The sequence below is a fragment of the Sorex araneus genome, chromosome 2, assembly GCF_027595985.1.
Source record: "Sorex araneus isolate mSorAra2 chromosome 2, mSorAra2.pri, whole genome shotgun sequence".
Lineage (NCBI taxonomy): Eukaryota > Metazoa > Chordata > Mammalia > Eulipotyphla > Soricidae > Sorex > Sorex araneus.
Window position 1 is genome coordinate 199,736,805 of NC_073303.1, and position 121,408 is coordinate 199,858,212.

Consider the following 121,408-nt stretch of genomic DNA (forward strand, 5'->3'; position numbering starts at 1 on the left):
CAATGGGATGACAGTGATACAGTGATCCCTTCACCAGTGCACATTTCCCACCACCAATGTCCCGGTTCCCTTCCGCTCCCCTCCCCTCAGCCTGCCTCTGTGGCAGACACTTTTCTTCTCTCTCTCTTTCTCCCTCTCCCTCCCCTCCCTCCCTCCCTCCTTTTCTCTCTTCCTCCCTCTCTCTCCCCCCTCCCTCTCTCTCCCTCCCTCCCTCCTTCTCTCTCTCTCCCTCTCTCTCTCCCTCCCTCCCTCCCTCTTTCTCTCTCTCCCTCCCCTCTCCTCTCTCTCTCTCTCTCTCTCTCTCTCTCTCTCTCTCTCTCTCTCTCTCTCTCTCTCTCTCTCTCTCTCTCTCTCTCTCTCCTTCATTACAATACAGATCCTGAAAGGTTATCATCTATGTCCCTTTACCTCCTCCCAGTACTCGGCTCTTGTCCAGAATGATCATTTCCATTTTCAACTATCCTATTTTTATCATAGCGGTCCCTTCTCTCTCCTAACTGCCCTCCCCCTCCTCACTTGTGGCAAGTTTCCAACCGTGAGCCAGTCCTCCTGGCCTTCATTTCTACTGTCCTTGCTTTATCATTTTTATGGCTGCATAACACCCCACCTGGAGGACATTTCACCGTTCTGGAAAGAGAGCCAGTGAGTTGTCTTCATGCCGTGTAAGCACACTATAAGCAAATTCGTAAACAAGGACTCCTGGTTTTTTCTGGCCAAAGCACACACAGGTGCCCAAATGTTTGTGGGGGGTGTTTGATTTTGTTTGGTACGGGGACCCACTGTATCACTCTCATCGTCATCCTGTTGTTCATCAATTTACTCGAGTGGGCACTAGTAACGTCTCTATTCCTCCCAGCCCTGAGATTTTAGCAGCCTTTCCTTACTCGTCTTTCCCAATGATTGGAGGCTCTTTCAGGGTCAGGGTAATGAGACCTATTGTTACTGTTTTTGGCATATTGAATATGCCACGGGTAGCTGGGTAGCTTGCCAGGCTCTGCCGTGTGGACAGGATTCTCTCAGTAGCTTGCCGGGCTCTCCAAGATATATATATATATATATATATATATATATATATGTGTGTGTGTGTGTATGTATGTATGTACATATATATATATATATATATATAGAGTAAAGTCCATGTTTAAACAAAATGGAAGTCAACAATTTTTCAGAAGAAAATATGTCCACTCTTTTTTTTTTTGCTTTCTGGGTCACACCCGGTGATGCAGAGGGGTTACTCCTGGCTCATGCACTCAGGAATTACTCCTGGCAATGCTTAGAGACCATATGGGATGCTAGGAATCAAACCCAGGTCGACCACATGCAAGGCAAATGCCCTATCCACTGTGCTATAGCTCCAGCCCCAATATGCCCACTCTTTACATCAGTGGCTTATAGAACAAATGAGTAAGCTAAGGGTCCAGGGAGCAGTGGTTCATTTATTTAATAAAAACAGGGTTTTTGAAGACAAGTATGCGTCCATTTCATGCTTCTGTTCGACTCTGACACAGCAGCCAGGTAGGAAACATGCTTAGTATTGCTAAGTCTTTTTCAGAGAAGCTGGAAATTCCATTTTTTCTATGAAATGGCTTGATTTTTTTCCTTTTCTTGTCATGCTGGGAATAGAATTCTGGGCCTTTACACATTCAAGGCATGCACTGTACCACTAAGTCACATGCCTGGCCAGAAATAGGTAGATTTTTTGGGGGGTCACACCCGGCGATGCACAGGGGTTACTCCTGGCTCTGCACTCAGGAATTACCCCTGGAAGTGCTCAAGGGACCATATGGGATGCCAGGGATCAAACCCGGGTCGGCCGAGTGCAAGGCCAATGCCCTACCCGCTGTGCTATCACTCCGGCCCCAAGAAATAGGTAGATTTTTAAAGAAATCAATGAACTTAGAATTTTAGAAACACTTTGGGATAAATCAAAGAACATCTAGTCACTAGATATGGCATACATTATGAATTTAAAATTTGTATTATAGATTTTTTCCAAAAGAGAAGAAAAATTATGGGGCCGGAGCGATAGCACAGCGGGTAGGGCATTTGCCTTGCACGCGGCCAACCCGGGTTCAATCCCCGGCATCCCATATGGTCCCCCAAGCACTGCCAGGAGTAATTCCTGAGTGCAAAGCCAGGAGTAACCCCTAAGCATCGCTGGGTGTGACCCAAAAAGCAAAAAAAAAGAGAAGAAAAATTAAATTAATTAAAATTACTTTGTGAGGGCCATTTACCAAAAATAATTATTTTGTTAAACTAAAATGTGTTTAAAATGCCCCTTCCCCACAAATATCATTTAAAACATGAGAAGAAGGCCTTACTTATACTTAACTTGATATTCTAATACTTGAAAGCAGAAAAACTTTTTGTGATCATCACTGTAGGTCCTCTGGGCTCATTTATGCTCAAGGCCCACCTCTGGCAGGGCTCAGGGGACCCTAAGTCTTGCGGGGGGGGGGGTGTGAAATGGGTCAGTCACATACAAACAAGTGCCTTTCCCGCTGTGCTGTCTCCCCAGTCCCATGAGCAAGCCTTTATAATGCTCTTCCTCTGGATCACAGCATGCGTGACATCACATGATCTCTGAAAGGTGAGAGTGATCAGCACCCGCCAAGAAGGCTTTCATTTCCACTGGGGAGCTCACACCAAGGTGCTGAGTGCTCCCTTCCAGCCCTCGGCTCAGGGCTCACTCCCTCGCCAGGAGAGCCCACCCACCCGTCCCACTCAACATGCCTACAAATGCGTTGGTCTTGGTCCCACACGGCTGCTTCCTGCTGCCCCAGTTTTCACTCTGTGGCCTCTGTGTCCCCTCAGAGTGCAGACAGCCCCTTTCCCACCCCTCCTTAGCTTCCCCGCATGCGGTGGGGTGGTGCTGGCACTCCCAAGAGCAGCCTCCATGCAGATGGGGGCATCTCCCCTTCCTCTTTCTCCTGGCACCATAAGTGCGGCTGAATCTCATGTAACTACACTATAAGCAAAACCGTAAGCTGGGACTCCTGGTTTTTCTGTCTAAGAGCACGCACTGGTGAGATCAAACTTCTCTAAAACTTAGAACACCCCCCCCCAAAAGACATGCATGGGGCTATTACTATGAACCGGGTACGGTCCCCAAACCAAGTGAATTCATTTACCCAATGCGGGCCTATTTGTTACAGCAGCTGCCAGAAGAGGAAGAGGCTTGTGAAGTGTGGCCACCAGAACATCAGGGGGCACTTTCTACCACTGAGTATGTTCCATCTCCATCCACCTGGCCCCCCAGGGGTTCCCCAGCTTACTGTGGTTACCCTGATGATCTTTCTGCTTTAGGGTCTGAAGCGAAATGCACTCAAGAAAAACCACACTAGGAAGCCATCCCATGGTGATGGGCAGCTAGCCACGATTCCCAGTTCAGCATTTTCTGCTGAGGATCTCAATTGCAGTGGGGTATTGGCATGGACCCCCATGCATTGGCAGCTCTGAAAGAGACACACGGAAATTTACAGAGAACTGGACGGAGCAGGAAGACAGCAGGTAGGTAGGGTGTTTGCCTTGTATGCGGCCTACCTGGGTTCTATCCCTGGCATCCCACATGGTTCCCTGAGCTCACAGGAAGTGATTTTGCTGATTATTGTCGGTTTGACCAAAAACAAGAAAAACTTAAAAAAGAAAAAAGAAAAAGGAAAGAAATTTGCAGAGAAGGCCTTACAGGTCATGTTGGAGAGAACGAACCTTGGCATTTTTAAATGACAGGACAAGCTTTAATGTATCCCTTCTAAAATATATACAACCCAAGTAAAAGAAGAACTGATGCCAGAGAGCTAGTACAGCAGGTGACCTAGGTTCAGTCCACATACCACATAGGGTACCTAAGTCCTACCAGGAGTGAGTCCCGAGTACAGAGCCAAGAGCAAGCCCTGAGTGCCACATGGTAGAGAGCCCTCAAAAAATAAATAAATGAATGAATGAGGGGCCGGAGTGATAGCACAGCGGGGAGGGCATTTGCCTTGCACGCGGCCAACCCGGGTTCGATCCCCGGCATCCCGTATGGTCCCCCAAGTACTGCCAGGAGTAATTCCTGAGTGCAAAGCCAGGAGTAACCCCTGAGCATCACTGGGTGTGACCCAAAAAGCAAAAGAAAAAATAAAATAAAATAAATGAATGAAATAAAATTTAAATGTTCAACCCTGATGATCATCATGGGTGATTTGTAATTTTGCAACAACCTGACCAGAAGCAGAATCAGTGTGCTCCCCTCACCCCAGGCGCTCATTTTGCACCCTGGAATTTTTGTACCTGGGCAGAGGAAGGAGTCAGAGCCCCAGTAACATCCCCAGGATGGAAGCCGTCTTCTGCACTTGAACAGACAAAGCCGATTGCTATCCAGGGTGGTAACTGTGCTAGTTACCAGAATGTACACTAGCGACTGCCCAGCCTTGGTGACACTGCATTAGGACAACAGTGACGGGCCTCCAGAGTTAGCAAAGGGCACCCACAGTTCCCAGACCAGGTGCTTTTCCCAGGACCCCCACCCAGACCCTCAGACTCCTATGGGTGCCTTTGGGTCCCAGGGGTCTCCGGTCTTCCCAAGGCCACATGCAAACTTGTTCAAACCACATTTTTGGGGACCAAGTGAGTTTTACCACCAGTCACACACACCTTTTCCCTGAGTCATCCTGAATCTTGGTCTTTGCTGTTGTTTGTCCTAATTATCATACATGATTGAACTCAAACAGAAATGGATCCAGGGAGCCCAAGGGACAACCACAGGAGCCTTAGGGCCAGCCCAGCAAACAGAGTCCCGAGGGTGAGAAGGGAGAAGGGGACGACAAGTTCCCTCACATGAAATGGAGAAAACGCCTTTTTCTCCATAAAGCAGAGAGGGAGGAACGGACCCGTCACGTGCGGGAAGCTCACCTCCAGCCTCAGCGAAATTAACTGGAGACGCACAGAAGACAAACGACGGGCTGGAAACTGAAAAACTCATGGAACCGAACATGGGGGGAGTTGCCCTGTGACTCCGAGCAGCATGTTGGGACAGGACCCCTCGACTGGACACAGCGCTCAGATGGGAAGGACGGTCTGTGAGATAGCAGGAAACAGCAGCCGCGTGTCTGAGAGGGACTCAGCAACCGAAGTATAAGGGATGGCTGCAGCTCTGCCGTCAAAGCATCGCCGTCAACAGCGCCCTCATCTGATCTTAAAACGGGCAATGGACCCATGTGGGGCGTCATCCCAGTGGACCCACATCGGGTATTATCCCAACGGACCCAAGTGGGATATTATCCCAACAGGCCCAGATAGGGTATTATCCCAAAGGTATTCAAACTCTCCAGGAGAAGCACTGGGAAGGGCATTAATCACAGGAAGGCAAAGCAAGAAGCTGGCACCCCGAACCTGTCAGCATCAGCCTTGGCAAACAGACACTCGATAACAGACTGGCAGGGATTCGGAGAGAGGGGGATCCAGGTGCACAGCAAGTGCAGGTGTGAACGAACGCAGCCTGTCCGGAAAACAGCGCAGGGTTTTCCTCCAGAAATAAAAACAGGCCAACCAGAGGAGCAGGGAACTCCACTCTGAGGAAGTCCCAAGAAGATGAAAGCCCCTTGGAAGGGTCCTGTGCCCAGCCACAGTCACAGCCACCTGCACCAGCCACAGCGCGGATGCAACTGAGTGCCCAGGGGGGAGCCTGGGTAAAGGAATGGGGTGCGCTTGAGAAGGAACAGCATCATCCAACAGAGCCCGAGCCCTGCCGCGTGCGTGGGCGGGTACCAAGAGCAAGAGGCTACGTGAAGCCGGCCAAACCAAGGTCAAGAGCAGGAAAGACGGGAGCCTATGACCTCACGTGTCTGCGATGGCATCTAAAACAGAGAAACAGGGGCTGGGGGATAGCACAGCGGGGAGGGCATTTGCCCTGCATGCGGCCAACCCGGGTTCGATTCCCAGCATCCCATAGGGTCCCCTGAACACCGCCAGCAGTAATAAACTGAGTGCAGAGCCAGGAGTAACCCCTGTGCATCGCCGGGTGTGACCCCAAAATAAATAAATAAATAAATAAAATGAAGAAACAGAACCGGCTGGCGGTTGCCAGGGGTGGGCAATGAGAAGGAGAAGGTGGAAGGAGCCAAGGGCCTGGGACAAAGAAAGGATGAGGCTGCGGGGACAGCAGAGCCACACCCAACCACACTCCTGGCTCTGGGGCACAGATAGCTCCTGATGGAGCTCGGGGGGTCATCTGGGTGCCAGGCATAGCACCCAGCTCCCCTGGGACCAGGAGAGCACGTGCCTTCTCCGCGGTCCCATCTCTCGGACCCCAGCAACCCCACTGCCCTGCATGGCTCAGAGTCACCACGAGAAGGAATCTTAGTGCGTCTGATCACAAGAGGGGATCACGTGTGTGTCCGAGGTGACAGGGCCAATCACCCTCACTGTGGCCCTCACTGTGGCCCTCACTTCCCAGCGTCCGTGCAATGTCATTTCGCCTGGACTTACTGCTCCCTGCGAACTCTCTCTCTCTCTCTCTCTCTCTCTCTCTCTCTCTCTCTCTCTCTCTCTCTTGTTTGGCTACGGGGACGGTCCACCTCCCGGATGGGGCCAGGTGTGCCTATTTGTCCCCAATAGTGAGGGTGTCGAGAACCTGGCACGGGGAGGCTTGCTGGGTGCTCATCTCAGACCCGGGTACGAGGAAGTGGCAGCTCCAAAGCCTTCACTTTCTTGTGTGCAGAATGACCGAGTTGGCTGCTCGTGATTTCGAAGAACCGAGCAAAAAGCCAGCCCTCAGACATATCCCACAGCCCAGCGCTTCTGCTGTGACTTCACAGTTGCAGAAGAGGCGGCATCCACTCTTGCGAGTGGGGGGGAGGCCGATCCAGAAAGGATGTCGGTGAACCACCTTGGAAACAGCAGCTCAAGGCCCACCCTCCAGCCCGAGTGTACCGCCCCAGCCAGGTTTGCATTCTTGCATGTCGCACATTCCCACAATGAACACCCCCCTCCCCACACCAGGCCCATCGCTGCTGCCCGCAACAGTCCTCAGTGACCACGGACAGCCACAGGGAAATGCGCCAGGATTCAGCCTTCGCTGAGAGAAAATCCAGCCCCGGTGCAAAGGGACAGGCCTCTGGGGCCCGTCACTCCGCTCCGAGGCTAACTGGAACGCAGTCCTCTTACGCAGCAGGGAGGGCAACAGGGCCAGCTCACAGGAGGGACCAGGAGTGGCCGAGGGCAAGGGAACAGAAAGGAGGATGTGCTGGGCCTCGGGGGCTTTTTCGGGGGACACGGAATCTCAGGTGCTCACAGTGGGACCCTCCCGGGCATCCACGGCCCGGTCACCCCTGCAGGGGTACGGCAGACCAGCTGTTGGTGACGCTCACGGTCGTCAGGATGACAAAGCTACATGTATCCCCACCACCCTCACGTACCAGCGGCTGGGCCGCAGGTGACGCAGGCGCCCTGCCCGCTGACCACGGCTCAGGCCTCTGCAGCTTTTCTTCTCCTGGTTGTGAGCACCGCTTCGAAGTGGCAGAGCCGGAAACGGCTCCAAACGGTCAGGGAGCATCTCAGTGCCTGGATCTTAATCGGGGCTCCCAGATTCTGAGGGGCACAGGGACAATGAACACCATGGATGTGTAGCCCCCTAGAAGCCAAACTGCCAGTCTTTCTTTTCGTTCTTCTGCACAATTCTGGGATCAAACTCGGCCTCATACATGCAAGGGGCACGCTCGGCCACTAGGCCAATTCCCTGGCCCACAATGCACCGTTTGTTTGTTTGTTTGTTTGTTTGTGGGTTTGGGGCCCACATCCAGTGGTGCTCAGGGCTGCCCCGTGGTGGTGTTCTGAGAGCCACATGCAGTTTGAAACAGAACCCAGGTCAGCTTCATGGAAGGGAAGCACCTTCCCACCTTCCCCTGCTTTCTTGGCCCTCTCTCCATCTATCTGTGTGTGTGTGTGTGTGTGTGTGTGTGTGTGTGTGTGTCCCCTTAACCTGTCATTTACAGATCCCTGAACATACCACATGTCTGTACACACGTGGGCCCTGGCCCTGATGGTTTCTGAAACACGAAGGATCCCGGCCCCACAGAATGAACTCAAAGCCAGTGGGTCTTTGTTTTTTGTTTGTTTGCTTTTGGGCCACACCTGGGCATGCTCAGGGCTTACTCCTGATCCTGTGCTCAGGGATCACCAAGCATCACTGGGTGTGCCCCCCCCAAAAAAAAACAATAAATAAAAAACTAGAGTCACGAGCCTGTGCGGGTGGGGAGGCAAGGCTCCCAGGCACCGGGGAAGCAGGGAAAGCAGGTGTCGGTTCCGGGCTCACCTGCCCGGGCGGGTGGCAGAGAGGTGAAGTCAAGGTGAGAGACTGGGGAAGCGCCTCCCGGTCTGCAGGGAAGGCTGAGTCACTGTGACAGGACTTTCCAACCCCTCTAAGTCCTTAACCAAACACGCTCCCGCTCCTGTTTCACCAAAGCAGGGGTGGGAGCGCTAATGGCCAGACACACCCTGTCACGCCCCAGGGGTGCATGCAGCTTTGCTCTCAGAAGCCTGGTGCGGGCACACAGGTTTTCCCAGCAGAAAAAAGAGAAAGTCATCAATTTCATACTTCCACTCGGGCTCAGACAATCTTGCACATGCTTAGGCGTTAGGTCAGGTTTGAACACAGATCCTCCGGGAGAGACCGTGAGGGGGTAAGTGGCCCGCGCCCCAGGACCCCGGTGTGGGGGGTCCCTTTCACTGCAGCGGGTCCCCTGAGCAACTCTGGCAATGAACCCTGAGCACCTAAGTAGAAGTAAACCCCTAACTGCTGGTGTGGTCCGAAAGCCAAATGAACTGTGGAATGGTATGAAAGACAAAAATCAATAACCACACGCCAGTGTCGCGCTCCCCGGTGGTCTAGTGGTTAGGATTTGGCGCTCTCACATGCCAGTGTCATGGTCGATTGACAGCATCAGCATCACCTCCCACTCGGGAGGGGGCACAGAGAGTCTCAGGAATATGTGCCCAGTCACACAAAAGGGAAAGGAGAAGGACTTCAAATGGAAACAGAAAGCAGATTAGCAGTTGCAGGCTGCCACTGAAGTAGCGCTCCCTCTCTCTCTCTCTCTCTCTCTCTCTCTCTCTCTCTCTCTCTCTCTCCCCCCCCCCCTCTCTCTCTCTCCCTCTCTCTCTCTCTCCCTCTCTCCCTCCTCCCTCCTTCCCTCCCTCCTCCTCCCCCCCTCTGTCTCTGTCTCTCTGTCTCTTTATCTTTCTCTGTGTGTCTGTCTCTGTCTCCCCCGCCCCCATCATTTTGTGGCACCCGCCCCTGCGACCCCCCATTTCCATCCTCCCGGGGCGGATGGTGGTGGGCACGCGCCCAGCATTACTCAGCCTTTGTTTTTGTCCCGGTTGGCCGCAAAGGGGCCTCCTCCAAAAGAGTTTCTTCAATTCTCACGCATCTCTCCATACTATCTACCCATCACGGCCGGGTGGAAAAAAAACCCTCTAGCACCCCGCCGACCCCCACCCCGACCCCCAGCCCCGCGAAGCTTGGCTCGCGAGCAAAAGCCAAAGCCAAAGCGGCTGGGAGCGGGGAGCGGGGCGGACCCGCAGCGGGGCGTTACGAAACCTCGGGGCACCGACGGCCCCTCCTCGGAGGGGAGGGACCGAGGCCCGGGGCCTCCTTCTCTTAGGTCGCAGCCCCCGGGAGCCGGAGAGCCCGATTCCGAGCGGCCGCAGCCCCCGGGGACGGGCGTCCAGCGCAAGCGCGCGCGCCGGACACTCACTTAACCACTGGGCTCCGCGCCCCCCGCGACCCCCGCGCCCCCCGTGCCCGACGATGTCTTCCTACAGCCGCGTGGCGCTGGTGACGGGCGCCAACAAGGGCATCGGCTTCGCCATCGCGCGCGAGCTGTGCCGGCACTTCTCCGGGGACGTGGTGCTCACGGCGCGGGACACGGCCCGGGGCCAGGCGGCCGTACAGCAGCTGCAGGCCGAGGGCCTGAGCCCGCGCTTCCACCAGCTGGACATCAACGACCCGCAGAGCATCCGCGCGCTGCGCGACTTCCTGCGCAAGGAGTACGGGGGGCTCAACGTGCTGGTCAACAACGCGGGCATCGCCTTCAAGAGTAGGTGCGGGGGTGGGGTGGGCGCAGGGGGAGGGTGTCCCGGGGACGCTTGGACCCTCCGCGAGGGACGCGCGCCGCCCTCGCCGCCCGGCCCGGTTCCCCTTTTCCGTGCCCGTCGCCCCGAGAACCCGCTGCCGGGGCAGAGCGCGCCGCGCCCGCCGGCCTGTGCGGGCCTGTGCCCAGCCGCCGGCCCTGCGCGGAACTGCCCGCGCCGCAGCCAGGCAGAAAAATGCATCTCCCGGGAGAGCGCGGGAGGACCACGCCCTGCCAAGTTCATCAGTTTTCCTTCACGGGCCAGAAACAAAGTTGCACTTGGCTGCAGGGCCGGGGATGGGGCCCGCGGGCCGGGGCGCGTGCGTGAGGTCCTGGCCACCGGCGCGCGGGGGGTCTGGGCCGTAGTGGGGGGTGGGGGGCGGCCGCGGAGTTAGATAGGCTGGGGCCCTCCTTTCCCGGGAACTCGCGCCGTAGTAAACAGATGCACGGGTTCGAGCGGCGTCTTTCTTCGCACCCGGGAAAAAAAATGAAATTAGTCGTGCGCAAGGAGGGCATCCTGCGAGCCGGGCTCCACTGGGAAAGTCGCGCCGTGCACGGGCGTGGGAAGAAACAGCCAGGCGGGGCTGTTTTCAGCAGACCGGGGGAAACCTGAGCGGAGCGAGGAAAGGGAGCCCAAGGGAGCCCAAGGGAGCCCAAGGGAGCCCTGGACCCTGGACATGCGCCTCGCCCCCCAGCCCGCAGCTCAGCCCGCGGGACTTTCCCGGGTACGAACGCGGAAGAAGGTGGGCGCGCCCCGGAGCTTGTGGATTGGTGGACGCGCAGCCGCTTCCTTTCAGGGATGTGTCCTGGAGAGACGGCGAGGGGCTCCGCGCGCGCGCTGGACACGGCCACCTGCAGCCGGCGTCCAGTACCGAGGGATTTCCTTCCCCGGTTCTGCAGCAGAGGCCGACGCGGGGGCCTCCCAGCGGGCTCCCAGGCCAGCAGCCGCTTGGCGCTCAGTCCCCTGACAGTGACAAGCTCGGGAAGCCCCCACCCCAGATCTGAGCACCCCGCATTCTGCGGATGGGGCCCAGAAGGTTGTGCCCCAGTAAGCCCTGCGGGTGATTCAGACGCGCACCTGCCGTGGGAGAAGCACCGCTCTCGGTGGTTTTCAAACCCAGCTGCCTTCCCGAGGGCAGTGCCACCGTGCCGCCCGCCCACCCCCACTCAGCCACCAGCCCTGATGTTCTCTGTTTGTCACCTTCTCTTTCTGAAAGCCAATGACCCAACACCCTTCGACGTTCAGGCAGAGAAGACACTGAAGACCAACTTCTTTGCCACCCGGAACGTCTGTGCTGAGTTACTGCCCATCATGAAACCACATGGTGAGTCCAGGCTGTGGGGGGTGCAGGCATCAGAGGTGCAGAGGGGAGATCACGTCGCCGGAATCACCCAGGATGTGTGTGTGTGTGTGTCTGTTTCCCCTGCAAGAAGAATCAGAGAGAGAGATAGAGAGAGAGAGAGAGAGAGAGAGAGAGAGAGAGAGAGAGAGGGAGGGAGGGAGAGAGAGATAGAGAGAGATTATATTGCAGGGATCACCCAGGGATGCTATTTCTCTGTAGGAAGTGGGAACACAGAAGCTCCATTATTTTTCTCATAGTAGCTGGCTTCTCGAGCTGTGTAGCATCACTTTGCTATGAATAATGTATGTGGTGATGCCGGATCCCTCTGGGGATTAAGGTGGTTGAGTCCCTACAAGTCCCCGACGGTGTATTGTCTTTGAGCAGCTTCGGTGAAGCCTTGTCCACATTCCCAGGGGTGCTGGCCTGGTGGACCCACACCAAACTATTCTGGGAGATCATATCTCTCTGCAAATCCTCGTGTCTATCTCCTGCATCCCTTTCTCCTTGGACCACACTTGGTCTCACGGACTCAGAAAATCCTAAAGAAATGTCTTGGTTTTGGAGGCATCTTGCCCCCCACTCTTGAGTCTTTGGTAAATGACTTTCAGAACTTTCCCCACAAATATTTAATGCATGCCTGCTGAATGCGGGCCTTGTGTTGGGCTGTCGGGAAGCTGGTGGAGTGGGAGTGTGGCCTTTGGGGGAGGAGGCTGTGGGTGGAGGGACCAGGGGAGCTGGGGGGAGCAGGAGGTTTGCTTGCTTGAGGATCGCCTTCCTGAAGAATCTCCTGTGATTCTTAGGAAGAAAGGCTCTGAATCAAGAGCCTCTCCAGGGCAGAAATCTTAAACTGGAAAGAGGTGCAGGGAACTCTTCTGGCTTGCCCCGTTCCTGTTCTCTGGCATTGGTGCCCAGGAAGAGGGTCCTGGAAAGCTTCAGGGAGAGGTATAGGCAGAGGCAGAAGTGGCCTGTCAGGTGCAAGAGCGGAGTGAGGCCCAGGACCAAGCAATACCGCTCTTGAACACAAACTGAAGCAAATACTGTTGCATTTATTTTTGCTTTTTTTTTTCTAACCCAAAGGAGAACCGTCATTTTTTTCTTCTTTGAATTGACAACATCTGGGCTCTTTCTAGGCTAATACACAGACTTTCTCTTTTGAGATTTGCGGGGAATTCACACCTGGCTCCCTTCTCAGGATTGCTCCCGATGGTGCTCAGTGGGATTATGTGGTGCTGGGGATCAAACCAGGCTTGGTTGCTTGCAAGGCAAGAGTCTTGCCCTTTGTACTCTTTCTCCAGCCCTTTTTGATTTGGGGCCACATCTGCTTTTTGCTCATCCCCACAGTGCTCAGGAAATCATGTGCAGGTGGGGATCAAACCCACAAACTGTGCACTCAGCGCTGGGTGCTGTCTCCCAGACCCCTGCTCTTTTTCCTAGCTGCATTGTATTCCATCGCAGGGGTCTCTTACCAGGACATATCTCCCTGTGGGTCTTAGAACCATGTCATTTGGTGGCTGCAGCGTAGAAAGAACTATCCCATTTCTACACCTTTCTTGACACAGCCAGGGAGTTATGAGCTGGCAACACTCCCCAGATTCCTTGACATTCTCACTCGTCAGGATTATTCATTCTAATGAAGTGAGTGTTCAGTGCCAGATGACGGCTTTGGAAGATAAAAGGCGCCTCCAGAGAGGGAGGGACCTGGGTTTGGCTAAGAGCAGGTGAATCAGGCTTTCACAGCTGGCTGCATCAGGAGTTCCCAAAGGAGGAATCCCTTGTTTATAATCTGAAGACTGTATTTATGACTTTGAAGTGAACCTCACATTATCTGAATACCGGGGATCATTACTCTTTTTCCCCATTCAAAGCCAAGCTGAGGGGCTGGAGCAATAGCACAGTGGGTAGGGCATTTGCCTTGCACTCGGCCAACCCGGGTTCGATTCCAAGCATCCCATATGGTCCCCTGAGCACCGCCAGGGGTAATTCCTGAGTGCAGAGCCAGGAGTAACCCCTGTGCATAGCCAGGTGTGACCCAAAAATAAATAAATAAAAGCCAAGCTAAACTTAGCTTTATAACATCATTTTTAAATGCAAGTTAAGCAGCCAGAGAGATAGACCATGAGGCAGGGTTCTCCTTGCATGGGGCTGAGCACAGGGCTAGGAATAGCCCCTTAGTACTGCCGGGGGTGTGGCCCCCAAACAGAAGACAAAACCAAACAGAGATATAGTACAGCAGGTAGGTACTTGCCTTGTACGTGCTCCACCCAGGTTCAATCCTCGGCATCTCGTACCACCAGGAGTGATCCCTGAGCACTACTGGGTGTGGCCCAAAAGAGAAACAAGAGGATATGTTTAGCTTTATAAGATATCACAAACGGGTTTAAAACAAACTTCCTTCTTTGGTTAAGTCTGAGTAGGCGGAGGAGTTTCACCACTAGGTGGCGCGCCTTGCCCAGTCTTTCCAGAGCCCTCGCAGTCCTAGATTATCCTGGGACTCACCTGGCTATTGAGCCTCCCACCGTCGGCCCCTCCCCTCAGTGTACCCTCAGCCTCGGGACCACACCTCTTCCACCTGAGGCGAGAGGGTGACTCCCACATTCATTCTTCCTTCCCTTTCTCAGTAGAATGCTCTGTAGCAGCCATGGGGCTGGGAGCGACTCTGTTTTGCAAGTACTGGGTCCATCAGTGGAGCGGCATGCCCGGCCAAAAGGCTGCACTGCACCCAGCCCAAGGAAAGCCAGACAGTAGTACAGTGGGTGGGGCTCTTGCCTTGCATGCAGCTGACCCAGGTTTGATCCCCAGGACCCCATATGGTTCCCTGAGCCCTCCAGAAGTGATCCCTGAGCACAGAGCCAGGAGTAAGATCCCCGAGCATTTCCGGGTGTGGCCCCCAAACAAAATTAAATTAAAACTAAGGAAAGCCAGCCAATCTAGATTGGGGTGGGAGGGAATTACAAAACAAACAAACAAACAAACAGAAAAGCAACCTGAGTCTTCAAAAAAGGCAACTACTGTAGATAAAATAGACAAGAAGAAATACAAGGAAATGCAATGCATGACTCCTTCTTGGTGCTTGAGCCCGAGAGGTGGTCCGGGAGGTAAAATACTTGCTTTGCATGTGGCTGATGCCAGTCGGAGAATCCCAGCACATCATATGTTCCCCCTTGCTTCCCCGGGGCCACTCTTAAGCACAGAACCAGGAGTAGCTCTTGAGCACTGCCAGGGATGGCCCCAAATCCAAAAGAAAAAAAATTAGATTTTTTAAAAAATAACAAAGCCTAGAAAGGAAGATGAAGGTGACCGTGGGGAGTGTTTGAGGATGTAGAACACCACAGACCACTGCAGGGCTAGAGGTCTATTTTGGTGCAGGGTCCGTACGACTGAAGTGTTGAGTAGGGCAGTTCACTCCGTGTCTGCAGCTCAAAGAGGGGATCGGAACAGCTGTGTGTGTGTGTGTGTGTGTGTGTGTGTGTGTGTGTGTGTGTGTGTGCGCGCGCGCTCGAGGCGAGTGCCTTAACCCCTGTGCTACCTATCTCTCTGATCCCCACTTTTGGTCTTTTTGTTTATTTGCGTGTTTTGCTTTTGTTTTTGCTTGTTTGGGTTTGGGGCTACACCGGCAGTGCTCAGGGCCACTCCTGGCTCTGTGCTTAGGGACCACCCCTGGTGCTGCTTGGGGGGGCCATGCCAATGGGTGGCGGGGCTCAAACCCAGGCCGGGTGAGTGCCCTAACCACTGTACTACAACCAACTCCAGCTGGTAGGTTTGTTTTAGGGGAGCAGTTGAGTGGGACTTAAAGGAGGGACTATCCCCAAGGCATCACTTGACCTTGATTAGGGGCACTTCAGGATAAAGAGAGGATTGGCAGGACCCTTGGAGACGGCACCATGAGCCACCGAGAGCAGGTTCTCAAGCGCCTGGGTCTGTCTGATGTGGGCGGGGAGGTGGTTTTAAACGTCCCGAGGACGCTACGACCCACCCACCTGGTGGCTGAATAAGACTCTGTCCTTGGATCCACTGACCGGAAGCGTGATGCTTAGTTTGTTTGGTTTTTGTTGTTGGTGTGTGGGGAGTGTGTCTGTGTGTGTGTGTGTGTGTGTGTGTGTGAGGGAGAGAGAGAGAGAGAGAGAGAGAGAGAGAGAGAGAAGAGAGACCCGGAAGTGCTTCCAGATTGCTCCTCACCCTGTGCTCAGGATGACCCCTGGATGACCCCTGGTGGTGCTCAGGGAATCTCATGCCGTGCTGGGGATTTGAACCAGGTTTGCAGCCACTGCACCCGCATGCAAGACAAGTGCCTTACACCCTGTACTATTTCTCTGTGGCCCAAGAGTTCTGTTTTGGAAAATGTGTTCTCTTCTCTGAAAAGGTGATTAAAAAAAAATATATTTTTTTTCAAAGAAAACCAGAATGATAGCACAGCGGGGAGCATGCTTGCCTTGTACGCCACTGCCTGGGTTTGATCCCCAGCACCCCACAGGGTCCCCCAAGCTCGCCAGGAGTGAGCCCTGAGCACCACCTGGTGTGACCCAGAAACAAGGAAGAAAGTCCCAGCTCACAGGCGTCCTCTAGAGAGTTGTTTTTCCTCCTCCCTCTGGGCAATGAGCACCCAGAGCCCAGGGCGGGCCGGGGGCGACCGGCCCTTGCTGCCCACCGTGACGTAACCCCGCTGTGTCCCCGTGTCCCCGTTTCAGGCCGGGTGGTGAACATCAGCAGCCTGCAGGGGTCCCGAGCCCTGGAGCACTGCAGCCAGGAGCTGCAGGAGAGATTCCGCTGCGACACCCTCACCGAGGACGACCTGGTGGACCTCATGAAGAAGTTTGTGGAAGATGCCAGAAACGAGGTGCACGAGCGGGAGGGCTGGCCCAGCTCGGCGTACGGCGTGTCCAAGCTGGGGGTCACCGTCCTCTCGCGGATCCTGGCCCGGCGTCTACAGGAGACGAGGAGCGGAGACCGCATCCTGCTCAACGCCTGCTGCCCCGGCTGGGTGAAGACGGACATGGCCGGCGAGCAGGGCACCAGGACCGTGGAGGAGGGGGCCGAGACCCCCGTCTACTTGGCCCTCCTGCCTCCGGATGCCACCGAGCCGCACGGCCAGCTGGTCCGGGACAGAGTGGTGCAGACCTGGTGAAGGGGCCCCGGGGCCGAATAAAACATGTGTGGAACGCAGGGCCGGCCAGCTGTGTGGTGCTGGGGCTGGGGGGGGGGTGGGGGCAGTTCCACCCTCCTGGAGAGAAGAATCTGGGTCTGGACTGGGGTTGGCGAGGCCCGAAGGCTGTAGCCCGGAGGATACCCCCGTGACAGCGTCCGTGCATGCTCAGAAGTGGCTGGGGGCCACTCTGGGGGTCTGTTCTTGTGAGCCTTGTGTCTGGAATAATCATTCCTTCTGGTTTCTGGCTGGTGATTCTTCTGGGGTGTGCGTGTGTGCTTGGGGGGTGGTTTGGTGTTGGGGAGCAGTTCCCCACCCCGTTCCGGGCAGACATGGGGCGAAGGATGACAGGCTTACGGGGAAACACCCTCTGGGAGCAGCCAGTGGCTGTTCACTTTATTGCCAGATACACACATATTTTATAGAGGGTTTTGGCTTACAGAAAGGCCCAGTCACAGGACGTTTAGAGTTATCGGACCATCCCCTCTCCTACTCTGCCTTGCCCCAGTCCAATCCCAGTCGAGGGGAGATGCTGCAGTTAGGATGACCTGCTAAGCACATGTGACAGTGTCTGTGTCTCGGGCTCATGTGACCAGGAGGCTGAGTGAGGCTCCAGGCCGGACACCTGGTGCTGGCTGATGCCCTGTCCTTGCCAACTTGGCCCCGACACTCCTTCTTGCAAGGCTTCGCTTCTGGGCCGTTTTGCAAGGTTGGGTCTTATCTGCTCCAGTGCCCGCCACCAGGCTCTGCAGTTTGGTCCATACCTGGGAATGTTCAGGGCTTACTCCTGGCTCTGTGCTCCAGGATTACTCTGGGCAGGGCTTGGGACCCAATGCATATGGGGGCCACATGCGAGGCAAGTGCCCTCGCCACTGTCCTGTCCTCCAGCCCCCTGGCTAGTTGCTTTCTTTTTTCTTTTCTTTTCTTTCTTTCTTTTTTTTTTTTTTTTTTTGCTTTTTGGGTCACACCTGGCAATGCACAGGGGTCACTCCTGGCTCATGCACTCAGGAATGACCCCTGGCGGTGCTCAGGGGACCATATGGGATGCTGGGATTTGATCCCCGGTCGGCCGCGTGCAAGGCAAACACCCTCCCCACTCTGCTATCACTCCAGCCCCCTAGTTGCTTTCTTGAGGCTGCTGATTTGTCCCGGAGGCTGAGCCACACACACTGTGCTAAGAATCTGCTGACCGGAAATGCGTTGCTAATGGGTCCTACACTTCCCAGAAATCCTCATTTGAAGGGCTGAAGAGAAATGCCTCATTTTTTTTTTTTTCAGGACTGTTTCTTCCATCAGGATTCTTCCTCTGGGGTTGGAATTCTGTGTTTCTGATCTGAGTTGGATGTTGCGAGGTTGGGGTGGGCGGGGGGCTTCTCCAGGGATAGACCAGGGTGTGCTGAGGGCCGCAAGGCATGTGGGGATCCAGCTCGGGGTCTCACATAGGCGAGGCGCATGCTCTGCCCTCTCGAGTCCGGTCCTTGGCCTCTGGGCTCCGTGTTCTTTCCAGAGGGCTGGCCAGGGTACCTTGCCACTTCTGACTTGTTCATCCCGCTCGTGGTTCTGAGCTGTGTCCCTTTGCTCTAACACCTGCGAATATAACTCTCTTTAATCTGTCTCCACTGAGTCACTGGTGGGGCCACCTTTCTGATGCCCCCAGAACACCTCGCATGGTCCCAATAACAGATGACACCTTTGCTACTTTCAAAGAGGTGTGAATGGGCTGGAATGATGGCACAGTGGGGAGGGCACTTGTCTTGCATGGAGCCAACCCAGGTTTGATCCCTGGCATCCTATGTGGTCCTCTGAGCACTGCTGGGAGTGATTCCTGAGTGGAGAGACAGGAGTAACCCCTGAGCATCACCAGGCGTGGTCCAGAAAGAGGATGGCTGGGTCAGAGCGTTAGCAGAGCGGGAAGGGCATTTGCCTGGCACGTGGCCCATCTAGGTTCTATCCCCAGCCCCACATATGGTCCCCTGAGCACTGCCAGCAATCATCCCTGAGTGAAGAGCCACAAATATGCTCTGAGCACTGTTGGGTGTAGCCCCAAAACCACACACACACACACACACACACACACACACACACACACACAAGAATCAAATGGGATTTTTTTTTTGGGGGGGACGTTGTTTGGGTTCTTTTTTGTTGTTTGGTTTGGGGGCCATAACTGGTAATGCTCAGGGCTTACTCTGGCTCTGCGCTCAGGAGTGCTCAGGGGACCATGTGGGATGCCAGGACTCAAACCCGAGTCAGTGGTGTGCAAGGCAGGTGCCCTCCCTGCTGTACTGCCGCTCAGGCCCCTGGGATGGGTTTTTGCCACCAGCCTCCTAAGTTCTGGTTCTATCCAACAGGAAAAAAAAAAAAAAACTTAGATCTGGAGAGACCGTGCAGCTGTCAAAGTACTTCCCATGCATGCAGTCGACCCTGGTTTGACCCCTGGCATGACACATAGTCCCCAGAGCACTGCCATGAGAGATCTCTGAGCACAGAGCCAGGAGTAACCCCTGAGCACTACCGGCCCCAACTTTCCCCCTCCTCATTAAAAAAAAGAATAGGAGAGGAAGGAGCCTTGGTAAAGAAGATGCATATAGCACCAGCTGTCCCTTCTGACGGGGACACACAGCACAGAGCACCCTTCCGCCTCTTCTTACAAAAATCTGACCAGGATCAGATGGGCACTGGGGAATATGATGGAGGCACCCCAGTATTTTTTTTTATGCTTGTGGGCTCTTTCACGTGGCCGACCGGAGTTCGATTCCTCCGCCCCTCTGGGAGAGCCCGGCAAGCTACCGAGAGTATCGAGCCCGCGCGGCAGAGCCCGGCAAGTTACCATGTGTATTGGATATGCCCAAAACAGTAACAATAAGTCTCTCAATGAGAGACGTTACTGGTGCCCACTCGAACAAATCGATGAGCAACGGGATGACAGTGACAGTGACAGTGCTTGTGGTCTCTGCCTGGCTATCGCTGAAAAAGAGTCAAGCCCCAAATGCAGCTCACAAAGAACTTTTAGAGGCTGGACCTGTTTCTGAGGAAAACACTTTGCATCTAACATAGACGGCGGTTATTAATGTGACTGCTAGCGCGTCCCATAACCAGTGCAATCACGGTTAACACATTTCAGTTCCATATGGGCATTTCCTGATGGTTCCAGCAACCTCATTCCGGCAACGCGGTCAGGCTCGCTCCCTTGCCGTGTTCCGGTGGAAACTGATTTACAAGCCACTGCTGCAGTGGCTTGCTCAGAAGCCCTGAGGTCCCCTCTTCCAGACCTAGTTGTCCTGCCTCAGCTCTACCTCACTTCTTTAGGCTGGAGCGATAGCACAGCGGGGAGGACGTCTGCCTTGCACCCGGCCAACCCGGGTTCGATTCCCAGCATCCCATATGGTCCCCCGAGCACCACCAGGAGTAATTCCTGAGTGCATAAACCAGGAGTAACCCCTGCACATCGCTGGGTGTGACCCAGAAAGCAAAAAATAAAAAAAATTAAAAAAAAAGTAAAAGGGGGCAAAGGACCGGAATCCGCGGTGACCACCTTGCAGTTCTTTACCCGCCCACTGTGCCCTTGTCAGTCCCGTCTGCTCTGGTATTCCTCTCACGCCAGAGCCTCTAAACATCCTAGTGGCTTGTCCACGGCCAAACCAAGGACTGCCTTTCAGTTCATTTCCTGGGAATCTCTCCAGCCCCGCCGCCCGCCGAAGCCCAGAGCGCAGGAGAGCCTGGCCAGGCGCCGCCCCGTGTGATCCTGTCCCTTCCTGTGCCCTGTCCTCACAGCCCAGCTCCTCTTGGCCTCTCGGCAGGAGACACTTCACTGGGCCAGAGAGATAACACAGGCAGCCAGGCGTGTACCGTGCCTGCGGCTGACGCCCTGCCCAGACCACCAGGAGTGGTCCCCGAGCACCTGGAGTGAGCCCCGAGCACTGCCAGGAATGGTCCCTGAGCACCGGGAATGATCCTTGAGCACTGTCAAGTGTGGCCCCCAAACGAACAAACAATAGGTCATGGGCTCTGTGTGGTCTACTCAGCACCTCCTTCCCTAGGTTGGCTCCTGCCTCCCTGCACCCCGCCCCCTTCCTCCCTGCCCCCCCCCGCCCCACCCCAGCTGTTTGCAGCTGCAGCCACAGCAAGGTGGCCTTGCCCTGCTCGCCTCCGTGGGTGGCCCCAGGTGCCGATCCTCTTTCTGGAGAGTCGGGACAGCTGGGCTGCATCGGGGAAAGTTCAGAAGCGGCTAGTGAGTGGCCTTGGCCCCTCGCCTGGCGGTGCCGAGCCTGCAGAGGGGAGGGAGGAGATCCCCAGCTCCCTCCTGTGGCCTCAGCACAGCCCAGTTCTCGCCGGAGTCCCTTGCCTGGCCTCGGGCTTTCCCGGGGTTCAGTTCTAAGAGTTAGAACTGAACTAGTTCGCGTTGCAAGCTCGTGGCTTGGAGCCCAAAGGGAATTCAACTGGTTTCCCGGCATGCTACGGTCAGGGGGCGGCGGGCGGGGGGCGGCGCAGCTAGACTTGGAACCAGGAGGTTTTCAAGAGGACCAGCATCCCGCGCTGGGGACCCACGGCACACTCGGCCGCCTGCCACCCTTCACGGTTTCCCAACTCCGCCGTACACAATGGCCCCTTGGCCTACGTCCCGACGCCGTTTCACACGAGGAAATAAAGGCCCGGAGACGTGGGTGGACTTGCCAAAGAGAGCGGGGGTGCTACCCAAGTTTGACCACGGGGTCCCCTGGTGCGTCCAGCTTCTCTCTCACGAGTCCAGAGGCCATGGGCCACTGTCCGTTTTACACCATGTATGCAGGTGTCAGCGTGAGGGTGGAACAGGGCTGGGGACAGAATACTGGGCGGAAGGCACAGGCGGTGCCCTCAGTTTGATCCCTGACGCCACGGGGGCGGGGGGGCCCTGAGCATTGCTGGGTATGAGCCAGCACCCCAGTCAGCCCCTGTTTGTCGTGTTTCCCGAGAAATGAACCGAGCCCTGGAAGTAAGTGACCTGTGTCAAACGGGCGGTGCAGGTGCGCGTCGGAGGGCCTGACCCAGCTGCGTTTCCAGGTCAGCACAGCCGTGGCCACTCTCCACAGTCCCGGCTCCCAGCCTGCCCCTGGGCATCCCCCTCTCACCTACTGAACTGTGGCGAGGATGGTGACAGGCCGGGATGGTGAGCGGTGATGCAATGTGTAGTGCGGCAGGTGACAAAGAGTCTCTTTGTCAGATCCGCCTCCCCAAGTGAGCCTGGCACCCCTGACGGAACCACGGGCCTTCTGGGGGGTGGGTAGGGCAGGACCAGCGGCGGGGAGTGGAGCACTGTGTCTGCTTACAGAGTCTCAGCGAGCATCAGGCAGGTGGGCTGGTCTCAGGGAAGGCCTTCTCACTCATCATGGCGACCACAGGATAACATTGGCTTGTCCTTTCTGCCTTGCCACAGGGAGCTTAGGTCTATTGGGTTGCTCCCATCACAGTGCTCCCATTCCTCTGTGTTTACCTGTAACCTCTTTCTTGGTGCTCTGTTGACTTGTAAATACTGTTTTTTTCTTCTCCTTAAGTCCTTTGCATGGTTAATTCAGAGCAATGTCCTTTTCGTATGGACACAAAAAGGTAGTTAATGCTATGATGCTTTTGTAACTTGGGAGTTAACTGACTCCGAAAGATAATTAACTCCTGGGCATCTGTTCTCTAGACTTAAGCCTCAGTTGCCCTTACTTCCTAGCACCCCAAAAGCAGGGTCCTGATGAGGGACTGGATGGGCCCAGAGCAAGTTGTGAGCTATGTGCTACCCTGGCATCAAAATGGGCCTGGCTAAAGCACCATAATACTTAACTATAAGTTAAGAGGATGGCCATGGACAAAATCTGTCATGATCCAAAAAGTAATAACCAGATTTAGACCCTGCTAGGATTAGGAAAGATTAATCTGGCCTGAGCACTGTAGTCTGAGTCTGTGGGGAGAAGTTCCCAAGGAGAGCCAACCTACAAGCTCATTGTGTCTCTTACTGTGTTCAGACAAAATAACTAATATTAAGAAGTAGAATTAAGATGTTAATTAAGATGTTAACTAAGTTATTGGAATGAGAAAAGGAGGAAAACAATTTAAGTGGTATTTTGTGCTGAGCAAAGGAAGGGCTTTCTTATGTTGATTTTGCTACAGGACTGGGTGTGGTGTCTGACCCCAGTGCTGGGGAGAGAAGGGAGACCAGAGCAGCAAGATGGAGCGTGGAGAGACTAGCAAGGGGGACAGAGGGAGAAGAATGTAGGGGTAGAATGAGGAGCGGGTGCATGGAGAGAGAGAGAGCCCAGGCTGCGAGAGGGAGCACGAAGAGCTGAGCGGGAGAGACAGGAGGAGCCGGGAGTGAGGGGGAGTGTGAGGCCTGAATGGGGGGTTCAGAGAGCCTGGAACAGGCGCGTGGGGAGAATGGAATAGACAGCAACTGATCACCAACCAGCCTGGCCCTCGTTCCCTCCTTCGTCCGCCCATGGCATCTACCGTCTGGAGCGGGGAAGTGGCCTGAGACCTCAGAACCCGGGCGGCAAGAGGGAGAGCTGCCGGGGCCCTCCCTAGCCCCCCGGAGATGACACAGGTGACTTGGTGTCAAAAGGGGTTTGGGGGGCTGGAGTGATAGCACAGCGGGTAGGGCGTTTGCCGACCTGGGTTCAAATCCCAGCATCCCATATGGTCCCCTGAGCACCGCCAGGAGTAATTCCTGAGTGCAGAGCCAGGAGTGACCCCTGTGCATCGCCGGGTGTGACCCAAAAAGCAAAAAAAAAAAAAAAAAAAAGGGGGGGGGTTAGGAAGAAAGCTCTGATTCAAAAAAATCTCCCCTGCCCCTGTGTATCTGAGAACTCCGTAAGATGGCCGGTCTAGTTAGCTATGCTCAAATGACGAAAAAAGTTGACCTATGAAAACAGGTCTCTGGGGGCTGGAGCAGTAGCACAGCGGGTAGGGCATTTGCCTTGCACGTGGCCGACCCGGGTTCGATTCCCAGAATCCCATATGGTCCCCTGAGTACCGCCAGGGGTAATTCCTGAGTGCAGAGCCAGGAATAACCCTTGTGCATCGCCAGGTGTGACCCAAAAAGCAAAAAAATAAAAAAGAAAGAAAGAAAAAAAGGAAAACAGGTCTCTGGTTTTGGTTTGTTTTCATCTACTACTATCTTCGGTTTTTGTTTTGTTTTGTTGTTGTTTTATTGCATCACCATGAGATACTCAGTTACAAAGTTATTCACGATGGAGTTTCCGTCATCCAATGTTCTAACACCTGTCCCTTCACCAATGCACATTTCCCACCACCAATGTTCCCAGTTTCCCTTCTGACCACCCACTTGCTGGCTCTATGGCAGACACTTTTCTTCTTTCTCTCTGTCATTCAACAGATTTCTTATAAGAATGAATGATTCTTCACAGTGGCTGCTGGCAGAAATACCTCTGGACTTAATTACTAAAATACCAGAATTCCAAAACGGCATCATATGCTCTTCATTATCAGCAATAGAAAACAAATGATCTAATGATGCCTTTTCAGCAGGTCTGATTGTTGGGGGATTTGTTCGAGCGGGCACCAGTAACATCTCTCATTGAGAGACTTACTGTTACTGTTTTTGGCATATCCAATATGCACAGGTAGCTTGCCAGGCTCTGCCCTGCGGGCTCGATACTCTCGGTAGCTTGCCGGGCTCTCCGAGAGGGGCGGAGGAGTCGAACACGGGTCGGCCGAGTAAAAGGCAAACACCCAACCACTGTGCTATCCCTCCAGCCCTTGTTGGGGGAAAATTCCAAATAATAATAGTGGGTTTTCTGTCGATAATTGAATGTAATCAAAGTAAAGAGAGAGTAAAGGGGGGGGAAATCAAATGATTCTTAATGTACATGTATGTTCAATCTTGATGATAAATGGGATTTCTTCTTTTAAGGATTTGCATGCAATTTATTCATGTAAATTTTCCATATAACTTAGAATTTATGAGATATAGATGACATTCCAGGGATGTATATGATTTTAGAATTGTTTAAAGAAAAAGTTGTATTTGGTGGTCTCTCAACACCAAATCTGCTGGCTCTCTTCAAACAGGGAGAATAGCTATTATATTATCTTTATTTTATCTATTTATTTATTTATTGCTTTTTGGGTCACATCTGGTGGTGCTCGGGGGACCATATGGAGTGCTGGGGATCAAATCTGGGTCGGCTGCTTGCAAGGCAAATGCCCTACCCATGTACAGAGACAGAAGTAACCCCTGAGCACTACTGGGTGTGACCCCCTCCAATGAAAAATTACCTATTATTGATATTGAGGCTGGAGCAATAGTACCAGCAGGTAGGGCACTTGCTTTGCACACAGCTGATCTGTGTTTAATCTCCGGCATCCCCTATGGGCCTCCAGCTACCGCTAGGAGTGATTCCTCAGTGCAGAGCCAGGAGTAACCCCGGAATATCACTGAGTGTGCCTCTCCCCCCCAAAAAAACCCACAAAAATTAACTATTGTCAATTTCATATTTGTAAAACTGAGATTATCATATCTTTATCAGGAAATCAATTCTTGCCACATCTTTTTCTTGTTAAATGTGGTTTAATTTTCTGGTTTTCCTCAACTTGTTTTGTTTTGGGGCCATACCTGGCTATGCTCAGGTAACACTCCTGGTGGGGCTTGGGGAACCATCTGAGGTGCTGGGGAATTGAACCTGGGTCAGCTGCATGAAAAGAAATGCCTTATCCACTATGCTCTCTCTCTCTGGCCCCTCAGCTTCTACTCTTTTGCAGGGAGATTTTTGGGCCACACCCAGTTTTACTCCTAGCTCTGTACTCCGGGATCATTTCTGGTGGGTTCAGGGGACCATATGGGGTACAAGGGATCGAAAGCAAGTCAGTTGCATGCAAGGCAAGCGCCCTACCACCTGCACTACCACTTTGACCCTCAGCTACTTTTAAATATATATTTTTAAGTGACCCTTAGAGAATTTACTTAGACTATGCCAGCTGGAGAGGAAATCAGAATCTGAAGCTTCCCTAGACCAGAGCACTGTTAAAGCTATTAAAATAGTCTTGATGTTTGAAAGGAGAGGATAGAGCCCCTTGGGAACCATAGGAACCATACACTAGTTAGACACCCTTCTTTTGTCTTTCTGTTTGGGGGCCACACCAGGCAGTACTTGAGGTATATTCCTGGCTCTGTGCTCCTGAGTGACCCATGGCAGTGCTCAGGGGACCGTAGGTGATGCCGTGGACTTGAACCAGGGTCAGCTAGATGCAAGGCAAGTGCCATAACCTATGTAGTATCTCCCCAGAGCACACCAAATACCCTTCCTACAGAAATATGCACACATGAAAATGTTCCATATAATTTCAGGGTGTCCACAGACATCTCTGGTATGACTGCCGTGACTTTCAGGGAGTGCCTAGTGATCCCCGACCCTCGATCCAAACATTCCATCAGGGGTTAAATTGGCAGAGGCCCTTCCTGGAATTATAGCCTCTATCAACAGGTGGCATTGCTTGGCTTGGCAGGAAGCCCCAGCTGGGGTTCAGGATGCTCAAGCCTGACTCCTGGCCCTCAAGGTGCTCCTGTATCGCAGCTGTTGGCCAGGTTGGGTGGTTCTGGGCTGAGCAAGGCAGGAAGAGGTTAGAGCTTATCTGGAATCTAACTCTGTCGAGTTGGCCTGAGGGGGTCTCCCTTTCTGAGTCAAAGTGCACATAAAGAAATTCAGTCCCGGAATTGGTGGATGCAGAGGATCATAAAGATCGAGCAGTGGTCATCTTAACCACAACCCTCTGGGAACCCTCTGTCCAAGTCTGTCTGAAGGGTTCCCTGTTTCTGCCGTTTCCCCAAGGGTGTGACCCGGACATAACGGGTGGGGTCAGTTAGCAGCCAGGCACCTTTCCCTGGACCCCACGGTTCTCCTTGTTTTCATAACCTCAAAGCCTCTCTTTGAATAGGCTATTCATGACCATTCATTTAGGTGTCTCAGAGAGTCTCCTCTCCTAGGGGCTACCCGGGTGGGAGCTTGGGGCTTTGAGCTCCAAACTGCATCTACCTCCAGGAAGCAGGAGACTGGTCAGGGTAGGAGGCGGGCACACCGGGAGCCCGCCTTCGCACCCCGCCCCGTTCTCCCAGGGACCGTCTCGTGACCACGCCCCCAAGAGAAGGGCCCGCCTCCGAGCCCCGCCCCGCCTTCTTAGGACCGCCCTCTTCTCCCCGCGAGCCCCCACCTAGGCCCCGCCTCCAACCTAGGATTCGCCTCTCAGGCCCGCCCCACGCGCCCAGGATTCGCCTCCTAAGCCCGCCCCTCTCCCGCTGGGACCGCCCCAGACCACACCCTCTACGGGAATACCCGCCTTTACCACACCCCCTGAGAGTCGTAGGCCCGCCCCCAATCCCGCCCCGCTCTCCTAGTCACGCCCCACACAGGAAGGGCCGCCTTGACCACGCCCCCCGAGAGTCGTAGGACCGCCTCCACCCCGCCCCCAACCGTAGGCCCCGCCCCGGGCCCGCCCCGCGCAGGAAGGCCCGCCCCGCCTGGCTGCCGAGAGCGCGGCCGCGGGGCCTGGGGCGCGCCGCTTCCTCCGCGGTCCCGGCTCCCGGCCGCTGCGCAGTCGTCGTTCCCGCCGCCTGTCGCATCCCGACGGGCTTCTCCGCGCCGCACGTGGGCGCGCCGGTAAGCCGCGGGTGGGGGGCCGCGGCGTCACGTCCCGCGGGCCCGCGACCGGCCCGGCCCGGCGCGGCCCGGCGCGGCCCGGCGGCGTCCCCCGCCCAGTGCCGCGGGTCAGCGCGGGTTGCGGGCGGCGCCCGCGGGGCGGCCGGGGCGCAGGTGGCTCCGGGGAGCGCGGCCCGGGCCCACGGCGCGCGCTGCTGCAGTGCGGGGGCGACGCCGGCGCGGGGGCCGGGTGGAGAAGGCGGCAGCGCGGGGCCCGGGGACCCGACGCCCAGGGAGGGGCTCCCGCCCCCGCCCCTCCCCGGCCCCCCCCCCTCCCGGCGCGGAGAAAGTGCCGCCACGCCCTCGCGGGGTCCCGGCGGCGCCGCGCGTCCTGCAGGTGGAGGTCAGGTGGGTCGCGGCCCGCCCGCGTCTCGCCTCGCAGGTGGCCGGGAAGGTGCGCCCGCCTTTGTTTGCTCCATCGCTGCTGGCCGGGCCGGGCCCTCCGAGGGGACCAGGGGCTGTTGGCCGTCTCGGAAGACCCCCGCAGTCTCCCGTCCGGCCCCCAGGAGAAGGGATAGGTCGCGGGGCGTGCGCTCTGCCCGCCGGCCCGCCCGCCCCGGTGCCTTGCAGTGTCCCCGGCCGCGGCTCCTGGGACGCAGCCACCGCCCGCAGGTGTTTTCCTGTCCCGGGACTGTTGCCCCACACTTGCCCAAACCTTATCGGATGTTTTTCTTTATTTCTGGCAAGGTGATAAAAGGCCCTTCCTCCCCCCACCCCCAGCCTCCTCCCTCTTAGGGTCTTAGACGCCCCGCCCCATTGCAATTTATTTTGTTTTGCTTTTTGGACCACGCCCGGCGCTCAGGGCTTACTCCCTTACTCCTGGCGGGCTTGGGACCCTTTAGGAGCACAGGATCCAACCCAGGTGAGCGAGCGTCCTGCTCGCTGAACTAGGACTCCGCCCCCTCCCCGCAATGCAATTTAAGCAGCACCTTCAGAACAGGTGCCCTAGAGATGGTTCAGCTGGAGCTTAGCTGAGCGCTGGTGCGCAGGGCCGCCCGGGTGCGTTCCTGGCCGCAGTTCTTGCTCCCATGCTCACAGCATTTTTCACTCTGCTGTCACCGCAGCCCATTCAGATGTTTCTTAGTGTCTGACATAGGTGCAGTTGCCTCCTGTCCCTGATTTACCCGTTGATTCCCCGCTCCCCCCACCCCCCATACTTGGTTTTCGAAGAAATTCAGAACGGGAAAAGGTAAAGCTTAGGGCTTCCTGGCTATGGTTCGGTTGTACGATCTAAGGTGGCTGCTGTTTTGTGCATCTGTTTGGTGGCAGAACTCTGCTTCCCTGCTTCACCGGGTCTGTCACACTTGATGGGAATCACGTTCACTGTCGGGAGAGGGAGGGGGAGAGCTGTTGACTGGGGAGCTGTCCATTCAGCCTCAGCATCTGATCAGCTTCTGCTGGAAGCTGGGTGGTTTTTGTCCTGGGGCCCCACCTGGCTTGCTCAGGGCTTGCTCCTGGCTCTGCACTCAGGAATCACTCCTGGCAGTGCTTGGAGGACCCTGTGGGGTGCCGGGGATTGAATCTGGGTTGGCTGTGTGCAAAGCAAGTGCCCTCCCCGCTATGCTATCTCTCCAGTCCCTGGAATCCTGATTATTGTGCCAGGGGCTTGCTCTGGGACCTGCAGGGAGTTTTCTGGAAGGGCCTTTCCCAATATCCTCATCTTGTGGCCGATATAACACTCCCTTTGGTGGGACTCTGCACCTGGGGTGAGAGAAATCCGTGCATACGTGGTGAGTTTCCCAGGCCTGCCTCGAAGGCTTGGCTTAGTGGCAAGTGTCAGATGCCCCATTTTTGAAATGGTGGTTGGCATTGGCTTGAACTACTGTTGCCAAACGTGGCCCCAGTGTTGCTAGCGACAGGGAGGGCACTGTCCTCGTGGAGCCAGCCAGGGTACCCAGTGCCCCCAGGACCTGACCTGTCGCGGTCTGCAGTGAGCTAGGTGCCACTTTGCCACATCCTCCTAGAGACGCCTCCTCACGCCCTGGCACTCCTCCTCGTGAGCTGACTAACCCCAGGGGTGCTGGGGACGCCTCTGTGAGGTTCCCTCCGTCCACTCCTCTGGCCAGTGCTCTCTCACCATCACTTCAGCCTGCCCCCTGGCCCCCTGCGACCCAGGTTACATTTAAACCATGTGTTGAGGTGTGTCCTCTCTCTCTGGGCCCAGACTGGAAGGGCAAATGTCGTCTTGGCTTGGGGTTTGGTTTGGCCTCACCCAGCTGTGCTTCGGGCTCACTCCTCCGTCCGTGCTCAGGGACCCTCTGAGGTGTAGGGAGTTGAACCTGGGTCAGCCCCGGGCCTGGCACGCCCTTTTCCTGCTGTCTCTCTGGCGGGCCCCCCAGATCCCTGTCTTGTTCCAGCCCCCTGCCCCATGCGCAGACTCTACAACCCTGGCGCTCTGAAAGCCCCCAGCTCTGACTTCCTGCTCCGCCCTGGCCCACCCCCTATCTTTGCCAGCATCAACTGTTTGGCTAGGCGAACTGCAGGTGAGGGAGAAAAACTGCCACCTCTCTTGACTCTTCTTTGCATATTTTTAAAAGTGTGAGGTGTGTTTCAAGGAGTAGGCCAGAGTAGTGGTACAGAGTGGAGGGGGGGTGTTGTGCGGGGTGGGGCAGAGCAGCTGCAAAGGCCCTGCGGTAGGACAAAGCAGCCCTAGGAGCAGCATCACTGAGCAAGAGGGGCGGACTCCAAACGCGGTGGTGCTGTGCTGTGTTCAGAGACTTCTCGGGGCTCCGCGTGGAAATCTGAGTGGGGCAGGAGCTGGGGGCCCGGGTAGGGCCCTTGGGTGTTGGAGGGGGTGCCTCATGCGCTGGGGTGGTGTGCAGGTAAAGCAAGAGTCACATGATAGTCCCCAGGGTCAGAGGTGGAGGAGGAGGAGGCCTGAGTGGTCATCTGGGGTTACACACTTGCCTTGGTGCTGTCGCCTGGGGTTCAGCCCTCTGAGCCCTGCTAGGAGTGACCGTTGCCCTGAGCACGGCTGGTGGAGCTCCCGAGCCAAACCCAGGGACAGGAAACGGCGAGAAAGCAGGTCCGTGGGCAAGGTCACTGCTTCGCTTCCAGAAGGCTTTGCAGGCTGCTCGTTTCCCTGCACCACTGAAGGGCGTGCTGGAAAGACCACAGTCCCGAGACCGTCCCCGACCCGTGGCTGTGCCCACTCGCAGCAGGGGCCCGTCCTCTCCCCAAGGTGCCCTGTTCCTGTGCCCCACCCGGACAGCCCTTCCTCTCGGCGGAGGGGTGTTTGGGGGGCCATGAGCCTCGGCCCCAGCCTGCTGGCCTGGCCTGCCCAGGAGCCTGTCCTTGCTCCTCGCACCCCGGCCGCGTTTTCCAGGCATGGGCCAGGCCCACACTTGTTGAGTGGACAGGCCAGTGTCCACTTTGGGGGGCTCCAAGTTCCAGATGCTCCTGTCGCCTCGGGCCCCGGAGCAGAGGAGATGCATGCCAGAGGTGCCCGGGGTGGGGGGCGGGTGGCCCTGCAGCGTGTCCACGGGGGGCCAGGACAGAGAGAGGAGGGAGAATGGACAGGCCATGCCTGGCCCTTGGTGAGGGGGAGACGGGGAAGGGGAAGGAGCAGTAGGAGCACAGGTGGGGACACCAGGGGAGGAGCAGCCATGGCGGTGGCCGTGAGCTGAGCTGAGGTCCAGCAGAGGTGAGGTCACGGAAAGTGAGACCTGGTGTTGGTCTGCATCCAGCTGGCCCCGGGAGGGGGTGGGAAAGTGGGGGGAGAGGCCCAGGAGTCCCACAGCGCCCCCTGTGGTCAGAGGCGGCGGAGGGTCAGGCTTCCAGAATGTCCTGTCTCTGCTGTGGACAGCTCGGCCTCCCTCTGATCCCGAGACTGCAGCTTGGCTGAGCATTTCCGCCTGGGCTCCCACCACCCCTGTCCCCACGGCTCTGCGCTTCTCCCCTGCTTCCCGGCCTGACCGTGGGCTCGGGCTTGGCTAGGGCTCAAGTCGGGGTGCCGGGAGGGGACTGTGGGTGGGTGCCCGCAGGGCTGACTTTGCCCACGTGGCCGCTCACGTGAGATACTCCGGGCTTGTGGAGGGAGGGGGTGTGGGGGGCTTCCAGCTGTGGCCTCTCACCTCCACCATCAAGTCTCTGTTCTGGGCGGAGGGAAGGACACGGAAAGGGGCGGACGGGCCTCTGTGCAGCTTAAATAGATGCTAATCAGGAAGGCTAAGGAAGGGGGCCCACATTGGACCCCCAGAGCATCACGTTTGAGAAAATCTTGAAGCTTGGACCTTGGGGGCCAGTCCGAGCCCCGTGTGGAGCCCCTTCCCCGTGCTCGCCGGGCGCGTTTCAGAGCGGCAGCGTTGCCGCTAGACGGGTGGGTGCTCTCCAGAGAGTTTTCCTTTTTTAATGAATGAAATCCTTCGTTCTCCTTATATTCCTTCATCTAACTGCATTTATGTCATGGTCACTAGATCGAGCCAGGGCCCGGGACACTGAGGGGCAATGGTCGGCGCCCTCAGAGGCGACCGGGGCCGCGCACCGCCCTCGTGCTCTTGGGGCGTTGTTGGGTTTTTGTCTCCTTGGGGTTGAAGAGAGAAGGGGGCATTTGCAGCCCGTCAGGCCGAGTCCTGCACACAGGAGACCCTGGGGATGGCTGCACCCCCCTGACTCCCTGCCAGGTGAAGGGCCCTGGAGTTGGGGTGCATCTGGCTCCGTCTCAGGCTTGGCCAGCCTCGCAGGGCTCCCTCTGTAACCCCGTGTGAACAGGACTGAACATCCCGTGAGAAGGGCAGGAGGGGGCTCCAGCAGTGCTCATACCCCCTGAGTCCCGGCCAGGACAAGAGAACCCCAGACAGGCCAGGGGGTCAGCTGCGACTACGTAACAGGGCAGGCCCGAAGGGGGTTCTGCCATTGCGGCCGTGCCCCACCTCTCACCAGACATTCTTTTTTTTTTTTTCTTTTTTGGGTCACACCTGGGGTTCCTCCTGGCTCAGGAATTACTCCTGGCGGTGCTCGGGGGACCATATGGGATGCTGGGAATCGAACCCGGGTGGGCCACATACAAGGCAAACGCCCTCCCCGCTATGTTACCACTCCAGCCCCACACCAGACATTCTTGTAGTTTGTTTGGGGCTGGGGACCAGCTGGGGGGGGGGCTCCCACAGAGCAAAGCGCATGCTCTGCCTTCTAAACTGTCTTCCCAGCACCCTTGTTTGTTTTTTAAATTTTCCCACCGGATTTTCTTTCAGGCATTATCCAAACCGCCCTCCTAGTGAGAGGAGGCAGATTGCTAAATAGATAAATAGATATTACAGGCCAAGGGCACAAACACCTGCTTCCCCTCTGCAGATTAAAGTGCCCTTGGGGGCAGCAGGGGATAGTCCAGCAGGCAGGCTGCTTCTTGGACTGACTGGGTTTGACCCAGGTCCCCTGAGCCCCGCGGGGAGTGATCCCTGAGTGCAGAGACAGGAGTAAGCCTAGAGCTTTTGGGTGTGAACCAAAACAAACAAAACAGACCTTCAGATAAAGTAGAGACAGGAATTCCCCGGCCCCTGCTCAGCTCTCTGTAAATACTTCAGGGTCTCCTCTGAAAGGCTTCTGAGAACATTTAGGAATTTCCCATTTGGGATCCCTTTTGGCCAGGAAGCTTTGATGTCACCCCGGGTATGTGATGAAGTATACGGGGCCGGAGGGGTTGCCTGAGGTTAAGGTGCTTGCCTTACAGGCAGAGGGCCCTGGTTTAATCCCTGGCGCCCTGTATGGTCCCCCGAGCCTGGTCGGCAGTGATCCGGACACTGAGCTAAGAGTAAGCCCTGAGCACCACCAGGGGTGCCCCCCCAGACAAAACCCAGAGGGCCCAGAGAGACAGGGCAGCGGCTTAGGTGCTTGCCTTGCACGTGGCTGACCTGGGTTTGAGCCCCGGCATCCCATACGGTTCCCCAAGCCCCGCCAGGAGTGACTCCTGAGTGCGGAGCCAGGAGTCACCAGGAGTGGACCCCGCCTCCGAAAATCCATTAAAAAATCAAAGTCTTACTGATAAATCATAAAGGAATTTGCCCCCATTCGGTTCTGCAACCCCGGGTGGGCTCACAGCCCCTAGCTGAAGCAGCTGGGTTCAGGAAAACGTAAGGGGAAGGCCCCCCGAGCCCTCCGTCATGGGACATGAGACAGCCCGGCGATGGGGCCAGGGGCCGAACTGGGGGTCGGGTGGGGGCGGGCGCTGACCCGAGCTGCTTCCCTTTCAGAGGATGTGAGATGGAGCCCGAGGAGCAGGAGCTGCTGAGCGACTACAGGTACAGGAGCTACTCGGCGGGCATCGAGAAGGCACTCCGCAACTTCGAGTCCTCGAGCGAGTGGGCCGACCTCATCTCGTCCCTGGGCAAGCTGAACAAGGTGCGGGGCCGGGCCTGGGGAGGGAGGGACCCCCAGGCCCCACGGCCCACCCAGTTGTGCATGTGCCCCTCCCCTGGCTCGTGTCTTGGGGCTGCCAGTGAGCGCCTGGACAGGCACGGCCCAGAGTGATGCTCTTTCCGTGGTGCTCAGCCCTCAGCAGACACCATCGTTACCCGGCTGGGCGGCTGCTCAACAAAGGGCGGGCATGGCCCCCGTGGGCCCCCGAGTCTCTGCCGAGGATACGTCCCGCTTCTGTTGCTCATGAGCACAGTTTCGGCCGTTTGGCGCTGGCTGGCGACTTCTAGAAGAACTTCCAGATGAGCAACTAGGCCCAGGGATTGTGTGTGTGGGTGGACGTGCTCGGGTGGAGCAGGGGAAGGGGGTCCCGGGAGACCCAGGCCCTCAGGAGGAGGTGACACGAGCTCCTCCAGCTCAGGGCTTCCACTCAAGGCTGCTTTTCACCCAGGACGCTCGGACACGGCCCCGGGTGTGTAATGTAGATGCGGAGAGAGAGCAAGCATTGATAAGACATTGTGCACTGTTTTAAAATCCCAATTTTGCATGCACCACCCCCAGTTTTAAAAAGCGAGGTTCATCACGCTTTACTAGGTGAGGTCCGCCAATGGTCGGGGGTGGGTGGCTGACTGGGTGAGGTCACCGTGTTCCGGGGTGAGTGACTGGGTGAGGTCACCGTGGTTCGGGATGGGTGATTGGGTGAGGTCACCGTGGTCCGGGGTGGGTGACTGAGCGAGGCCACCGTGGTTCGCAGTGGTCCACGATGAGTTCCTACTGGAGGTGGATGTTTCACTGGTTGAGCTCCTGACTCCCCTGATCTCAAAACGGTATGGTCTGGGGAGGTGGCAGGGGAAGTTTTCACAGTTTTTGATGGTTTTTTAAAACTCATCTAGGAGCTGGAGCGATAGCACAGCACTAGGGCATTTGCCTTGCACACGGCCGACCTGGGTTCGATTCCCAGCATCCCATATGGTCCCCTGAGCACCGCCAAGAGTTAATTCCTGAGTGTATGAGCCAGGAGTAACCCCTGTGCATTGTTGGGTGTGACCCAAAAAGCCAAAAAAAAAAAAAAGTAAAAACTCATCTAACACCCAAGCCCACTGTCTAACTGTGGGTTACAGGTTACACAGTCAAAAGGATCTTGGTGCATTCTTGGGGGCTCACGACACCCACAATGTAGCACTAGAACTACATTTTCAGTACCCTCTGCTCCCCTGCCACACCCCTGGAAACCAGAAATCCGCTTTCCTTGTACATGGGTATTTTCTGTGAACAGAACCGAGTGTTGTGTGACCTTCCCTGTTGGGCTCAGTTCACACAGCTTGTTCTGGGGTTCTCCTGAGTTGCAGCCTGTGTGGGTACCTCATTCCCATTTACATTCTGACTATGCTCAGGCCATGGGACGGGCCACGCCGTGTTCACCCACTCATCAGCGGACAGCCATTTGGCCATTTGAATTGCCCTGCTATGGAAAGGTGTGCATGGGTTCCTGCTTAAACACCTGACTTCACTTGTGTGGGTCTGTACCCGCAGGGGCATCCCTGCGCCATATGGTGCTTATATCCCTAGCTTAGAAGATCTTCTATGCCATTCTATTATTATTTTTTTCTTTTTGGGTCACACCCAGTGATGCACAGGGGTTACTCCTGGCTCTGCACTCAGGAGTCACTCCTGGTGGTGCTCAGGGGACCATATGGGATGCTGGGAATTGAACCTGGATCGGCCGTGTACAAGGCAAATGCCCTCCCCACTGTGCTATCGCTCCAGCCCCTCCTATGCTGTTCTAAAGGACTCTTCTCTGCCTTTCTGTCCGCCACCAGCAGCCACGTGGGCCCCGATGCCTGGCTTCAGACCCTGCTTTGCCGTGGGTCTTGCTGACAGTGTCTCAGGGTTTCTCTCAGCCATCCTTGTGGCTGTCAGGCAGTTTCTTGTGGATTCTGTTTGCATTTCCTTGAGACTGATGTTTACTGTGTCTCTTCATGGGTCTGTTGGCCATTTTTTTTAAAAAAAATTTTCTAATTTTTATTTTATCACCATGTGGAAAGTTACAAAGTTCTCAGGTTTATGTCTCAGTTATACAATATTCAAACACCATCCCTTAGCACTGGTGAAGGGATGGGTATTCGAGCATTGTATAACTGAGATTTAAACCTGAAAACTTTGTAACTTTGTAACTTTCCACAATAAAAAAAAAATCCAAAAAAAAAAAAAAAAAAAACACCATCCCTTCACCAGTGCCCATATTCCACCACCAAAATCCCCAGTATACCCCTGCCCCTGCCCCCCACCCCCAACTGTATAACTGATGAATTTCACTTCATTTTCTCTTTACCTTGATTATGTTCCATATTTCAACACAAAACTCACTATTGTTGTTGGAGTTTCCCCCCAAGAAAGACAACCCTACTAAGGAAGCATTTGATAATTAGTTTTCCATTAAAAGATTGCATGCGGCCACGCGGTTCGGATGTGTCCCAGTCTCACATCCCAGAGCTGTTTTAGTTGCTGCTCAGTGTCGCCAGGGCTCCATCTGGAGAAGGTGTGGTGGCTGCACCTCCTCCGTCTGGATCCCCGGTGTTGCTGGCCCGGTTTTGGGTCCAGAGCATTCTCCGGCTTCGTTGCTCACCAGAACGCCCGGCTTCTTCTCTGTTGAATGTGGCAAGATGGCGCTGAGGGTGGCCTGTTGGCCATTTTTGTTTCTTCCTCTTTGGGCCACCCCCAGCTTACGCCTGGCCCTGCACTCAGGTGGCCAGTTCCGAGAACCATATGGGGTGCCGGGGCTCAAACCCACTCGGCCGTGCAAGGCAAGTGCCCTCCCATTGTGCTGTTGCTCAGCCTCTCGGTGGCTGCTGTCAGGGCTTTGGAGAAGGGCCTGTTCTTGGAATCCTCCGCCGAGTGTCTTTCTGCGGCTGCCGTGTCAGAGCCCTTCCTCTGTTCCGGACACCAGCCCCCTTCGGATGTGTGATGGGTGCGTGCCCCCGTCTTTGTGTTCCGAGACTGCCCCTCGCTGTGGAGAGGGGTGACGTTCTCCTGCCGTCTAACTGCTCTGTTCCTGCCACGCCCCCTTTTGTTGCCTGGCTCTGGGGGTTTATCTCAGCTCCACCGCCAACCCCAAGCCCCGGGACAGTGGCCTCTGACCCCTCCTTAGAGTCGCCTCGCCTGGCTTCTGCTCTTTGATCCGTGAGCTAATTTCTGTGCCCGGTGAGTGTGAGCGATAGGGCTTATCACCCACGGGCCTTGCAGCCGGGCTCACCCCCGTGCCCCTAGCCCCGCCCGTTCAGGAAGTCCTTCTCCCCTTCTCTCCGGGAGTTCCTTTCCTCCTGCTGGGCTGCCCCAGGTGTGCTCTGAAGGTGGCGGCTCTGTTGTAGAGTGCTGGCGTGTGGAAGTGAGATCCCCTCATGCTGTTCCCCTTTTTCTCAGAGCTCCCTTGACATTCAGGTGAATTGGAGGGTCAGTTTCTCAGCTTCTGCCTCACACCCAAGGGAAATGGTGATGGGGTTGCTGGGGGCGGGGGTTGTCACGTGAACACCAGAGTTCTTTCTGGCCTGTGACATCAGGGGTCTGTTTCTGAGGGACATATGCTTTTGAGGCAAGCGTTACCCTAACCTTGTACGTGCGGTTCTCAGCCGTGAGGCCATCTGCCCAGCCAGCTTTGTTTCAGCGTTCCTGGGAAAGGCCTGAACATGTGTGCTTTTGTCTACTTTTTCCATTTTCTTGACTTTTTTTTTGTTTTTGATGTTGGGTCACACTTAGTAGTGCTCAGGGTGACTCCTGGCTCTGGGTTCAGGGATCGCTCCTGGCGGGCTCAGGGGACCATATGGGGTGCCAGGGATCACACCCCGGTAGACGGCATGCGAGGCCACTGTCCTGTCTCTCTGGCCAGTTTTATTTATCCTGTCAGCCTCCCGCCTCTTCCCTGTTGCTGCAGGACAGCGGGACAGCGGTCACGAAGACAGGGCTTGAGGCGTGCGCCTGGGTGCGCCGAGCCCAGACTCAGTTCCCAGCAGCACACGTCCCCTGGGGGCCTCCGGTTATGGGCCCCAGTACCACATCCCTGGACCCCGACACCAAGCCACTGGCCCGTTGGGCAGAGCATCGCTGGAAGTGACCCCGGGGTACCCCTGAGCACAAATCAGGAGGGAAAAAATAGAAAACCGCATTGTCTCGGCCCACCCTGGGTTCCCGAGCCCCGCCAGCAGTGATCCCCGAGACTGTTGGTGGGGCCCCCAAACCAACACACAGACACACACACACCCCCAGCGCTGAGGGGCGCAGCTCCCCAGAGGGGGTAGGGGAGGGGTGGGCCCACCAAGGCTGAGCCTCCTGGGTCACCGCAGACTGGGGCTGCCGTGTGCTGGAGACCTGAACCGGCCTGCCCTTCTCCAGAGCCCCTGGGTGGGGGTGGGGGGCCAGGGAGCCACCTGGTTCCAGACTCAGGGCCCCATGTTGCCGAGTGTGACTCCCCCTACCACAGGTGCTATCCCCCTGCAGCTCCTCGGAAGGGGGAGGGCGGATGAAGAGCAGGGAAGGGGACTGGGGTGCAGACTCGGGGAAGGCTGGTGCTGCGGGGGACAGCAGGAACACTGCGATCCCCCGGGGGGAGGCAGGAGGGGCCCCCCGGCCTCTGGGCCCTGCAGACACGGGCAGGGAAAGGCCTCGGGAGGGGCCTGGGGTGCAGCGCTCTGATAAGGCGCAGCTGCCCAGGCGAGTGGGCAGAGAGGCCATGGGGGGGCGTATAATGACAGTCCGGGGGCGAGGCCTTCCTCCTCCCAGGCACCTCCTGCCTGGTCCCGGGGTTGGGGGGCTGCTGGGGGGCGGGGGGCGGCCACGCCCCACCCCGCCAGCTCCAGTGCCCAGTCAGAGTTGGAGGGTCCCCAGCCTCCGGTCAGCTTCTCGGCCTTTCTTGCTCCTGGGTACCCGGAGTTGGCGAGTGACGACTTCGGGGCAGAGCACCGGCCTGCGAGGGGCCCTGGCGCCCCCCGCCCTGCAGCTGGCGGGGAGCACTCCCTGAGCTTTTAGCCATGGTCTCCTTTCTTGGACTCGCGTACGGCAGCCCAGCGAGGAAGTGAGAGGTGAGCCGGTGGCCGTCAAGGGCGCAGCCAGAGTGGGCTCGGCGGGCGGGCGGGCGGCCTGCCTCACCACCGGGGGGTTCTCCGAGCATGGCGCCCCGGGTCCCCCAGTGCCCTTGGAGACGCGCCCAGACGTTGGCACGAGCATCCAGGGTGGCTCCCCGCGTCCCTCCCAGGGCTCCCCGCGCCGGGTGATTCTGCTGAGCTGTTCTCCGGAACGGCGGGCCGCTCATCAATTATTGATTGTTTTTCGGGAAACTTGAGTGGGCGAGTTGGCATTTAAAAACCCTGCCGAGCAGAGCCACTGGCCCAAGCCTGGTGCCAGCTCCGGTGGGGGAGGGAGGCCGGCGGAAATGAGTAGGCGCCAGGGCATCTCGAAGCCTCCTCCAGGGGCGTTGCCGTGGGCCTTACGTTATCTGTCCCTCATTGCTTTACAGACTTAGATGACCCTGGGCGCAGGCTTCACACCTTGACCTGTGTGTCTGCCTCCCCTCGGCCCTCCCTGCCGCCCCCTCCCCAAAGCAGGCCGCCCTCCTCTCTCCAACCCACTGAACCCACCCTATTCTTGGTGTTTTCTGTTGTGATTTCTTAGTTCGTTGTGGAAGCCTCCCTCTGGGTTTTGCTGAGCGAGGTTTTGTATTCCTTGGCGCGGGGAAGGAGTCGGGCCCCCCGCCTGCGGAGCCTGTGCCCCCTGACCCACACCACTGGCCGCCAAAGCCGCTTCCGACAGTGCTGTGGCCGCATGGCAGCCCCTGTTCATGGGGGGTTTGCTTTGGTTTCTTTGCTGTTTTTCTGCTGCTGCTTTGGACTGTGCTCAGCACTTCCCCCCAGCTTCTGTGCTCAGGGGTCACTCCTGGTGGGCCTGGGGGCCCTGGGCCGGGCCGCATGTAAGGCTGCATGCACGTCCCTGCCGTCCTGTCTCTCAGCCCGGAGCCCGTTGCTCACTGCTCTCTCACTGCCTATCTTCCACCGGGGCCAGGAGGCAGGTCAAGGGCTTGAATAACCCAGGAACTGGCCTCGGGAAGAGTCTGTGAGCCCCCCTGTGCACACACCAGCCGTGTGAGGCCACCGGAGGCCTCTGTGTGTGGGGCCGTCAGTTGGGAGGGCTGGGCTGTGTGTGTGTGCGCGTCTGTGTCTGTGTGATATCCTGGAGCTAAGGGTGTGTGTGTCTGTGTCTGTGTCTGTGTCTGTGTCTGTGTCTGTGTGTCTGTGTGTCTGTGTGTCTGTGTCTGTGTCTGTATCTGTATCTGTATCTGTGTGATTTCCTGGAGCCGAGGGGGTATGTGTGTATGTGTAATACCCAGGAGCTGAGGGTGTGTGTGTGTGAGTCCCTGGAGCCGAGGGTGTGTATGTGTGTGTGAGATTCCCTGGAGCTGAGGGTGTGTATGTGTGTGTATGACTCCCAGGAACTGAGGGTGTATGTGTGTCTGTGTCTGTATCTGTGTGATTCCCTAGAGCTGAAGGGGTGTGTGTGTGTGTGTGTATGTGTGTAATACCCAGGAGCTCTGTGTGTGTGTGTGTGTGTGTGTGTGTGTGTGTGTTTCCCAGGAGCTGAGAATTTGTCATTCCCGGAGCTGCGGGTGTGTGTGGGATTCCCGGAGCTGCAGGGGTGTGGTTGTCCTTTCCCACGGAGGGGATGGTGGTGGCTTTGCTGAGGTAAGAGAGGGTGTTTAGAGAGCAACCAACTGGCCTTGAACTCTAGTCTAGAGTCAAGTGCGTACGTCCCATTTCTTTGTATTGGGGGGTCGGGAGGCTCCAAGCTGTGTGCAGGGGCCCCGGGGCCACCCCTGGCCGGGCCCCGCCAACCCGCTCAGCCATTTCATTGCTCGGGCCTGGGGACGTGAGGCTGCTTGAGCCCCCCAGAGGGGCCGGGATGGAACAGGGGGCCGAGCGCCCGCATGAGCTTGTGTTTCCATAGATTATTTCCTCCCCTTTCCCTTGGTCATGTTGACGGGCCACAAATGCCACTTATTGGGGGATCTGTGGGTCAGCAGAGCCTGTCCCTGAGGAGTCAGCCTCAGTGGGAACCGTGTGGGGAGGGTGCCCTGCCCGGAACCTTCTGGCTCCCCCACCCCAGGCTGCATCTGCTTCCCGGCACTAGAGCTGGGCCTGGCTTTTGTGACACTGGCCTAAACCAAACCAGGCCTGAGCGTATCCTCTCCCTCCCTCCCTCCCTCCCTCCCTCCCTACTCTCTCCCTCCCTCCCTCCCTCCCTCCCTACTCTCTCCTTCCCTCTCCCACTCTCTCCCTCCCTCTCTCCCCTTCTCCTTTCTCTTCCTCTCTCCCTCTCTTCCCCTTCCCTCTCTCCCTCTCTCTCCCTCCCTCCCTCTCTTCCTCCCTCTCTCCCCTTCTCCCTTCTCTTCCTCTCTCCCTCTCTCTGCCTTCCCTCTCTCCCTCTCCCTCTCTCTCCGCCTCCCTCCCCCTCCCTCTCCCCCCATCTCTCTCCTCTCCTCTCCTCCCCCACGTGGCTTTCACTCAGCCAACCTAGCGAGGCTCCCGTGAGTGGTGTGCGTGCTCTGCGTGTCGTGTGCGGTGACCGTGGGTGGCCGAGACAGTACCCCGACATCGCTGTGGCTCTGAACCTGTGCGCAGTGTCTGTTTATTTTTTTTAATCCAGCCGCATTTTCTAATAGGTGCGTTGAATATCTGTTTAAATTCCCGCCACACACGCACACACACACACACACACACACAATCACACACACATACACAGTCTGTTCAGAGTTGGTTGGGATTAGGCAACAGTTGACACAATAGCGGCGACGGGAAATAACACCTTTCCCCCAGCGGCTCACTGAACTGAGCTGCTTTTATTTTTGTTCTGCTTCCGTGGCGCCGCGTCTCTGGCCAGGCTCCCTCCAGGTGCGGAGAGTTTGCCAGGTTGCCCGGAGCGTGCTGCTCCCCACCGCGTCCTGTTTCTGAGTCCAGGCGTCCGTCAGACCTCCCATACCCGCTTGGCACCCTTTGGAGCCGTTTTAAATAGATCCCGGCTCCCGGCCCCCTCCTGCACCACTGACTGGATGGGCGCCACTCACACCCTTGGCGTCACTTCTCCAGAGGCACAAGGGGATGGGGGCTTGGCCACGGAACTTGTGGCCAGAGAGCACTGGGGGGAGAATACCCCAGGGACCCCCCCACCCCCGACCCTCCACTCTGTGTTTCACCTGTCTGCTCGGTGGCGTTGGCCATCGTAGCGACGTGGTTTCTAAGGGTTGTTGGTCCTCCCCCCAGCTGATGTTTGGACACAGCATCAGCCACACCAAATGTGTGTCCCCCCACGCCGCCCGCAGTGGTTTGCGCGTCTCTCTGGAGGAGTGTTAGATGCCAGCGGTGCCCAGGAGGGCCCCGGGAGGCCAGCTGCGGTGACGGGGATCCCGGCATTCTGAGTCACCGGGGTGATGCAGTTCTTTCTCAGCCCCGTGTCTGTGTAGCCCGGGGTTTCTGCCCGGGCGCGAGCTCTCTTCCACGTGGCACCCAGGGCAGAGACTGCCCCATCTTTCTTCACCTGTGGCTTTGGAATCACTCCTGGGGGTGCCTTGGGGACCGCTGTGCAGTGCCACGGCGTGAACGGGGTTTGGCTGAGTGAAAGGCAAGTGCCATATCCCCTGGACTCACTCACTGGCTGAATTTAAGTAATAATGAAGTTACTTGTTTGGATTTGGGGCCATTCTTGGTGTTGTTCAGGGTTTCCTTCTGGCTTGGCTCTCAGGAATCACTCCTGAAGGGCTCAGGGAACCCTAGGGGGTGCCAGGGATCGAACCCGGGTCAGCCGTGTGCAAGGCTGCGTGCTATACAGCCCCGTCTCTCGCCAGCCCTGCTTATTTTTTGTTTGGAGACCACACTTGGTCCTTGGGGCTGTTCCCGGCTCTGTGCTGAGGGGTGCTCCTGGCAGTGCTCAGGGGGCCGCGGTGCAGAAGCCATCTGCATCCTCCCGCTGCCTGTTGAACCATCTCTCCGGTCCCTGGCTGTATTTTTATATTTTGATCTTAGGGCCACACCCAGAGATGCTCAGGGCTCACTCCTGGCTCGTTGCTCAGGAATTATACTGGCAGTGCTCAGGGGACCATATGGGAAGCCAGGGCTCGAACCCAGGTCAGTCCCGTGCAAAGCAGGTGCTCTGTCCACTGTACTGTCGCTCTGACCCCTGGGTTATGTTTTCAGAGGTAGTCTCTGGGGGGCCAGAGAGACCGTGTATGGCCGACCTGTGTTCAGTCCCCAGCACCCTATAGGCCCCCTGAGCCCCGCCAGGAGAATCCCCGAGCACAGAGCCAGGAGTAACCTGTGAGCACCACCAGGTACAGCTCAAGCCTCCTGACCGCCCCCTCTGCCAATACAAGTAACAGCTTTCTGGGGCTGGAGTGATACGCGGCGGGGAGGGCGTTTGCCTTACGCGCAGCTGACCCAGGTTCAGTCCCCGGCATCCCATATAGTCTTCCGAGCACCACCAGGAGTGAATCCTGAGTGCAGAGCCAGGAGTGACCCCTGAGCATCGCCGGGTGTGGCCCGTTCCAAATAAAACTAAACAAAAGTAGTTTTCTGAGCTATAGTCCAGATCCCCGAGTTTTTCTTTTCTTTTCTTTTCTTTTTTTTAATTTTTGTTTAGATTTTGGGTCACACCCAGCGATGCTCAGGGTCACTCCTGGCTCTGCACTCAGGAATCACTCCTGGTGGTGATTGGATATGGGATGCCGGGAATTGAACCCAGGTCAGCTGCGTGCAAGGCAGACGCCCTCCCCACTGTGCTGTCGCTCTGACCCCAAGATCCCCAGGTTTCTTTAGCAGAGACCGGGACGGACTCTGAAGCTCATGCCATCACATGTGCTGTGCGCCCATAGGCACACATGTTCCTGTGTGTGCGCATGCTTGTGTACATGTGTGTACACCATGCATCCTGTTACCCCTGGGGTGGGGAGGGTACCCTGAGCACTGCAGCTCCTTCGGGGCTGGGACCGGCAGGAGAGAAGCTGACACGACATCAGCGTGGCCGGGCGGGCAGCACAGGTGGCAGGCGAGTCCCGGCTGGTTCCGGCTCCAGCCTCCTCCTCACGTTTGCCCCCGGAGGAAGGCTGTGACCTCATTCCAGGATGAGGCCAGCAGAGCCTCCCCGCAGGGCAGGGCAGGGCAGGGCCGGGCAGGGCCGGTCCTGTCTCCATGGCTGCCAAGCCCAGGGCTTCGGAAGGCGCTTCCTTTCCAGGGGGTGCGAGGTGCCCGCTGCGCCCTGCCTCTGGGCCTGGCCTGCAGGGGCACCCCCCTCCCCCCCACCCAGCCACTTCTCACACTGCGTGAGGCCTCTGGAGTGCTCGTGTGCCTCCGTGACAGGCGGCTTGGCGTTTGCTCGGGAAGCAAAGTCAATATTAGCTCCCGCCATAAAGCAGAGTCATGGCGGACCCGGGGGTGTGGCTCTGTGGAGCCGTGTCTGTGTGTCTGTGTGTCTGTGTGTGTTTCTGTGTATGTCTGTGTGTATGTCTATGTGTATGTGTGTATGTGTGTGTGTGTGTGTTGGGGGGAGCGTGGTGTGCTCACACTGTGGTCGCTGTCGCAGAGGTAGCCCTGTCCCAGCCCCGTCATCCTGCGTGCCCGTCGCTGCCCTCAGCTGATGATGCAGCGGTGTGGCCGTCACCAAAGCCGGCAGTACCGGTTCCTGAGAAACCCCAGTCCCACCCTCCCGGCTGCCGCAGGAGGCTGCCAGCTGCTCTGTGCTCCCTGGGCGTCTGCCCCGCCTTCGCCCCGTGTGCAGGGCACTTGCTGGGGCCCCGGAGTTCAGCGTCCAGAAGAGATGACCAGCCTGACGGGACACAGTGTTTGGGCTGGACGACCGTCCCCGGGCAGCAGGGCTGGGCTGGCCCTCCCGGGAACTGGTAGTTTGTTGGTTTTGTGTTTGTCGTCGTTGCTGCTGGGGCGCCACCCTTGGTGGTGACTGGGGGACCCTGTGCCATGCCGGGGATTGAAGTTGGTCCAGCTGCGTGCACGCGAGCGCCCGAACCCGTGTGCTGTAGTGCTCGGCTCCGGCCCCTACTCTGGGAGACGGGGAGCGTTTGCAGTTTGGTGCAGCTGGCCAGGCGCTCGCTAAGCCAGGAAGACCCCCCCCCCCCCCGCCCAGCCCCACACCACACGCACACGCGGCCAAGACCCCAGCCCAATTGCCAGTTTGGAAGAGTTGAAATGTGATGAACTACATAGACACTCTATCATCGTAGTCACTGAATGTGTTTGTTTTGTTTGGGGGCCACACCTGGCGGTCTCAGGGCTACGTCAGACTCCATGGTCACTCCTGGTGGGGCTCAGGGGATCCTGTGGGGAGTCGGGGATGCAGCCTGGGTCAGCCGTGTGCAAGGCAATTGCCCAGCCCGCTGTACGAGTGCTCTGGCCCCCCATCAGAACCATTTTCAAGTTGCTTACCTTGTCTGTGCCCGACCTGGGTTTGATCCTTGGCCCCTCTGGTCCCCAGGCCTCTCCAGAAATGACCCCTGAGTCAGTCAGGAGCAGGCCCTCAGCACCCCCGGGTTTCACCCACAAACCAAAAAGTAAATGAAAAATAAGGCGACTTGCATTGCTTTTGGAGGCCTTGTGTGACTTTTTGAAAATGGTCCGTGGGGTTCTCGCGTGGAACCCCTGTAAGCCGCGTGTGGGTCCGGCGGTGGCCTGCCCTGGGCGTCTGTGAAAGAGGCTTGGATATGCTTGGGCCTTTCATGCCAGGCTCACGATTTGGGGTTCATGGTTCGGCTCTCAGGTCAGTCTTCCGCGTCCTGGAAGCTCATAATTCTGTCTTAATCACCCCTTGAGGGAGGCCCAATCCGTGTCGGGCTGAGCCCGGAGGGACTCTTAGCCGGCCCTTTCTGCTTCCTGCTCAGCGGCGGCTTGGAGAATGGGGCCATTTTTCTCCCCCAGTTCATTTCTCTCCCCGAGATACTCTCCCGCATGGCGGAACTCTCTGTCCATTGTGTCTGCTCACTGTTAGGCTGGATATTTGGCCCGGCCGGTTATTTTTGGATTTCTGGTTTCCGGAAGCCGCGCCAACAGTGAGACTTCCTGGGAATCGGAGCGAACAGGCGGAGAGACAGGGCCGCCCTGGGCCGGCCTGTGCTGGGGGAGCGGTCAGGGCGCTGAGACCAGGGAAGGTTCTGGAGAGAAAGGCAGATGTCTGCCGGCTGACCTCATCGCTGCTAGGTGGAAGGGGGCCCTCGAGGATGTGAATCAGAAAGGCAGGGTCCGCCCTCCAGCAGGGACTTCCTTCTGGCCGAGGCTCCCGTGCTTCCTCCGTGGGCACCAGCCTGGTCGGCCAGAGTTTCACCCCCTGGCACTTGGGAGGGAACCTGGGGTGTTCTGAGCAAAAAGGGAAGAAGTTGCTAATGATGAAGACAGACCCCACTGGGCCGACTTTAGGAAGCAGTCGGCTACACATACACACACACACACACACACACACACACACACACACACATACATGCCTGCACGCACACACATACAGGACACACAGACACTTATGCGTGCACACACGTCACAGGACATGTGCACAGACCTGTGCAGTGACATGTGCACTGTTACATGTGCAGGGGCCACAGAGATAGCACAGTGGGGAGGGTGTTTGCCTTGCACACGACTGACCCGGATTCAATTCCCAACATCCCACATGGTCCCCTGAACATCGCCAGGAGTAATTCCTGAGTGCAAAGCCAGGAGTAACCCCTGTGCATTGCTGGGTGTGACCCAAAAAAGCAAAAAATTAAAAAATGATGCATGTACAGGCACATGTGTGTGGGCGGATACATGTGTACACATATGTTTGCACCTGTGGTGTGCAGAGGCACACACAGACATGTTCATGCATGTGTGTCACAAGACACATTAGGTCTGTGCTGACTCTCGAACCTAAAGAGACACATGTGCACGCAGGCTGTGCAGTCCTGCAGGTGCGCGTACATACAGATGTGGGGTAGGGGGCTTCACACGTGTGCACAGTGGCATGCGCGTGCTGAAGATGCGATGAGGGTGTCTCTGGTGCAGGAAGGGCCGAGGCGTCCCCCCTTGCCCTCTCTGCACTCAGCTCCCCCTGCAGGCATGGGCCCGAGGGAGCAGCTGTGTGAACCCCAGCGCGTGGCCCTGGTCCTTTCTGCAAGGTGCCACGCCCTCCGCTTGCTCAAGTCCAGGAAACGTCACCTGTGTCTCCGGACCCCGGGAGCCTGGGAAACACTTCCCGCCCAGCCCGCCCCCTTCTGAGCCCTTCGCCCAAACTTGCTCTCAGCCCGGGGTCCTGGGCCCAGTGCAGGCTGGATGCTCCCCCGCCAGGGCCCTCGTTTGCTGGGCACGTGCCTGCCTGTCTCTGCTTTCAGCTCTCTGGGGTCTGGACCCACGGGGGGAGGGAGACTGTGGGCTGTACGGTAACTCGGCAGCCACGTCAAACGGTCCAGGACGCTGAGGTTTCTCCATCCCGATGCCCTGACCCCCGCCCCTCCCGGGCCAGGCTGCTTCTCTGTCCAAAGCAGAGACGTCGTGCACCATCCCACCCCCAGGAGAGGTTACCCAGAAACAGCCTGCGGGCTGCGGTGGATCGCTCTCGGGGGCAAGGGGCTCCTGGGCTGGGATGTCGGGAACAAACCCCCCTGCTCGAGCTCTGCAGGGAGCGGCCGAAACGGGAGGAAAGGCTCTGTATCCTCTCCCAAGGCTGCCCTTGGGGCAGTGGTGACGGGGCAGGACCCTCAGGGACACTAGGGAGCAAAGTCTCACAGGCATAGAGTTTGGGGGAGCCAGAGGTGAGCGAGTCCTTACCTCAGGGGTCAGGCCCTGCTGTGTGGCCCTGTTTCCTGCCAGAAGCACCACCCTGGGGTGGGCGACACAGGAGCACGGGTGTGGGAGGGAGTGTACGGAAGCTGGGGAGACCTTGCAGGGGTGGGGCCTTGTGTCCACTCTGGGCGGTGGGGGGGGGGGGGCAGCTTTCAGTGAGAAGAGGAGCGGCTGCCTGGCCTGCCCTGCGCCCCAGGGGTGCGGGTCCCTGGGGACGGCCAGAGGGAGGCAGATCTTCTCAGCAGCGGTGGGGGTGGGCGGCCGTGTCCTGCCTGGCCTCTCGGGAGCCCGCTGGCGGCTGCTGGAGTGTCCCAGGGCCCGAGAGGCAGGAGAGAGAACCCGGGCAGCGTGGAGCTGGCGTCCACGCCAGTGCCTCCCCGCCCCGCCCCCCGCTGGCACTTAGGTGATGTTAGGATGCCGTGTTCCTGCCGTAAACATGAGCCAGACGTAGCCTGGGCCGGCAGTGACCCGTGTCCATCCACTCACCACAGAGGTCAGCGTGATCTCCTTGTCGCCAGGACAGTGGAAGGGCACCAGGTCCCTGCAGACAGGACCGAGCAGAGGCAGGTGCTGTCCCGACTCAGAAGGCAGGGAGGCTGAGGGAGGCCACTCGGCGGTAGAGGCGCTTGGCTGGGAGCACGCGTGAGGTCCTGGGTTCGATCCCCCGCATGGGAAAGGAAAAGAAAAACAAAAAGTCAGATTTTTTTTTCTTCTTTTAGTTTTGGGTCACACCTGGCGATGCTCAGGGTCACTCCTGGCTCTGCACTCAGGAATCACTCCTGGTGGTGCTCGGGGGACCCTATGGGACGTTGGGGATTGAACCCGGGTCAACCGTACAAGGCAAGCGCCCTCCCCGCTGTGCTGTCACTGCACCCCCACCCTCTCTGATGCAGGGAAGCACCACATGGTGCCACCGCCCCTGCCACTGTCTCTGAGGGCCGCTCCCCGCTCCCTCCTTGTATGTCGGTCCGTCCTGAGTCTGTCCCTACGCCTTGCCGGGGTGGGGCGCCTCCCCAGAAACCCATTGTTGGAGCCGCGTGGCACCAGGGATCGAACCCAGGTCCTCCATGCGGAAGGCTCACGCTCTACTCCCTGGGCCATGTTCCTGGCCCCACAAACCCAGCCTGGATCTTTGCACGTTTCTTAGCTTCCCCTTTGCTGGGGACAGAAACTCCTCCACAGCCTCTGAAGGTGTGTCTTTTGGCGCGGCCGACACGCTCAGCGGTGCTTGGGGTCGTGTGTGCCACACCAGGTGGCCACGTGCAGGGCCAGCACCTTTCCCACCGTGCCGTCTCCCAGCCCCTCGGAGGTGTCTCTTGCCGCCTCTCTCTCTCTGCCCAGGGTTTGGCAGGCGGCAGGCGGGCGCTGGGCTGAGCGCTGGCGGGACCCCAGCATTCTGGCTTTGTTGTGGGTGTGTCTTTGGTTTGGCTTGGGGGCTGCTCAGGGGTCACGCCTGGGGGTTTCGGGAGACCCTGTGTGATCAGATCCGGGCTGGCCCCCTGCAAGGCCCTCGCCCTCCGCCCTGTGCTGTCTCTCCTGTCCCGGAACGGAGGGCACCCGCGACCACCACGGGGTCCCTCTGACCTGCCTGGGTGCAGCACAGACTCGTGTCCTGCTGAGGGGGCCCAGCCGGTATTGCTGACGGCCCCGGGACTGGGGGTCTGCCCGGGCTCCATCTCCGGCCATGATTCCTAGTGGGAGGCTGGAGGGAGGTAGGGCCCCAGGTGAGGGCTTGTGAGGGACGGCGGTGCCCTTCCCCTGTGACCGTGTGTCCTGCTGGCCGCCCTGAGAGGTGCCGGCCACGGCCCACAGCCGCGGTCTGCGTGTAGCCCGGAAGCCAGCAGGGCTGGTGTTGGACCTGCCTCCGAGGAGACCCAGTCCCTCTGACCTGGGCCCCGGGGCCCACGCCCCGTGATGTCTCCGTCCTGCTGTCCAGCCTCAGGCCCCCCTTCCCGCCCTCGGCAGGCGCTGCAGAGCAACCTCAAGTACTCCCTGCTGCCACGGCGGCTCCTCATCAGCAAGCGGCTGGCGCAGTGCCTGCACCCCGCGCTGCCCAGTGGCGTGCACCTCAAGGCCCTCGAGACCTACGAGATCGTCTTCAAGATCGTGGGCACGCGATGGCTGGCCAAGGACCTCTTCCTGTACAGGTGGGAGAGCCCGGGGTCCCGGCACCCTGCCCCCCGACCGCGCGTCTGCCCACCCGCCTGCACCCTCTCCGCCCCTGCCCTGCTTGCCCTGCCCGCTGTCCCTCCTCCATGCACCAGCCCCGTCCTCGTCACCTCCTGCAGCCCCGCCCGCCTGCCGGGCCCCTGACTCCGCTCGCCAGCACCTCCCGCTGTGTACCCCCCAACAGCCTTCCTCACCCCCCAGAACCACCCACATGCCCCGTAGCCTCTTCCCGGCCCCTGCTCCCGTGACCCTGAGGCCCTAGGCCCTGTGTGGAGGCGGCTGGCCGGGACTCTCCTGCCCTTCCCCTGCCCTGTCCGGTGGACGCTCTCTCTGTCTCTGTCTTCCTGGTTTGTCCCATTTTGGGGGTTTGGGCCCCACTGGTGGGGCTGGGGTCAGACAGGGACCAGTCGCGTGCCCCAGCCCCAGGACTGTGTCTACAGCCCCGTCCCTCGGGCTCCTCGGGGAAGCTCCTTCCTGTGCTCGCAAAGGGCTCGACCGGGCCAGAGCCACGGCACAGCGGGGAGAGTGCTCGCCTGGCACACGGCCGACCTGGGCCCCATCCCCACGCCCCACACGGTCCCTCAACACCGCCAGGGGTGACTCCTGAGTGAAGCCCGAGTCCCGCAGGGTGTGACCTCGCCAAAAGAAAGAAAATCAGACAACAAAAAAATCCAGCTTTCCAGGGCCTGTCGCCAGCAGCCGACTTGAGGCTGCCCCTCCCTCCCTCCACAGCTACCCACCTTCCCCCCACCCCCCTGCACCAGGCCAGCGCCCTCCCGATGTGCTGCCTCTCCAGCCTCTGCGGTTCATCGTTGTCTTCAATTTTTGAGTAGGGGGTCACTCCCTTGGGGCCAGGGCCGGAACTCGGGGCCAGCCCAACTGGCCCCCTGGGGCTTTCGGGGTCCTTCGCTCTGGGCCCTTCTCAGGCCTGCACTGCCCCGTCCCCGGGTTGGTTCTGTGTCTCCTGGACGGGCCGTGAACAAGATGCGGCTCTTTCCTTCCTCCTTTCCTTCTCTCTCGAGTGCCCAGGCGCCGTCCGTACGTCCATCCGTCCGTCTGTCCATCCGTCCGTCCGTCTGTCGCCATCCTCGGCCCTCGGGCGCCTCGCTGACTCTCCGTCTCTCCCCTAGCTGCGGGCTGTTCCCGCTGCTGGCGCACGCGGCCATGTCGGTGCGGCCGGTGCTGCTGGGGCTGTACGAGCGGTACTTCCTCCCGCTGCAGAAGCTGCTGCTGCCCGGCCTGCAGGCCTTCATCGTGGGGCTGCTGCCCGGCCTGGAGGAGGGCTCGGACATCTATGACAGGTGCGCCCCGAGGGGGGCGGGGGGGCGGAGGGAGGCGCCCCGGACCCCGGGCAGAAGGCAGCCACCAGTGCCCCCCGGCTGGGGCGGGGCCACAGCTCGGAGGGGGGGGGTCCTGCACACAGGCTTCTGCGGACGGACGCCCCCCCACCCCACCCCACCCCGCCTCAAGGCAGCCCCTCGCTGGCAAGCACACAAGGAAGCACGGGTGCGGCGTGGCCTCCCGAGGGGTCCTGAGCAGAGCAGCCTTGGGGGACGGGGGTCAGCCTGGGCCCGGGGGAGCAGAGCGTGTGCGGCACTGCCCACGCAGGCTGCTGATGGACAGAGGATGGCCGTGGGAGAAGCTTCTCGGGGCCCTGCAGTGTCCAGGGCTGCTGCGGAGTCGCCCCTACTCATAGGGCCCCGGGTTCGAGCCCAGGCAGCCAGACCGGAGGCTCAGAGCCCTTTGTGGCTGGCGCCAAGCCAGCAGGTCAGGTGCTCGCTTTGCGTGTGGCGGACCTGGGCTCATCCCCGGCACTGCTTAGGGCCCGCCCCGTGCCTGCAGGAGTGATGTCCGCGCAGAGCCGGGAGAGAGCCTGAGCACTGCCGCGTGGGCCCAAGCTCCTCCTCCCCCACCGAGAGGAAACCGTGTGTTTGCAGAAGTCCGGTCTGGTGGCGCCCCACACTGGACTTCCCCGGCCACACCCTTTCGTCATGTCGGCTGCGGCTGGAGGGTGGGGCCAAAGCAAGGACTCCCCAGCCCTCGGGAAAACATGTGGCCGTGGCTGATGGCCATGGGTGCCTGTGATCCTTCATGCATGCATACATGTACACAGGTGTATACATGCATGTATGTGAGTGTTATCTGGGCACACATATGTGTACATACTTGTATACTTATAGATGTGTGACTTGTATACGTGTGTGTATGCATGGCTGTATTTTTCACACGCTGTGTGTGTTTCCTGTGTATCTGTGTATATACGGGTATTCTGTGTTTGTGCATGTGTGTGTGTGTGTGTGTGTGTGTGTGTGTGTGTGTGCGCGCGTGTCCTGCTTTCCCGTCTTTTGGCAAATGGCCACGTGAGTCCCTGAAATGCCCCGCTTAGTCGGTCCGCACTATGTAGTGTGGGTGCTTGTGGGTTCTCCTTGTTGATGAATGATGATCCGTTCATGGAACAAAGTCCCTTATTCCCTGGCGTGATTTCTTGACAAGACTGCGTAAAGTGACATGAAGAACCGGAGCTGTGACAGAACAAGGTCACTGGGCCAGGTCACAGGCCTTCCACGCGGGGGCTGAGAGGTTGCTCGGTCTGAGAGGGAGGCCGAGGCCCTGTACAGCAGGTGCCGGAAGGTTGCTCATTCCGAGGCCTCAGGCCTTGCCCGTGGGTCCGAGCGGTGGCTCAGTCTCAAGCAGAGGTGTGAGCGCAGTGCTACGGCTTCTGCACGTGGACCTCCTGGCGTGTCCGTGTGGGTTGGGGAGGGTTGACGTTCTCCTTCCCCAGAGTGCCATGGAGCGGATGCAGCTGTCCCCAGCACTGTGCTGTGGGGACACGATGGGGGCCCGTGGGTCAGGGGTGTCAGGCTGTCGTGGCCGGGGGCAGGTGCAGAGGGGTCTTAGGTTGGAGTGGTGGGGGGTGACAGCGAGGCTCCTCTGGGTGCTCGCTGGGAAACCAGGGAACAGAACTCGAGATCGATGCTGGGCATCTTTATTCAGGGGTGGGGCACAGCCGGACACGGCCCCCCAGGCCGAGAGGCTCCCAGGAGACGGCCGTGTCCATCTCAACTCCTCTCCCCTGACCATCTCTGGCTCGGCTTGTGCTGGGGACCAGGCTTGGGAAGCGGAGGAAGAATATGGACCCCCGAGGACTTGGGACAGTCCCCACCAGTGCCCCCTTTCTGTCTGCGGGGTGCCCTTGGGAGAGGCAGCCCCTCGCATCTTCCGGCCTGGGTCAGGGCCCCGCCCGGCGTCCCTGGCTTCACCAGTGTCAGGAAAGGTGGGGAGGGCCAGTCTTAGTGGGCCGTGGTGGGCAGCCTGCCTGGACCATGCAGTGTTTGCGTGTGCGTTCCTGCCTTTGTGCCTGTGTGTGTGTGATTGTGTGTGCATTCCTGCCTTCGTGCCTGTGTGTGTGTGATTGCGTGTGCATTCCTGCCTCCATGCCTCTGTGTGTGTGATTATGTGTGCATCCCTGCCTTCGTGCCTGTCTGCTTCGCGCCTGTGTGTGTGTGTGTGCGCGCGCACACGCACATTCCCTTGGGCAGCACTCGGTCCCTTGGCATGGCTGGGGGGCCTTCCCACTTTCCTACTGGGCCCCACGTACCAAACTCACCCACGGCAGGGGGTGCTGGAGGTCACAAACTTTGTGGCAGCTCCAGGGCCCCCAGATAGCAGAGCTGCTGGCATCACAGGGTGGAGGGGGGCATTGCCTGGCTTGAAGTCGGGGCGCTGTTGCCACCGTTTCTCCTAAAGAACGTGCAGGAGGTGCCGACCTATGTGGGGGCGTCCAGGGCACACGGGATACCCCTTGTGTAACGAAGAGCCCCTGAGTGCCGGGTTCCAGCACGAGAGCCCCAGGGAGTGGGTCGGGTGGGCATGGAGGCGCCATGGGTAGAGAGCAGGCAGGTCCCAGTGCCCCTCCGGGAACTGGCAGAGGAGGGGCGCCGGGCACGCTCTGCAGAGCCCAGGTCAGTGCCCCTGCCCTTCCTCTGGCCCTGCCCCCCCCCCCCAGCTGTGGCCCTCGGTGCTTGCACACAGAGGCCTGGGAGCACCCCAGACGCTTCCTGTGGGCCAGGAGGGACGCGTTTGTTTAGCGGCGCCTGAGTGTGGGCTGGCACGGTGCCGCAGAGGGGCCTGTGGGCGGGACTCACCCCCCACCCCCGTCTCCTGTCACCCCCAGGACGGATGCGCTGCTGCTGAGACTGTCGCTGGTGGTTGGCCGGGAGGTGTTCTACGCCGCGCTCTGGGGCAGCGTCCTGGCCAGCCCGTCCATCCGCCTGCCCGCCTCGCTCTTCGTGGTGGGCCACATCAGCCGGGACACGCCCGGCAAGGAGCAGAAGTACATGCTGGGCACTGACTACCAGCTCACGGTGGGTGCCTGGCCCCAGCTGGCCCTGGGACCCTGTGTTCCGGGACTTGCTCTCTATCGCCACCTGGTGGGTGTGCCTGCGCCTCGCCCTTGAAATGTTGCCTTTGCCTTTTCCCTTGGGCCAGGTTGGGATTGGAACCCGGGGGCTCCTGTGCGTGGCGTGCAGTTCTGCTGAGCCGCACCCCAGACTTTATCTCGGGTCAGGGTGGGACTTTTTATTCTTTTTATTTTTGCATTGCTGGGGATTGGGCCCAGAATTCATGTTACCACCCACCCACGTCCCCAGCCTGCAGATTTGACACGGCCCCACCCCACAGTTGGAGACACGTGTCTGGGGGTGTGGGCTTCAAGGAAATGTGTCACCCCCGCAGATGAAACCTCTTTTTTGGGGGGTGGAGCAGCATACCCAGTGGTGCTCAGGGATCTGGCTCTGCATTCAGGGATCACCCCTGGCAGTGCTCAGGGGACCATATGGGGTGCTAGGAATCGACCCTGGGTCGGCCTCGTGCGAGGCAAGCGCCCTACCCGCCATACTGTTGGCCACAGGTGAAGGCTTTGTGTGCCTCCTTGTTGGATGCCAACGTTCTGGTGCAGAGGAACAATCTGGAAATCGTTCTCTTCTTCTTCCCGTTTTATACCTGTCTGGTAAGTTGGTGCGTGCCTGGGGGTTGGGGGGGGGGGGTCGCCCAGGGGTAGGGATGTACCTCCTTGACCGTCTGTGTCCGGCCAGTGAACGGCCTTGCTGGTCTCTGGGACGACGGCCGCCCCGCCTGGGATGGCCCCTTCAGGGTGGGGCCCCAGTGGGCACAGAGCGGCCACCCCCAGGAGGCCCCGGCTGAGCGCATCCCCCGTCCGCCTGCAGGACGCCGAGGAGAGGGCCATCCCGCTGCTCAGGGCGGACATCGTGCGCATCCTGGCCGCCGCCACCCAGACCCTGCTGAGAAGGGACATGTCTCTCAACCGCAGGCTCTACGCGTGGCTCCTGGGTACGTCGGGACACGCCAGCCCAGGGCGCACGCTGGCCTCTGGGGAGCTGAGGCACCTGACGCCCAGGTGCTTGTGGTTTGGTGTGGGGGCCGTACCTGGCACCCGTCGGTGCTCAGGACTTAGTCCTGGCTCTGCACTCAGGGATCACTCCTGGAGGAGCCCGGGGGGCCGTACGGGATGCCAGGGATCGAACCCGGGTTCACCACATGCAAGGCAAGTGCCTTACCCACTGTCCTGTTGCTCCAGCCCCTGAATTTCAGGCTTGGTGACGGTCCAACTGCTGGACCACAGTAAGGCCGTCAGCAGCTAGAGCCGGCACCGCTCGAGAGCACTGTCGCCGGTGCTCACTGCAGCCCTGGTGGCCTAGCAGCTGTTCTGGGAGGAAACGGAAATAATGAGAATAGAAGAATGAGGCCTGTTGCCCGGAGGGGCCTGGGGGCTCCTGAGCCTCGTTTGGGAGCCCGGCACACAGTGGTGCAGGGATTATCCCAGTGGCCGCGTTGGCGGGGCTTGGGAGGCAGGGGACAGGGAGAGAGAGCCGAAGTGGCCACCTGTGTGAGTCTGCGCCGGAGAAAGCTGCGTACGCCTGACTCAATCCTGTCCCGGCGTGGATTCCCACCCGACTTCCGCGGGCACAGAGATCAGTCGCAGGGTGGAGAGAGAACGGGGAAGGGCGCTTGCCTTGCGCTCAGCCGACCTGGGTTTGATCCCTGGCTTCCCGAGTGCTTCCCTGAGTACCATCCCGAGTAATTCCTGAGCACAGACCCAGGAGTAATCCCTGAGCATTACTGGGTATAGCCCCCACATAAAAAAAAAAAAAATCCCAGTCCCTGAGGGCTCAGACAACGGGCGGTGTATTACCACAGTGATGTATTTTGGGTGGGAGCCCCGGGTCAGTGCCCTCAGCGGCGTCCTGTCAGCCAGGCTGAGGGTGGGAGCCCGGGTCAGTGCCCTCAGCGGCGTCCTGTCAGCCAGGCTGAGGGTGGGAGCCCGGGTCAGTGCCCTCAGCGGCGTCCTGTCAGCCAGGCTGAGGGTGGGAGCCCGGGTCAGTGCCCCAGCAGCGTCCTGTCAGCCAGGCTGAGGGTGGGAGCCCCGGGTCAGTGCCCTCAGCTGCGTCCTGTCAGCCAGGCTGAGGTGGGCGCCCCGGGTCAGTGCCCTCAGCGGCGTCCTGTCAGCCAGGCTGAGGACGCGCTGCTGCTTAACCCTGTGCTCCCGGTGCGCGGGGCTCCAGCAGGGGCTGTGCCAGCTCGCGTTTGTACTTCTGCCCGGCAACTGCCGGTGCCCTCTGACCACTGAGCTGTCTGGCTCTCACTGACGTACTTGTAAATTCAGGCACATGCACTTTTGTTCTTGGCACAAGGCTCTCGTGAATGGCAGGGCTGAAAGGCCAGAACTTGGATGAAAACCCTGCTCCTCCCAGTTCTGTGGGAATCCGCAGCAGGGACGAAGACGAAGTTCAGTGGTCAGCATGCAGACATCACATGTGGGAGACCCCGGCTCCCTCCTGGCTACCTCACAGTTCCCACGAGCACAGACCCAGGAGAAGCTCCCGAGTGAGCACCATCAGGTGTGGCCCCAGAACAAAATATTTTTTTTTTAATTTTTTAAACCATTTTTTTTTAAAAAAAAAAACCTTAAAATTTTTCTCAGACCAGAACTAGGAAGTCCTCTCCCACAAAAGTCATTGCTTGGGAGCTTCTGAAGACTTTTGAAGTTTTTTGGTTTTGTTTTTGTTTTAACTTTTATTGAATCACTGAGATAGTTACAAGCTTTCATGTTTGGGTTACAGTCACACAGTGATCAAACACCCATCCCTCCACCAGTGCACATTCCCCGACTTTTGAAGATATTCACAGGCTCCTGGAGCACTTTCAGCAGAAGGTTTTTGCTAAGTGTCTAGTTTCCTTCTCTTCCTGAGCTGGACCTGCTGGGCAGTGCCCCCCAAGGTGGGTTCAGAACAAACTCGACCGCTCTTGCACAGCCATCGAGGGTCGCACGTTCTGTTCTGGTCTGAAGAGCGTCCGTCCCCCTCACAGGAGACTCATTGCACGCCGGTGCCCATGTGCATAAATGTTGGCCTTTAAAACTAAGCCTGGCGGAACCGCTGTTGGAGAGGATGTGGGGAGAAAGGGACCCTTCTTCACTGCTGGTGGGAATGCCGACTGGTTCAGCCCTTCTGGAAAACAATTTGGACAACTCTCAAAAAATTAGATATTGAATTCCCATTTGACCCAGCAATACCAATGCTGGGAATATATCCCAGAGAGGCAAAAAAGTACAATCGAAACAACATCTGCACATGTATGTTCATCGCAGCACTGTTTACAATAGCCAGAATCTGGAAAAAACCCGAATGCCCCAGAACGGATGACTGGTTGAGGAAACTTTGGTACATCTATACAATGGAATACTATGCAGCTGTTAGAAAAAAGGAGGTCAAGAATTTTGTAGTCAAGTGGATGGGCATGAAAAGTTTCATGCTGAGTGAAAAGAGTCAGAAAGAGAGAGACAGACATAGAAAGATTGCACTCATCTATGGTATATAGAATAACAGAGTGGGAGACTAACACCCAAGAACTGTAGAAATAAGTACCAGGAGGTTGACTCCATGGCTTCGAGGCTGGCCTCACGTTCCGGGGAAAGGTCAACTCAGAGAAGCGACCACCAACTACATTGTAGTCGAAGGCCATGTGGGGGAAGGGAGTTGCGGGCTGAATGAGGGCTAGAGACTGAGCACAGCGGCCACTCAACACCTTTATTGCAAACCACAACAGCTAATTAGAGAGAGAAAACAGAAGGGAATGCCTTGCCACAGTGGCAGGGTGGGGTGGGGGGGAGATGGGATTGGGGAGGGTGGGAGGGACACTGGGTTTACGGGTGGTGGAGAATGGGCACTGGTGAAGGGATGGGTTCCCAAACTTTGTATGAGGGAAGTATAAGCACAAAAGTGTATAAATCTGTAACTGTACCCTCACGGTGATTCTCTAATTAAAAATAAATAAATTTAAAATAAAAATAAAAAAATTAAAAAAAATAAAACTAAGCCTGGCGGGGCTGGAGGGATAGCACAGCGGGGCGGGGGGGGGGGGGCGCTTGCCTTGCACACAGCCAACCCGGGTTCGATCCCCAGCATCCTGTATGGTCCCCCGAGCCCGCCAGGGGTGATGCCTGAGCACAGAGCCAGCAGTCAGCTATGGGGTGCGGTTTCCCCTGAAAAAAACAAACCCGCCTCATTGCATTCGGTCCTGGTGATGGTACTCGTCGGACCGGGGAGGGTGAGTTCCCGGGCCGAGCGCGGCGGGGGCTGTTGAGATGGACCCTGGTTCCCGGCAGGGCACTGGCGGCTGCGGCTGGCGTTTCTTCTCTCAGAATCCTAGTTCAGTGTCAGAGCGAGAGGCCTCGGCACCCGCAGCCCTCTCCAGTCCCAGTGCTCTTTCCCCCAGGCTCGGATATCAAAGGAAACACCATCGCGCCCGAGTCCGGCGACTCGGACTCTTACGAAGACCAGTCCTTGTACTTTTTTGAAAAGTATTCCAAGGATCTTCTCATTGAGGTAAGGGGGCGCGTCTGGAAGGGCAGCCAGGCGGGGCTGCTTCCTCGGGTTCCGATAGGAGACCCCCCAGGGACAACTGCCCCTCCAGGCAGCCAGCCCCGGGAGGGCAGTTGTCCCTTAGGTCCTTAGTGCATGGCCGGGGACTTGCCAGCAAATTGGTTTCGAGCTGTGGGGCAGGATTTCATCCTCTCCCTGGGTGCTCGTGACTCGAGCCCCGAGAGGCCGTGCAGCGCTGCTCTCCGCCTCCTAACGCGCGACTTCATGGCACACAGGGCCTGGCGGAGATACTGCACCAGAAGTTCTCAGACGCCGACGTGGAGGAGCGCACCCATGCCTACCTGAAGCCTTTCCGGATCCTGGTCAGTCTGCTGGACAAGCCAGAAATAGGTAAGCCCAGAAACTCAGCCACGGGGCCCCAAGACGTAGGAAGGCGGGGATGGCGCTTGCCGTGGACACAGCAGATCAGGTTTGATCCCAGCACCCCGTAGGATTCCCACCGAACCCCGCCAGGAGGGATCCCTGAGCACTGCCGGTGTGGCCCAAGAACAAGAATAACAAAAAGACAAGTGTGCGGGCAACACAGCCAGGCCCTGGGCCACCTCTTCGGGGCACGTCACAGCGGAGGGAAGAGGGAACGGAGGGGAGCAGCTGCTCCGTGTATCTCCGGGTGGGACACTAAGTCAGAAGGGTACTTGCCCGCCTGTGTTGACGCTGCGCTCTCCCAGTGGCCAGGACTGGGCAGAGCTCAGAGAGCCCCGGGGTGAAGGAGCCGCGGTCTGGGTACTGCTCGGCCGGAGGTAGGCAGGGTGCCACGAGGGAAACTGAGACGGTGACCCGGTCACCCAGGCACAAAACAGCAAAATTAGCTTCTAGAACTTGGTGGAAAAAACTTGGTGGTTACTCAGAGGGAAAGAGGGTAGGGCGGGGGGAGCAAGAAGAGAATCTGGGTTTTCTGGAGTGGTAGGAGTGGTGGAAATTGGGGGTGCACACCTGTGTGCTCAGGGCCACTTGGTTGCTTGGAAGCCCTGCAATGCCAGAGATTGAACTTGGGGCTCCGGCCTCTGCCTGGTGACAGGACTGGTGAGAATTCTGCATGTAGGGGCACAGTGCTGACGCCTCAAGTGTCGTCATGATATAAGCCAGCTCCAAGTCAGTAAGAACATTTCAGTGTGTTTAAATGGCTACAGGAGCCACCCACCGTGCTGGTGGTACTCGTCAGTGGCACCCCCTAATGGGTGACTGTCCCCCAACCTTCTCCAGTGGCCTGTGCCTGATGCGCTCAGAGTCTGCCTGGGACCAGGGCAGGGCGGGCTGGCTGGGAAGGTCAGGTGGAAGGGGGCAGTTGCAGGGAAGTCTTGGGTCACCCCCAGTGTCATGAATAGAACGGCAACGTGGCACCGGAGTGATACAGCACAGTGGGTAGGGTGTTTCACTGCACGCGGCCAATCTAGGTTTGATCCTCAGCATCCCCTGAGCACCACCAGGAGTAATTCCTAAATACAGAGCCAGGAGTGACCCCTGAGTGTGGCCCAAAACCAAAACCAGGGACTTGTTTTGAGCGGTTTGTTTTGCGGGAGCCATCTGCAGCTCTCACTGACTGCGGTCTCCCGCCACCCTGGTGGCTTTTCTTACCAGACCCAAGTCACAGGTGAAGGATCCGTCTCTGCACAAATCCGGCTGGGCCCTGAGTCCAGCTGTCAGCCCCCTCAGAGCCTCCCAGAGACTGCCGAGCTCAGGGCTCCTGCCCCGGGCCCTGCGGCTCCCTGTCCCAGCTGTGGGGAAGATCTGGGGTGTGGAGAGCTTCTGCCCCCCTGGATATTTGGCCCGTCACCCTCTTTGAGCACTCAGGGCCCTCCTGGAGCCCTCCCTTCCTTAGGTGACCAGTCCCGCTTACTCCCCTCTCCCTGTGTGTCCAGGACCCCCTGGGGGTGGCGCTGCTGCACTGTGTGCCACAAGGCCAGGTCCTAGTGGCGTAGCCGCCTTGAGCAGCAGAGCAAGGTGGGAATGGTGATGCCACTCCCGGATGGCCTGTGGGTTGCACTGCAGGTCACTGGCTCTGGCCCTCTGGTCAAGTGTGTTGCAGGGAGCAGGGCGGTCACCTCAGGACAGTGCTACCATGTGCCTGGGCCCCTGGAAGTGCCTGTTGCGGGCCAGGACTGGCAGAGTTGGCTGTGCCCTGACGGGGCATGGACGCCAAGTGCCGCCAGCTCTGAGGTCAGCGCGGGAACGGGTCCCCATCCCCAAGTTTTTGGGAGCCGGGGTCTCAGGCTGGGGTGGGGAGTTGCTCTTTGCAGGAAAGTCCGTCCCAGGTTTCCCAGGGACGTTGCTGTCCCTCACAGCAGAGAATTCAGGAGGTGAAATGTGGGGGTGGGCAGGGGGGAGAGAGCAAGAGCATATCGGGCTGAGATGCAGGTGGGCCTCCAGGGTGGGGAGCACGCCCACAGCCTTTACGAAGCTGGTTTAATCAGCCGGGCTTTTCCCAGATTGCCCCGCCTGGGGAATTGTGTTTCCTGGGCACTGTCAAGAAGAGCCTTGGGTTCTTGGTGGTCTTCTTCATATTTTATCATGACTTTGATTTTTCTCGAAGCTTCTCCTCTTCTGCTCAGAGCGCATCACTCTCATATCTCGGGGATGTGGTCTTCATCCCTTGGGGCTAGTTCAGTGCTGGTGCCTGAGCCCCTTCCAAAAGGCTGATCGCTGGGGCTGGAGCAATAGCTCAGTGTTTGCTTTGCATGCGGCCGACCCGGGTTCGATTCCCAGCATCCCATATGGTCCCCTGAGCACTGCCAGGGGTAATTCCTGCAGAGCCAGGAGTAATCATCAGGTGTGACCCAAAAAGCAAAAAAAAAAAAAAAAACCAACAAAAAAAGGCTGATCACTAGGGGCCCCTTGGGTCTGTCTGCCCCTCTCCCCCAAGCCAGAGACTGTGCTCTGCCATCCCAGGCCACCTTCATGGTTGATGTCCCCAGCTTCAGGCCAGTGTTGCCCCGCAAGTACTAAGGCCATGCTTGCTGAATTAGCTGGGCTGAAGAGGGCAGGGCTTGGTTGCTTCGGGAATGTTAGCAAGCTCATATTATTCCAACTCTTCACCATTTCCTTGCAGGGCCTCAAGTGGTTGAGCATTTGTTTCTCGAAGTCATCCGGGCCTTTTATTCTTACTGCAGCGATGCACTGGGTTCAGATCTGAGGCTGAGCTACACGCAGAGTGGAAACTCGATGATAAGGTAGGGCTTGGCCTCCACCTTCAGGCTTCCTCCAGCCCAGGATGGTTCTGTCGTCCCGCTGTTCACTGGGACCTGAGCACTCACTGGGCTAACCTGTGCCTTACAGCCGAAGGCCAGGTGATTGGACTTTGCCATGGGCACATTTAAAAGAAGTTTGATCTCTTCCTGTCCCAGTCTGGGAAAGGACAAACCTTGTTTCATGAAGTAGTAACACAGTTCATTGTGGGTTGCACCAAGAAAATCAAGAAGAAAAAGAAGAAAAATGCTTCCATATTGCTACCACCTTTCATTTCTTTCCAGACTTTCAAGGCATATATATAAATGCCCATCTTTACCTTAAAGCAGTTAGACTATCTAGTTGCCTTTCTTTTTTGTTGTCGTTTGTTTTAGAGGGTGCCACACCCACCGTGCTCAGGGCTTGCTCTTGTCTCTGAGCTGAGGAATCTGTGCTGCTCTGGTTAGGGAGGGGGTGTTATGGGGTGCTGTGGATTGAACCAAGGCAAGGGCTCTCTTGACCTGCTCTGGCCTCTGCCTGCCTTTTTAACGCAAGTGGCTAATGCAAACATTATTCTTTGGGGTGTCATGGTTATCTCTTTGGATTCTTTGGAAAAGGATCAATTGCTCATTTTATAAATTCTGGCTGACAATCTCTTAGTGACTTTCAGGTGCTTTGTGCATGTTTTTGAATGATCTTACAAAGGTGTCTTTATACCTACATCTCTGAGAGATTATGCAAAGATTCCTACCGAATAAATCCCTAGAATAAACTTCCTCTATCAAAGATAACAACACATTTAAATCTCAGCTTAATTTTCTTCCTGACTGAGTGTACCATGTCATTCTGTCAGTAGACTGTCTATAATTGGACTAAAATTGGAGCTGGAGAGATAGCGGAGCTGGTAGAGCACTTGCCTTGTGTGTGGCCGACCCAGGTTTGATCCCTAACACCACATATGGTTCAAGCACTGCCAGGAGAGAGCCAGATGTAGCCCTCAAAAATGGAAAGATTATTTCCTCCAAAAATATTGAACCAAATTATTTTTGTCATGAGATTCTTTATTAAGTTACTTATTCACAATAGAGCATGTATACTTCTCAGAATAATGCACTGTACACTGTCGTCCCATTGTTCATCGATTTGCTCAAGCGGGCACCAGTAACATCTCCATTGTGGGACTTGTTGTTACTGTTTTTGGCATATCGAATATGCCACAGGTAGCTTCCGCCAGGCTGTGCCGTGGGGGCGGGATACTCTTGGTAGCTTGCCGGTTCTCCAGGAGGGATGGGGGAATCGAACCCAGGTCGGCCACGTGCAAGGCAAATGAAACATACCAAATAATTTATAATTTATTGTAAATAGTAATAAATACAATATAGTATTTAATATATTCAATATACAGAATATATTGGAAAGGTTTCCTATATAATTCCTATATAAAAAATAGTAGTTTTTTTCACCTCTCTAGAAGTTGTAAATGGTAAAAATATGACAACTTTTTTATGGAGCCAGAGAGGTAGCACAGCGGATTGGGTGCTTTGCATGCCACCAACCTGGGTTCGATCCCTGGCACCCCATAGTCCCCCAAGCCCCTCCAGGAAATGATTCCTGAATGCAGAGCAAGGAGTAACTCCTGAGCATCACAGAACAAAAAAGCACAACTTTTTAGACCCAGTGTTCTAATACACTGAGTCCAATACTTTTCATGGGTATATTTTATTTCCCTATCTTGACAGCACAATAAAAGAAAATAGAAATGCCTCTGAGATTGTGAAAACAGTGAATTTGCTGATCACCTCACTCAGCACTGACTTCCTCTGGGATTATATGATGCGATGTTTTGAAGACTGCTTTAGGTAAGGAGCTGGGTCTGGATCATGGGCAATCTGGGAAGGATTAGAGGGTTTCATGGTCTGGAGCTGTAGATCACACAGAGCTGGATGGGTTGCGGTGGCCCCTACTGTGTACGTTGTACTGTAAATACCCGTACAGAGGAAACAAGATCAAGGACACTGCCACCAACATGTTTCCCGCTGTCTCTGCCGCCTGTGCCAAAGCTGCTTTATCCAAGTTGGACTCCGGAGAATACTCAGTACATTTTCTTGTGACGTTGCCCAAATCCACGTTCTTCCCACGGCCCTCTCGGCCCAAATCTATTTAAAGCAGATTTGTTCCGAAGTTTGGAAACTAGAGTGCCTTTGAATCAGCAGTTTTCCTTGGTTCCTCCTGAGAGGAAATGAGTGGGTCACTGGCCGGGTAACTGCCGAAGGACACTAGAAACCCGCTTCTGCAGAGCTGGCCCCTCATGCTTTCCCTTGGGACCACAGAGGACAGTGACATCTCCCCAGCCCCCTATCCTGCACATATCATTCTTGCCACTCCCTTGGGGTTCTCCGTGCTCTCCCTCTTCGTCCTGTAACTCGGAGTCATGGCAGACTTGGGGCTGTTAGCCACAGGCCAGTTTCTGGTGTGGACGCCATAGAAGCATGTCATTCACTCTTCAAGATACCCCCAAGAGAGATGGGGTGCTTCTCTCCCAGGAGAGCTGGTGCCCAGAGACACCAAATGTCTTGGGTGTCACCACAGCAGACTGGAGACTTGAGCCCCAGGAATGCCCGGCTTCTCGATGCCACCTGCTTCGCCGTCCTCCCTCCCCTGGCGCCAGTGCTCAGTACATTGACTGTAACTAGATCCAGGGGCAGCCGTGTACCCTGCCAGTATCGGATTCAGAGTGTATTCTGGTCCGCTTGGTTCTATTTCAGACTTTACCAGTTCCTCCTGAGCTCGGAAACATTCCGAATGTCGACAGACACACAGATGACAGATGACACTTGGCCATTTGTTTCCCCACATCTTTTTTTATTTGAAGGGATCAAGTGTTCCTGCCAGACAGAGCTGACCCCCACCCCTGGCATGTTTTCCTCCTCTCCTCCCAGCATTAGTCACTGTCCTGAAATCCGTGTCCATCCCGCTGCTGGCATTGTCCGGGCCTTTAGAGCAAGTGTGCTGGAGTCCACATGCCGCGTGGGTTCTGTCCAAGTTGGACGGGAGCGGGAGCAGGCTGTACTTGGCGCAGTGCGCTGCGGGGGAGGGGCTCGGGCTGAGAGATGCCTTTGTTCCCAAATCTGGTAGCTCTGCCCCTTCCTCTGTGGTTCCACTGGCAAATACCCCGCTCGGCACGTTTTTCTATCTTGTGCTGTGGTGACCGCTCTTGTCCTGAATCTCCCTCAGCCTGGGTTTCTTTAGATTGGAACTTAGACGTAGAACCACGGGGGTGTAATCTAAGTTGGTTTCCCATCGTTCTCCAGCTAAGCTGATAACTCAGCGGTAATTAACAGTGAATTTACACCTGGTGGTGCCCAGCACGCCATATGGGGTGGTGGGATCAAACTTGGATCAGCTGCATTCACGGCAAGAGTCCTGCCCGCTCTGCTACCTTTCGGGCCCCCAGTTACTCTGCTTTGAAAAGCAACAGGAAGATTTGCGCTTGCCTGTTTATCCAGAAAGCTCAAATGGTAGAACCCGTGCCTGGCATGTGGCCGCTGGAGTTTAACCCCTGCCACTGCATGTCTTCCCACTGCAGAAGTACCATACAGGTGCCCCCTGGACCCCAGCACTGTCAGGCCTGAGTACCGACCTGCACCCCCCGGCAGAGCACTGTCAGGAGTGGCCCACATCCTCCAGGCATCGCCGGGTGTGGCTTTTCTGATGAACAGAGCCAGGTGCTGAGGTTTTGCTGCAGAGGCAGCTGCTGAGGGCACTGGGCCTGCCTGGCGTGACCTCTCCATGGAGCTGAGGAATTCTCAGAACACAAGTGCAGTGAGCTCGCAGCTGTCTCCCGCTGCCCCTGTGGCCAGCTGGGCGCAGGCAGCCCTCGTGTAGCCAAGCTCCTTCCCAGGGGAACATGCCTGTAGTTTAGGGTGAAGGGCCTGGTAGCTCGGTCCAGATCTGCTGCCTGTCCATGCCCAGGCGGGCACAGCCCCCTTAACTGAATGGGTGACACTTAAATCAGATCGAACATGCTGGGAAACCAGGAGACCGAAGACAGTTCTCACTGTTAGGGATTTCTGGGCTCCCCAAGGCTTCCATCCTAGAACCCCTGGGTGTTACCTTTGTGACAGAAGTAGCTTTAGTGGAAATCCTACGAAAAACTTGAGATTAAGAAAGGATTGCTGGGGCCAGAGCGATAGCACAGCGGGTAGGGCGTTTGCCTTGCCCACGGCCGACCCAGGTTCGATCCCCGGCATCCCATATGGTCCCCCAAGCACTGCCAGGAGTAATTCCTGAGTGCACAGCCAGGAGTAATCCCTGAGCATTGCTGGGTGTGACCCAAAAAGCAAAAAAATAAATAAATAAAAAAAAAAAGGATTGCTTTCGTGGGGCAGGGATGCAGCCTAGCAATTGTAAAGCCCTGACTTCAATCCCTGACACTAGGGGAAGAAAGGAACTGATATCTTTTTCTCTCCTGTGCCTTCCATAGGCCCCCAAAGCAGAGTGACGATGGTGGTGGGGGTACCATCAGCCCACCCCCGAGCGTGTCAGAGCTCTGCACGCTGCTGGTGTTCCTCCTAGACGTCATCCCCCTGGTAAGGTGCTCCAGTGCTCGCCATCGCCCGCTGCCTCAGTGTGTCAGCCTCACCTGCCCCCAAGAAGCTTTAAGTGGCCCCTCAGTGCTGAACCTTGATCGATTCCACAGTATAGATGTGGGCACGTAACTCCTGTGTCTGCCTAAAAAGGGTTCTTAACTTTTGAGTCCATGCTAAGTGAGCTCAGCTGCAGTTTCCTAAAGCAGATAATGAACAGGGTCACCTCTGCACTCTAATTATGCAGAGCAAAAATGTATCCCCTAGTTCAGGTGATGCTGCGAGCTGATATTCTGCAAGGAAACAATTTTCTCAGCACAGAAGGAACCGTGGCCATTCTCTTCTGAGGAAAGTTATGCAGCCTTGCTGACCTGGGCAGATCAAATAGAAATACTCTTTTTTTCCCATTCAGAACTGGGGGTGGGTTGGGGCCACAGCCAGGTGGTATTTGGGGACTGTTCCCAGGTCTGTGCACAGGGGTCACTCCTGGTGCCAATCGGGGAACCCTGTGGTACCAGAGCCTGCGCCCCAGCCCTTTGGGTCACCTCCTTGGCCACTGATAAGAAAAATTATGTTCTAAAAACAGAATCTCTTAAGATGTCATTTTGCAGTGCATTGTTGGTCTTGAGAATACATTTGCTGACCGTGTTTCTCCTTCACAGGAACTTTATTCTGAGGTGCAAACACAGTACCTTCCACAGGTGCTTGGCTGCCTGGTACAGCCCCTGGCTGACAAGCTGGAAGCTTTGAGCTTGCCAGAGCTCACACATGCCCTGAAGACGTGTTTTAAGGTGCTCAGCAAAGTGCAGATGCCGCCGTCCTACCTGGATGCGGAGTCTGCAAGCTCGGTGCGTGCCAGTCGGGGAGGAACGGAAAGGAGCAGAAAGGAGCAGGGCCTTTCCTGGGAGAGAAATGCGAGGAGGGTGGTGAAGCGGTCATAGAGGATGTCTCACTCTTCTCAAATCCTCGGGAGCATTATGAGAGCGCAGGGGTGGATTTCCTGCCCCAATTTGTGAGAAACAGTGGTGAGAAGTAGCTCCCACCTCAGACTGCTGTGAGGTGCGTGAGGGAGAGATGGTTCACTTGGGCTCCGAGACAGAGTAACAGGCGAAACTTACGGGCTGGAAGCCCCTGGAGCTGATTGCAGAGCAAAGTGTGAGGAGGGCTGGTTCCTTCGGCACAGGGAGGCAAGTCTGTAGAGACCAGCTGGCCATCTTTGGCGTCCTCAGGCCTGGAGACACATTCCCCAGCTCTCTGCCTTCCCCTTCAGGCCACATCCTCTCTGTGTGACCCCTTGTGTCCAGATCACTCTCCATAAGGAAACTTGCTGGATGCAGGCCCACTCCCAGTCTTATCCTGACTTCCTGCCTACAAAGAACCTATTCCCAGTGAAGGCCGCGTCCTTCCCAGCTCTGGCATTCAGACTGGGGACACAGTTGGATCCGTGACATACAGGGATCGCTTTGATTTGCTTGGTTTTCACCCAAACAGTAGTTTGGAGACGTCTTTCAGTTGTAAGTGTACATACTTCAAATTTCTGCTTGAGATCTAGACTCTCTTCCCCTGGGTTATTTTGGTGTTGCTGTTATAAACAGTGCTAGAATCTGCATCCTCACACAGCTTGTTCGTGGCTCTAAGAGTTTCAGAAAGGTAAACTACTAGAAACAGGTTGTAATCAATCCCATTTCTTTTTAAAGTGGGAAGAGATATGGAGGTTCAGGGCAAGGTGCTTACCATGCACTCAGCTGAGCTGGACTCAAACCCTGCCACTGAATATGGACCTGTGCACCCCACCAGGAGCAATTTCTGAGCACAGAGCCAGTGAGCACAGCTAATGTGGCCCGAATAATGAAATGAAAATAAAGAGGTGCATGTTCTTTTACCATTGAGGGATGCTGCCAAGTCACTCTCCACACTCAGTGGTACTTAGGGGATACTCCTGGCTCTATACTCGGGAATTGCTTCTGCTGAGGCTCAGGGGAACATGTGGGATGCCAGAGCTCAAACCTGGTCGGTCGTGTGCAAGGCAGATGCCCTCCCCATGTACTGTTGCTCCAGCCTTAATATCCTCTTTTCATTCTTCCCCCTTCCCTTTGTTGCTATTCATACGGTTGAGAAGATGGGAGGGGGGCAAAGAGGGGGAATCACACACAAGCCAGAGGCTGAATATCAGGTTGCAGCACTGGCACACAGGTTGCAGTGGCCACTGATAGTTGCACCTTCATGTGATGCTCACACATGCATGCTGGGGTCTGGCCTTTTCACTTGTTCCTTCTGCACGTTCTGGCTCTAAGCTTCGCTGGGGTTCACTGTAGTGTTCATCCATGTGCTTGTCAGTCACTGACAGATTTGAGTCGTGGTGCTTGAAGGGGGTTGGACTCCTTTTGTGATGTTTAAAAACACTTGTTTGCAGTGACGCCAGAAACTGCTTTGCATGCAGGATCTCATGTGGTGTGCTGGCAAGGCAGGCCCTGGAAGTTACAGAGCCATTCCTCCAGGGCCCATACCTATTCATCCTCCCCTCAAGAGCACAGTTAAATGCGAAAGTTTGAATTTTCATGTATTATCATTAACAGTATAAGAAAAGAGGTTAAATCATTAAAGATCGATGTGCTGGTCCACAGGAAAAGCAACAAATTATAAAACATTTCTTCTGTTGCATCTTACTTTTTCATACCTTTATTTTGCTCTCTTTCCTTATTCATATTGTAAAATCTGTCAATTATTTGGGACTCAAAATAAATATCATAAAGTACCCTTAAAGCCAGCCTCCCCAGAAGTCCTGGATCTACACAAGTACTCCTTCCTCCTGAGCGGCTTTCTTCATTTTATTACACACTTCCACGCAGGGATTCTTTTGGTGTCCAGAAGCTTGCATTTGAAAAACCAAAAGTACACCTTCACGTTCTGTCCAATTTCACTGATCCTTGAGTCCGGGGACCTTAACAGATGCCTGATACAGCCTGCTGTGTTTTGCAGAGTCCGGTAAAAGGTGAGAACAGTGAGATCGTGTTAGACATCAAGGCGCTGGTGTCCGGGGACGAAGACGCCGCCTTCCCTCCGCTGAAGTCCGAGGACAGCGGGATCGGGCTCAGCGCGTCCTCCCCGGAGCTCTCCGAGCACCTAAGGGTGCCCCGGGTTTCTCCTGAGAAAGACGACGTGTGGAAGAAGGGGGGGACCATGCAGAGGACGTTTCTCTGCATCCAGGAGCTGATCGCCAACTTCGCCCACAAGAACATTTTCGGGGTGCCACTCACGACGGCGGCCGAGGACAGCGCGTCGGAGGAGCCCGCGGGCCCGCGGGAGGAGGGCGCGGGCGGCAGGAAGAACTCCTGGGAGGCCAGGCCCCTCACCGTGCCCCAGTTCAAGCAGATGCTCTCTGACCTGTTCACCGTCCGGGGGTCTCCATTCAAGGCCAAGAGCGCGGGGTCGCCGCGGCCTCCCGACAGCCCGAGCCGGAAGGAGGGCGAGTGGGCCGTGGAGCAAGCGGCCGTGGCGCTGCGCGGCTCCCGGGAGGGCTGCAGGGAGGCCTTCGCCGCCGCCTGCCACCTGCTGCTGGAGTGCGCCACCTTCCCCGTCTACCTGTCCGAGGACGAGACTGAGAGCCTCTACGACTCGCTCTTCCAGCTTCCCGGTGAGCGGCCGCCTCCGGAGGCGCCGGGAGGGAGACGGCTTCCGGGTCAGGGGTCGCTTCCGGGGGCCGGGCTGGATGTCGGCTTCCGGCGCACGCGGAAGTGGCGCATGCGGAAGTGACTTCCAGAGCCGGGACGGCTCGGCTGGTGGCCCGTGGTGTCCGTGCACGGAGCTGACACGTGATGCCGCAGGGATAAATGCATGTCCACCCCGCCCCCCCACCCGTTTCCTTCCTCCCTGCTGCTCTCGGCCCGGGACTCAGCCGGGGTCGGGGGGCTCCTTCCTTGTCCCGACCCCGCTGTCCGAGACGCGCAGCGCCGTGTACAACTGCAGCAGCGCGCACCGGTTCCCCTTCTGGGCAGTGCGTGGTCCCCGCAGTCCAGCCCGCACCCCGCTGCCACGGCGACCCCACCCTCGTAGAAAGATACCCGGGCTGGCTCATTCAAACCTGTCTTCTCCCTTGATCACGTAACTCTGCTCCCGCCCCCCCCCCCCCCCGCCGTGGGGAAGCCTGTGTTCACTTGAACGTTACTTTCCTCTTTTTTTCCTCCACCCGCACAGTTAAGTCAGTTTTATTCATTTAAAAACTGCTTTGTTCACAACAGCAAACGCTCATTATGCCTTTGTATTGTGGCCTCGTTGCCACCAGTTCCATCTACAAAGGCATCTAAGCAATATCCCCACCTCGTGAGGTCAGAGGGGGTTAGAACTTGACAAAAATAGGCGTTGGGGGAAGGGACAGCGCTGTGCACCCCCACACCAGGCAACATCTCACATCTCAGTGCCCGCTCCCCAGGGCTGCACTAATGCCTCTCACGGCTAGCAGACTGCAAGTGCAGAAGGTGCCTGCAGGGACCTTCCGGGTGGTCCACTCAGAGGGCACTAACTGCCTCATGAAGGCCCCGCTCTCAGACCTGCAGCTAGCCTCACGCCGCCACCCCCTGAATCGTGTACAGATTTGGGGCAGATGGAACTTAGCGCAGCAGTGGTGAGGCTGTAAAGGAAAGGGAGCGAGGCAAGATGGAAATAGGACAAGGGGCTGAGAGTCCGAACAGAGGGCAAAGATTCCTCCTAGCAGTGCAGAGGCCGTGTCCCTAATGCGTGTTTAGCTCTGATGCTAATGATATTTGGCCTACCATCAAGGTGGGATTTTTTCCTACTTGGAAAATTTAACTTTATTTATGGTTTTTAATCTACACTCAGCTGAACTCAGATCACTTCTGGTGGTACCTCGGGATTGAACCAGGAACAATTGTAATATATAGAATTTGGGGGGTGGGGGGTACTAACACTTGGCAATGCTCAGGGGGTTACTCCTGGATTTCAACTCAGGAATTACTCCTGGCAGTGCTTGGTAAATCATATGGGATGCTGGAGATCGACCCTGGTTGGCCGTATGCAAGACAATTGCCCTAGTTGTACTATCTCTCCAGCCTCATATGGAAATTTTTTAGTAAAAGTTATCAGAGAGGAATTACAGGGTTCAAGGCTCTCGGCTTGCATGTGACTGCTCCCAGTTTGACCCCTGGCACCACACGGTCCTCCAAGTGCAGCTGATCATGGCCAAGCCAAAAAGAAAAAGTAAAAGGGGAGCACATGAAGCACCTCAGAGCCCTGAGATGTACACCTGTGGCGTTTGGATGAGCCCCACGAGAGCAGACTCGGTGTCCCAGCGCAGATTGTGGTCCTATTGCCAGTGCTTAGTACATAGAATAATTGAGGCTGGAGCGAGAGCTCAGTGGACTGGAGCACATGCTTTGCAGATAGAAGGCCCAGGTGTTGTCCCTGCCATTGCAAGCCAAGATTGGCCCCTGAGCACCATAGGGTGTGACCCCAAAATAGATCTTAGGCAGTGTTTCACCACTCAGAGGCTCGAAGGTGCCTTGGCACCAACCCTCCAGTGCATACCCTCACATGGCCTGTGTGTGCCCACCGCCTGTGGCGGCTTCCTTTCAGGAGCCAGCGATGCAGCCTTTCCCCTGTGGCTGCGGTCCCTGATGACCATCTGCTGCTGCGTGAACGACTGCTACCTGCAGAATGTGGCCATCTCCACGCTGCTGGAAGTGATCAACCACTCCCAGTCCCTCGCTCTCGTCATCGAGGACAAGATGCAGCGATACAAGAGCTCAGGACACAACCCATTCTTCGGCAAGCTGCAGATGGTGACAGTCCCCCCCATTGCTCCTGGGATCCTGAGAATCATTGCCGAGAAGACAGACTTCTATCAGGTAGGGAGGCGGTGGGGCGTCTCCCCGCAGCCATCCCCGTGAGGCTGTCTCCGAAGATGTGGCGAGAGGCTCACTCGAAAGAGCTGCTCACAGCCAGGGGTCTGTCTGCGTGTCTGTGTGTCTGTGCCAGGTCCCAGCACAGATTGTGGTCCTGTTGGTAGTGCTGAGTACATAGAATGACTGTGCTGTGCAGAGAGCTCAGTGGGCTTTGCAGGTAGGAGGCCCAGGTCTGTCCCTGCCACTGTGAGCCAGGAGTGGCCCCCGAGCACCGTGGGGTGTGACCCCAAAATGGGCCCATGCAGTCATCTTGTTCAGCTTGAGATTGACTGGATTTCCTGTGTAAGGGTGTTAAATTACCCGTAGCACACAAAGTGACCGTGCCCTCTGAGGAGGAGGCCCAGTTGTCTGAGCGCTCACCATGCATGCAGGATGCCTGGGTTCACTTCCCTGGCACGGCATGGTCCCTGAGCACCATCAGATGCGCCTCCCGCCCCCCAAGTGAAAGGAGTATGTTCCAGGTCCTAGGCATCAAGCTTTCCCCTGGCCTCTGCCTGCCCGTCCCCTGTTGAGGTTGCAGTGACCCGAGTTCCCGCATGCTCAGTTGAGGTGCCAGTCAGGCGCGGGCAGGGTCCTCTAGTCGAGGTGCCTGCTCAGGAGTGCGCATAGGTAGCCACCGGGCAGTGGTGCTGTCTGCGTGCGTTCTGGCCATGCAGCTCACACCCATCGCCAGCCACACCACACACGGGGCCGGCAGCAGAGCTGCCAGGATCATGCTTGCTCAGAGCGTTGACCAGACCCCCAGCCGGGGCTTGCAGCCGTCTCCTGGGCCCTCCAACGAGAGGCTTTGAGGGGAATCTCATCCCGAGGAAAAATCTGTACTCATACGCTTGGAGGAAGATCACTTTTGTGTAAAAACATGAAAAAGAAAAGGAGAGGGAGGCCACTCGGGGCACAGGACCTCGGGCACTGGGCAGCGGCGCTCTGTCTCTCCCACCACCCGCATTTGCGTTCGGTAGTCTCCAGCCATTTTCCCCACCCCGGGAGGTTGATGGCGATGATGAGGCAGGCGAAGGAAGGCACGGAGCCAGGCTGGTTGGTCTCAGTTGCAGTTTATTCCAATCTCCTCTCCATTCTCCTCAGATTCTCCTCCCCCATGCTACTTCATTCTCCTTCTCTGGATCTGGATCTCAATCTGGCTTCTCGCACTGGGACTGGCCCTGGGACTCGACCCCCAGCCCACTCTCACAGCCTAGTTAAATCCCCAAGAATGAGTGGTCGGGGCATACACATAGGTGTGGTCACAATCAATAGGGGTAAAGTTCTTTCCCTCAGGGGATGCTTCTTCTAGGACAGATTCTCTTTCAGCAGGACACCCACCCAAGAGCAGAATCCCATGGGTGTGTTTCTCCTCTCCTTGTCTAACATATAAGCATTCATAATATTAGTCATTTTGTATGGACATAGTAAGAGATGCATTAAGCCTATAGAATTGCTATCCTGGGGTCATCTCGATCTCAGACTACAGTGCTCAGGCCAGATTAGTCTTTCCTATCCCTAGCAGGGTCCTAGTCTCGTCGTTGCTTTTGGATCATGACATGACATGTCCATGACCAAGCTCTTAACATATAGTTAAGCATTAGGCACTTTGGTCAGGCCCATCTCAATGCCAGGGTAGCACATAACTCACCACTTGCCCTGGGTCCGTCCCGTCCCTTGTCGGGACCCTGCTTTTGGAGGTGCTAGGAAGCAAGGGCAGCTGAGGCTTAAGTCGAGAGAGCAGATGCCCGGGAGTGAATAATATTTGAAGCCAATTAAATTCCATGTTACCAAAGCACATTAACAACTGTCTCTCTTTGTCCATACAAAAAAGACATTGTTTTAAAGTAAACTATCCAAAAGACATAAGGAGAGGAGAAAGGCAATATTAACTTACAATACAAGTTCACTGTCCTAGCAAGGTCTGACCTTACAAATTAACAGTCGGATTAGGGGAAGAGCTGACTGACTAGTTGGGGAAGGGAGCATAGAAGTGATTACAGATTACAAAGGAGTGGGAGTGACTCGGGAGCACCTTGATGGGAGTGACTGATATACCTAAGCTCCCAGTGGTAAGGGGAGCAGGACATACCAGTGTAGTCTAAAATAGTTTAGAGATTATTATCAGATTAGCCCAAACTCTGTGGCAAGGGAGAAAGGACAAACCAGTGATATCCTATAACTGCCAGTGATCTACCCAGGGGCGATTGCCCTTTTGTCGGGAAGAAAAATGGTGTATGTTTCTGAGGCCACAGCCAGCGTGCTCGGGGACTCCTCCCAGTGCCTCGGGTTCGCTCCAGGTGGCGTGGGGTTGACCCTGGGCCTCCCGCCCTCGGAGCATGCATTCCGTCCCTTTGTGCCACCTCCCAGGAGCAAGGAAGAGAGTTCAGACTTACATGTGTTTGGGCATATTCACTGAAGGAGGCCTGGCGCTAGCCTGGCTCGCATGTGGAAAGGGACAGAGGTTATCATTAAGTCACTGCGTGCCCACGGTAGCTGGAGGGCAGGAGTGGAAGGTGGTGGGTCTCACAGGGTCTCACCTGGGAAGCCCCACAATCCTGCCTCTCTGCCCCTCTGCTGGGGCCTTCTTTTGGCCCCTTCCCATCACTCGGCCTCATCCCCCTGGCCTTGGTTCTCCTAGTGGCTAACCATGGCTGTGTCTGTTACAGCTCTGAGCTCAGGACAAGGTCCTTACTGCCAGGCAGCGCCTCTCGGCAGAGGCCTCTTGCGGGGGCCCTCCTTCCTCCACAGCCTGCTTTGAGTGGGGGGAGTGGGGGCGGCACCCTCCCTAGGGCCTCACTGGGGCACTGTGCCCCCGCACTGGCAGCTTTCCTGCAGAGGCACTCGGAGCCGCCTGAAACGTTTACTGTGCTGGCAAAGGCCCCACTTAACTGCTTTCAGGGCTTCAAGCTTTGTTTTATTTTGTGGGGACCACATCCAGGGCTTACTCCTGGCTCTGTGCTCAGGGGTCATTCCTGGCAGGCGTGGGGGACTATATTGGATACTGGTGATGGGAGCAGAGTAGGTCCTATGTAGAGCAAGCACTTGCCCTCCTGTCCTGTTTCTCTGGTCCCTATGATTGCGTTTGGGGCCTCCTGGGCGGTACTTAGGAGGTCTGGGGTCACTTCTGGCAATACTCGGTCACTTCTGGCAATACTGATTTAGTGCCAGATCTCGGGAGGCCTCTTGGGTCCAGTGGTGCTTGGGGTCCCTCCTGGGCCACGTCTCGTGATGTTCAGGGCCCGTGTGATCCCAGCTTGAATTGGGTCGGGTGCATGAGAACGTGTGTCCGTGTGTCCTAACCTCTGTGCTAATCCTCCCTAAGCCCAGTGGCTGCTTTTTTTCGAAAAATATTATTTTGGTGTTGGTCTAAGACACTAAGGAATTGAAGCACGGCTTTGCACCTTGCCACCCCCGTCGCCAGAGCTGCGGGCCTTCACACTGTACTTTGAAGTCTTCATTAAGTCACTCTGCTCACACCACCAGCTGCTGTTGTTGGCTGGTTGTCCCCAACCCGAGTCACGCTTCTTCTTTGCGTGGCTTAGTTTCCATAAAAGACCTGGCCTCTCCGACAGTGCGTGTAGCTTGTATTCCCCGGAGTGGGTCATCGTCTCTATTTGGGGTTCACTGTTCAATGAGCCGGCTACGCTGTTCTGGAGCCCCATTTCTGGTGGGTGAGGCCGTGGTGCAGCTGTGGGAATGCAGAGGCGACCTGGGTGAGCGTGGCCTCGGGTAGTGCCCTGGTGGGCCATCTCCTCCTGCTCTCTTACGTTGTGTCCATTGGCATCACTCCTAGTGGCCAGGCTCCTGCCCGTGCCCAGTGCTCTGCTGTCCGCAGTCCACTGTCTCGTCCAGTTCCATCGGTGCCCCTGGGGCCGGAGATGTGGCCCATACGCTGGAGCACAAGTCTTATACCTGGTCCCGGCCCCCGGCCCCCGGGCTCTGCCAGTGGGTGGCTTTGTGCTCCCCAAGCACCACAGAAGCATTAAAAGTGAAGAAAGTAAATTTGCACATAAATTGGTCAACATGGAAAGTATCATGCTAAGTGAAATGAGTCAGAAAGAGAGGGACAGACAGAAAGATCGCACTCATCTGTGGAATACAGAGTAACAGAATGGGAGACTAACACCCGAGAATAGTAGAGATAAGGACCAGAAGGTTTGCTCCCCAGCTTGGAAGCCAGCCTCACATGCTGAGGGGAATGGCAGCTCAGAGAGAGAAGGGAACAGCCAGCTCAGGTTGGGAGATGTGAACCGAATGTAGACTATAAATCAAACACCTTGGCCACTCAGCGCCTCTAGTGCAAACTATAACACCCAGAAGGAAAGAGAGAACAAAAGGGAATGCCCTGCCACAGAGGCGGGGTGGGTGGGGGGGAGGGAGTGGGGGTGGTGGGAGGGACACTGGGATCATTGGTGGTGGAGAATGGGCACTGGTGGAGGGATGGGTACTCGATCACTGTATGACTGAAATGTAAGCACAAAAGTTTATGAATCTGTAACTATACCCCACGGTGATTCACTGATAAAAAATTTTAAAAAAAGAAAATAGGGGCTGGAGCGATAGTACCATGGGGAAGACACTCGCCTTGCACATGGCCGACCTGGGTTTGATCCCCAGCATCTATTTGGTCCCCTGAGCACTGCCAGGAGTGATCCCTGACTGCAAAGCCAGGAACAACCCCTGAACATCACCAGTATGACCCCAAACAAAATAAAAATATATATTTTTAAATTTTGGTTTGGTTTTTTTTTTTGGCTTTTTTTTGGGTCGCACCTGGTGATGCACAGGGGTCACTCCTGGCTCTGCACTCAGGAATTACCCCTGGCGGTGCTCAGGGGACCATATGGGATGCTGGGAATCGAACCCGGGTTGGCCACATGCAAGGTAAACGCCCTCCCCACTATGCTATCGCTCCAGCCCCCCCCCACACACACAAATATATATATATATATATATATATATATATTTATTTATTTATTTATTTTATATATATATTTTGCTTTTCGGGTCACACCTGGCAATTCACAGGGGTTACTCCTGGTTCTATACTCAGGAATTATCCCTGGCGGTGCTCAGGGGACCATATGGGATGCTGAGAATCGAACCCGGGTCCGCCACGTTCAAGGCAAACACCCTACCTGCTATGCTATTGCTCCAGCCCCCCAAAAATATATTTTTTAAAATGGAAAAAATAGCCTTTGCAGGGGTGTTTGTTGAGGCCCATCTTTGAGCCCTGGCTGGTGCCGGGCCCTTCTCTCCTGCCGTCTCCTTCCTGTTTCCAGACAAGCCGGCCCGTGCCTTAGCTCACTGCATTCATGGACCCAGCTTCTGAGCTCTCTGTGTTCTCTGTGTTGTGGCTGAGAATGATCTGGACCTTGACCTTCCTCCATCTGTGGCCTCTTGTCTGAGTAACCGGGGTGCCCCTTGCTGGGCTGTCTTTCGAGTTGGTCTTTGCTGAGGTTTCTCACCTAGCGAGTGTCGGGGGAAGCCAGTTGGCTGGGGCAGGAGTGGCCCTGGAGGGGACAGTGCGGATGCCCCACGCTCCCTCTCCCCGTCCCAGAGAGTGGCCCGGGTGCTGTGGAACCAGCTGAACAAGGAGACTCGGGAGCACCACGTGACGTGCGTGGAGCTCTTCTACCGGCTGCACTGCCTGGCGCCGACGGCCAGCATCTGCGAGGACATCATCTGCCATGCGCTGCTGGACCCCGACAAGGTGAGGCCCAGCCCCCACCCGCTCCATGCCGCCCCCGGCCAGTGCCCAGCCGCCCGCGCCTCAGGCCTGGGGCGGACATCCTGTCCTTCAGCGGCCAAGGATCTCAGCACTGCACGGTCTCGGGGCTGGAAGTCTCCAGGACCTTGCTCCGTTTTTCTCAGCCTTTCGCAGATGTGCTTGTGTCCGTGTTAACACACCCGGGAAGCACCCCAACTCCCAGAGACCCCGGGTTCCCGCGCGCGCCTTCCCGAGTCCCTGGGACTTGGGCCTCATCGAGAGTGCGTCGTCCCATGGCACCCTGGTCTCCCCCCTCCAGGGCAGCCAAGCTGGCCTTACCACAGTGCCACACACTCTTGTATGGTCGCCCCGGGGACACATTGCTGCAAGGGTCAGCTCGACTTGAGCAGAGAGGGAAAGTGGCCCCTGCCCGGCTGCGTGGCCCCTGCACACACCCTAGGGGGACGCTCACTGCCCTGTCCTCTGCCAGGGAACGAGACTGGAGGCGCTGTTTCGCTTCTCCGTCATCTGGCACCTGACGAGGGAGATCCAGGGCTGCCGAGTCACATCCCGCAACCGCTCCTTTGACAGGTGACACCTCGGGGTTGAATTCACCTGGGGTGCTGGGCTGGGGTGGGGGGAGTTGGACCAAAAAACCGTGATGGCAGCAAATGGCTTCTGGGGACCCCAGGGGCATGTGTGGGACGGCGGGAGGAGAGCAGCGAGCACCAGCTCTCCTCTTCCCTGTGGGCCCGAGGGGGCTCCAGTGGGGGCCGTGCCCCCAGGGGGTGTCTATACTGCCAGGTCGCCAACTCCTGTTAAGTCTGTCATTTCAAAGACCTGTAACAAAGGGGCCGGAGAGAGGAACGGATTGGGGGAGGGGGCAGGGTTAAGGCACTTGCCTTGCACATGGCTGACCCCAGTTCTATCCCTGGCCCACGTCCCCAAACCCCGCTGGGAATGATTCCTGAGCACTGCCAGGTGTTACCCTGAAACAGACTACTTATAAGAAGGTCAAGTTTCGTAGAAGGTCCATTCCATTCTGTTCTTTGCTTTTTTTTTTTTGTTTTTTACCTTTTTGTTTGTTTGTTTGGGGCCATATCCAGCAGTGCTCAGCGTTGATTCCTGGCAGTGCTCCAGGGACTGTATAGGATGTCAGGGCTCGAACCCGGGCCAACCACATTTCAAGACAAGCATCTACCCAAAGCAACTATCCTGGAGGGTCCTTATTCTGTTGTTTTTAAAAAGGAAAAGGACAGAACCTCAGGGGCAGAGAGTGAGAAAGGTCTCAAAGAACTGAGTGCGTGCCTCACATGCAGGAGAACTGAACTTGATCCCAAGCACTGCGTGGTGACCCCCACTGGGAGAACCCTTCACACCCCACAGAGACACAGAGCTGGCAGTAGTGCTCCAGCCCCCCAACACACACACACACACACACACACACACACACACACACACGTGCCACTTGCCAGGTATGTCCCGAGAGATTGCTGGGGGTGTGCCTGGGGCTTCCCCGGGCAGTCCGTTTAGCCTACTCGAGGTGCGGTGTGAGCCGCCTGGATTCTGGAAACGCCCCCTCTCCCCACCCTGTTGGCCGCAGCTTGCAACCAGGACGGAAGCCCTTTTGTCGGCTCCAAACGAGCGGCTTCGGAGAGGTTCCCAGGTGGGCCTCCCCCTCGCTGACTCGCTGACCTGCTTGCCCCCACAGGTCCCTGTTCGTGGTGCTGGACAGCCTGACCTGTACGGATGGTGCCATCGGCGCGGCCGCCCAGGGCTGGCTGGTGCGGGCTCTGTCCCTCGGGGACGTGGCACGCATTCTCGAGCCCGTGCTGCTGCTCCTACTGCAGCCCAAAACCCAGAGGACCTCCATCCGCTGCTTCAAGCAGGAGGACACGGCGGGTGAGCACAGCCCGGAGGGGTCCGGGCCTAGGGGGTGCGGGCGGGCTCGCCTGTGAGTTAGCATGGAGTTAGCATGCTGCTTCCGTGGGACTCACATGGTGACAGGCTCTGGAAACTTTCAGGGACTTGTCCAATTAAGAATCAAGGGGCTGGGGGCTGGAGCGATAGCACAGGGGGGAGGGCGTTTGCCTTGCACGCAGCCGACTTGGGTTTGATTCCCAGCATCCCATATGGTTCCCTGAGCACTGCCAGGGGTAATTCCTGAGTGCGGAGCCAGGAGTGACCCCTGTGCATCGCCGGGTGTGACCCAAAAAAAAAAAAATCAATGGGCCAGAATGATAGGACAGTAGGTAGGGCGTTTGCCTTGCACACAGCTGATGGGGGTTCGATCCTGTCATCCCATATAGTCCCCCAAGCACCACCAGGAGTGGTTCCTGAGTACAGAGCCAGGAATAACCCCTGAGCATTGCCGAGTGTGTCCCAGAGAGAGGGGGTGGAGGGGGAGGGGGGATAAAAGGGGGTCCCAAGGGACAGTACAGCAGGTGGAACCCGGGCCTTGGACGAAGCCAACCCATGTTCAGTCCCCAGCACCCCATATGGTTCCCTGAGCTCTGCTGGGAGTAATCCTGAGCACAGAGCCAGGAGTGAGCCCAGAGCCCTGTGAGTGTGCCCCAGTTTTCCCACACACACCACCACCAAGAGAAAAAGAAGAATAATCAGCGAATCAGAACTTGGGAGTGCTCAGCAAAGTGATATGTTGTATTCGCTAATAAAATCAGTTTTTTTTGTTTTTTTTTTTTGCTAACAAAGGCAAGTTCAGGGTTTGAGGAGACAGAGGACTGAAGCCCAGGCTCTGTGGGGAGCCTGGGTTAAATCCTGGCCCCCCTGAGCAGTGCTGAGAGGGGCCCCTGGCACCATGCTGGATGCAACCCCCAAGCCTCCCTGGGTATGGCCCCCAAACCTGAAAGCAGAAAGGAAATTCTCTTCTCCTGTTTCAATGACAGTAACGGGTCCTTGGGGTCAGAGATAGGGGGCGGAACGCTAGCCTGCCATGTGTGCTGCCCTGATTTGATCCCCCCATGCCACCAGGCATGTCCCCAGTGGCCCTGAGCTCCCCTCAGGGCAGCCCTGGTAGAAGTGAAAAGGCCCAGGAGTGCTCAGTTTAGGCACGCTGTGAGAGGCAGGTCGGTTTTGAGGACAGAAGGAAACCCCAGTGTTCCCTCCCTAGAGTTTACTCTCAGGAAACGTGCTCTGCAGCAGTGTGGGCAGCACCCGAGCCAGAGCGGTGCCCGCTGCAACGTCCCCTTGACCCCCCCAAGCTGGAGGTACGCACAGGACACTTGCATGTGCACCCCGTGCTCTTTCCCGAGAGGGGAGGGAGACACAGGCGAGCTGCAGTTCCCTTTTGGCTTTTTGGGTCCCACCCGGCAATGCTCAGGGGTTCCTCCTGGCTCTGCACTCAGGAATTGCTCCTGGCGGTGCTCGGGAGACCATCTGGGATGCTGGGAATTAAAGCCAGGTCATCTGCGGGCAAGGCAGACACCCTCCGTGCTGTACTATTGCTCTAGTTTCTTTTGCTCTTGGGGGTCAGGGGCAGTCCCAGCACTGCTGAGGACTCACCCTCCCGGCTCTGCGCTCAGGGATCACTCCCGACCATGTGGGGTGCTGGGGCTCGAAATCTGAGTGGAACCATGTGGGAGGCAAGAGCTCTGCCTGCTGCCCAGTCGCCTCGGCCTATGAGCGTTAGCTTTCTGGACACTGGCCTGTGGCTCCAAGACAGAGGTCGTCCTTGTAACTCGCCTCTCGGGCCCTGACGTCCTCTCTCTCTCTCTCTCTCTCTCTGTTTCTCTCTCTCTCTCTGTTTCTCTCTCTCTCTCTGTTTCTCTCTCTCTGTTTCTCTCTCTCTCTCTCTGTTTCTCTCTCTCTCTCTCTCTCTCTCTCTCTCTCTCTCTCTCTCTCTCTTTCTCTCTCTCTCTTTCAGAAGACTTGCAGCGCTGGCTGCACCGGAAGAAAACGTCTTTCCAAGAGGCAAGTGGCGCAGCCGAGCCTCCGGAAGGCGGCATGGACGAGGCCGTGCCGCTGAGCCAGCTCACCACGGTGGACCGCGAGGCCATCTGGGCCGAGGTGGAGAAGGAGCCGGCCAGGTGCCTGCTGCCGGGCCGCGCGCCCAGCGAGGACGACCTTCCTGGCTGCGAGGAGCCGGCCGACAGCAGCGAGCACACGGAGTCGGCCGACACCTGCTCCAGCCACACGGACAGCGAGAACACGTCCTCCTTCTCCTCCCCGTCCCACGAGCCGCCCGAGCTGAGCGCTGAGGAGACCTGCTGCGCCCCGGTCGTCACCCGGCCGCCGCCACCGCCCCCGGGGGACAGCTGCGTGAGCCTGCGCCGCGTGGACTCGGACAAGACGCAGGCCTCAGAGTCGCTGTCCAGCGACGAGGAGGCCGAGGTGGAGCTGCAGGCGCTGGCCTTGCCCCCGGGGCGGCCGGCGCGGGAGCAGCGCGAGGGCCTGGAGGCCCTGTTCAAGCACATCCTGCTCTACCTGCAGCCCTACGACTCCCGGCGCGTGCTCTACGCCTTCTCCCTGCTGGAGGCCGTGCTCAAGACCAACCCCCGGGAGTTCGTGGAGGCCGTGTCGGCCACCAGCATGGACACCAGCTCCACCGCGCACCTCAACCTCATCTCCAACCTCCTGGCGCGCCACCAGGAGGCCCTGGTGGGCCAGAGCTTCTACGGGAAGCTGCCGCCCCAGAGCCCCCCGGCCTGCCCCCACCCGCTGCTCATCGAGCTGCTCACCTACCTGTGCCTCAGCTTCCTGCGCAGCTACTACCCCTGCTACCTGAAGGTGGCGCACCGCGACGTCCTGGGCAACCGCGACGTGCAGGTCAAGAGCGTGGAGGTGCTCATCCGCCTCGTGACGCAGCTGGTCTCCGTGGCCAAGGCGGCCGAGGGCGCGGGCGCCGACTTCATCCACGGCCTGCTGCAAAGGTGCCAGCTGCAGGAGTTCGTGCTGCTCTCGCTCTCGGCGTCCATGCACACCAGCCAGCGGCGCCACGGGCTGGCCGCGGGCACGTCCGCCGCTCCCGGCCGGGACGAGGGCCTCCTGGAGGAGCGCCTCATCAACCTGGGCCAGGAGCAGGTCTGGAGCGAGCACCCGCTGCAGATCGAGCTGCTGAAGCTCCTGCAGGTGCTCATCGTCCTGGAGCACCACCTGGGCCAGGCCCGCGAGGAGGCCGAGCGGCAGCCCGAGCTGGCCCGGGAGTGGCGGCGGGCCGTGAGCTTCCAGCAGGCCATCGGCGCGAGGAGCTACGTGCAGCCCCACCCGCTCACCTCGCAGGGGCTGCTGGTGGCGGCCGTGGTGCGCGGGCTGCAGCCGGCCTACGGCTACGGCATGCACCCGGCCTGGGTCAGCCTGGTCACGCAGTCCTTGCCCTACTTCGGGAAGTCGCTGGGCTGGACCGTGACCCCCTTCGTGGTCCAGATCTGCAAAAACTTGGACGAGCTGGTCAAGCAATATGAGAGTGAGTCTGTGAAGCTGCCCGTCAGGTACGGGGAAGCCAGCCCTGCCTCCCGCCTCCTCTGTGTGTCTGCGGGAACAGTCGGTTTGCCGGTTTGCGGGGCCTGAGTGATAGCACAGCGGGGAGGGCGTTTGCCTTGCATGCCGCCTACCTGCGTTCAAACCCCGACATCCCATATGGTTCCCCGAGCACCACTAGGAGTCATTCCTGAGTGCAGGGCTAGGAATAACCCCTGAGCATCACTTGGGTGTGACCCAAAAAGGAAAAAAAATGTCTTCAGCATAATCAGAAGTCCATGTAGCATTGCCAGGAGAGGTAAGGCTGAGATGTACAGGTCCTTATTTTGTTTTTGTTTTTTGTTCTGGGGCCACAGGTGGCAATACTGGGGGATTATTCCTGACTCTGCACTCAGGAATTAACTCTTGATGGGGTTCAGGGGATCGTATGGGATGCTGGGGATTGAACCCATATTGGCCATGCACAAGGCAAGCACCCTCCTTGCCACACTATTGCCCGGGCCCCCGCTCAGGTCCTTTCTTAACTTTCCCTTCCTTCCTTCCTTTCTTTCTCTCTTTCCTTCTTCTTCTCTTTTGGGGGAAGGCAGCTGTTAGGCGCCTCACCCAGTTTACTGCTGATTCTGTGCTCAGGGAATCACGCCTGGTGGATGCCATATGGGAAGCCGGGGGTTGAACCCAGTTGGCCATGTGTGAGGCAAGCACTGTACTTCCCGCTTGCCCTATGGCCCCGACTCCATTTTTACCTTCAATCACTTCTGAAAAATGTTCTTCCATTTTCAGATTTCTGTCAGTAATTCACAGATTTTGTAATTACAAAATTTGTAAATTTTGTCCCCCCAGGGAAGTAAAAAAATAAATTTTTATTTATGTATAAACTTGAGAGTTGAGGGGACATTCTCAAAATCAGTGTGTTCTCTCTCCACCAAAGCAATACCTCCAAGAGGGAAAACGTTTCTCCGGATTACCCGCTCACGCTACTGGAAGGTCTGACAACCATTAGTCACTTTTGCCTTTTGGAGCAACCCAACCAAAACAAAAAGGTCAGTTAATTTGTTTTCCCAAAGATTGAGGCATTATTTTACATGTTGCTTTATTGGGTTTCATTGGGATCTGACTTTCAAATCAGAAAAATCTTTATAATAAACAATGTGCATGTTATTGCAAATGTAGATGAGCATGTAAACATATGCAAATATATGCAAACCATGCCCCCTGTCTTGGTCTTGCTGGTACCTCCCAGTGTTTCTCAGTAATGGGGGATACAGTGTAGAGACACTCGCTTGGTCTGAGGCCTAGTTTGATCTCTTCCCCCGTGTATATTTTGTTTGACCTGGTTTTATCTTTTGTTTTGTTTCGTTTCTTTGGAAAAGTCTTCCCTGAAGCTGTCTTAGCTCTGGGTGGCTCTCCCCTCTGAGGAGAAATTTGAGAGTGTGCCCCATGCTTTGGCTGAAGCGTGGAGAGATTTGTCCTGGGTCGCAGCCGACTTGCAGCCATCACTCTTTGGAAGCAGGCCTCGGCTCTGCACCCGGAGGCATATGGCTTCAGAGCACACCTGGGGCTGCCGAAGAAGCCCTGCGTTAGGCCACAGCACGCTCGCCCTGCTGGCAGAGAGGGGCCCAGTGTGAGGCCGTGGCCCCGTCCCGTCCTGCTGGGTGGAGAGACCAGCGCGGTGTCGCCGCCCTGCTGGGCAGGTGCAGCAGGGGCTCAGGGCGCCTTCTCCTTTTCAGACGGCGGCCGTCAGTGACCCCAGCAGCTTGAAGAATGCCAAGAACGCCATCCTGGAAGAGCTGCCCCGGATCGTCAGCACCATGGCTCTCCTCTGGAATGTTCTCAAAAGGGAGGAGACTCAAAAGAGACCCGTTGATCTTCTCGGAGCCACCAAGGGGTCCTCGTCCGTGTACTTTAAGACCACCAAAGTGAGAATCCTTCCCTGTGCTTTCGTGACGACGGCGTGCAGGGCTCCGGACCTGGGCATGGCCTTGTCCTTGTCCCACGCACTGAGTCCTTTCTTTCTGGGGGTGAGGGGGCGGGGCCATACCCAGCAGTGAGACTTGGATCCTACCCCTGGCTTTGTGCTCAGGGACACTCACGGCTGGGCTCGGGGGGAGGGGGGAAGGCAACCCCCACGTCCTCCCCAAGCTTGGTCTCACCTAGGGTTTGCCGTGGCAGCTACACACCGCCATGCTGAGCAGATGATGTTTGTGGTGTATTGCAGGGCGCACAGAATGGCTGGGAGTTGTCTGTTAGTATCTGTCAGTTACCGCGTATTGTTCTTTTCATCAAGGTCTCAGTGTCAGGCCTTATTGTTTTCACCCTTTGGGACCCAGCGTTTGTTTCAGGGTCACACCGAGCAGTGCTCAGGGCTTACTCCTGGCTCTGTGCTTAGGGCTTATTTCTGGCAGGGCTCATTGCCGGGGGCGTGTGGGGAAACCATACGGGCCCCCAGGGCAGCTGTGTGCAAGGCAAGCGCCCTCCTCGCTGTACTGTCGTTCTGGCCCCGGGCCCCAACATATGTGACTCATTAACTTTGTTGGCAGAGACACAGCGGGATTCCTCGTGTTTCTGCAGGTTTGCAGGAACGGCCTGGCCAGAGATGGGAGGGGAGAGAGGTCGGTGTTGGCAGGTTAAGGGACAGGCCAGAGCAGTCACTGGCCCTTGTGCGAGCACAAAGGTGTCGTGTTTAGAGTCATGCCGTGCTGCAGTTGGCATGACTCTAAACACGTGCCTTCCCCGAGAAGGAATATTTAGCCCCGAGAAGCGAAGCTTTCTGATTCCCTCTCCACCTGGGTCAGTGCCTGCCGCCTTCACACGGCCACTCCAGTCTCAGGGTCACGGACAGGCTCCTCCACTGGCCCAGCTGCAGTTTCCTCTCGTCACTGGCAGATTTAACCCCGCACAGTGGTCCCGTGAGGGTGTCCGCAGGTAGAGGGGGCGCGCCTTGCATGGACGGCATGCTGTCACCCTGTCCGTGAAACGCGGGTGTCCAGAATGTTCTGTCCGTTGCAGGCGTGTCCTCGCAGGGAAATCTGCTGTGTTTCACGCTGCCACGGGACCCTGCTTAAAGGCCAGGTCTTCTCGGCACGAGGTTCCGCCGCGGCCGGCGCCCTCTCGCAGCCCCTGTGTTCTCTCTGTGGCGTGAGTCTGCCGCCTGGGCTGACCATGCGCTCCTCGCTGAAGCTGGGGGAGCTCCTGCCGCTGGGCCTGTCCTGCAGGACCCCTGAGGCCCAGGGCGGGGGTCCTCACCACCCCCACCCGCAGGTGGAGAGGGAGAGCTTCCCGCATCTGTCCGGCGACGTGAGCACTGTGGGCCAGCAGCTCTGAATGTGGCGCAGGGGCCAGGGTTCGGAGGGTCGTGCCTGGTCGCTGTGTGACAGGCCCCGTGCTCACTCGGGCTCCTTTATCAGAGACAGACCACTGGTCCGGGGCGTCCCACATGCAGAAGGCCTGGCTTCCGTAGCCGGCGTGGAAAAAAAAAAAATAGTCCCAAAGGAGATTAGTTATGTGCAACGTTCCCAGCCCAAGACGAGAGGCAGGTGAGCTCAGTGAGTCGATGATAAAGGAGAAGCGCTGCTCGTGCTTCCCGGCTGCCGCCAGTGCTCACAGCATCAGCCCGGAGCCCGCCGACTCGTACCCTGCCGGTACCCCCAACAAGGCGAGGGTCCGCCCGCCTCTGCCTCCTAGCACCCCGTAAGCGTGGCAGACCCGGGCTCCACGGGGCACTGGATGCTTCTTTGGCTTTTCTGCCCAGGGTTGGTCAGCGCTAGGGCAGCCTGGAGGAGGTGGCTGTGCCTCAGAACAGAGCCTGTGCTGTTCCCCACCCCCACCCCGGGCCACGTGGTGTGTGCGCAGAGCTCAGCCTTCCCCAGGGACTGGCCACCGAGCCAGAGGAAGATGGACAGCCAGTGACCGAGTGGCCTGCAGGCCAGGGAGCCCGGCCGTCTGGGCTCTAGCGGGGGAAGGGTGGGGAGTGATGCCCAGGGCCCCCGGGGGAGGCTTGTTTACCCGTGTATGTCATTATTGACTCTCAGCTCTGGCTTGGGGCTCACGCGTGGCAGCCTTGGGGGGGTGTATGTGGTGCCAGGGGGGAGCCCGGGCCTGCTGCATGCAGGCAAGTGCCCTTCCCGCCATACTGTGACTCCAGCCCCTGAGGATTCATCGTTAGTGGGACCCGTAACAAAATCAGCGGGGTGACAGGACGGGTGTCTTTGGGTTTCCGTAAATTGAGTGACGGGCGGAAGTCCTTCCTGGGCCGATGGAGACGAGCGGGGCCGGCCTGATGCTTGTTGCCCACCCGCTGTCCTCGCCCGCTCCCGAGCCCCTGCCGTGCGTGCTGCCCCTGCCCTGCTCAGTTCGCTGTGGATCCCGCGGCCTCCTGCTTGGCCCAAAGCCTGTCGGATGGGTTCCCATGCCGCCCTTTGCACAGTCCCTGTGCCCCGCTGAGCTGAGCCCGGGCGCGACTCTGCTTGAACTCTCTTTCTCCCCATTTTCCAGACCATCCGGCAGAAGATCCTGGACTTCCTGAACCCCTTGGCAGCCCACCTCGGTGTGCAGCTGATGGCCGCGGTCGCGGCGGTGTGGAGCAGAAAGAGAGTCAAACGGCACAGTAAGACGAAGGTGAGGCGGCCGGTGAGCGCTGGGGCCCAGTGCCACCAAAATGCATCAGTGCCAGCGGCCTCCCTCCTGTCCTCTCCAGCCCCGGCCCACCCTCTCCCTACCCCCGAGACCTGTCTGTCGGGAGCCCTCTTCGCGCTGACGCCTGTTTCTGCGGCTCATGCCTCTCTCCTCCTGCCCCCTTCCCTTTCACCCCCAGTGCCAGAGCAGACCTGGGCCTGCCTCGTGCTGCCCCCTTTCGCGGCTGAGGAGGCCTCTCCCCGCTTGGACGTTAGGCTTCAGGGGGTCCAGCAAGCCCCTCTCCAGCGCGCCCTGCCCCCCGCGCTTCTGGCTCTTATTTCACCTGCCAGTCACGAGTTGCGTGTTGGTCCTCCTGCAGATCCTCCCGGCGGCCAGCGTGGCCCAGCTCACGCTGGTGGACCTGGTGTGCGCGCTCGGCGCCCTGCAGACGGACGCCGTGCTGCAGCTGGTGAAGGAGGTGGTGAAGCGGCCGCCGCCCCTCCGCGGGGACGAGGTCAGCGCTGCCCGAGGGCTGTCGGGAGGCGGTGGGCATGGGGGGGGAAGGCGCTGGACGGCGGTCACGAGAACACATAGGGAAGGGGGGTGCCGAGCGCAGTTGTGTGTGCTGGACCGTGGGGGAATCTCGGGAGTGTCCCTGGCGGTTCTCATCAGCGGGCGGTGCCCCCCTGAGAGCCTGAGGGTGGGCTGTGCTGGCAGGGGCTACGGGCCCCCAGGGCATCAGCCTTGTCTTCCTTCCTTTTCTTTTTTCTGCTCTTGGGGCCACACCTGGCGGTACTCAGGGCCTACTCTGACCCTGCTCAGGGGTCACTCCTGGTGGGGCCCAACGGATCATACGGGGTGTCAGGGCTGGAACGTGGGTGGGTCGTGTGCAAGGCTGGCGCCCGACCTGCTACCCTGTGCTGAGCCTGCTGTCGGCCTCGGCGGCAGGACACCCTGGCTTGGACACCCGTCCTGCCCTCAAGCCGCTGCTTGGGTTGGGACAGGAGGACAGATGGCACCGTGAGGCCAGTCTGGGGACCCTCTAAATGCTGCGGGCATTGATGGGGAATTGACCTGGGGGTGTCCATAGCACCTCAGCCACAAACATGTTCAGTCAGCGACTGGGTGGCAGCACCGTGAGTCATCCGTGACTGACGGACATGCCTCAGGTATCAGGAAAGTCGCCTTCCACACTGGCGACCAGTCCCTCTCAAAGCAGGTGGCCTCTGGGCCCTAGCGGTGCCCGTCTACTGCCACAGTGCTGTCCCCACCCCTTGACAGGCCTTCTCTGACAGTCCCCGGGCCTCGGGTGCACTGAGCTGCGGAACCCTCACACGGCTTGATTTTTTGTTTTGTTTTTAGCCACACTCGGCAGTGCTCAGGGCTTGCACCTGCTCTGTGCTCAGGGATCCCTCCTGGCGGGCTCAGGGGACTGGAGGGGGTGAGCCCGGTGGGCCGCGGGCAAGGCCAGCGCCATTTCACCGTGTTATTGCTCCAGCCCCCACGACCCAATCTCTATGGATATCTGCAACTTCCTGCCGTGCATTTGTTGTTTGGGTTTTTTGGTTTTGTTTTTGTTATTTTTAAGACCCGGCTCTCATCGGGTAGCCAGGTTTCTGGCTGTTCAAATGACAAATTGCTCTCTGTGTCCGTGTCTGGGCAGGGGGGAGAAGACAGCCCCCTCCTCCCAGGCAGAGGCGCCTGTCGTCAGCTCGGAAAAGACTTGCCACGAAGACACGCAGCAGAATAGCGCCTCAGGGAGTGCGAGAGGCGCAGGGGTGCAGAGAGGCCCCCCCCAGCAGACCAACCTTCAGCGTGCGCAGGCCACTGGCAGGGGGAGACTCCCCTCCTCGTTGGGGCGCGGCAGCCCCCGGAGGGAGGGCACCGAGCTGCTTTGGAAGGCTGCTGTTAGTTTTTTTCCTCCAAGCTGCTGCAGGGTAGACGAGGGGTCACTGCTTGGGGGGGGCATTAATGGGGAGGACTTGGAGCTTTGCAGGGTGCCTGGCTCCCCCATGTGACCAGGCCCCACCCCTGGCGTCCGGTGGCCTTGACTCAGGACCGGGAACTGGGGCCGGGTGCCTGCTCCCTTTTCAGAAGCTGGCTCATCTCTCCCGACGTTTCCGGTGGTCGTGGGCGGTTTGCTTCTCCCCTGAAATGCGCTTCCACGGGCCCCTCTCTGCCTGCCTCAGTCAGTTTAGTTCCTTAGCTCTACCTTGAAAACGTCTGCAAAGAACTTTTGGCAAGCCAAGGCAAGCGGTTTTTTTTGTTTTTTTGTTTTTGTGGGTTTTTTTTGCTTTTTTGGGTCACACCTGGCAATGCACAGGGGTTACTCCTGGCTCTGCACTCAGGAATTACTCCTGGCGGTGCTCAGGGGACCATATGGGATGCTGGGATCGGCCACGTGCCAGGCAAACGTCCTACCCGCTGTGCTATCGCTCCAGCCCCTCAGGACAAGCATTTTGAAAACCGATTTCTTTTAAGCAGTGTTAGCCTCGCAGGGTTTGGGGGCCACCATCGGGGCTGGGTTTCAGGGACTCCTCCAGCTTGGACCCCCGAATTGGGGTTACCACTGAGCCCCCACTCTCTCTGGGGAGGGCCTCGGCTGTGGACCAGTCTTCCCTGCAGGCTTGTTCAAAGCCAGGAGTGGGAATCATGTGATCCGGGGGCTGGTACAGAAGGGAAAAGAGTGGCCAGGCTTCATGATCTTGGGAACCCCTCGCCAGGGGTCCTTCATCCCCTTTTGGCACCGAGACTCTCACTGAGCACTTGGCTTTGCTGGGATGGGGATGCTTCGTTTTGTGTATTTGGTTATTTTACGGGGCCCTCCCAGCGGTGTTCGGGGGAACACCAGCGTCACTCCCAGGAGCACCGCTTGGAACCAGCAGGGCTGGGGTGGGGGATGGGAAGGTGAGGGGCACCCTGTGGGGTGGGGGTCAAACTTGGGGTGTTGTGGGGAGTGGGAAACAGCTGCCATTCTCTTGCCCTCCTCCCCCAACCCCCAGTCTGTTGGTTTTGCGTTTCAGTCTTGTTTTCCCCCTGACTTTGAGTAACTTGAATTTCATTTCTGGTTCCAGAAATCACCCCTTGTGGATATTCCTGTGTTGCAGTTTTGTTTCGCTTTCATCCAGAGGTAAGGCTGCGGTGTCAAGCCTCCCGCGCTCACACGGGTCGCTGCCTCCGTGTCTGACTCAGAGCTGGGGAGGGGGAGGGGGGCTCCGCCCAGCAGCATCCCTTGGTGCTATCTTCACTACCCCTGAGCCACCCTGCTGACCTGCCTTTCCTTTTCCCCTGGCCTGCCCTTCCTTTTCCTGCTGGCCTGCCTGTCCTTTTCCTGCTGGCCTTCCCGTCCTTTTCCTGCTGGCCTGCCTGTCCTTTTCCTGCTGGCCTCCCCTTCCTTTTCCCAGAACCCCGAGCTGGTGGTTTAAGAGCTGTGAGCGTTGTGCCGAGGGCTCTGCCATCAGAGCTTCATATGAGGCCTGGCCAACTTCTTGTTTTTGCTTTTTGGGCACACCTGGACATGCTCAGGGCTGGGGCTACTGCCAGCACAGTGCTCGGGGGGGCTCTCTCCTGGTCGTACTCAGGGGACTGAGTCTCCTGCAAGCAAAACCCGCGCTCCAGCCCACCGAGCCTTCTCCCTGGCTCCATAACCTGGTCCGCATTACACGGCTCCCACAGAGCGAGAGAGGGACTGTAGACCCCTTTGCAAGCGGGGCGCGCCTGCTGGGGCACTGGCCCGTGTCGAAGCTTGGGCTCACCGCTAGGACGCATGTGGCACCGAAGCCCACCCCAGAGAGGCTCGGTGGGGCTTCCCTGGGGCAGCAGGAGGGCGAGGACACCAGGTCCCCGTCTCCCGGAAGCCTGGGTGTCCCCGGCCATGGTGAGGAGTGCCAGGAGGAGGCACTGCACGGAGCAGCCGCAGGGGAGGGTAGAGGCAGGGGCCTCTCCTCGCCAGGACTAACGCATGTTGTCACTCGGGCAAGCGTCCCATCTGTCTGGACAGTGACATCCGCACTGTCCTAGCAGCTTCAGGTGAGATCTGTGTCCTATGCCAAGGCCACCTGGGGCACTGGGACCTGAACTAAGGCCCGGTGGGCTCTGCTCTGCCCAGCTGAGACTGGCCCCTCGGCAGGTGACCCCTGACCTGACCTTGCCGCCCTTCTCCTGGTTGGCTCCAACTGCCAACAGCAGCGTCTCACTTACAGCTGGTGTTTGAGGGGCCAGGGCAATAGGACAGCAGGTCGGGCCTTGGCGCTGCTGACCCAGGCTCCCTCACTGGTATCCTGTATGGTCCCTCGAGCCACCAGGTGTGGCCCAAAAACCGATTTTTAAAAATCTTGTTTCTAGCAGCAGAATCCCAGGTCCCCAGACTCCAGGTGGTTGCCTGTGCAGTTTGCATAGCTAAAAAGTGAAGGACATTGTGAGAGCGAGCACAGCGGGGAGGGGGTTTGCCTCACAGTGCTGACCCAGCATCCCGCATGGTCCTCTGTGCACGGCCAGGAGCAGTCCCCGAGTGAGAGCCAGCATTGGCGGGTGTCACACCCCGCAGCCTCCCAAAGGTGAAAGATAATCATGGGCCGAGGATGAGCCTCACTCATGTGTGTGATGGTTAGGGTTCAGTGCTAGTACTCCCCACCCTAGCAGAAAAAAAGAATATATATGTTTATATATGTGTATATAATATATATGTATATGTCATCAAAACAAACAGGTCCCCTATGTTTGTGCCCACCTCGATTAAAAACACTCTTTGAGACCAAGGTTTTATTTTATTTTATTTTATTTTTTTATTAGTTTATTTTTAATTAGAGAGTCATCGTGAGGGTACAGTTACAGATCCATACATCTTTGTGCTCATGCTTCCCCCATACAAAGTTCAATAACCCATCCCTTCACCAGTGCCCATTCTCCACCACCCGTAAACCCAACATCCCTCCCCCCCTCCCCAATCCCGTCTCCCCCCACCCCACCCTGCCATTATGGCAGGGAATTTCCTTTTGTTCTCTCTCTCTGATTAGGTGTTGTGGTTTGCAATAAAGGTGTTGAGTGGCCATTGTGTTCAGTCTCTAGTCTGTATTCCGCCCGCCTCACCCTTCCCCCACATGACCTCCAACCACATTTTATTTGGTGTTCCCTTCTCTGAGTTACCCAGAATGAGAGACCAGCCTCCAAGGCATGGAAACAATCTCCTGGTACTTATTTCTACTATTCTTGGGCGTTAGTCTTATAGTCTATTATTCTATATTCCACAGATGAGTGCAATCTTTCTATGTCTGTCTCTCTCTTTCTGACTCATTTCACTTAGCATGATACTTACCATGTTGATCCACTTATATGCAAACGTCATGACCTCATTTTTTTCTAACAGCTGCATAGTATTCCATTGTATAGATGTACCAGAGTTTCTTCAACCAGTCATCTGTTCTAGGGCACTCGGGTTTTTTCCAGATTCTGGCTATTGTAAACAGTGCTGCGGTGAACATATAAGTGCAGATGTCATTTCGACTATAGTTTTTGGCTTTTCTGGGATATATTCCCAGCAGTGGTATTGCTGGGTCAAATGGGAGCTCAACCTCTAGTTTTTTGAGAATCGTCCATACTGTTTTCCAAAAGGGCTGAACTAGCCGGCATTCCCACCAAGCAGTGTAGAAGGGTCCCTTTCTCCCCACAGCCTCTCCAACAGCGGTTGCTTTTGTTCTTTTGGATGTGTGCTAGTCTCTGTGGTGTGAGGTGGTATGAGACCAAGGTTTTATTTTGACTGTTCACACGAGCGTGTTTTTCTGCGTTTCCGAGCAGGCTCCCAGGAGCAGCCTTGCAAGAGAACTTCCCTTCCCTGCTGGGCGTGTTCAAGGAGTCTGTGCAGCTAAACCTCGCTCCCCCCGGCTACTTTCTGCTCCTCAGGTACGAGGTTCCTGGCACTCGCCTCTGGGACGGGGGTCCGGGCGCTCGCTCCCGGCAGTGGGCTGAGTCTCCGCCCTCTCGTCCCCACAGCATGCTGAATGACTTTGTGACGAGGACGCCCAACCTGGAAAGCAAGAAAGACCAGAGGGACCTGCAGGTACAGGGTGCGGGCATGAAGCCCCCATCTCTACGTTTTCCTTCAAACATGGCCCCTTGGGGGTGGAAAGTTTGTATAGCAGGCAGGGCACTTGTCCTGCCAGCTCCGCATCCAGCGCCACATACAGCCCCCCAAGCGCCACCAGCCACGAACCCTGAACCCAGAGCCAGGAGCAAGCCATGATCACCGCTGGGTGTGGGCTGACCCACCCTCCTGCCCCCCAGACAAATCAGTGTCGCCCCCTAGAATCGCCCTGCAGCTGCGTGTTCCTGAGGGTCCCGCTTCAAGCTCTCTGCTCCTCTCCCCCTCCCCCCAGGAAGTCACGCAGAAGATCCTGGAAGCCGTGGGGAACATCGCCGGCTCCTCCCTGGAGCAGACCAGCTGGCTCAGCAGGAACCTGGAGGTCAAGGCCCAGCCCCAGGTCGAGCTGGAGGAGTCTGATGCCGAGGAGGAGCTGTGTGGTGAGTGCGGCCAGAGAGCCGGGCGGCAGGTGTAGGCTCTCCCTCCACGGTGATGGCACAGCGGAGAGCACACTTGCCTTGCACGCAGCCTGCCCGGGTTCGATCCCCAGCATCCCACATGGGCCCCCGAGCACCAGCAGGAGTGATTCCTGAGTGCAGAGCCAGGAGGAGTTTCCCCTGAGCATCCCCGGGTGTGACCCAAAAAAACAAAACTAAAAGCAAATTGTCCGAGGGCCCCGGATGTAGCTCTGTGGGAGGCGTGAGGCCCAGAGTTCTACTCCAGCACCACCCAGAGCCCCCAGCACAGTGTGTGTGACCCCCCAAAAGCACTGACCACACAGGGAATGGGGGAAGCTCCAGGGCGGGTGTTTCACCTCGAAGCCACCTCAGCCGGTGCTCATTCCGCGTGGGAAGAGCCAGATCCTGCACGCGGTGTCGAGCACAGACCTGCAAGGCTTCCCACACGGAAGGCAGGCCGCCCGTGGCCGCAGGCATGCTCCCGCCCGTGGCGTCCTGAGGGAGTGACGCGTGCCACCACTCCCGCCTGACCCCACCTGAGTCCAAAGGGGCTGTTCACGAGACCCCTCAGTGCGTTGGTGAAGGGGACACTGACTTGGGTAAAAACCAAGTTGTCCGAAATTATCGATGGGTCAGACGTGGTGAGGCCCTGGCTTCCGGCCTGGCACCCCCAGAAAAGGCTGCGCGGGATCAGCGTTAGGTTTGCTGAAGAAGAGCGTTTCCGAGTGGGCCGTCGAGCATGGTTGGGCGGGCGTGACGTGCTGCCTGGCTGGCAGAGCAGGGGCCACAAAGGGTGACTAAGCAGGGCACTGGGCTAGGGAAACAGCAGAGAGAGCAGGAGGCCGGGACACCACCCTGTCGAGGGGAGACGCTCTCCCGACGCCCTGGTTGAAGGCGCAGGGGGACAGCCGCTGGCGAGGAAGGGACGGGAAAGGCCTTGAGGCTTGTCGGTCGGAGAACCAAGGTTCGAGTTCAAGAAGGCGAATACTCACGCGTGCTTGGATGGTGATGGGGCAGGTTAATGCCAGAGAAGGAGGGAGCCTCAGAAAGCAAACGCTCAATGGCCATGGGGCCCACTTGACCGTCATTGGCCTTGCAGCGTTGGCCTTGCGTGGGAGCCAGGGGCGGGCACTCCCCGAGACAGGGCAGAGAACCTGCGCATGCGTGTTCCCGTGGACTCAGCTGCGAGCTCCCGCCAGAGCTCGCTACCGGTCAGTAGCAGGTGCGGTTATCTGGGGAGACAGACCGATGGCTGGTTCTCGGGCAGGATGACGCAGAATCAGGCTGGAGATTTGGAATCGGTCCCTTTCTCAAAAGGGACTTTCAAGACTTGGGGTGATGGGCTAACCTGAGGGTGATTTCACGGTGGCGGGGTTCTCTCCAGGGCATTTAGCTCTGCACTGTTGTTTAAGCACGTCGTCAGGGTTAGTGTGGCGTTTTCCTAGGGGGCAGAGGGCAGTGGAGCAGCTCCGGCCCCAGTGATGGCGGGTGGCTGAGGGCGCGGGCTGCAGGACCAGCGTCTCTGCAAGGGTTTAGGGGACTCGGGGCAGGCTTGGGGGCGTAGCTGAGCAGGGAGATGGGATGTGGCCCCCGGGCCCGGGAGCTTTGCTTGCGGGAGCCCCTGGTTCAGTCCCTGGCCCCAGCAAGTCCTCCAGGCGCCACCAGCAAAGATCCCATCAGAGCACTTTGTTGGGAGGGAAGCTGTGGACAGGAAGACGGGCGGGATCGGGGGTGTGGGTGACACGGGAGGGCTCTGCTGGATGGGGAGCAGAAGCGGAAAGGCGAGGGGGCTGGGGCTGAGGAAGTGGACAGACTCCCAGTTGACCACCTGGAGCCTGGGCACAGAAAGAGGATCCCATCCAGGTGAGAGGTTGGGGCCCAGGCCGAGTGGGGGTGGGCATGAAACGTTGCCCCCCACCTTCCGCCTCTCCTGGAAACACACCGCCTCTCTCTGCAGACGCTGCTGACACTGCTGCCACCACGTCAGCGATGGTGTCCTCGTCCGCCCCTTCCGTGTACAGCGTGCAGGCCCTCTCTCTCCTGGCAGAGGTACGCGAGGCCCGGACGGGCCCGGGAGCCAACGGCGCCTTGGCGAAGCTCAGGGCTCTGGGGCGGAGGGCGGGGGGGCCGAGCCACGGGGCAGACCCCCCCCCACCCCCTGCTGTGGCCCCAGCGTGCCCTTTTGGTGACCGCTTGCGGACTCCCCACCTCCCTCTGCTCACGGCCTCCTTCCTCAGGTGCTGGCCCCGCTGCTGGACATGGTGTACCGGAGCGACGAGAAGGAGAAGGCCGTGCCCCTGATCTCCCGCTTGCTCTACTACGTTTTCCCTTATTTGCGCAACCACAGGTACAGGCGCCTTCCCTGGAGCGGTCGGGACTCCCTCCCCGCCCTGCCCGCCGCTGACCTGGCCCCCGCCCTCCCTGCCCCCTCTAGCGCCTACAATGCGCCCAGCTTCAGGGCCGGCTCGCAGCTGCTGAGCTCACTGAGCGGCTACGCCTACACCAAGCGGGCCTGGAAGAAGGAGGTGCTGGACCTGTTCCTGGACCCCGCCTTCTTCCAGATGGACACCTCGTGTGTGCAGTAAGGAGCCGCCAAGCCTGCCAGCGTGGAGCGCGGGGTCAGCCCCCAGCAGCTCCCCGTCACGCGCGCGCTGACCCCCTCCCGGGGGAGGGATCCTTTGGGATCCAGCTCCCCTTTCGCCCGGGGCTCCCATCTCCCTCCGTCACGGGCCCACAGAGTAGCCAGCCGCCATGCAGACAGCGTGTCCCCCGGACACCGTGGCCTTCTCACGAGACCCTGGGCCCGGCCGGGCAGTGGACAGCCGCCGGGGGTGGGAGGAGATCCTCCCAGTGTCCTGTGCTTCGAGGTCAGCCAGACCCTGCAGTGGGGCCCCCGGGCCACCTGAGCCTGGGCGTCACCCTGCCATCCTCTTCTGATTGGGAGAGCCCAGCAGAAGGCAGCGGGTCTGTGCTCACCCCTCCACCCCCAGAACACGACCCACCGACTCAGGAACAATCCCCCTGGGAGTGCGCACATATACACGAATGCGCGTGTGCACGTGTGCGTGCACGTGAGCGACCTTGGGCAGACAGAGGAGCGTTGGCAGTAAGCTCAGTCAGGGAGGGCTGACTGGTGGTCATCATTCCCCGTCTCGTCCCTTCGCCGCTCCCCTTGTGGTGATAAAGGAGCCGCTCTCGCTGCATGCCCCCGCCCTGGAAGCCGGAAGCTGGGTTCCCCGACTTCTCTCCTCCCAGACGGCCTTTGCGCTGCGCCTCCATGGGCCGCGCTCTCCTTTGGCGGCTTTTCGTCCCGTGGCTGCTCCCTGGCGCGTTGCCTTGATCGGGGCTCTCTCTTCCTCCCCAGCTGGAAGTCCATCATTGACCATCTGCTGACTCACGAGAAAACAATGTTCAAGGACTTAATGAGTAAGTGCAGGGCTGCCTGCGCGGACGGCACACACCGCAGCATCGAGGCCCGGCCCGGCCCAGCACCCCACCGGTGCCACCCAGGGCCCCCTGAAAACTCCCCTGCAGCTTTCCCAGGAGACGCCCCTGAAAAGCACTGACCTTGCTGTCGGGATTCACAGGGGAGCCCGCTAGACCCTCCGGTCCTCTTCTGAGGACCCCATCATTGAGCACCGCTAAAGAAATAGGATGGGGTGGGGGGCTCCAAGAGGCCGTGCTGCAAGCCAGAATGCATGCTTTGTGCACAGGAGGCCAGGGTTGGTTCGACCCCTGGCTCTGCCCCAGGAGCAGCCCCTGAGCGGCCCTGGGTGTGAGTCCAGACACAGGAACTGTGACGGGCACATATGCCCCCGTCGCTACGGCCCGTAGGGAGCCGGTGTGTGTGCCCCTCACTCGCTGACAGGCGCGTGTGCTCTGTTCATGCAGCCATGCAGAGCAGCTCCCTGAAGCTCTTCTCGAGCCTCACCCAGAAGGCCATGCTGCTGAAGCGCCAGGCGTTCGCGGTCTTCAGCGGCGAGCTGGACCAGTACCACCTGTACCTGCCTCTGATCCAAGGTACGGCGACACCCCCTGCCTCACCTCGCCAGCTGCCCCACACCTGGCATTGGGGGGCATGGGTGGGGCCCCGGGGTCCCCTGGCACCTTGGGGCAGAGTGACCCGCGGTAACCAGGACTCCCAGAGCAGGACAGCTTTGGAAGTGTCTCGGGAAGTCTGAAACTTCACATCAGAAATGAGATCAGGGGGCTGGAGCAGTCGCACAGCAGGCATTGGCTTCTCATGCGGTCCACCCGGGTTTGATCCCCAGCATCCCGTATGGTCCCCTGAGCACTGCCAGGAGTAACCCCTGAGCGCCACCAGGGGTGGCCCCAAAACCAGAGAAAGAGTTCAGGGAGAGAGCACAGCGGGTAGGCCACTTGTCTCGCACACGACTGATGCAGGTTCAATGTACAGAACCACATGTGATGCCCTGAGCCCACCAGGAGTGAAACCCGAGCCCTGCCAGGTGTGGCCCCAAAACAATAACAAGAAAAACCTCTTTTACTTCACGATTTAAAGAAGCAACATATGTCCTCCTGGCGCAAATCCCCCTCTCTGGTGTTGGCTTAAATGCTTTCTGTTTTGAGGTAGGTGTAGGACCCGCTGCCGTGGCCCCGACAGCCCCACCCCCGCGTCCCTCTGTGGCTTGCGCTGGCTTCCTGTGTGTGCACGGCCGCCTTCCCGCCCCGCCGCGGGAAACCAGGCCACTCGGCCTGCACCCTGGGCTGGGGGTGTTGGTCTGATAGGGTGAAGTGACGCGATACAGAAATTGTGGGACACAGCATCACAAGCTGGCTGAGAACTCAGTCTGTCCCCCACACACACACCCCGGCCCCCGCCAGTATTTCCTCACTGGGCTGCCTGGCTGCCTGCTCCGCGCCCTGCCCCACCCTGCCCCACCCTGCCCCGGAAAGCCCCTGCTTGGCGGATCTGCAGTAGATTCAGCTTTCTGGGATTTTTGTGCTCTGTGTGATGCCTTTAAGGGCCCCGAGGCAGGCGGGATACATCCACTGGTGTCGTCCACTGGTGGTGTTCTTTTGTTGTTGTTGCTGTTTGTTAACTTGTATTTTGGGCCACACCCAGTGGTGCTCAGGGTTTACTCATGTCTCTGTGCTCAACGATCTCTCCTGGCAGGACCCAGGGGATCGTGTGTGGTGCTGGGAGTCGAACTCAGGTCTGCTGTGTGCAAGACCAACACCTGATCGCTCAGGCCCAGAAACCAAATTCTTTTGTTTGATTTTGGTTTTTACTTTTTTTTTTTTGGTTTTGTTTTGGGGCCATACCCGGAGGTGCTTCTGATTCTGGGCTCATCTGTGCTCCAGAGGGTCACTCATGGTAGGGATCAGATCAGGGGACCGTGTGGGGTCCCGGAGGTCGAGCCCAGGTCGGCTGTGTGCAAGGCAGATGCCCCCACCTGCCGCCTCATCTTTTCTGATGAGTAATATTCCGTGTGCGGATGTACCAGAGTGTGCCCTTTCCCCTCCCCTCCCAAAGGACATTGGGTGGTTTCAGATTTTTAATGACTCCTAATAAACCCTCGTGGAACATTCACCCAGAAGAGTTTGTGTGGGTATGGCCGATACCGTTTCTCCAGAAAGGCACAAGGGCCAGCTTTCTGGACCCTAAACGAGTCAGTGTATGTTTTAAGTTCGTAAGAAGCTGCCAGACACGTGTCCAGGATAGACGTACCATCAGACAGTTCCCACTTCAACAGTCATTCGAGCATCCTCCTCTGGGTGCCCCGAGGGTCTGTAGACAGGGACCGCCTTCCCTCTCATTCATGATTAGTAATTTGTGCCTTCTCGCTCTTTCGGTATCACTGGCGGCTTTTCAGTCATATGGGCCTTTTCCAATGCCCAGCTTTCAGTGCTTGTTCTCGTCCGGAGGGCGGGGGAGGGGAGAGAGGTATTTCCTTTATTTCTGGTCACATCTGTTTTTTTCTTTCCCGGTGCTTTGCCTCGTGTTGATTTTGTTCTTTCCGCTCCAGGTAGGAGTTAGATGATTGATTCCAACTGTTTCTTCTTCCATGATGGAAGATTCGAGTACTATAGACTTTCCTCTCAGCAATACTTGAGCAGTGCTTCAGCTGTATTTCACTAAAGCTGAAATCTTGCATTTCTATTTCCAGTCATTTCTTTGTTTCTACTTATTCTGATACTTTTACTTATAGGAGGGGGCACACCCATCAGTGCTCAGGATTTATTCCATGCTCTGCACTCAGAAAAAACTCCTGACAGGCTCTGGACCACATGGGATGCCGGGGATCGAACCCAGGTCAGCTGAATGCAAGGCAAATGCCCTACCCACTGTACTATCACTCCAGCCCTGCTAAGAGAGTTGTCACTGAATGAAACTTACTTAGATGTGAGAGGACAGAAAGAGGAAATGTGTTCAAAAGAGAACAGGGGTGGGGGGGGGGGCTGGAGCGATAGCACAGCGGGTAGGGCATTTGCCTTGCATGCGGCTGGCCCAGGTTCGATCTCCAGCATCCTGTATGGTTCCCCGAGCACCGCCAGGAGTACAGGAGTAACCCCTGTGCATCACCGGGTGACCCATAAAGCAAAAAAATAGAGAGCAAGCAAGAACACGGGCTTCTCCAGAATGGAAAAAGCAAGCAGTGAGCCATAGAAACCAGTAAGCAAGATGCGTGTGCAAGGGAGAACTCGGGCTTGAAGGGCAAGGCCTGTCTCCCAGGCATTTAAAGAAGATCTTTCATGCTTCAACTGGCCTTGAGGCTCTGGATTTCCTAAGATCTTGCCCGTCCATGAAGCTCTGTCTCCTTCTGCAGAGAGAGTATTCTCGGTGGCATGTTCAATTCATGGAGTTTCTGTACTCTCTCCCTCCATTCTCTTCTGGCGTGTAGAGGCTCCTCTGATAGGACTGCTGTGAATCTTTCTGTAAGGTCTTTATTTCACCTGATTGCCCTGAGGATTCTGTCTCTGGCTTTGGCTTTTGTTATTCTGAGGACAACATGCCTTGGAATATTCCTTTGTGAGTTAGTTTTGCTGGGTTCCTTCAGGCCTCTTGCCTCTCTGCCTGTAATCCTCAACTCTAGGAAGTTCTTATCTTGTGATTTCTTTACAATTTTTATATGTTTCATTTTCATAAAAGTAGAAAAGTTCACTACAGGTAATATTCAAACACCAGTCCCACCACAGAGCACCTTCCCACCACAATAAGAGGGAAGTGTGTGAAGGTTGTTTTTTGTTATGGAACCATTTAAGCCCATATATAAGAGAATGGATTGGATTGATAGCTAGCTCCACAGGTAGGGCATTTGCCTTGCAAATTATTCCTAGTCCCTCTCAGAGAGCCTGGCAAGCTACCGAGAGTATTCTGCCCACATGGCAGAGCCTAGCAAGCTCCCCGTGGTGTATTCGATATGCCAAACACAGTAACAAGTCTCACAATGGAGACATTACTGGTGCCCACTTGAGCAAATCGATGAACAACAGGACTACAGTGCTACAGTGCTAATATAAGAGAATAGAAGCAAGTATGTTAAAACCAAGCAAATGTGTGCTACTTTTGGTATGTAAGTGGGCTAGGGTATAAGAGGTTGTGCAGCTGCAAATGCAGCCATACGCTCCAGGACATTCTGCAGTGCTCTCTTCCAGGAGCTTTAGTTAATAGTCTCTGGGTCTTGGCCGTTGATGAGATTGCATGGCACCAGGGGCAGTTTGTGGGTGTGACTGCCAAGCTACTGGAAAACTGGGGAGCAAGGGGAAATAGGCCCAGTCCCAATCCAAGTGGGCTTGGAGATCTCAGTCACTGGTCCCACATACCTGGTTTTTTCTGCCAGTCCCCTCTTGAGTGAGGCTCATTTCATCATGTGGAAAGTGGCCTTGAGCATGGCGACGGTTGGGTTCTGGAGGTTTTCCGCTGCCGGGGTTCTGCTTAGGGCAAGGAGGGAGACTCAACCCGCACCCCTTCGAGGTGCCCCAGTGAAGACAGCCTGGCGTGGGGGCAGGAGATTCTGCCTTGTGATTTCAACTATTGTTTCTTCACTGAATTTGCCTTCCTGTTCTTCAAGGACTCTGGTGATTCTTATATCGTTCCCCTTGAGCCCATCCCATAGTTCTGTGGTGTGTTGTCTATTGTTCATTTCTCTTCAGACTATTTCCCACCTTCCTTTTTTTTTACTTTTTGGGGTCACACCCGGTGATGCACAGGGATTCCTCCTGGCTCATGCACTCAGGAATTACCCCTGGCAGTGCTCGGGGGACCATTTGGGATGCTGGGGCCTGAACCCGGGTCGGCCATGTACCAGACAAACTCCCTGCCCACTGTGCTATCACTCCGGCCCCCGCCTAGGACTTCTCATTGGTCTTTGGCATCTCCCACCACGCTCTTCATTTCTCCTTGTAGCTTTCTCATTTCGGCTGTCATACTTGGTTGTGGCTTGCTGACAGCCATGCCACGGTTTTCTTCAGCTCAGTCCCCGTGGTGTCATAAAGGCATTCTCGGAGGGTCTCCCGAGCTGGCCGGTGCCGGGCGAGGCATCTGTGATGCTGTTCTCACCGAGCCTGGCGGGCTGCTGTGCGTCATCCCCAGCGGGTTTGCTCTGCTCCCGCGGCGCTCGGGGAACCCGGGTAGCTCGCTCCCCCTCCCCCTCCCAGACTCTGAGCAATTAGGCTGGGAGTCGCTCTTTTTCTGCCCTGCCCGTCTTCTCCCAGAGGTCGGAGGTGTAACTGTGGGCTGTGTGAGGTTGCGTGAGGAGTGTGCGGCCACTTGCTTCAGAGCCAGGGGAATCTGCCCCCGGTGCTCAGAGTGGTCGGCCAGGAGCTCCATCTGCCCATAAGGTGAGGCGGCCGCAGGGCTCGGGAGCCCCGGAGCAGGCGCCGAAACAGCAGAGGTCCTGCTTGAATGCCTTTTCAGTCTTCCATGTTGATTTATTTAAAGTGTCTTCCCGGGGCTGGAGTCGAGCAGTAGGAGGGTGTTTGCCTTGCAAGTGGCGGACCAGGGTTCAATCTCTGGCATCCCATATGGTCCCCAAGCACCGCCAGGAGTAGCCCGTGAGCACTGCTAGGTGTGCCCCCAAATTAAAAATGTATTCTCAGTATCGCTTTAAATAGCGTTCACTGAGGTTGTGCAAGGGGTTACACCATATTTACATAATGTGCGCACGGGGCATGGTCTGTTGGGTTGACTTTTGGACCCCATTTAGGATGCTTTTCTCTTTCCCTGGAATGTGTGAGATTTCCTCGGTAGCAGTACTGCTTTTTTCGCCCTTGTGCCACCTTGGGGACTTCCTTTGACTCTGTTTGAGTCTGTCCTTCCCTCCTTCTTCCCCCCGTCTGCTCTTGAGCTCACCAGTGGGTGTTTCCGGTTTTGTTTTGACTCTGAAATTCCCCTTTGTTTTTTTGTTGTATTTTCTATTTCTGTGCTGAGAATTCCCATCTCATTCTTGTTTCAAATGCTCTTAGTTGAATACGGAGTGTTGTAACCGTCAGTGTTACACCGGTGACCGCAGCCCCTGTGTTCTCTCCTCATTGGGATCATTGATCTTGCCTCGTTCACACTGAGGCTCTCGGTTACTATATTCTGTAAGGCTCAGGCTGGAATAAAATTGACGTACAACATCTTGGTGCAGGGGGAGGTCCAGGAACATGGCTTAGCGGCAGAGAAAAAGCCCCAGGGTTCTAGCCCTGGTGTCATGTGTCTCCTGAACATTCTGGCCTCGGCCTGACCAGCCTGCAGCACTGCCAGGTGGGCCCCTATAATAGCAACACATTCGAATCCCGAAGCCGGGGCTGGAGCGAGGCTGGAGCGAGGCTGGAGCGATTGTCCGGCGGGGAGGGCACGGGCCTTGCATGCGGCCGATCTGGTTTCAGTCCCCAGCACCCCATGCAGTCTCCCAAGCCCGCCAGGAGTCATTCCTGAGTGTAGACCCAGGACTAAGCCCTGAGCACTGCCGGGTATGGCCCCCAAACCAACAGAACAAACCCAGAAATCTCGCAGGCTGGAGAGATAGTGCAGGGGTCACTTCTGAACATTGCTGAATGTGGCCCCAAAACAAACCAAAAATTCCAAAATCTTGGAACTGCTGCCCGCCCCGCCCCTCATCCCCCATTTCTGCCCACCTCCAGTAATAGCCCTCTCTGATTCTGGGGGCCTCACCGGAGCCCCGCCCACAAGTCCCGGCCTTCCTCGGCCCCTTCTGTCTTCCCATGGTCGACGTGCTTTGTTCGGGGTGTTTTGCCCTTGGAGTTAGCAGGGAAAGAGACTATGATCTGCTTCTGGGCCCGCAACCAGGCGCACCAGCCGCTCTGCCAAATGTCCGAGTCCCCGGCCGCGCCATGCCCTGGGAGCAGCCCCCGTGCCCGCGCCTGCCGCCCCCAGCTGCCGAGCAGACGCCGTCTGCTGGAACCACCAGAGACGCTCACTTGGCAGCCCCGCAGCCCTGGCCTGCTTCCGAGCTGCAGCCTCCGACCCGGCGCCATTTGCCGCAACGCAGGCACAGGGCCGAGCGCCTGGGGCAGGGGCTGCCCTGGAGCTGGAATAGGGATGGGGACGGGGACTGGGAGCCTCGCCAGCACGCATGTCGGGAACCTTCCAGAAGCAGCAGCTCTCTCCCTGCACCCTCCTGGGCTCTGGCTGCCGGGGTGGGGGTGGGCTTTCTGCCCTCGTGGCTCCACGCCGCCCCCCCCCATAGCTCTTTCTCCACCTCCCCCAGCCAGGGGGAAACGGTTGGCGCGGGTTTGACTGTCTTAACGAGGGAAAAGTCTGTCGGCTTGTAGGGCAGGAGAGATGGTGCCATGGGGAGGGCACTTCCGTCCCCAACACCGTCTGACGACCCCGAGCACAGAGCTGGGAGTAAGCCCTAACCACTTGCAGGGGTGTCACACACACACACACACACACACACACACACACACACACACACACACACACACACACCCCGCGCACGCGCACAGTCAACACAGGATCCTTCCTTTCAGTCAAAGGTGAAAGTCCGAATAAAGCAGGATCATTTCTGTCGTGCTACGGCACCTCTGAACTTGGCGTGGCCAAAGGGCAGCTGCCAGCTATTGCAGGGGCAGCTCCTGAGGAATGTGAATCGCAGTGGACACGTGGCGAAGGGAGTCAAGATTCGAACCCACAGCTCCTGCCCGCATCTGGGGGCTCTGTCCCCTCCCCCCTCCCACTGCCCCCTCTGCCCTGACCCTGCAGGACCTGTGGTTTCTGGGCCGTGGCTCACCCTGGCTTCTGGGTTCCGAGCCACGCTCTGCCCTTTAGCGGGACCACGACCTTCACAGAGAGGTGACGGGGGTCCAGCCGGAGGTGTAAACACATTGTCCCTAGCAGGGCGGGGTCTCGGGCACTGTGCTGGTGGGGAGGGGGCATTAATTTTGTCCAGCGGAACCATGAATGGTGTCGGTGTCAAGTACAGTTGACACCAATGTTGCAGAGCACAGAACCTCAATCAATACAAAAGATTTTGTGGGGGTGCAGCGTACCGGGCAGAGCTCAGGGCTCACTCCTGGCTCCGCACTCAGGAGTTACTCCTCATAGTGCGCAGGGGACCCTATGGGACGCCAGGGATCGAACCTGGGTCAGCTGCATGCAAGGCAAAGCGCCTTACCTGCTGTACTATAGTTCCAGCCTCAATACAAAAGAAGTTTTAATTAACAACAATAATAATTGGACTGGAGAGACAGAATAGTGGGTGAGGCACCTCCTGGCGTATAGCTGACCCCGCTTTGAATCTCAGTAAGCCGCATGTGGTACCCTCCGTGGGTGATCCCTCCCTGTACTCACTGAGCACTGCTAGGTGTGGTCTCCAAATTTTAAAATAATAAGGATTAACACTATTGTAATCATGTTACCTAAGCCACAGTCAGGATTTTAGCCAGAGCAATAGATAATAGAGCATACCAGGAGTGACCCCAGGGACCCGAAGTGTGACCCAAACATCGCCCCCCACCCCAAAAAAAGGACCAAGACTGGGCGGAATCCAAAACTTTCTAAACAAGCCAAAAATGCAGATATTTTCAAACAAGAAAATTTTGTTTGAAACAAATTCTCTTAAAGACTGCGTGTTGTCTAATGCCAGAGCAGGGATTTTTCTGCTTTTGTCTTTGGACTAGCAAGAAGCATCCCGGCAACATACTGGTCTGACGTCTTTAAAATCTTCTTTCTTTAGAACGCCTGACGGACAATCTCCGCGTGGGACCGACGTCCACAGTCGCTGCTCAGATGTTTCTTTTTTTCAGAGTTCTGCTGCTCAGAATATCCCCGCAGCATCTGACCTCTCTGTGGCCCATCATGGTCTCTGAGTTAGTAAGTGCCGCATTTTCCTCTTGGGGACTACTAGGGGCCAGACACCGGTGCAGTGGGGACGGTGTTCACCTTGCCCCTGGGAGCCCGGCATCCCGTATGGTCCCCTGAGCACTGCCAGGAGTCATTCCTGAGCACAGAGCCAGGAGTAACCCCTGAGCACCACTGGGTGTGACCCAGGAACCAAAAATATGTGAAATCAGGGGCTTTTTCTGTTCTGCTTGAGGGGTCGGGGGTGTGGCTCAGTGGTAGTCCGCTCAGCCTTGAGTTTGATTCCTGACGCTTGCCTCCCACCCAACCACCACCCCCAAAAAAATAAATAAAAATAGGGCCTTTATTTGGGTCCAGTAGTGGAGTGCTGCCTACCTCTGGTGTGCAAGACTCGGGTTAGATCTCCTCATCCCAAACTAGAAATAAATAGCTTAAATCAAAAGCTTCTCTAGGAGTTACGGACTAATCCCTAGCTAATTGTGTCTGCCAGACTTTCAGCTGGAAACAGTCTGTTCTTGGTTAAATGGGAAGGTTTCTCCTATCCTGTAGTCTGTTTTTGTGTGTATATTAACATGTTAAACATCAGGCAGGGGCTGGAACGATAACAGGGTATGGCGTTTGCCTTGTACATGGCCTAACTAGGTTCAATCCCCAGCATCCCATATGGTTCCCCATGTCCAGCCAAGAGCAATCCCGAGCATAGAGCCAGGGGGTTACCACGGAGCACCGTCAGGTGTGTTCCCCCAAAACAAACAAACAAACATCAAGCCAGGGACAGGAGCTGGCTCAGCAGAGCAAGAGCTTGCTTTTGCACGCCGCTGGCCCTGCCCCCCTGCCCCATAGATGGTCCCTGCAGGCCTGTCCAGGATGGTCCCCGAGCACAGCCAGGGTGACTCAGAAGCAAAAACACAAGTGAGTCATGTTGAAGCACTCCAGATAGTGACCCGAATGCGTGTTCTCGTTCAGATTCAGACCTTCCTGCAGCTGGAAGAAGAGCTGAAGGAGGAGGAGGAGTCTTCGAGGTACGAGGTCACGGGGGCCGTGTGCGGGGGCGAGCGACCGTCCACGTCAGCTGTGGGCCCCTCTCGGGCTCCATCATTTGTTTCCCGGAGTCCTTGACGCGGGAATCAGAGGTGTCCAGTGTTCCTCAAGGGGCAGGACGTCCTTCCGGGCACGTGGCCGAGGCAGGTGAGGTGAAGGAGTTTGTAACCAGTGTCTGTGTCCTCTGCAGAAACAGCAGCAAACCGGGCCGGGCGAAAGCCCCCGAGGCCGCGGGGGAGCCCCCCGCCAGCGCCAGCGTGTACCTGTCAGCCTGCAAATTCCTGGACACGGCCCTCTCCTTCCCCCCCGACAAGATGCCGCTGTTTCAGGTGTAAGTCTCTTAGGCCCGTGGGTGCTTTTCCTGGGGACCCCTCGCTCTCCCTCTGTCTTCCCTGGTCAGTCTCTGTGGGTGGGTTTCTTCAGAGTCTCTCCCTAGTGGCGCACCCGGCTGCATTCGCCTAGACGCCTCTTGTCTCAAATGAGATGAGCGGGACATGCCATCCCCAGCTCACTCTGCCCCTGATTTCATTTCCTGCCAGCCCCAGATGTCGTTTCTCTTGGGCCCATCTCCCCAAAAGGCAATAGCACAGAAATGTTAGTGCTTCACATATGGGTTCTGGGGCTAGATAGTACAGCTGGGAGGGCATTTGCCTGGCACATGGCCTGCCCGGGTTCATTCCCCAGCGTCCCATACAGTCCCCTGAGCAGCGCCAGGAGTGATTCCTGAGTGCAGAGCCAGGAGTAACCCCTGAGCATCAAAACAACAACAAAAATAGATTCTCACAAAAAGGATGGGGGTTCTCTTTAACTACCAGTTGTTTTGTGAAAGGAACCATTGTAAAAGGTCACATCGCGGGGCCGGAGAGACAGTGCAAGGCCCCTGCCTGATGCGTAGCTGGACCCAGCACTGCTGGGAGTGATCCCCGAGCACCATACCTGGAGCAAGCCCTGAGAGCCCCCAGGTGTGGCCTGAAAACCCAAAAGGAAATAAATGGCCACAGACTAGATTATTTCATCTGCATGATCTCCTGCGAAAGCAAAACTATAGAATGCCAAGACGAGGAAGATGGGGGTCGGGGGGGGGGTACAAGGGCGGTGGCCAAAGCGGGCGGGGGGAGTCCCAGGGGCGCTGACACTGCCCAGGGCCCATGTGTGCATCCTTTCCGTGGCGGTGTCCGGAGCCTGCCTGACCTTGGGCTCCTCCCCTCCAGGTACAGGTGGGCCTTTGTTCCAGAGGTGGACACAGACGGCCCTGAATTCCTGTCGGAGTCGGACGAGAGTCATCAGGAGTGCACGCCCCACACTGTCCGGATCCTCAAACTCCTCAAGCTGAAATACGGGGTAAACGGTCTCCCTTCTTCTCAGGGCTGAGGGGCGGGACACGCGCTTCCGGAGGCCGCTAGGTCGGTGCCGCGGCTCCGGCCGTCCAGAACAGAGCTGGCTCTCAGTGCCGTGCTGATCTTTCTCACTTCTGTCCACCACCCGGGCAGCAGCTTCGCGACCCCGGTCTGGACAACCCAAGTTATGTGGAAGTACTTTCCCCAGGGGCAGAGCGACAGGACCGCTGGCCTGCACGCGGCTGACCTGGATTCTACCCCCAGCACCCCGTAGGCCCCATATGTTCCCCCCAGTCCCTGCAGGCAGGGTCTCTGAGCACAGAGCTGGGAATAAGCCCTGAGCACGCTGGGCGTGGCCGCAAAGCAGGAACAGCAGCAGCAAAAGTAGTTGGCCCCAGTCCAGTCCTTCCATGGCCGGGGCCGGGCCTGGGGCAGGGTGCCCGGGAGATGTTCTGGGAGGACCGCGAGTTCCCACCCTGCCGCTTGCTGACTCCTCCATCCCCTCTGTGCTCCCACAGGAGGTTGACGGCGCGGATGAGGTCACCCTGAAGAGGGAGTTTCCCCTTCTGCGCCAGCATTCTGTCTCCAGCATGAAGCAGTTGATGCCGTTCTTCAGAACGCTCAACCACGCGTTCAGAACCCAGAGCAGACTCCCTGCCGCCGGCCCCGGCCCACCGTCCTCCGAGTTTCCCATCACCGACAGCCCGAAGGTCCTCAGGCAGCTGGAGGAATGTGTGGAGTACGACTTTCTGGAGCATCTGGAGTGCTGACCGCCGGGAGCAGAGTCCAGGGAACACTTGCTGGCTTCTGGGGGAGAGCCGGGCCTGCAGCCGTTCCGTGTCTGGGCTCCAGACGCACAGACCCGGCCAGCGGCCTGTTTCAGACTGACATGAGTTACACTGGGTTTGGCACTTGGGGCACGGGGTGGTGCCCCCAGCCTCCGCACTGGGCCAGGCTCAGCCGTCTCACTGTCTCTGAAGGAGGCAGGGGTCAGGGTCACGCTTTGAAACAAGCCTGTCCAAGTCGGGGGGCGAGCTCCAAATATCTGGGGCCGGCACGTCCCCCTTGTAACATACTTGGGTCTGAGTCGAGTTTTCTTCCTTATCTTATGTAAATAAAATAAAGTTAATATATCCTCTAACGGCACTGCCGCCTTTGTGATGGGAACTGGGAGGCGGAAGACATCGGGGCATCGGTCTTAGCGCGGACACAGGGGTCTGTCTCAGCAGAGGTGCTCTACAGAGTTCAGGGTGCCGAATTTTCTTTACCTTTCAGGTCCTTTAAGATGTTTGAGGCCTGGAGCCATAGTACATAGTACTGTACATAGTACGGGGAGAGCGCTGGCCTTACTTGAAGCCGACCCGGGTTCGATGCCCGACATCCCATATGGTCTGAGCCAGGAGTGACCCCTGAGCCCAATAAACTAAAATAAAATGTTTATTTGAGGAGCTGGAGAGACCGTTCAAAGGGCCAGAGCATGTACTTGGCACAGGCAGGCCTGGGATTTGATCCCTGTGGCTGCTGGGGAGAAATGAAAACTGAACGTGCAAACTCTGACACTGCATCTGAAAACAAAGGCCTGTTTCCTGAGAGTGGCCACTGCCTCTTCCCGCCGCTATTCAGCAGCGGCAGGCCCGGGCGGGCATCTCAGCGCATCTCACTGCTGCCCTTAGGACCGTGTCATCGACGTACTTCCGCAAACCCTGACAGCGACAGCCTCCCTACACCTTGCCAGCACTTTGCCTCCACACACTGCCTCAGAGCCTCTGTGCCGGGCCCCGCTCGGGAACAGCCGTCTTTGGCTCCGCCCTCCTGGGGTCTCCTTGTCACCCGGAGACCCCCTCGGATCTCAGAACTAGCCCTTGTGCAGGCACAGAATAACCTGCAGCGTGTCTCCCCCTTCCCAAGCCCTGCGTCTGGGCCGGCGCCCTCGCCTCCAGGGCCGTGTGCACACCCTCCCCGCAGCCAGCACACACGCGTGTGTCCAGGATTGCAGGCAGGCCGGGAGGTGATGCCCGGGGCCGGAGCACACGCTGTGCACACACGAGGCCAGGTTCCACCCCTGGCACCCCATGCTCCCCTGAGCAGCGCCAGAAGTAACCTAAACAACACAGTGTATGGTGCAACTGCCCCCGGCCCCAACCCCACTTACAGTCACACACAGTCACACGGAGACCTGGAGACACATTCAAAGGACCAGAGCGCGTGAAACTTTGAGCCCCAGCACCGTGCAGGGAGTCCCCCAGAGCACCACCATGGGTGGTCCCAGAGCCAAGTTCTAAGGGAAGAGCTTTGACAAACATCATCTGAAGCGGCAGAAGAGGATGGAGGGAGTCCAGGGGTGAAGGAGCATCTCTGGGATGTAACCAACCCCAGCTGGCTCCACAGCACTGCACGTCCCCCAAGCATCACCAGGGTTAGCCCCGGAGACCCCCAACCCCTCAGGAACTGAGCAGCAGCGCATCCTTGGGTCCCTGTGGAGGGCTACCGGCCCAGCGAGCTGAGAATCCCCTTGGGGCCCCCTGGGCGTCCTGAGCACTGCCTGGGAGGCTCCCCACGAGAATTCGGTTCCTGAAATGTTCAACAGTGAAGTGTAAAAGTATCGATTCAATGTATGAACCTCATTTCTACCAGGAGTTAACTCTGACCTGGGTTGTAAGGCGCTAGCCATACCCCGATGAACAGCATCCAAGTGGTGTGTGCACTCCCCCAGCATAAAAGGCAACGGTTGGCTGGGGTCAGCATGATGGCACAGCAGGTAGGGCACTTGCCTTGCATGCAGTCAACCCAGATTCGATCCCCTGGACCCCATATGGTTTCCTGAGCACCACCAGGAGTAATTTCTGAGTACAGAGCTAGGATAACCCTGAGCACCAAGCATGCCTTCAAAACAAACGAACTTAGGGGCTGGAGTGATAGCACAGCGGGGAGGGGGTTTGTCTTGCATGTGGCCGACCCGGGTTCAATTCCCAGCATCCCATAGGGTCCCTTGAGCACTGCCAGGAGTAATTACTGGGTGCAGAGCCAGGAGTGGCCCCTGTGCATTGCCGGGTGTGACTCAAAAAACAAACAAAAAAAAAAAACGAACTTAAAATGACAAGAGTCAGGCTGGAGAGACAGTCCGGCAGGTAAGGTGCTTGTTTTGCATGAAGCCGACCCAGGTTCAATCCCCAGCACCACCAGGAGTGATTATTTCTGAGAGCAGAGCCAGGAGTAAGCCCTGAGCACCGCCAGGTGTGACCTAACACTCTCACCTAACACTTTCTCAAAAGTGACAGCGGTACTTTTATATGCATTATCTGAGTGAGTGCTTACGGACTCACTACATACTAGGGAGCAAGTCAAAGCTTAGTACGAGATGAGGCTGGAGCGATAGCACAGCGGGTAGGGCATTTGCCTTGCACGTGGCTGATCCGGGTTCGATTCCCGGCATCCCCTATGGTTCCCCGAGCACCGCCAGGAGTAATTCCTGAGAGCAGAGCCAGGAGTAACCCCTGTGCACCACTGGGTGTGACACCCGCCCTCCAAGAAAAGGAAAGCTTAGTATGAGAAAAAAAATATGGGAGAAACGGAGCTTCCTATGCCCACCAGTTTCCATGAGGGACGGCCCCGCCCTCAGCACTTGGCTGCCAGCTTTATGGAGCTGCAGCCTGAGCGTGAAGAACACGGAGCTGTTCTTCAGGAGACAGTGGTTAATGTTTGACGTTTACAGCTAACCGGCGAACCTCTGACTGGGTGAGGAGAAAGGAGAAATGCTGCTCCTACCTGCAGCTCCACCAGCCTGGAGCCGCTGTGTGTGGGAAGGGCCAGGCCCAGGCCCACTGGCTCTCACCCTGCAGGCACCCCCAGAGATGAGAGGGCCCACCGGGCGTCTGCCCCTTGGCACCCCCTAAGCATGACAGGCCCAGGCTCCGGGAGGTACTGGATGCTTCTTTGGCTTTTCTGTCCAGGGCTGGTCAGCGCTAGGCCAAGGCCAGGGTCTTGTTTACTTTGGCAGCCCGGAGAGGTGGACATTCCCTCCCCGGCCAAATGTCCACTCCTCTTTCTGCTCCACAGTGGCGTAGTCCCTCAGAAGGAAAAGTGTGAGGCGCCGGAGCCAGAGGGATGGAGGGCGCTCGCCTTGCACACAGCCAACCCAGCTTCAATCCCCAGCAGCCTATATGGTCTCCTGAGCACCACCAGGCATGATCCCTGAGCACAGAGCCTGAAGTAAACCCTGAGCATCGGCAGCTGTGGCCCAAAAACCAAAACAAAGTGCCAAGGGAAATGAAACCGAGGCAGGCCCTTCTGCACCCCGCTTTGGAGAGTGCTCTGAGCCCCTCTCAGAGGGCTTTGTGCCAGGGCCCTGCCTTAGCCCACAGGGCCCGGGTCTGCACCGGGCACCTTGGACAGGGTGCAGGAATAGAGGGGCCACTGGGATCAACGGGAACCTCACCCATGCACAGTACACGCTCGCCCCACCCGCAGCTGCCTCCAGGGCCAGGTGCTAAATGGAGCGCTCAGCCCAGAGGGGCCCAGGGGCTTGGGGGGCAGGGCGGGCCTGCCCCGGGTGACGATCCTGGCATGAGTTCTCAGCAGCCCTTGGAAGACAGGGACCAGAACTCGCTGAAGTCTGCAGTCTGCAGCACCAGGCTCGGCTCAGAACACAGAGCCAGGAGACGGAACCCAGAGTCCTAGAAGGTTCTCAAGTTTGGGGATGAGGAAGTTAAACAGGAAAAACCCCAGGAGGGAGGTGGGGATCCTCGGCAGAGCCGGGAGACACGGCTTCTGAGCCTAACACGGCACCTCCCCTACCACCCAGCGCACTTCCTGCAGAACCAGCTCTTCCTGGAGCCAAGGCTGGCCCAGAGGCGGCCCAGCTGCTGGGTGTGGCGAGTGTGTTTTGAAGAGGAACAGTTCGCTATCCCAGGCACGATGTGTTAGCCCACTGACGCTAGGAGTCCTGACAGGCGTGAGAAGGTTCATGGAGGCCAGGCCGGAAATTTTTCTTTCAGTTTGGTTTTGGTTTGGGCGTTATACCTAGCAGTGCTCAGGACTTACGCCTGTTCTGTGCTCAAGAATCATTCCGGGAGTGGGGGGGGATGCTGGAGAGATCGTACAGGGGGTAGGGCGCTGCCCTTACACGTGGCAACCTGGGTTTGATCCCCCCGCTTCCCATAGGGTCCCCTGCGCACCACCAGGAGTGATCCCTGAACGCACAGCCAGGAGTAAGCCCTGAGCTTCGCTGAACATGGCCCAAAAATGAGAACCAGAAACAAATAAAATGAGTCACTCCTGGTGGAGCTCAGGGATCCTATACTGACCTGGGGTCCGTCATATGCAAGGCACGTGCCTTAAACCCTGCATTCTCTCTCAGCCCCTGCACTTGATAGCTTTTATTTATTTATTTATTTATTTATTTATTTATTTATTTTTGTTTTGGGGGCACACCTACAATGCTTAGGGGTTACTCCTGGCTCTGCACTCAGGGATCACTCCTGGTGATATTCAGGGGACCATATGAGGTGCAGGGTCACATGCAAAGCAAATGCCCTGCCCACTGCACTATTGTTCTGCCCTGGACTTGAAAGATTTTTTTGATTTTGGTTGTTTTTGGTTTTTTAGGGGTTTTTTTTTGGTTTTTTATTTTTATTTTTTGCTTTTTGGGTCACACCCAGTGATGCTCAGGGGTTACTCCTGGCTCTGCACTCAGGAATTACTCCTGGTAGAGCTCGGGGGACCTTGTGGGATGCTGGGAATCGAACCCAGGTTGGCCATGTGCAAGGCAAATGCCCTACAAAAATGCATGCAAGGTCCTGGACTTGAAAGTTTCAAACAAGGCCCCTGAGAATGTGGTTTTGGGGCCAAATGTAGCCCTAGCATGACTGACACCTTAGGTTCAATCCCTGGTAACCTCCATGGCCAAGTGCAACTTCAGCACTGTTGGCATGACAACAACAAAGAGAAGAAACAACAGATATTTACATTTTTAATTTTAAACTTTAAAAAAAATGTTTTTCTTAGTTTTGGGGCCATACCCAGCAGTGCTCAGGGCTTCCTCCCCACAGTCCTTAAAATTAAAAAAAAAAATTATTTTTTGAAAAAAAAAATGTCTCAACTTCCTGAGAAACCAGACAGATTCCTGTGCCGCTGAGAGGAAATGCCTGCGTGTAATCAATGCCTCCTACCAGGGATCACCTGCTCAGCAGGACAGCCAGAGCGCTGGATGTGCAAAAGCAATACCTTCAGGGGCCACAAAGATGGCATAGTGGGTAGGGTGCTTACCCTGCACGCGCGCTGGCCCAGGGCCAACCCCCAATGCCCTATATGGCCCACTGAGCCCGCCAGGGCTGATCCCGGAGCACTACCAGGGAGTCCCTAGAACAAACCAGAAAACCAGAAGGCCCCGTCAGCAGGTGTGGCTAACACTCATGCTCCCGCAGCAGGAGGCTGCCGCGGGTGAGAGCCCGGCCCCACACGGTCCAGCGTCGGCAGGAGTGACCCCTGGCAATCTACGTCAGGAGGCGCCCCTGCGCACAGCCAGGCTTGGCTCCAAAACCAAAACAGGGAAGGGAAATAAAGTGACACTTTCACAGAAGGGAACTAAGTTAGCAGCAGGAGGGGAGCCAGCTAAGGAGCCCCCCGCGCCCCGGCCAGACTCACAGGGCACTGCTGAGTGGGTGCGTCTTACAGCAGGGCGATCCGCCTCGGGTCCTCATCCTTGACACGGCTGTGCTGTCTCTCTTGGGTCAGCATCGCTAGATCCTCCGCCAAGGCCCCGGAGGACGGGCTCTGGGCCCTGGGGCTGGAAATGTGTCAATCCAGGCAGAACCAGCTGAGCTAAGTGCACAGGAAGCGTGTTGGCCCGGGCGTGTGCATGAGAATCACTGGGCAGTCCGTGAACATGCAGAATGCCGGCCCCCTCTCCAGAGAGGCACTTGAGGGGGGCAGTGCTCAGAGAAGCAGCCAGCTGGGGCAATGTGGTCCCAAAGGGGAGGAGGAAGACATGGGGAACCTTTCTAGGAGGTTCTCCGTCTACATTAAATAAATCCACCACAGGGCTGGAGCGATAGTACAGCGGGGAGGGCGTTTGCCTTGCACGCGGCCGATCCAGGTTCGATTCCCAGCATCCCATAGGGTCCCCCAAGCACCGCTAGGAGTGATTCCTGAGTGCAGAGCCAGGAATAACCCCTGTGCATCACCAGGTGTGACCCAAAAAACCTAAATAAATAAATAAACCCACCTCAAAACCAAGAATGTGATGTGGAGAGGGCAGATTTGGGTCTAGGGAAATAGTTAAACAGAATCGCCCTAGCATCCAGGGTTCACTAAAGAAACTGGGGGGGGGGGTGTCTTTTTCTTCAAAGTCACTCCTGCACTCATTTTCCTCCTGCCCTTCTTGTGATGACAGGGGTGGGGGTCACACATGAGATGGTGGTACTTGTACACTTCAGTTGTGATGTTTAGTGGAGATCAAACCCATTAACTAGGGACTCCAAGTGGCAGAGCTACTGGAATCACACTGGTCAGTGGGACTGTACTAGGAATCAAACTCACAAACTCACACTTGCAAGGCAGCTCTGCTACCAAGTGAGTGATCCTGGGCCCCTAGAAGAGGTAGTTGTGGGGCTGGAGTGATAGTACAATGGGTAGGGCGTTTGCCTTGCATGCAGCCACCCCAGGTTCAATTCCCAGAATTCCATATGGTCCCCCAGCACCGCCAGGAGTAATTCCTGAGTGCAGAGCCAGGAGGAACCCCTGAGCATCGCTGGGTGTGACCCAAAAAGAAAAAAAAAGAGGTAGTTGAACACCCATGTTCATACACTATGTTCCACAGAAAGCAGAAAGAGCCCTAGCATTGCAGTCATGGGTGGAAAAATAAGTAAGCAAGGAGTGATCTTTCCATAGGATGGAATATTATTCATCCTTTAAAAAAGATGGAATTTCTGACATGGATGAACCTTGATGGCATCAGGTTAGTCGAAATAAAAGACATCAAAGGGCTAAGACTGTATTTCTACTCATTATAAGGTCCCCAAAACAGTCAAATTCAGACTGAACTTGGAATAGTGGTTGGGGCAGAGGGCAAGAAGAGAGGAACATCTGGTGTTCAGTAGGTACAGTGTCAGAGGTGACAAAATAGTCCTGGAGATGGGGGTGGAGGGCAGGAATGAGTGAGAAACTAGCCCTGACTAGAGACAGAGGTCATTTAGGGAAGAGAGAAAGTTCTAGCGGTCATAGGGATGGTTGCACAATTCCCAGAATGTCACAACACTCACAAAAGGTGAAAACAGTTAAGTTTCATTTTCAGTATATTTTACCACTGGAGAAATGAAACTAAAACAATAGCACCAGCTGTGGCTTTTTTTTTTCTTTTTGGGTCACACCCGGCGGTGCTCAGGGGTTACTCCTGGCTTTGCACTCAGGAATTACTCCTGTCGGTGTTCGGGGGACCATAAGGGATGCTGGGAATCAACCCGGGTTGGCCGCGTGCAAGGCAAACGCCCTACCAGCTTGTGCTATCACTCCAGCCCCCAGCGGTGGTATTTTTTTTTAATATTTCTTTTATTTTTGGGGGCCACACTTGGCTGTGTGCCGGGATCACTCCTCACGGTGCTTGGGGAACCTTAGATGGTGCTGTGATTTGAACTGAGGGCAACTGCGCTGATCAAACACCTTAGCCTCTGTACTATCTCGCTTGCCCATCAACAGGGGGGTTTACAGTAAGAGCTGGGTCTCCAATTTCTGAAATAACAAGTACTCGACCCAGCCTGGCTTGCACCCCTTCCAAATCACAGAGAGAGGAGGTGGGAAATTAAGGAGAAATTTACCCTCTTAGCGTTCTGGATTTAAAATTAAAATAAGTTTAAAGAAGAAATCGTTTCACGCTGCACCCTCAATGAAAATTGCAATGACTTTTAAGACTTAACGGGGCCAGGGTCAGAGAGTACAGCAAGTAGGACACTTGCCTTGTCTGCAGCAGACCTGGGTTCGAACCCTGACACCACGTCTGATCCCCTGAATCCCATCAGGAGTGATCCCTGAAGTGCAGAACCAGGCGTGAACACTGCTGCTCATGTCCTTCCCCGCACCCCGCACCCCAAAAAAAAAAATTACAGAGAGACTCAGGAACAAATCTCAGGACCCAGCAGCTTTCGGCAGAAATGCGTCCGGACTCGGCATTAGGTTTTTGGCCCCAGGCCACCCCAGGTGTGAAAAGGTGCCGATCCATGGCTCTATCCCCCTGGCAGCTCGGGGGCCGCCATCTTCCAGAGGCCAATGGACAGACAGGTTTGGGCCCGCAGTCACGGGATGGGGGTGGGGCCAGCCCTTTCCTCCCCTCCCCCCTTCCCCCAAGGAGCCCCTGAGTCACCACCCACAAACGGCCTCTCCGGCTCCTGATCCAGTTGCTGAACGGCCAGGATCCCAGAGACTCAGAAACAAATCTTGGTATCCAGCGGCTTTTGGCAGAAATCCCTCCAGACCTAATTATTAAAATTCCAGAATTCCAAAATCATATGCTATTCATAATCAGCAATAGAAAACAAAGGGTCTAATGTTGCCTTTTCGGCAGATCTAAGAGTTGGGGGAAAATCTCAAATAACAATGGTGGGTCTGGTATCAACATATTGAATGTAATCAAAGTAGAGAGAGAGTAATGTGGAAATCATCTGCCACACAGGTAGGGGGAGGGTGTGGGATGAGGGGGCATACTGGGGTTTCAGGTGGTGGAAAATGTTCACTGGTGAAGGGACGGGTATTTTATCATTGTATGACCGAAACTTAAACCCGAAAGCTTTGTGACTGTTCTCATGGTGATTCAATAAATAAATTAATTAAAAAAAAACATGGCAATAACTGCTCCTCAGTGATATTGATAACCATCTTAAAATTCTTGGGGCTGGAGTGATAGCACAGCTGATAGGGCATTTGCCTTGCATGCGGCCGACTCGGGTTTGATTCCCAGCATCTTATATGGTCCCCTGAGCACTACCAGGGGTAGTTCTTGAGTGCAAAGCCAGGAGTAACCCCTGAGCATCGCCGGGTGTGACCCAAAAAGCAAAAAAAAAAAAAAATTCTTTTTGCGTTAATTCTTCATATTTTGAAAAACGACAGAGCTTTTGCAAGTTCTACTGAACACTGTTAGAATATGTTAGTCACATTGATGCTAGCATGTCATGAACTGCATCTTGCCAGGAGTGATTTCTGAGTACAGCGCCAGGAGTGAGCCCTGAGCATCACCAGGTGTGACCAGGGTAAAAAGCAGGGAGTGTGAGGGTTCTGTGGTGTAAAGCAAAGAAAATAATATCTTATTTGGACAACATATCCAAGTCCACAACTTCCTGTACAGACTGAGATAAATAAACTGTGAATTGAATAAAACACACTGTAGAAAGCTTCAAAAAAAAAAATTACAGACAAAACCACAACTGTGCAAGTTGGGGCACAGGAGGATGTCAGCATGGCTGGTGTTCCCCACTCTTTCTGGTCAGTCCCCAACTTCCTGTTACGATCAGACCAACCCACCCAGGGGGCACTGTCTCCACCACCGAGTCTATCATTCAGGGGCTTATCTAAAACCTGTGGGTCCTTTGACAACTCAACACTTCGGCCCTATATGAGGGTGGATTGTGACTGTGCAGCACTGTGCCCAATGGGGAGGGACACATGACTGTGTGTCACTGTGTGTCACTGTTCCATGAGGATAAATGTGTGACTGTGTGTCACTATTCTGTATAGGGATGAATGCGTGACTGTGCGTCACTGTTCTGTATGGGGATAAATGCGTGACTGTGCGTCACTGTTCCATGGGGATAAATGCAGGACCGGGCATCACTATTCGTATGGGGATGAATGCTTGACTGTGCATCACTGTTCCATGGGGATGAATGCATGATTGTGCATCACTGTTCTGTATGGGGATAAATGCGGGACCGTGTGTCACTATTCGTATGGAGATGAATGCGTGACTGTGCATCACTATTCTATGGGGATGAATGCGTGACTGTGCATCACTATTCCATATGAGGATAAACGTGTGACTGTGTGTCACTGTGCTGTGTGGGATGAACGTGTGACTGTGGGTCACTGTGCCCAATGGGAAGGAACAAATAGTCACAAGTAAAAGCATGACATTTTCTGGAGAAGAAACACACACACACACACACACACACACACACACACACCTGTGTTTTTTTTTTTGTTTCATTTTTGGTTTTGGTCCACATCTGGTAGTGCTCAGAGGTCACTCGGGATTCTACACAGAGCCAAAGACTAGACGGAGTTGGTCACATGCGAGAGAAGCACTTTGACTCCCGTACTATCTCTTCAGCCTTTCACACCAGCCTAGTGAAGAGCCGCTTCGACGAAACGTCCATCAACCCGGCTTACAGATCACGACTAGGTCTCTGAGGAGAGGCAAGCTGAGCTGCTAAATTTCACAGGTACACCCGTCTCCTGGCTGAAAACTCTGGGCACGCTCAGGAGGGGGATGGGCTGAGTCCCCAGCAGACACCACCCTCCCCTCCACCCCTCCGCTTAGCTGCCACCATGCAAACAGCCCAACTCTGCTGCCTCATGACTAATCTCTGCAGAAGTGCCAAACCGATAAAAATTCCACATACAAGGGTTTCCCTGCTGAAAACTCTGGAATCTCCTGAGAGTGGGGACGGGCAGCCTACCCCCACCCCTGTACTGCCAGAAGCCCCACTCACTGCCCGCAGCCACTGCCATGTAAGCTCATAAGCCCAGTTCTATAGATCCTAATGTTTCTAGAGCGTGCAGTGGTACAGGCTCTGAGACCCCTCCCAATGCCACACCACTGAGAGCCCAGCGGGAGCACACAGTTCGATGGAAAGTCACCTCGAAGCCAAATAAGCTCAAGAAACAGCAGCAGTACCGAAGAGGGCTCAACCAGCAGCAAACAGCTTAGGAGACCCTCAGACAAAGACTTAGAGATATCATGGTGAGATGTGACAATTTTCACATATTTTCTTTAACTGCAGTATTTTTTTTGGGGGGGGGGTCACACCCGGCATTGCACAGGGGTTACTCCTGGCTCTGCACTCAGGAATTACTCCTGGCGGTGCTCAGGGGACCATATGGGATTCTGGGAATCGAACCCGGGTCGGCCGCGTACAAGGCAAATGCCCTACCCACTGTGCTATCGCTCCAGCCCCTACAGTATTTTTTTTGATAATTCCATTAGTCATTTAGTGGTAACAAGCAATAGAAAATAAATTA

At 56.9% G+C, this 121,408-nt stretch overlaps 2 protein-coding genes across 4 annotated transcripts; both read left to right on the top strand.

Moving 5' to 3' along the window:
- Nucleotides 1-9,594: 9,594 nt before the first annotated feature.
- LOC101540577 (carbonyl reductase [NADPH] 3) lies at nt 9,595-16,837 on the top strand. Its single transcript, XM_004615328.2, has 3 exons — nt 9,595-10,079; nt 11,330-11,437; nt 16,141-16,837. Exons 1-3 carry the CDS (start codon nt 9,791-9,793, stop codon nt 16,575-16,577), a joined length of 834 nt encoding a protein of 277 aa, XP_004615385.2. The 5' UTR covers nt 9,595-9,790; the 3' UTR covers nt 16,578-16,837.
- Nucleotides 16,838-27,083: 10,246 nt separating this feature from the next.
- On the top strand, nt 27,084-110,319 carry DOP1B (DOP1 leucine zipper like protein B). Of its 3 annotated transcripts, none has more exons than XM_055125470.1 (37): nt 27,084-27,226; nt 33,454-33,601; nt 49,432-49,613; nt 50,766-50,936; nt 53,810-53,999; nt 54,545-54,643; nt 54,861-54,984; nt 58,429-58,538; nt 58,811-58,925; nt 61,642-61,762; nt 63,497-63,616; nt 66,241-66,346; nt 67,006-67,191; nt 69,323-69,977; nt 71,933-72,204; nt 77,804-77,956; nt 78,444-78,544; nt 79,665-79,855; nt 81,837-83,400; nt 84,318-84,429; nt 85,117-85,305; nt 87,881-88,003; nt 88,380-88,514; nt 91,075-91,130; nt 93,794-93,898; nt 93,989-94,055; nt 94,372-94,516; nt 96,492-96,583; nt 96,772-96,881; nt 96,969-97,115; nt 97,899-97,960; nt 98,426-98,554; nt 106,684-106,820; nt 107,775-107,830; nt 108,040-108,180; nt 109,061-109,190; nt 109,705-110,319. In XM_055125470.1, exons 2-37 carry the CDS (start codon nt 33,464-33,466, stop codon nt 109,954-109,956), a joined length of 6,786 nt encoding a protein of 2,261 aa, XP_054981445.1. In that variant the 5' UTR covers nt 27,084-27,226; nt 33,454-33,463; the 3' UTR covers nt 109,957-110,319. The 3 variants fall into 3 exon arrangements, 2 of the variants coding, with proteins under 2 accessions (XP_054981445.1, XP_054981446.1); XM_055125471.1 differs by having other exon boundaries at nt 81,840-83,400; XR_008628465.1 differs by lacking the exons at nt 109,061-109,190; nt 109,705-110,319 and having other exon boundaries at nt 106,754-106,820; nt 108,040-108,123.
- The last annotated feature ends 11,089 nt before the right edge of the window (nt 110,320-121,408 follow it).

What these genes read in the sequence shown, in the direction of transcription:
- LOC101540577 (XM_004615328.2), top strand. Translation starts at nt 9,791, where the DNA reads ATGTCTTCCTACAGCCGCGTGGCGCTGGTGACGGGCGCCAACAAGGGC. An exon ending in CGCGGGCATCGCCTTCAAGA is followed by an intron (nt 10,080 to 11,329) that starts GTAGGTGCGGGG and finishes TCTTTCTGAAAG; the next exon opens with CCAATGACCCAACACCCTTC. An exon ending in GCCCATCATGAAACCACATG is followed by an intron (nt 11,438 to 16,140) that starts GTGAGTCCAGGC and finishes TCCCCGTTTCAG; the next exon opens with GCCGGGTGGTGAACATCAGC.
- DOP1B (XM_055125470.1), top strand. Translation starts at nt 33,464, where the DNA reads ATGGAGCCCGAGGAGCAGGAGCTGCTGAGCGACTACAGGTACAGGAGC. An exon ending in TCCTAGACGTCATCCCCCTG is followed by an intron (nt 66,347 to 67,005) that starts GTAAGGTGCTCC and finishes TCTCCTTCACAG; the next exon opens with GAACTTTATTCTGAGGTGCA. An exon ending in CGCAACCGCTCCTTTGACAG is followed by an intron (nt 78,545 to 79,664) that starts GTGACACCTCGG and finishes TTGCCCCCACAG; the next exon opens with GTCCCTGTTCGTGGTGCTGG.